This window comes from Hippocampus zosterae, chromosome 3 (assembly GCF_025434085.1).
Source record: "Hippocampus zosterae strain Florida chromosome 3, ASM2543408v3, whole genome shotgun sequence".
Classification (NCBI taxonomy): domain Eukaryota; kingdom Metazoa; phylum Chordata; class Actinopteri; order Syngnathiformes; family Syngnathidae; genus Hippocampus; species Hippocampus zosterae.
In genome coordinates, this window is record NC_067453.1 from 7,663,645 (window position 1) to 7,807,823 (window position 144,179).

A 144,179-nucleotide genomic window follows, 5' to 3' on the forward strand; every position below is an offset into this window, starting at 1 on the left:
GAGTCAACCTCTGAAGCATTCACACGTCCCATTTTATATCGGTGCTGCCCCACAAACTAGCATTTACTCCGGAGTAAATTTTTAAACCACCTCCTGAGCAGGGTTAAATTTGCCCCGGTTTAAAATGTTTTCAGGGGCTACACCCGTATAACTTCGTACGTGTGAACGCTCTGAAGGGGGCAGCTGCGGTGCTACACCGTAGTAAAAGTTGCCGTGTGACCAGCCCTTATTTGTCATGTTCTGAAAATGTTTTTATAAAAAACCTTAATTTGTGATGGAAAACAACACAAAATGCAGACAGGTCCAAAAAAACAACACATTTATTTTAACCATATTTTGTGTATGTACTACAAACTCTGGTCTCTCTAATCAGTCTCCATATCTTCTGAAAGGTTGTGTAATAATTCTTACATCAAATCAATCTCTTTGTCCTTTACAGCACTTTGCGTCTTTAGACGGCTGGTTGATACAAGTAAAAACAAAACTGAACAAAAACAAACAAACAGCAAGAAAAAAAATCACACTGGGTCCCTTTTAAATGTCAGTCTCTTTTGTATAAATCTACAACTACAACTGCATTTCCTCTCAAAAATGCTTATGTAAGAACAGAAATCTTTAAATATCTTACACACATCATGGAGCTTGTCTAAAATGCATTAAATTGAAACAAAATTGGAACCTTAACAGGATCATGTGAATAACAAGATTAAAACTGGAACATCAATGGGATTAAATAATAAAGAGAATTAGAATTTTGATTTTGTAAAACAAAGCATTTTTTAGGATAATTCACCAAATCATCTGTGGATCTTAGATCAATTAATTAGTCATTCCAAAAAGACATTTGTTTTATGTTCAACACACTCAAACATATTCTTTTAAATTTGCTAAACGTTGCCCTCAATACACTGTTGTAACACTATTGATACAAACCATGGGCATGCTGGGTAGACTCATTAGCTTTTGCACCCCAAAGTTTGTTGATGAGTCATAATCCTTGAGGGGGAAAGAAAATGATCTGTCCTTTAGCAGTAACTAAGATTAGCACTGAACCTTGGTAGTATTACTTGCAGGGAGGTCTGAGTTGATGAGAAATGGAATGGGATCTAGTTTAAGATGCACCCTTAAAAAAAACGTCTTGTGCGTGAAATGCGTGCCCCGGTCTGGTCCTCGAGAGCTTCGATCTAGCCTTTTGTAGATGTCTCCCGCCGCCAACTCATCTGATTCAAATGACATGGATCGTTATCAGGCTTCTGATAAGCTTGCTGATGATCTGATCACTTGGAATGGCAAAATGACATCAACTGCTTTTACATCGTACAACTTTGAGAAATAAATTGAGCTGAGGATTTTTCTGACTGCAAAAGATGGAATGAAAATGATGTGCTTTTATTGGGAGTTACTGTATTGCAAACCTTTTATAGTTCAAGGAACCTTTTGGAGATGTGCAGTGTCTGTTTGTGTCAAAAAATAAATAAATAAAACATTGCATGTACTCATCTGTGAAAGATTCAATATATTTGAATCCATTCATTGTTTTGATTAATCGGTCAGTGATTCATCAAGGTTGTATTCACATATTTGGCCGGATATGTTAAGTATTATTGTTGTGGTCTGGCTGTGGTTGTTTGGTGAAGTGTAATCTGAAACATTCAAACCTTGGAATACACCAAATAAGCCGGTCTGGGTCACTTGAAGAGTTGTTCTCTTTATGCTTTCTCGTCAACCGTTCAAAATGTGTCACGTTCAGCTCAAATGTGAATGCTGCACACACCGAAGACATGGACCAGCATTAAAATGAAAAAAAAAAAAGTTTCAGGGTGTATCATCAATACAGCATACAGGACAGTGGACCCTGCATATTCTCTGATTGGGATCCACAGATTTGCTGTTTTTTAGATTGTAACATGTCAAAAAAAAAGAAAGGAGATGTTTTTTTTCCATTTCTTTTCGTGGGAAACTACTGTTTACAGTACATACAATTTCACTGTATTGTAGCATCGCTAAAATTGAAGCAATGGTTACCATCACCTTTAAAAAGACCCCAAAACATCAAACTAGCTGTCTACTCTGTGGTAAAAGGCAAGAAGGCTGTTGTGTCTGTTGGTGAAAGCTCCTTGATAGATTTTGTGACAAATGTGGCTGGCTTTCTCTCTCTCCCTCTCTCTCTCTCTCTCTCTTGCGCTCTCTCTCGCACTCCCTCTGTGTGTGTGTGTGTGTGTGTGTGATATGAATAATATTGATTGTTTTGAAGGGTTTCTTAAAATGAGATAAAGCAGGATTAATCATGACAAAAGATTTGTCTGCATGACCAAACCGGCACTGTACCAGACTTGTTGTATAAGTAGACGGAAGTTGTACATCGTCACACTCTTTGACCCAATCACAGATCCAGCAGCAGTTTTGTTAACTGTGTAATTGACAGCTCGACTACATAGATGAAATGAGTGCCCATGTCTACAGTGGCTTATAAGAGTTTTATTCGTAATTTGCTTTTTGAAGATGGCGTCATAGTTGGTAGCTTTCTGCAAGAGCTTTTTGTTTTGAGTCATATGATGTTTGTTGTGCTTCGTATGGACCCTTTGTGGACTGTTTTCAGCTTTTTGGCCATGACATTCGTCAAAAGAGAAGAATGTGTGCTTGATGGTAGCGCCTACTCAGCAACGCATGTGCACCAGCACGGATTTTTAATACGGGGGAATGTCGGCGCCATTCGACTGTCGCCGCTCGACAGCCCCGGCGTGTTTTTCTTTTTCTTTTTTCGCCTGTAATGGGACGAATTTCTCACGACCCCATTTTATTCAGTGGAGAAGTCGGTGCTGTTAGACAGTCTGCGTTGTTGCGGCTGGCTGGATGGCTACTGGAGCTGAGGAGAGAAGCGCAACGGGCTGGAGCGCGGATGCATATTTGCAACTGAGAGTCGGCGCTTGCAATTGAACCAGATTTACATGGGAAAGGCAAAGCGAACCAATCTCTTATTTCGTCAGTGGACGCTCCAACTTTTTGCTTACTTTTAAACTCAGCCTGCAGCCTACGTGTGGGACGTCATGTTTATGTTGAGCGTGACGTCTCTAAAACACATGCAAAAGGACATTTTGATTCTCTCCTCTTTCATCCATAACTGCTTCAAACAACAAGGTGAATGCAGGATTAGGGGTTCCGATTGCATGAATGTCCAATGTCTCATGTCACGTGTTGTGTTATATTACCACATTTTGTTATTTAATTAACTATTCTGTCGAGCGCTTCGCTACAGCTACAACTCGTGAAAGCAAGATATGAATAAAGATGTGTTGTATAAATGTGGACTGAATGTGAAACCACGGCCTAAAAAGCTTAGTGGAGCATTGCTAAACCTATCTACCCCCATTAGTCTGTGTTGGTCCTAAGTGAATCCAGCAGTTTTGGCTTTTACCCAAGTGCGAGTCACTGTTCACAGCTACATTGAGCAGCTGACTTAAGCACCAGCAAAGGCACCTTCAGAAGCAGCCGCAGTCGGGACCATCATTGTAACTCTTGTGCTATGCTGTGCAGTGTAATTTTGACAGCTATGATAATTCATCATCATCTTAGTTGTTGTCTGGACGGGGACTCTACATTGTGGATGTGTGTGGATGTTTTTTTTCCGGGTACAACAATGTTTGTCAACATTTAAAAAGCTATTAAAGTGTTTTGGGATTGTAGTTGGTGGTGTATATATATATATATATATATATATATAATCTTCTCATACGCAATTAGGATAATTATTTGTAGGGATGCATCAGTTTCTCGCAAAAATGAGCTATTCACAGCCTCTAGGATCTTTTCCTGCAAATTACGAGGCTTTGCACATTTTATAAAAAATAATGCAATAGAAAATAGAAGCTAATGGACAGCATTTTGGTTTGTAAAGTTGTGCAGTTTTGTCTCTAAATGAATCAAATGCTGCAATATTTTTTTTGCACATTGAGTGTCGATAATTCAGTTGTATGATGTTTTTTGTGGGGGGGGGCTGAAAGTATGATAATGGAACAATGGGGTATTCATCTAGCTGCATCGTTCACTCTTCAAAAATGTGGACGTGGGGATGGAGGGTTGACAGACAATTTGGGTTGGGCAACCATTCACAATTCTAAGTTGAATATACTTCATTCTAAGTGTCGGGCTTCACCAATTGCCCACCTAGCCCCTCAAGTTGTGGTGCTTGGCATTGTTTTTGAAAATGGGCTCTTGGGGTGACTTTACACAGTTTTGATCATGGGCATGTCAATTAAAATGTAAATGCGGCTGTGGGAGTAAGGCAGGTGTAGCATAAACATCTGACTGATGCCTGCTTCCCCACATTTAGCTAAGAAATGTGCTGCACAGGACCGAGTTCTGCCGCTGGCAGGGGTGTGGGGTGTGTATGTGGAGCTGCCAGGCACTGCCCATGTGCAAATGTGGCACGCAGATTACAGGTAATCTGCTGAGACAGCTCCATAAAGGGTTTAAGATCACCAGTCAACCTGAGAGCATGCAGTTCTACAGCCCTGTAGATGATATAAGGGGGTACATGCTTTAAAAGGGTAGCTCAGGAAGCTTGGAAACATACGGCCAGCAAACTGTGAGCAAAGCATGAAATGTTGGAAACGTTTCAGTCCACTTCCTTGATAGTTTTCTTCCATTTGGCCTTGCATTTGAGATCTGAGTGGGCATTTTGGAAGATGGGAAATGCAACAAGTTAAGTGAGGAGAAAAATTCAAAGCAAGATTTATCACAACTATGTGTCATTCTCTTTACTGGGAAAACAACTATCTTTACTGACAATTCTGCTGAACACCTTGAAACAACAGGAAACTCAATATTTATTTCATCCAGGGATTAGATGGTCATAGAATACTTGACCACTTACTCCACAGTTGGAGAAAAATGTCATGTGCTCTGCATTCATTGGGAAAACAAAGTTTATGGTTTACCAAATATAAAGTTTTCTTGTTTCATTTGTTTTGGCTCTATTGTCTCCGAGCATAATCTAAAAAGGAGGAGGGATGACGTGAATTATTCATTGGAAAAAAAACAACTGCTGAATATTGTTTCCCTTGATTGAACAACAATAGTCTTTGTTCTTAAATAAATTACTTTTTTAAAGACACTTTTTTTTTTTTATAATGGACATACGCTAATTACCAAAGTCCTTCAATGAACATCACCAACCACTGAATTGCCAAACACACATGGTTCGTTCATGTTTGAGTCTTGCTCAAATTCCATCGTTGGAGAAAAGAATGTTCAGATTTGGGTCTCTTGCACATTGTCTTTTGAGTTTGCCCGGATTAACAAAGGTTCATGCGCTGAGCTGTGTATGGAGTTGATAGTGGAGGCGTGGTTGTATGCTGTTTTATATGTGTTATAATGGTTGAGGTGCTCATGTTCAAGAGGAGGCAAAGTCAGGTGGCCCTCCATCCCTGGTCCTCCGGTTACGCAGTCCTCATCCACATTAATGATCTCAATGGTGCGTGTGGGCGCATGGTGATTCTGCTGGTGGTGCTGTTTCCGCATTTTGTAGAAGATGATCAGCATGACCGCTGCCATAAGCGTGATTGCAACAAAACAGCCGATAATGATCTTGGTTGTCTTCATGACCTCATCCAAGCCATTTAGGGAGCCTTCGCCACCAAATTCAGTGACGGAGATTGTGTAAGTCTTTTCTGTGGCACGAATAGAGACAGGGGTCCGCACTGTCGTGGTGGTTGTAGAGCTGGATGAAACAGATCTCCACGTATGAGCCGAGGGGGTGGGGCCGACCTTCTGTTGCACGATCGTGGTGAAGCCTTCATGGTGTGGCGTTTCTATCGTCTCGACGGTCACTGTGGTGAAGTAGCTGAAGCTGCTGTTCTCAGTTGAGGACACATTGAGTGTGGCGGACGCTGTTGTGTTACCGGCTGAATTGCTAACCATACACGTATATGTGCCAGTGTCTTGCATGGTAACGTTGGTGAAGTTAAGAGTGCCATCATTCAGCACTGAGATTCGGATTTTGTACGCACCGTGTGTCATAATGGAACCATTGGGCGTAATCCAGCTCACAGAAGTCAAAGAGTTGGCTCGACATTTCAACTCGGCAGCGCTCCCCTCAGTCACATTGAGGTCAGCGGGGGGCTCCACAATCACAGGAGCATAACAGTGAAAGTAATTTTGGTCAAGCTCACCGATGTAGCGCCCTTTGTGGTGAGCTGGTGAGCTACAGCGTGCGCAGCAGCTGGTGTTTGCTGGTACCATCTCCTTGAGCCACCAACTCAGCCAGAGGATGTCACAGTTACAATTCCAAGGGTTGTGGTGCAAATGCACCCTCTCCAGATGATGCAAAGGAGTGAACAGATCATGGGGCAAGAGTGTAAGGTTGTTGTGGGCTAAGTTAAGCTCCACTAGTGACTGGAGATCATCAAATGAGTTTCTTTCAATAGTCTGGATCTGAGCATGCATCATCCATAGCTTCTGGAGATGGATGAGCCCCTTAAAAGAACCAGGCCGGATGACAGACATCTGGTTCCCTGACATTTCCAGTTCATCCAGTTTCACCAAGGGAATGAGGTTGGGAATTTCCTTCAGATTACACATTCCCAGATTTAAGTAGCGAAGATTACTCAGTCCTTCAAAGGCCCCCTCGGATATGTAGGATAGCCTTTTAAGCTCCCCCAGGTCAAGTCGCCGTAATGAGGGCACCCTGTTGAAGGCATAGGAGGGAATGCTCTCAATGGGATTATTCCTCAGCCATAACTCCTTTAGTTTGGACAGATACTCGAATGCCCCATTTGGGATCGTGGTGAGGCGGTTATCGAAAAGCTCCAGGGTATTGAGGCTCGCAAGTCCATTGAAGGCCCCAAGCTCAATTTTGCGTATGTGGTTTTTACTCAGTTGCAGGATCTCCAAATGCCTTAAGTGCTTGAAGCTGTCCACTTTGATGACCTGGATGAGGTTTTCTTGGAGATTCAGGTAGCGCGTGTTGGTGGAAATGCCATCAGGGACCTCTCGTAGCCCCCTCCGTGTGCAGATGACTTTGCTGAATTGATTACTGCAGGAGCAGACGGAAGGGCACGTCTGCGCACGAACCAGACCCGCAACCACCAAAAGTTGTAGGGCCAGAAGCAGCACAAACAAAGGGTCGGACAAGGCCCGGTTCCACCTAGGACCACGCATTGTCTGCTGCTGCTGAGAGGAGGTCATCTTGTTTAACATTCATAATTCATTAACTGATCTTCCACTTGCTGGAAAGAGGATTGGGGACAACTGGAATGACAAAAAGCACAAGAAAATGCATATGAATGTGAGATGACATACAGGCCAAACGTATCCTTCAACTAATAATTTACATAGAAATAAACTACAATCATTACAGCTTTTGGTGTTGTGTTGTAGTTGCATCTCATACAGCACAATAACATTGCCTTTCATATCGAGTAGATCATGTTTTGGAATCGATGTTAGAGGCTTTAGTGACCTTGAAAATCAGAAAGCACTGTAACTACAGAAATACAAAATATATACTACTACGACTATGATAGATAGATGGATAGATAGATCTTTTAAAGTGTCCAAACGTTATTTTGCATGAGTGTAATTGTGTCAGCAATGTACATGTGCTTATTTTACCCTTGATCAAACAATATTAAAAAAAAATACAATCATAAAAAAATAATATCAATTGTGGTATAATTGTCTCAACCATGAATGAAATGGGGATTTAGACAAAGGCAGACACATATTTTTAAAGGAGAATGTAATAATGAATGGGACTAAAAGAGGCTCTTTAAGTAACCATGAAACAATCAAATTGCTATATTTTCTTCTTTGTACCGACACCGACAGCGATAAATCATCAAATCCAAATTGAAGTACAAGAGGAGATGCCGCTATTCTAAAGCAATTATAATACAGGGTTTCGTACACAAAGTGATTTAATTGGCTTTTTGTTTAGCAAGACTGATTAAAACTGATTTAAAAAAATGTGCAGTAACTACAAGACATCATATCAAGAAAATGAAAGAATTCTTCAACTTGAGTAAGATTGTCAATCGTCAGTTTCTCTTCATCCATCAGCAGTACATATCAATGGCCTAAATGAACAGGATGCTGCATCTTGAGGATCACAATGGTTTTAGACAAATGAAGCAGTGTCCAGTTTATTACTGTCATTCAATCATTCAGTGAGTCATTGAGTGCTATTTTTTGATTGAATAATCCATGTATTGGGATAGACCTGGCCATGATGTAATGCTTTCATTCATACTGTATGAAAAAGAAGTGGATTAAAACAAGAGGTGCTCTGTTGTGGGTTGTGCGCCAGATCCAGATGTTAATATAGCTGGTTTCACATATGTCTGTGTCTATTCGTAGTCTACTGCAAAATCAAGGAACAGTCCTCGCGTTTCCAATATTTGAAAGGGAATTTTGCTCAATGACTTTTGAATGGTGACAAAATGTCTGACATGTCTAATTCATTGGATGTTCAATTTGCTTAGGTGATGCCACAGCTTCCCAAAAAGGCCGAAAGCAGCCATGTTCACCTCTGGTCCTCGAGGGCCGCCATCCTGCCTGATTCAAATGCTCAGCTCATCACCAAACTGAGGAATAATGATACTGATGATTTGAATTAGGAGTGTTGTATGAGGGAGACGTGTAAAACATGCAGGACAGCGGCCCTTGATGACCGGCCTTCAACACGCCTGGCCTAAAGTATTTTCTCTTTTTGTCTTTTGTTGTCACTAGATTAATTTCATTTTATTTGGTTCCTTTTGGGGAGAAAAAAGAGCACGGAAGTGAGGAAAATGAGTCTTGGGTGATGATGCTTATTATGATGTGAGAGTGGCTTATTGCTTTCAATTTGCATGTTATGCAGGAGGCATGATGATGTAAGATTATAGGATGAGAAGCATATATTACGGGGGAAGGTTGGCCCGTGTTATACACTTGAAAAAAAAGAGTGAATCAGAGAGGTACAGATTAATGAGATATAAATCAAATCGAGTCACTTTGTGACCATGCCTGCAGACTTGCAACAGCTCGAAATAGAAACCAAATTCCGACATGGATTCCAGAGTGGAATCGATATTAAACACAAGTCTTCCCTTTGCACACACCCTTTTCAATAGAGGTATAAATGTTGCATGGCTGGTTAAAGGTGCGGGTCTGTACTTCTCACTGGATAATATTTTTTTACAACAGCTGTTGCATTACTCATGACTCCAGCCGCAGTATTGGATTTCACTCGTGGTAAAATTGGGCAAATCATTCTTCCAATGAGCCAATGTTTGTAGCTGCCGTTAAACCTACTTTGACTCCTCTATTAATATTAGAAAATGGGGAACCAGGCCTTAAACTCTTGCTAAATCGATCAGTCTTCTATATTGTCTTTGAGACCGTTAGTCTATACAGTAGACATTGTGTACTATATTTAAAAACAAATAAATAAATAAGGAAAAGTAAACAATCTGGTGTGTATTTTGACCAGATGTGGGAAGCACGCGGCTCCAGAGCCGCATGAGGCTCTTTAATCCTTCTACAGTGGCTCTCTGTGACTTTGCGGATTATAGTCAATCATGAGGGTTTTTTTTCTATAATATCAATAAATATATTTAAATGAGTAAAATGAGGAGTCAGAGCCACTAATGTGGCTGCCGTCAAGATTTATTGAGCTATTCGCCTGTCGGTAGGTGAAATCATGGATAAATCAAGAAAAAAAAAATAACAGAAAGAGAAAATTTAATGCCATGCCCTATTATATGAAATACAGACATTGCTTGCAAAACCTCACAGATGACAGGTTAAAATCTTGAGAGTGAAGATGAAGGTGACATATTACAAAAATCTGGGTGAAATATAGAACTGGGTAAGATATCTATTTTCATGGACTCTTAGTTTACAACAGTGGTCACCAACATGGTGCCTGCGGGCACCAGGTAGCCCGTGAAGACCACTTGAGTAGCCCGCCAGTGCCTGGACATTGTGATTTGCTAGTAGAAATTATGATTTAAAAATGCAAACATTGGCAGTACTGTGAGACATTTCGAAACACGATCAAAGTCTGACAATTTAAATCATCAAGTATTAAAAATAACACATCCTCATATTATTGAAGGTATTTTGGACAAATATGTTATTTCAGACGTGTATCAATTTGGTAGCCCTTCACACAATCGGTACACATGAAGTTGCTCTCACCCTCAAAAATGTTGGTGACACCTGGTTTACAAATATACCTGGAGTCCTTTTTAGTTGAAGTTGATAGCAGTGAATTCCACTTGCAACATCAGAGGAGCATCTAAATGAGGCATTCATTCTCTGTCTCCCCTCTCCCCCCATTTACAATTGGTTTCTGATGGGTAAAATCCATCGAATCAGGCATCGACACACGGTTGCACGCTACTGGGAACGCTCATGATCCAATGATGAGGGCACATTTTTGCTTCGCTGCGAGTGGATGATTTACATTTGGCTTTCATTTCATGAACACGAGGAGGACGCAAATAGACACTATTTTATTTGAAGGTAAGCTTTAACCAAGAGTCTTTTTTTTCATAGTCTTGAATGTTTTTGTCACATAAAAAAGGACACTTTCTTTGGAGCAATTCCATGATGTAATATACTGTTTTTTATACATAAGGGGGAAATAAAAACAACACCCCACAAAAAAAAAAACAAAAAAAAAAAACATACGCATTAATTTCACTTTTGATATCAAAATGGTATTCTTAACACCAGGTGATTTTTTTGAATTATTTTTTTTTTATGTGAGACTGTTCAAATGGGTCTGAGTATTTAAGTTGGTCGACCCCTGATTTATACAATGAGGTATGAAAGTAGGCCCATCCTTTAGATACCGAAAGATGGGACTGCAACTTGGGGTCCCAAATGGTAGTGCATTATCTGTTTTGCAAAAAACAAAATGCCAGACGAATGGTACAGAACCAAACTATTTATTTTATCTTTGATTTAATTTAACATTTAAATGTAAGGAAAAAAAAACTGGAGCATGAATGGGTGGCAGTTACGTGACATCCCCGCCATGTCATTTGGAAGCATGTACTCTCCCATTTTAACAACTTTATTCTCATGTAGTATAGGTTTGGTTTCATTTGAATAAATTATGAGAGCAGAATTCATAACACATACATATTTCTGGTTTGTTCAACCTCACATTGCACGTTTGACATTTATGTCAGTGTTTTTCGATGTTTTTTGTCAGGAATTTAAATATGCATCAGCAAAGTCAGGTCAGCTCATACTTTTGAAGCTGTAAGAACAGTCTCCAGGGAGTTGTTGAAGCCTCACAGTCTTCGCTATGGCTTACATTGGTCTTTCTACTGAATAATAGTTGCTGCAAGTTCTGTGTCAATGCTCACACAAACAAAAACATAAGTTTAAAGCAATGATATTGTGATTTTAGATTTATTACCGGTACACCTTTTTATTCTTGCAACTATTCACACCTCATTTCTGAGATAAGGTACCGTCAATGTTTGTCCATCCATTCACATTTTATCCCACGTGTCCAGTCGGGGAGAGGGTAAACTGGAGCCTATCCCTGCTGAATTTGGGGAATTACCCTGGACTGGTGAATTTGCAGGCAACATATATTGTACGCCATAGGTGTCAAACTCAAGGCCTGGGGGCCAGGTCTGGCCAGCCTCATCATTTTATGAGGCCTGTGAAAGCAAATCAAACATGTCAACCTCCATGACTGATGCTTGCAGAATTTCACATTCTCATATGTAATAACTACAAAATATTGTAAGCATTTTCTTTTTACTAAACCCCTCATTACAGTCACTTAAACAATAGTTGAATCAACACTCATTCTTGACTTCTTTATATGGTTTGACAGTAATAATGGCCCTCCAAGGGAAACAATGACTGCAATGTGGCCTGCGACAAAAACAAGTTTGACATCCCTGCTGTAGACCAAATAGCCATCCACATTTACATTCACTTCCATTGACAATTGGGATTCTTTGTTGTACTCTACAGGACGTTTACATTTTCAATATGGGTTTATATATTATGCCCTGCGATAGAATGACGACGAGTTCAAGGACAGTCAGTTGGTTTAGGTTCCAGCACAACCGCGAGCCTAGAGAGGATAAGAGGAACAAAGAATGTATCATTAGGGCTTATATATTATGACCAAATTTGAATAGCTGAGCTTTATCATTTTGCTTTTGAAAGACCATCCCTTTATAAACGTGGAAAATATGACAGCCATTTTTGGGGACATAAAATTCACTTGGCCAATTACATTATTATGCAAAATTTTGTAGAGATACTCAACTCAATTTTACTTCTAGAGCACAGAAAACAACCACAGCTACTTACAAAGTACTATACATACAGTGACACAATAACTTAAAACAACAACAGTGAACACAATAAAACAGTAAAACAAGAATGAGTCTCATAGAAAATGATATCTGTGAGGCAATGGCTACTGTTTGATCACAGCATCCAAGACAGACGCATCCTTAAGCCAGTAGAAATATGCCAGTTGTTGGAACTTTGCCTGAACACCGCATACTTTGAATTTGTGAGAATATTTTACAGACAAAAAGAAGCTCTGGGCTCCCTGGCAAGCCACATCAAAGTAAACTCGTACATGGAGGACATAGAAACGAGGGCTCTGAGCTCCTTTGAGGAAACCTAATCGAAAGTCATTGGTGCAGATATGTGGCTGACACATGGGTTAAAATCCAAAGCCAGGAAGTGCAAAGCCTTCACCAAGCACATTCTGTCAGTGGAAAATAAATTCACATGTGAAGATTTCAAAGACAACAAGTTGTCGTTTTTGGACCGTGATGTCCACTTTGGCGTTGACAGGGGAATTCAACAACAACACAGAGATGATAATCTGCCAAACAGCACACAGGCCAAAGAGAAAGAACATTGGCATGCGAGGCAGGCCCTTACCCCAGCTGGTCATTTCAAAAAGCAAATCTACCTCTCGAAGGAACAATAGTAAAGTGGATAAGAAAGAAAGGAGCGATAGACACCACAAACTTGTCAGTCGATCTATCTGCCAGGTATGCCTGAGAAAATCGGAAAGAAAGATTTTCAACCAACACACCATTCCACTGCACTTAAAGCCTGGTAACACCCTGAGACAAAGTCTGCTAGATGCCAAAGACCCGACACTCTATACCTAGAGGAACGTGTGATGCTCAATGACTTTGTTCAACATACCTGAACAAAGTTATTCTATGACTTTGTTCAGCTATGTGAATGTAGGTGCTTCTGATAGTGCTTCTGATTTTGCTGACCCCATTGAAGACACATATCTTATGTAACAGGAAAAAGCATCCACAAATGTTAGTAAAGGGGAAATGATGCACGTGATGAGGAGAGCTGTTAAGTTAGTCATTTTATTACATCCAAAGCTACAATGTTTTGACATGATGTAATAGGTCAAGTGGAAATGTCCTTTAGCAGTGGAAGCTGAAAGATGGTGCATTGCCACCTAGTGTTGTCGTGCATTGCTGACTGTGAAGTGTGTGTGTGTGTGTGTGTGTGTTGGGGTTGGGGGCAGAATTTAGTGGAGGGAATCCAGAAGAAATCGAGATGTCTTATGTGTGCATTTTTTATTTACTTGTTGTAGATTCAACTAAATCCAAGCAAAGCCAAACTCCACATTCTAGGGTTACTTACTCCTCTCTCTTTCTGAAAATTAACAGTGAAACACTCTTTCTGTCATTTTCATTTCAAAGTAGATCTCAGAGTGTGGATCAAAGTGAGTTCTTACCTTCCAAGTCAATTACAGTCCAGTGGGATTCTGGTCATTGTCATTTAAACACCCATTCCAACATAATACCAGCCCTGAAAATGCAAAGGACAAAATCAAATGATTACTACTTCAATGTACTTTCCTGTCAAACACAACGTAAATAATGAGGTGTGATTGCAGGCTTGCTGGAATAAATAAATAATAAAACATATCTTCACCGTCTTTAAATGACCACACACACACACACACACACACACACATTACATTCGCGCGCGCGTGTGTGTGTGTATTATATATGTATATGTATATATCTCAGAAAAAAAAGGGACGCCCGACATTTGAGCACTGGCCCTCACTATGATTCAGTGCTGAATTACGCCAATGCAGAGGCACATTGTTTTATCACTTCACCTGCATACACAATGGTTATGGTGTTGCCGGTGTCATCATTATGTTGATAACTATCAACGACACTAATATTTCACTACATTTCCACATTGAAAAAATGCTCTGGCTTTCACCCTCCTTTGCTAAACACCACATTTTTCCAAACATGCCCTAAATTAGTCTTTTAAAATGATTTATGGTTGTAATCTAAATCAACAAACCAAACTTTTAAATTGATAAACCAGGCAGATTTGAAGCTGGTGAGACACTAATATTACAATAACATGTACAAATTTATGAGCCAAACGGGAGGCTGATATTACATAATATATATAATATATATTATATTAATATCAATATAAAGTGATGTCACTCAATCTGATGTTTTGATCAACAATGTATATGTTTCAAATCCATAACATCACTATAACTATTCACACAGCCTCAGTTTCTGAGATGTGCCCATCTCAGCTAGTGTCTTTTGATAAGAAAACATACTACAACTGTGGCCAACCACATCAGTCCAGGCAATATTATAACCTATGTATAAAACAGACAATAAAATGAAACATTCTCCCAAGCAGTCCCAAGCATTCTGTTTCATAAGCCATTTATTTGAAAAAATGATGCCATTATGATTAAGAGCATAAGTCAAACAACAAATCATGTCTCAGGTCAATGTCTTATGCGCTACAACCTTGAATATTTTGCCCTGCATGTCACACTACATCACCTACTGGAAATTAGCAGAAATGTATGTCAGGCTGAATCACTTGGTTGCAGAGCCACCCATTCAATTAAGATCTTTGGTCGGGGTGGACGATGTGGGGTGCAGTGAACACAGACTCCCAAAGGAAAAGTAAGTGCTGAAATCACCTCAATTACGCCTGGCATTTGTCATTATCTAATGGTAAATCCATCTGTATCTGCTGGAAAGGTCCTGCGAAGCTGACTCACCAAGTCAAGCGAGAACAAATCCAAAGATGGTAAAGAGCGATGGATCAATGCCAAATACAATACAATACAAATGAAAACTATTACGGAACAAATATTTGATCATTCCATAACAAAACATTGTGATGTCATATTAAATAATTTCAAAAGACGCATGAAATCCAATCATTTTATTCGTTGACATGATGCAAATGCACACTGGGATTCATTTCCTACTCAGGAAACTGAGGTCTTTTGGGGTTCAGGGGTCACTCCTTAAGACGTTCTATAACTCGGTGGTGGCCTCGGCCATCCATTATGGCATTGTCTGCTGGTCAGGCAGCATCTCAGCCCGGGACAGAAAGAGACTGGAGCGACTGGTCAGGAAGGCCAGTTCTGTCCTGGGTTGCTCCCTTGACACCCTGGAGGAGGTGGGCAACAGAAGGATGCTAACTAAGCTAAAAGCTATGATGGCCAGTCCCTCCCACCCCGTCCAGCCCGCCCTGACAGCACTTGGTAGCTCCTTCAGCCAGAGACTGTTACACCCGCGCTGCAAGAAGGAGAGATACCGACGCACGTTCCTACCGACTGCTGTCATGCTGATGAATAAAAAATAACAATCATAATAATAATAATAATTAAATTATGTGAAGGAAAATTGTAAATAGTACTGCGATTGATCCATTATGTGTTCATTTTGCATTTAATTGAAAGATGTTTGTTGTTTTTTTCTCTTTCTTCTTTCTTCTTTCTACATACATTCTTGCTGCTGCAGGCTGTAAATTTCCCCAGTGTGGGACGAATAAAGGATATCTTATCTTATTTCATATTTTAAAAATAAATGAGACCAAGCAGAATGATGGCGACTAGATAAAATAAATTAAGAGGCTTCAGAACAAGAATTAAAACAATTTTCTGGAACAAACAGAGCAATTTCAATACTCCGACTACATTAATATGATGTATGACTAAATTAAATTGGAGCGTAGCAAAATCAATTACGACACATCTAAGGAGTATACAACATTTGTTAATACACAGCATTTTATGTCGTATTCAATTTATCTCCAATAGGGACAGAGCGTGTGTGTTTGCAGGTGTTTATGTGTGTTTGGACTGTGTCAATAATCAGACACTCGATAACCAGGTTTGTCTGAACTACATACAATAATGTTACCAGATTGTGGTGCTTAACCAATGACAACTGTTGCCAGATTTTTAGAAGTTATTCTGGATAAAATAAAAAATATTTGTTTATGAGTCCAGTCGGACTCAAGCCGTTTCAAAGCAGGAGGATTATATCGTGAAATTCAGTCATGCTGAAACTGAAAGGGGCCTTTCACAAATTGCAGTTGAAAAACTAGTTTTCTAAAATGGCTTGCAAAGCCATGGCATTATGTGAAAATATGAAAATTTCCCTTTTAACGTCTCGTCTGAAAATAGTTATTATGTATCTGCCTGCCCAACAATCAAGTGTGAAATTAAACATCCAAGTGCATTTTTTTTCTTCTTTTATCTGAAACATTTCCTATTTCAGCACACTCGCTCTATGAAATCTAGCCCTGGTGATCTTTATTCATGGATTGTGAGGGTTTTCAGGAAATTCTTTAGTGATCAGGTTGAAAACTAGGGATATGTTCATTTTGTAGCCTAATTCCCTTTTTGTTTTTTGTTTGACGGTTGGGCATATGCCGTATCTAATTTAATTTTTTCATGCCGCATGAGCAGTAAAAATTCAGATTTTTTTTTCGAATCCAACCTTTTTTTCTCCATATATGTGTTTGTATATAATGTGTATATATATATATACACACACACCCCTCGGGTGGTGTCCGGCCCTCACTCAGCTCGGGTCCTCTACCATATATATATATATATATATATATATATATATATATATAATGTGTGTGTGTGTATGCGATGCGCCTGAGTAACAGTTGCTATCTTAACATTTGACATTGACCGTGTGCTTCAAGCTAACGTGTTTTTAGCGTGCGTGCATGCATGCCATTTGTTTAAGCTGGCGTATGTTTTACCACTTTAAAGCTGCGCCCAATAATACAGTGCGCTGAATGGTCGTGAAAATACGGTACTTTGAAAGATCATGTGTACTTGCATGCTTTATTTCATATATATAATAAAAGTAATTTAATTAGACTACTGTGCACATGACTGAATGCCTGTTTGGAGCCATTACATGAGTAGAAAAGCGCGAGCCATCCATTGTTAAAGTGTTGCCTAGCAATGGGTTTTGCCACACAGACACGGTCAGAATAGATCAAATAAAAACAAATGATTCAAAGTCTCACTCTCCATTGCCACCATTACAATGACTGCAGTTGCTGAGAGTGGCGCTTTCAGACAAAGTGTAGACAGGGAACAACCTCATTTTAGAATCAGAACCATCTGAAAGAGAAAACCACCAATATTCAGTTTATTTCATGAAATGTCTGTCATTTTAAAGACTGGGAAACGCCTCTGAAGAATGCCTCAGAAGGCTTGCCATACTTCCACTGAGATACAGGAGGATTAACACGCTAAGCCGATAAGAATATGTAATACGAATCACTGATAACTCCGAATCACAGCAGTTCCACAGAAGAAGTGGAGGCACACTCTTCTGGGTGGTTTGGGATGGAGGGCAGGGATTCTAAAACGGTGTAGTGGGGCATTAAAGTGAAACAGGGAAATGTGAGACGATGCTAAGAAATGAAGTCCTTCAAATGGGATGAAAGGAGAATACTAATATATATATTTTTTTAAAATCTTCCATAGAGGCACGTATTACACATTCACTGTGACACGATCGACTGGTTAGCACAGTGCAGAGGTGCAGGGTTTGATCCCAGCTTCGGCCTTCCTGTGTGGAGTTTGCATGTTCTCCCCGTCCCTGCGTAGGTTTTCTCCGGGTCGACCGGTTTCCTCCCACTTTTCAAAAAACATGCATGGCAGGTGAACGGAACACTCTAAATTGTCCCTAGGTATAAGTGTGAGCTCGGATGGTTGTTCGTAGACGCGTGACCTGCGATTGGCTGGCAACCGGTTCAGGGTGTCCCCCGCCTACTGCCCAAAGACATCTGGAATAGCACGCCCCGCGACCCTTCTGAGGATAAGCGGATTAGAAAATGGATGGATGGATGTTTTCACACTTGCCATGTTTTGTTCAGTGAAACAAACTGCTACGATTGGTCAAGTGTCTGCAACATCCCATCTCTGGTGCTCATGGAACAAGCGGATTGCAACCGCTTGAAGAGGTGGCCTCAGTCCTCTTGCCCGGTCTTTCTAAAGGCAAGCAAGATAAATGAATACCGTACCCGCCAAAGACCTAACCAAATGCCTGAACTGGAAGACAAAAGTCTTGGCAGCGACAGAAAAAAAGCAGCAAATGTGCAAGTGGCTGTACGGAAGGCCTGTCACAGGATTTCCAAAAAGGGAAGTGAAATTGATTACATGGGCACTCTACTTCAGGCAGTCATTGACTGCAAAGGGATAATATCCAGTTATCAAAAATGATGGTTTTATTAGAGTACTGTCACGTGGCTAAATAAAGTATGTGTGAGTGCATGATTCACAAATACAGGTACATTTAGGATGCCTTTGGAAATATCTAAATCAGAAGAAAAATAGTACTAGGTTTGTCTTCTTTTTGATTTGACAAAAAAATGCTGGCCGGCTGCCAAATATGTTTTAAAAAAAAGAGCACTGATTTAAGTGTTGCGTAAATGGTGATAAATCAAGATTAAGCCCACTACCCCCATGTTTCATGTTTTAACATACATATACATCTGTATTTTTTTTTCTTAATTGTCAAAATAATTTTGGCAATGGGTGATCTTTGAATAATGCGTGGGCAGTTGCCGGCAAAAATGTGCATGTTTTGCTCAGATTCGTAATTTGCTTTGACAGCCTACACAGAGCAGAACAGGCTACTGTATGTATTCACACATAATTTGAGAGAAGTTAGCAAAACTTTTCTGACAGTTGACCCTGCCTGGCCTAATTGTTTACATGGTGTTAGCTCAGGTACATATTTTGATTCCTACCCGATATTCTTGCACCTACGAGAGTCCATCCATCCATTTACAACACCGACACGCAGTGTGAACCAATCCTACACTGACACAAATCATGCATCAAAAATGTACGACTACACCATCTGCGATTACCAGCAGTTATTTCCCAATTCTGAGAGTCCATCCATCCATTTACAACACCGTCCCGCAGTGTGAACCAATCCTACACTGACACAAATCATGCATCAAAAATGTACGACTACACCATCAGCGACTACCAGCAGTTATTTCCCAATTCTTCAAACAAACACATTTATTCAATCAGGAGATACATTTCTAGCTCATAAGAATAAATATTGATTGTGACATGTGATACAAAATAAACATTAACAATAATAATAAAACGGAAGCGATGTATGAACGTGCACATTCAGAAGTCACTCCCTGTACATTATTTCAACAATCTAGATTTTAACATCCATTCTTTCTGTGTCTCCAAAATATTTCCTTGAAATGAATTAAAAAATGTTTTGTGTGCATATAACTGCCATTTCATAAACCTCCAAATAGTGATGCTGGCAACGCGTTACTGTTACTCCAAAATGTCCATGGTTTCCAGTCAGGACTAATCAAATGGGTAACTTTCCCCAGCCAAGTAATCAGATTACAGTTGCTCATATGGTATTACTACTTGTATGTCATATTTATTGATTTTGATAAGAAAGTGACACCTCACAGTCAAAGTCATGAGCACCATTTGACAAGACTTAAATCAACAAAACATACTTTTCAGCCTTGGTGGTCATTCACACATGTGCAGTATTGTGACAGCTAACATACGGAAGGATACCTGGTTCGAAGACCCTATGACTCACGAAAGGCACGCTACAAATAGCTGTACATGATGGAACATGGAGGAAAGGGGAACTCTTGTTAGGGATGGGCTCTGCATCTCACACCTGAGGGTTGCCTGCTCATCACTTACCTGCAGCTTATAAACTCGTTAGGACTGGGATAAGTTGGCTCCCTACCCAGTCAGTGCAAATTTGTGTGATAACCACCTGCAGTGAGCGCTGGTGTGACTCTTGTGGAGTCTTTCCAGACTCAGAATTGAGGAACAATTCTGGACATTCCATTTCCTGTGCTTATTCCTGGTTTCCCTGAATTGACTTTGAGAAGGGCATAATATATTACGGCAAGTTTTCGGCTTAATCTAGTGCAGTTTGTTGTCCTACACACATTTCTTAATCTTTAGTCTTAGAAATTGCTCTTCCAATGAATGTAAGTGGCAAAATCAGGTGTCAAACAGGTTTCCCAATATCTGCTGAATGCAAATATTAAAATAACTTGTGATCTAACATTACCTTTTAAAATCAAGTACCGGTAATCAAAAGGTAACTCAGTTACTCTGTCAAGGTAATTGTGGCAACACTGCTCTCATTTATTGGAAAAGTTATCTTGGCCTTATTCAGACCAGCATTTGTGAATATGTGGCAGTTGTAAAATAGGTCCCAAGAGAAAAACAGAAACAAAACAACGGTTGGTGTTGGTGCAAAGCAATGAAGTAAACATATAGAGAAAAAAAAAAAGAAAAAAGACTGCAAGGCAAGGCCTCGGGGTAAAGGTGAGACTTCACACATTTACCGAGACACTGATGCACATCCTCTTTCAAATAAGTGTTGGGCAACATCACACTCTGAATTCCAACATTTCTACTCCCAATAACTTGGGGAGGTGAGCTGCATAATCTCTTTTTTTTTCCCCGACACAGGAAGCAGCACATTTGAGAAATGTCGGGTTTGATTTTGCTTCTGTCCAAATCTTTGCTTAGGGCACGTGCACTAGCTGCTTAGCACTGTTACCACTTGCTCCATTCCACCGTATTTTTTTTTGCCTGCCGTTATACTCATCCGTAAGTGAGTGGCTTTCTGTGAACAAGTCACTTTAATTTGGAATCTTTCTGTGCCTGGTATTTCAGATGTGAGTATCACCTATTTGTGTTGTTTGACAAGGATTACTGAGTCGAGATTTTGATTGTTATTGTATGGTAGCATTTCACTCTTCTAATTAGCTAAATGGCTCTCCGCAATATGCGTGTGGCTTATAAATGAAAGGTGGAATATTTTTTCGAAGTCGTTCACCTTACAGAAACAAATGAGACTTCTAAGGTGACTGAAGTAAATGTAGTCCATCATGTAGGTCTCAGTCCTGACGCATTTGTGGCAAATCCTTTATTTTATTTTTATGGATTGCGGTTTCAAACGTATGAAAGCAACAAAGTGCAACAGAAGTCACCCCCCCCCCCCTCTTTGGTAATAAATTCAATGACTATATTTGAACTGATATTTATCACTACTAATGAATGCATCTTCCTTTCACCACTGACTGTTTTCTGTTCCTTTTTGTGCTGTTTTTTTCTGTTTTTGTTTTTGTTTTTTTTTTCAAACAGTTTGTTGTCTTTTGAAAATATATAGGTAGGTTACGGGCAACCTGTACACCCAAACTGCAGTTGCATCGGGTACATACAGTATCTGACTTACAGTAGATCCACATACCAAAGAGGCCTCTTATGACAACATAACTGGTCATTGTTTTATTTTTATTGAGGAACATTTAGTACAAACTAGATTTAATAGATGCATGCATTACCCTTTTTATCATTCAAATGAAAATAGTTTAAATAGTCGCTTGTATTTTTTATTTTTCCAGATTAATACTTGTTGAGGCTGATTTGCTAACTTCTACTGATAGTGTCTGTTGGGGGAAAGCGGCTGTGTTCGTTAAATTTCGAACGAGGAGAATGTTGGTTCTTCAAATAAAGGCTGGAATCAATGAACAGTTTCTTCAAAGCTTTTAATAACAGAATATTCTGGCCATCAGTGAGTTACAGACAATGGCTGCGGGTCACGAGTGCGAAGCAGGAAGAGATTCACATCATTTTTATATTATCAGAAGGGCGGTACTGAGACACAAGGTGTGGCTTTCGTTTCTCCTAAACCAATTCTCAGCTTAGCGCATTCCAATGTTTGTGCGTTTCCAACAGGGAGTATTTTAATTTTAAGTGACAAGGACGCAAAGCTACACTGCGGGCATGGGAAAGTTATACAGCATGACTAAATATGAGCAGAATTCAGATTTCATGTCTATTATCTAATTATGGTGTCATGGCAGACCTACGTGCAGCTTGAAAATTTGCGTACAGTCATCCATGTCATCTCAAGGAGATAATCAACCTCATACAAACATTCTGTTTGAAAAGAGCATGCTTATTTTACATCCACATAAATTATCTAATCTCTAATACTCAGGAACAGAACTGTCAGAATATCACTACGGGAGCTGTTCCTTTTGCAGGCTTCGGAACTGTTAAATTTCACAAGTTGTGTTTTCATTTGGACATTATGTGGCCGTTACAATTTATGTTTTCCGCGAGATATTCTGTTTATCCCGACAGCTAGATCCATGGTGAGTAAAACAGATGGATTTTCAGCCATTTGAGTCCACACTGCTACAACAACCATCATGTTAAATACGTGGTTAAATTGTTGCGTCTACGAACGTATCAAAATGACAGATGCCAGGAGTTAAAGTAGATAGTCGCATTAAGGCAGTAAATGCTGACATGGTACTGGAAAAAAAGTGCTAATATGATGTTCGGATGCCAGACATTTGTGTTCAAAAGAGAGTGGAAGTGTCTCTATATTTGATAATATGTTAATGCCTTCAGTCTATGATCCAAGTCACAAAGACGTTAAGGTGTGTGTGTGGGTGTGCGCGTGCGGGCGCTTGTGGATGTGTCATTTTGATTAAAAAACATATGCGTTTTTCTGGATGTATTCCTTTGAATTGATGGTGTATTCCTAATTTGATCTACAAAAGACAACCAGAACCAGGCGTACACGATCAAGGTGTTCTTTTCTCTGCTTATCTTTGAACATGAAAGACCAGGATTACATAGAACAAGGGTTCGCTTGTCGATGATGATTGGCCCGAGTCTCTCATAACACAAACTGAGGGCGCAGGTAGAGTGATGCATTAAAGGAGACTAAACATCGATGTAAGGAGGCGTAAGAATAAAAATGATGATCACTATATATTTTTTTTGCCCATGTGTTTAAGATAACTAAAAATAGCCTACCGTCGCAGAGTCAAAATGCCTCTCAAATGAACTTGTGACTGAAATGCTGCTGAACACTACAGCATGGCCCAGTCTAAAAATATGGATGTTAGTTGAATTGGAGATTTTAAATTGCCTGAAGGTTTGAATGTGAGTATAAAGTTGTTTGGCCATGCAGCATGTGCACTATGATTAACCACCCGAAAGTCAGACCACGGCTCAACCTTGTCCCTCAACAGGGTTGGCTGCAGATCATAATAATTAATAACAACTATTAAAGAAGGTAAACAATTGGTCTTTTGTTTTGCCACCTTGAATTTCAACAAATCGATTTGTATCCGCACTGAGAAAGGTACAACCACTGTGGTAATAATTGTGGTAGATTATGAAGACGAATTGTCAATCCTTTCATCTAACTCAAATACTGTACTGCTTGGATGTATTTAGTAAACACTGACTAAAACTACCAAGAGCAAACATGAGTGCATTTGCTCTACTAGTGGAGGAAGTGGAACAAAGAGAAAGAGGCCGCATTTAGAAGTGGAGATCGGGCACTGTACAAACATGCCCGAAACCAATTGACAAAGGAAATTAACATCGCAAAGAGAAGCTATGCAGAGAGGCTGAAAAACCAGTTCTCTGCTAACGACTCTGCATCTGTATGGAATGGCCTGAAAGCAATCACTAACTATAGAATGCCATCCCCCCAAACAGTGAACAATAAGGGTCTTGCTAATGAACTAAACATGTTTTTCTGCCGATTTGAAAAGGACACCCCCATTTCCCACACACACCCACCTCTACCAGAAACCACTCTACCTAGCCCCCCACCCTCTTTTTCTCCACTACAGATCCACGAACAGGACGTGAGACGGCTCTTCAAGCAGCAAAAGATCAAGAAAGCTCCGGGGCCCGACAAAGTGTCCCCCTCCTGCCTGAAAGTCTGCGCTGACCAGCTGGCTCCGGTCTTCACACAAATCTTCAACAGATCCCTGGAGCTGTGTGAGGTCCCATCCTGCTTCAAACAGTCTACCATCATCCCAGTTCCCAAGAAATCGGCAACATCGGAACTGAACGACTACAGGCCTGTCGCCCTGACGTCTGTGGTCATGAAGTCCTTTGAACGCCTTGTGCTGAATCACCTAAAGAACGTCACTGGACCCCAGCTGGACCCTCTCCAGTTTGCCTACCGGGCAAACAGGTCTGTGGAAGACGCAGTCAACATAGGTCTGCACTACATCCTCGAGCACCTCGACAGCACAGGGACCTACGCAAGGATTCTGTTTGTGGATTTCAGCTCTGCGTTCAACACCATCATCCCGGAACTGCTCACCCCCAAACTACTCCACCTCGGTGTGTCCCCTACGATCTGCCAGTGGATCCTCAGCTTCCTGACGGGACGGACACAACAGGTGAGACTGGGAGCAACAACATCATCAATACGCACTACCAGCACTGGTGCCCCACAGGGATGTGTCCTCTCGCCTCTGCTCTTCTCTCTCTACACAAACGATTGCACCTCAACAGATCCAGCTGTCAAACTCATAAAGTTCGCAGACGACACCACGGTCATCGGTCTCATCAAAGACGGCGACGAGTCTGCGTACCGCCAACAAGTGGAGCAGCTGGAGCTTTGGTGCGGCCGACACAACCTCGGGCTGAACACGCTCAAAACTGTAGAGATGATCGTGGACTTCAGGAAACATTCTTCTCCTCAGTTGCCCCTCACACTATCCAACTGCCCTGTGTCAACCGTCGAGATCTTCAAGTTCCTGGGAATCACAGTCTCCCAGGACATGAAGTGGGAAGTCAACACCATCTCCATCCTGAAAAGGGCCCGGCAGCGGATGTACTTCCTGAGGCTGCTGAGGAAGCATGGCCTGCCACAGGAGGTGCTACGACAGTTCTACACTGCAGTCATCGAATCAATCCTGTGTTCTTCCATCACGGTTTGGTTTGGGGCCGCCACAAAAAAGGACAAAATCCGACTTCAACGGACAGTTAGGACGGCAGAAAAAATCGTTGGCACCGCCCTACCCACTCTTGAGGACTTGCACACTGCAAGAATCAAGACAAGGGCACAGAAAATCCTCCTGGATCCCCCGCACCCTGCCCACCACCTTTTTCAGCCACTCCCCTCAGGCAGACGCTACAGATCCATGCGCACCAAATCCAGTAGACACTTAAACAGCTTCTTCCCTCTAGCCATTAACTCCTTAAACAGTCACTGACGTAGTCACTCTTCTTGCACCACAAAATGGTACTTCAAAACTAGTGGTTACTCTAAAATGGTTCAATGATTTTGTTGTTTACGATGATACTAGTGCAGCGTGTTATACCGGAGACAAATTCCTTGTGTGTTCTACATACTTGGCCAATAAAGATGATTCTGATTCTGATTCTGATTCTGACAAGTGGAAAAGCTGGTATTCAAATACAGTAAGTTGCACACCAAAGAAGGACTGAGACCAAAAAGGGATGGGTAATGACACGGTTTGAATACTTTGTGAAATCTTAAATCGGGTTGACACATACACATTTTAATTGTGAGTGAACCAACAAATGATGAGCAAAAAAGTCGGCATGTGTTTACATTTCTTTAGCAAGTCAAGACATGCATTCATCGATTGGGTCAATTGAATGAATGTGACCCAGCAGATAGCAATTGTGTTTCAGGTGAGTTTCATCAGGCAAGACATAAAAATCCTTGTTTAATCAAGTTATTGGGATGACACACTTTTTTTTTTTTTTTAACTGGGCACCTCTTGATTGTAATAACTTGCTCCATATCGCTCATGCCTCGATGATGAATTCCATCTCAAAGTGAAAGGATAAGTTGAAAAATATGTGAATCCAGTGCCATGTTTACTTTTTTATTTTATTTATTTTTTTACTTAGATCTGGACCAAGCCACTACCAGTGTGAATACAGCCTACGAGCTGAAATATGGATGAGGCACTGAAATGTATATCCTCAGAACTTATGGATATATGGATATAGCCCGTGTCAGAGGGTGTGAAAAGGCGCAGTTAAGAGGGACGGCAGAGCGATAACTACATGAAAAGTAAGCCTTACACCTGGGAAAAGCTGCCTTCTTAAAGAGACTGACTGAAGAGGTTATTTTTTTTAACTTATGATGGAAAGTGAGCACTGATAGAGGGAGTCCCAGTGGAATTCATGACTGGAGAGCATTTCTCCTGGGGCTACTCTCTCCCCCCACACTTTCCATCACACACCTTTCTGATCCTCACCAGAGAACTGCCACTGTCTCAGTGGGAGAAGAGGAGAAGAAAGACCGAGCAGCTCATTCCCAATGCCATCTTTGCCTTTCAGTCAATCTCCTTCCACTTCACACGTGTGCAATCGGCAGAGTCGTCCTCGGTTCGCCCGACGCACAGCCAGGGTGAGTGGTTCTTTGAGCTCTTCCACGAATTGCCTTTCTTTATGTGGGAAGAACAGCTTCTTATCCCTGTCCTCCTTATGAATAGAAATCTGACCATAGTCCAGGGGTATTAAAAAAGTCACTTGTCCTTCCCCATCCCGCTCTGGTGTTTTCCTTTCATCATTCTATGTCTCGTGTTAGGGATGAGCTAGCTGTACAATGTCTTGTCTGACATCTTTACTCGGCCAGCACAGAAGTGAACTATTGAGGGTACCAGAATGAGCTACATAAGGTGTGCAAAGCGACATCTCTGTGGCCTGCCATGGTATACGGTACTTGTGTCGTCAGGGAACTCATGGAAATGTGCCTTTCTGCTCCCAAATTCGCTTAATGAACACGGTTGTCAAATGCATCCTTTCATTCAGGTCATTCCCCAGAACTGTAAAGAGTCAAGTTGCTAAATATAAAGACTGCTGGATAAAGTATGAAATGTGGCTCCTTATACTTGCGGGTCAGAGCGCCCCCACCCCTCCCCAAGTTCAGCAGATTAGGAACGATCCGAGCCTCGCATCGGTTCATCTTCTGATAATGAACATGATTAAGATAACAGTGTTGCTGCGGTGATGCACTCCTGATTGTCAACGTTCTTCTGTAGGAATTCCTACCTGGCTCCAATACAATACCAAAGAGGTTACGGTTGTCATGTGGTTTTCTGCCATGACACTTAATATTCTGTAATTTAAAACAAATAGAATAAAATACATCCCGCAGGAGTAATGGTGTACCAGCAAATGATTTCCATTTCTTTGGGGCGTGTGTATGAGTGAAGCAGAGAAATCATTTGCAGCATTTGTTGAGTAAGGTTTATGTGGAGGCACACTTCATTATCACATATTATATTCTTTAAACAGAAAAAAGCAGAGTCTGCAATTCTCCCTCACATCAGTCACAAGAAAAAATATTCTACAGTTTGGGTATCCGAAAGCCACCAACTAACGATGCATGTTAAAAGAATCATACCCCCCCCCCCCCACGCCCCACAAATGAAAAACTGTGTTCTTGGTCTTTGGACTTTTGCCCGTTTTGCCTTCCTTCCTCTTCTTCCCTCACCTTGACATATATCACCCTCCACCTGGAATTTTCCACCACCAGCTAAGGAGGAGATCTGCTGAGGATGCAGAACCGCAGCGACACCGGCATCAATTAGAGCGTAAAGTACACTTTATTTTTGTCCCTCTCTGGCAAATTCAATTATGCGATCATTTATAAAACAAGTGTAATGAAAAAGCAATGAACTTAAATTACAAATTCATCAAAACAGAGCTAATACACAACCAGCTCAAACAGTTCTTACATATTTAACGTGCTGCCTTGCTACCAACACATTGTACAAAACCTCCATTGCAATGGAAAAAAAATGTGTCAAATATATTGTGCCTTGTTACGCTTGAGCAATAACCACAATTTAATGCAGTGTGCAGTTCCTCAAAGAGCTTTCTTCAACATGGGAATAAAATCGCATTGCTGTTTTGGTCTCAAAAAACCAAATTGTGACACGATCGTTTGTGTTGTCATAAAGGTGGAGAGCTGCACGCTGTCGGTGCCATTTGTGCGGACTGCGGGTTGCGCAATGCGACATTAAAGTTTCCAGAGGTGCAAATTGCACCGTTATTAAACAAACTTATGACACCCACCTATTAAACTGTCCAATAGGTTTGCATGTGTATACCGTAGAAGTAGCCGAAGACCGCGGGCGCCACGGATAACAAATAGGAAACAAATTAAAGAGGACATCTAAGAGTGGAGTGTAGCCTCCATGTGCGTTTATAGTCAGTCGTGTGTCTTTGAGCGATATGCCAAGCGGAATGTGAAATGTAAGACAGCAGCTGTGATTGCCCTCTATTTCTTTCTCAGCAAGCACTGCCAGGCCGCTTGGCATGGCAAAATGTTACATGAATAAAATGCTACAGTTTTATTCATTCTTTTCAAAATGACGGATTACAGTTTGACTGCTACTGCTACAGCACATGGAATGCCAAGAAGCAATTTGGGCTTAAATTCACAAATTTTTCCCACCCGCACGTTTCCAGAGACGGTGTGTTTTCATTCAGAACATCGGTGAAACACAAACCCTGCAGGCATCTTTTGAGAAAGTAAATGTGATCTTAGAGCCGCAAATTAATAAATGAATTTTAAATTAGGAGTAAAAATGCTTTTAGTTTTTCTGTGGTTTCCCTTACATCACACATTACTTTTGCTTAGAAAAGTACTGCTTGTCATCATCAGGGTCATGAGTAAATGGAGCCTTACCGAATTGCAGTGATAATTTTACAGTTTGAACCCTGCGAGTCCCAGGGACTCGCTGATCAGAAAAGTATGAGTCCCATTATGCATTTAGAGAGTCCCTCATTTCAAATTCTGAAATGGTCTACTTATTCAATTGCATATGATAATAACAAAAACAACAACAATATACATTGACATGTTTTGGGTTTGATTGAGAAATTTCCTTGCGTCCCAAAAACATTATTTGTAACCGTGCGTCCCGCGGGAAAATTATGCATCTGGTGCGCAGAGGTAACGACATGCCTGTTACTAACTGACTTCAGATGAGAGCGCAGTCCACCCTGGACTGACTGCTAGTCAATTGCACGGCACAACGCAACCTGTCACACACTAAATACATCCAACTGTTCACATAACTGTAAGGGAAATTTCAAGTGTCAATCAACATTGACTTCAGATTGATGGGAAGAAATTGCATAACCCACACAAGCATATAGGAATGACAAACAATCATCCCAAAAAGGTGTTCTTACAGGGATTCCAGCACAAGAGCATACTGAAGATTTAAATTAATATTTGACTTTTCGAGAGAGGATTTGTGCAGAAATGTGAGGTGTAGGAAAACGGAAATACATTCAATTGCATTTCTGTTCAGAATGTCCAAAAATGGTGAAAAGGTGGAACACACACAAAAAGGGAAGAGGAATTCGGACACCTGGTGATTACATAACAGGAACCATTCCACAGTTTTCCACACAACACTCATCGAATCATGCATTTATGTGTTATGTGCTTTGGGCACAGTTATGCCTGAAATTAAAAAAAAGAGGGGCGGAGGGACTCATCAAATTTCTTATGAATTATTTGATTTATAGCTTCACATTATCCCCATATTTGCATTCCTTTTCACTTTGATGCAAATCAGCACTTATTGGGATGCGTTGGAGGATGTTCGAAAAAAAAAAGGCTGTTAGATGCACATCACCTCTCATTTCAAAATATCTGAGTTGTGGTTGAATCACTGAGGTCTAGCCTTCTGGTACTTTACATAATGAGTTATAATTCAAATGTGTACTTGATTGCTCTCCCTCAAAATAGTCCTGGCTCTCCCTGACTAAGCAATGGAACTAAGCCTTGCATTTTTGTGTGAGAATGAATCAGGACCGCCGAGGGAGAGGAAGAGGGACAGAGGGAGCAGGGGTGAAATGAACCACGAAAATACATGTCCCCTGCCACATGCCTGCCGTTCACCCCGCAGAGTCACAGATGTCTTGGCCTTGTCAGTGTTACAGATGCAGAAATGTCTCCAAGGCTTGTGCGTTTAATTTGGCAAGCGAGAGCATAAATCACATTTGAGAAGACAGGCACATGCACCTTTGCTTCAGATTTGCTCAAGAGACAGGATATTGTTTCGGTTTGATCTGGAACACGTATCCAATAACAGACGAAGCTGAAGCGTTCTGTGCTACAAGCTATACACGCCAGTCAAGTCTGGGCTGCCACCGAAACATCAGCAATGCGTGACAGCTGGCACTGCATTCTTACTTGCAGCATATGAGGAGAAAGACTCTCATTCAGGCCTAAGTGCTCAAGAACACACACACTTTCAAACTATATTTTTTTCCCACCAATATAAACTATTGAGGACAAACGGTCTGGAAAATTGATTGATCGATGAAATATTACACTTTGAATACACGCTGTCCTTTCAATCTCACACTCAAAGCAGACTATTGCAGTCTCCACGTTCTGTCCAGCATTACAGGGTGTTTGGCAGAAGGAGAGGATGTTCGCCGGCAGCCATGTGGATGACTGAGCAGAGGAATTGGTTCTGTTCAGCGATGTTTAATGTGACTACTGGCTTTATTTAGGTGCCTCCTTCCTGGATTTGGCTCGGTCTGAATCGAACGGCTTTTTTGTGCACAAAGAACTGCTTCTGTGACAAGGGGCCGTGCATTGAAGTCCCTATTTGTATGTGCTGTTTGAAAAAAAGAGGAGGAAGTGATGACGTAGCCTGATTATATTCAACTCATTGGCGCATCATAAGTACCCTGTTGCTTTTAAGTGTACAACTGGCACATGACGACTTTTGCTATATTGCTCTGTGATCAAACGGGCTTTACAGTTAAGAGTTTCCCAAAAAAACGTTTCTGTTGACTTCATTCCTATTATATTTGATCATGTGGTTGCACCAAATAGTCATTTATAACAAGATAATTACATCTCTAGTTGTACTGTATTGCACTTTCACAACAGCTGCATTTGTAACAAAGTGTTTCATAGAACATTTTAAAGGATTAAAACCACGAGGACAAGTAGAGAAAAAAAGTAAAGAACACAAAAAGACATTTGAAAGAAGTTCATACATTACACTTGACCAGTGTTTGAAACCACATCACCATCTCAACTCACCTCAACTCAGCTGTACTTGTAGAGCACTTTAAAACAATCACCGTTGTATACAAAGTGCTGGACATGGAGGAAAACTAATTCATGGAAAAATAACAATGAAACGACACATTAAAAAAAAAACAAAGCCAATAGAAAGGGCAAAAACAGTAAAACTCATGTTGAGTCGCAAGCCAAAGAAGATGGGCAGCGAGGAGACTAAAAATCTACTTTAAAAATGTATCTATTTTATTTTGTGCAGCTACTTCACGAAATAAAGTTCAGGAAATTCAACATGCATTTTTTTGTAGTAGTAGTAGTGCCCCCTTGTGCGACGGTGTGAACTTTACAGCTTACAATGTGAACCTTTTTGGGGATAATGTTTGTTTGTTTTTGTTTTTTTTTGGGAAGGGGGGTTGTTGTTTTTGACCCAGGTTCACAAACCATACATGGGATACTGTACTTGGCACGGATATCTTGAACTGGAAAAGACACAAAACACAAGTGGCGCGCACACACACACTCACACACACGCACACACACACACACAATTACAATGTCAGACATGTAACATTTCCAAGGAGAATAGTGCTCACTCACGAACTTGGAAACCCTCAAACATGTTAGACCAAAAGCTGGCAGACAAATTGCTGAGCTTCTGCTGGAGGTGAATCTAACTGGAAAAACATGCTCACTTGGCAGCCTTTTTTTTTTTTTTAATCTGGAGTCCTCATAAGCGCTCATGTTTGTTCATGTGAATGTTCGTGAGAAGAGTGCAATAGAGAGTGGCTTAATGTTAGCAGTCATATCACATCACAGTTTGCATCCTCACTGATTAAAGGGCTCACGATCCAGACTAATTTGGACATGAAGTGGACTCGGCGATTACAGGATTTTGTGTGAGGACATCTGAAGTCTTTCATGGTTATCACTCTAATATCACACCACATACACTCTGTGCCTAATATTGCTGTAGAGTTATGTTCTACATGTTTGGGCACACTGTGCGCAGATACGGTGATTATAAAAGGGGAATAATATGTCAGTCTACCTTATGTACAGGTTGTGCGTGTGTGGGTGTTTTATTTATCCCTCTCTATTTGAGGATGCGGTCCTTTGAGAGACTCTAAGCAAATTCCATTGTAAACCCTGGGCTACAGAGAGAGCACACCAGCCAAAGCCATCCATCAGAGCTGGACATTTTCCCCGTATTCAAACAAATGAATTAGAGTACCAGCCTCCCAGAGGGCTCATGACTCAATAGAGTAAAATGGGGAGCAAGGATGTTGGCAAAGGTGAAGAAATGTTAAATAATAATGAGAAAATCGGAGAGCCGTGTGCATTCATCCCAAAGTGAAAGGAGGGGCAAATCACGAATAAATGGGGAATAAGGTCAAGGATTTCAGACAAGTCTGAAAGAGAACATGTTGATATCCGAGTTTCAGTAGTCTGTGATGTATAAAATTGTCGACACTAGAAAGGATGAGTGTCACTTTTTTTTTCCAGCACCGGTGTCCTCTAGGAATGATTAACCCAGAAGTTCCTAATATAGAAAAAAGAGGATTGCAGAGGATGACAGCAGACAAGAGCGAGAAGGGCAAAAAGGACACTGTTGTGTTCCATGGAGAATCTTGTCTATCTCTGTACATGACTCTGGGATGAATGTGTCAACTGTGAGCTTGTTAGCCTCAGAAATTAGAGCAAAGAACAATGCAGGTTTTTCTTCCAGATTCTTGGCACAGAATATAATCCAAGGGGTGAAAAGCGGGTCACTATGCATTATGATGGCAATGATCTTGAGAGTGGTGATATCTCTGAGATTCGAGAAGGATAGAGTAAATTTGCCACCAGGGTGAACGCTCATGCCTGCAGCTATTCTGGCTAATTGTGACATGGCGTCAGTGACAGCAGGGGTGGGCTGGGTTAGCATCCGACACAGAACACCAGCCAAGCCTGCTCGCTCACATCCAGCCATCAACGCTAATCTCCCCCTGTGTGATACAATAGCACTGCCGTGCTTTGCTTTCTCCAGAAGCTTTGCTTCCGAGCCTGGCTTGTTTATGTGCATAATGTTTTAGCAGCAGCATAATGTTTTAGCTTTGCCCTTTTATGGGACACTGGGGGGTGAAGGGGATGGTGAAATTTCTGAATATTCAGTTCCATAGCATGTTGATTTTGAAGGAGACAGATAAATATTAGATAGAATATGATGGCATGGATTAGATAGAGAAGTTAAAGCACTGAGTGAGAGAGCAGGGATACGGAAACTGCAAAAACTGCAGCAACTCAATTTGCATATTATGCAAGATTTGCATTTATGTTTGCATGCGCTGGAAAGACACACATTTTTCCGCCCGCTGCACTTGTAGAAACCTGATTGGTGAATCATTTTCCTGCTTTTCCTTTAAGGACATAGAAGGAACCACAGAAGACGATCATACATGTGCTGTCAACATTTCCTTAATGTCTTCACTTCACAGATTTTATTTTGCAAAACTATAAATTAAGCCATGTATTTTATGGTAGTTCTGATATCCGCTATACTTGAACATAGTTGTTCAAATAATGTTTACATGTATGACAGCATATCAGTGCAATTCCAACATACAGATGGTAACATTATGGTGCAATGTGCTTGGACCATTGAGACTTCTCTCAAAACAATATTAACAACAATGCAAAATATATACTTGACATGTTCAAACAACTTGATCACGTGTCAAGTATATTTCTACACATTCCCGTTCGTCTTTTTTACCAGGTGAAACTTAACTCTCAGTGAAAAGTGAAAAACATTGTTGTAATGTGGATGAAAATTTGTGGACCAAAGAAAGTAGGAAGACAGCACTGTAATTACTATAGTGTTGCATGTCCAATTTTCCCAGGGAAAATTGTCCCGTGTTGACGTTTCAACTTTTTTGTAAATTAGTTCTTTTTCTGTGTGCTATACAATTTTACATTATATATATAAATATATATATATATATATATATATATATATATATATATATATATATATATATATATATATATATATATATATATATATATATATATATATGCACTTACGTAACCTACATCTTATGTATTCAACCCAAGATGTGAGTCACTTTGTAATAGTTTTGTTATATTTAGAAGCCTATGTGGTCTGTCACATTTTCTTGGTTTTTAAATTCTGTAACACCTCCAGGGCATTGAGCTTAAAACATGGCAAACTGCATTGCACGGTGAATAGGGGTTCCCCCCACGGTATGTCAAAGTGTAATCCTCTATTTAAACCCCCCCCCCCCCCACCCAAGCTTTCTGTATTTGTCATTCTGTGCATTCACTTCCTGCATCTATAGGTTATTTGATGGCATAAAGTGTGAGTACAGTAATGTTTGAGATGAGATGGCTTTTGTATATTACACAGAGAGAGAGAGAGAGAGAGAGAGAGAGAGAGAGAGAGAGAGAGAGAGAAACACCCAAAGATGGTTCCTAATCTCTCTTCTAAGCCGTATGAATGCCAAACACACAATTGAAAGAAGTGTGACTGCAATGCAGCAGGTTAGTTGGCAACTGGTAAGTCGACATTTGAACACACTGTCTGTGCTTACCAGCATGTCTGACACCAAAAGCTGCAGTGACCAAAATAACACAGAGTACATGTTGAGCAGACAGCACACTTTGTGGGCCTTGAAAAACATGAAGTCACGGTGAGATTTCAAGTGGAACGAAATTGAAAATAATGCGCCTTTAGCAAGTTCTATTCATGCATTTCTTCAGTGCCAGATTTGAACATGCTGTCCCAATTCTACAAAGGCAAATAAGGGTGCACTGCATCCGTGCTTAAAGTAAAATTAATGCACCTTACTTTTTCAACAACGCTTACTACTCTAAGCCCCTAATTGCTTTACTGCTTTGCATTGGTTTAGTGTGATTAATTTCAGAGTGCCTGTATTGTTATTAACAAGAGTAACATTTATTTCACACAATACAATATTAAGATTTATTCATCATCTCATATTAATCAAACAGACAGTGCAGTGTTCCCACAATAAATCAAGCGGGGAAACACGAGAGTTCAGAATAAGAAACCGGTACAATCCGATATTCATTTGTAAGGGGGATAGACGTGACTATTAATCAATGGCAGGGTTACGAACCGGCCATCACACGGTTCGGAATCAGTTGTGTGAGACTTCACAGTTTTCATCTCTTAAAGCAAGACAGAGAGAAAGCTCTCATATGGTGCTCCATACGTAATGTTATTCAGACAAACGAAAACAGCAGTGTTGGGCAGTTGCGACACTGCTATCTTAACTACATTTCTAAGTAGCATCAGTGTTTTCAACCTTTTCAGCAGCTTTTCAGTAGCTAAGCTACTTTCAGGATGCCGTAGCTGTCGCAATGTAGTTTTCACAAACACTGCACTGCATTTCCCCAGGATGTTGTGAACAATAAATGCAACATCAAGTTACATATCCCCCATCCCTGAGCCATTACATTATTGTGATGGAATGGTTTGTGTGTCTCAGTGACTGACCTAAGTTGTCTGGGTCTTTATGCTCCTGGCGATGGCAATTTCAGAGTACGGTGTACCGCACGCGAGTATGGGGTGTTGGGTTCGCGACCTCACTCTGAGTGGCCCCTTGACAAATTTCACCCCCACCCCTCCAAAAAAACCCCGAAAAAAAATAGTGGGAAAATTTACAATGCTACTCAGTGTCGGCACTCAATATGCACAACGCCTTATTCCAACTGTCACTAAGTGGTACATAGTTAACAGCATGTTGGGGTAATTCAAGAGTACCAATCAAACTTGAGATGAGTCACCAAGGTACAATAAAAAGTTATTATTTTTCTGAGCACAGTAAAGAGAGAATAATAAAATACGCAATATAAGTTGATGTTGTGTACACGGTATAAAGTTGTCTTAATAAACTTATATAAATGATATGTGGAAACAATGAAGATTACGTGATCATGTTTAAGCAGTGCACCAATTCATCTGAATTACAGTGCACATTGCAGAGGCTGCAATTGCCAAGTATCTGATCTGTTTGATGTACCAATAAATAGGTCCAAAAATGGCACAGCATGCTTGTGACAAATTGTTCCTTCCTTCTCTCACAAAGCACACCAAATCTCCAATAGGCGACTGAATCTATTCTCCTCAATATGACAATAGTCTCTATTTTCTTATAAAATCCGAGGATGGCGGGGGATCATCGAATCTTTTGGGAGGAGGGAAACATAAACCGGTTGATCTCTTTTTGACAGTCCAATTCTATTAACCTATTTTACATTTATGGGTACATGATTTATATGGATGAGTATACAGATTTATACACAGAGCTGCCATTCTTAAATGACTAGAATGAATGTATTTTATCTGCACAAAACGTACTATGCTGAAACACGACAGTGTGCCAACGAGTGCCCAGAACCACATTCTTCATTAAAATCTAATTTGTCTTTGGAAAACACTTCTAATTTCTTATGCATCATTTTACCTTCGTACGAGCAAAGTCCATTAATCAGCGAGGTTCAAACTCATATGCAACACAAGAAACACAAAACCAATTAGGGAAAAGAGATACGTCTTCCAACAAGTAATCTTTTGTTTGAATGTTCTAAAGATGTGTTACGGAGGTGACAAGAGAGCAGTTTCTCATAATCAGAACAGATGGAAATTGAAGTGTTGTAGTTAGTAGCCAGTTTTGACCTTCCTTACTGTCTCAAAGGTTATGAGAAACTAAGGAATGAAAAGAAAGATTTGCCAATTAAACAGCATGAACTGAGCTAGATGAAGTCAAACATCCCAAATCTTGATCAATATTGGTGCTTATCATTTTCTTTCCCCACTTTACACCCGCTGATTCAAATTAGGCTCCATAGCAAAATTTGGCACATTCAAATTTTGGAACGAAGTACTGATCCTGATTCATATGCAATGCCCAATCGGATATAAAGGAAAGGGATAAAGTTGACTGACTATCTGTACTGCCCCCTGAAGAGAAGAGGTTGAGGCATTTTCTTTTTTTTTCTTGGCATAAGAGATACTTTGTATTTATATGACCTCCTTCAATGACAAAACTTCACATAGCAACCCAACCATAAAAAAAGTGAATTGCAGGAATCTCTCAAGAGGATGCTAATGAATACCACCTGTTTCATTAGATACAGAAGACCCTCTAAAATTGCATTGATACACAAACACACGCACACACACACAACTGTTAATCTGGACATAAGGTGCCTAATTTGAAAATTTCATTTCATGTCTCTTTCTCAATGTAATATGACAAAAAAAAGACAATTACCGTCATACTGTTAGTGTAAATAACACAAGCTCACTTTATCAGTCACAGGATAGGACACCCAAATCCCGAGTGTAATGACAGCAAACATTGTAACCACTTATCAGAAACGCACTAGGTTGAACTGAAGAAGAGACCCGCACGCAGCGATTATTCTTTTTTTTTCCACCCACACGTTCACATTTCAACATAGAAATGATGATGTTCAACAGATACAGTACATGCACGTATAAACCTCTGTACTGTGCAGGTCCACAGAGAAACGGCAATGCAGCACTCCTCATGAATATTACCAAGAGCTGGATCTAGGTCATTAATATGTCACAGTCGTTACACTGGAGCCCAATTAGCAGTCAACACAGAAACCGGAATGTTCCCCTGCCGCAATACATAATCACTATATCACGGAAACAGACTCCAGATCAGGACAGGATCAAACCATACAATCACAGATACAGGGAACAATTATCACCTCAATGATTCGGTGGGGTGATTAGTGAAAAGTTGAATGTCACCTCCTGTATTGGAATCCCTTTTATTTCAAAATCCAACAACCCATGTTTGTGTTGCTGTGCTCGGCCATATTCAAACGTCAAGCTTAATTTGACAGTGCATATTTTGGCCCCTGTCTCTTTGTGAATCTAATCTGCGTATGTGTGTGCATGCGCGTGTGTGTGTGCGCATGTCAACCGCATATAAGGATTGTGCTGCATTCAGGGTAATACAGTTATCAAGGCTTACGTTCTCTGACATTTGCATTTCATTGCCTATTTAGGAAGTCACTTGGAGTTCAAGATGTAATTAGCATATGAAACCCGAGGACGGTATATATCAATACAATAATGAGAAAATAAAATGGCCTTGCAAAAGGGCACCTCAGTGATAGTGGGGAAGCAGGACAGTGACACCTTCTCACCATCTAATCTGAGCTTTCCGCTTCCTTCCAGTCGCTGGTGAGGTTGCCTTTACCCTGAAGGTCACTTGAGCCTCTTTTGTAGAGACAAAAGGCAGGTTCAGATTTACTCGGAGAGCCTTGTCCCAATTACAGGATCATGTAAAGTCATCCAGTACCGTTATCTGGAGAACGTTTTAGGCACACAGTGACAATAAACAAAATGCAGTTTGACAGCGAGCCCAATTCCTCAAATGGGACACAATGATGGGCGCCATATGGGTCGTAAGGAATAAATTTAAAGGTTGAGTGATAGACAGCAACAGAAAGAGTCAATAAATAAAATCACGACAATCCAGTAGAGAGGGAAAGGTGCTTTCTTTCGGTAGCACCGCGCTGTCCACTTAAATTCATATTAAATTAGCTCATCCGCCCCTACAGACCTGGACCAGACATTATTAGAAGTACCAAGGACTAAACTGAGGCTCAGAGGGGATCGAGCCTTTTCTGTTGCTGGTCGCTCTCTCTGAAATGACCTCCCACTGAACATTCGGCAAGCCTCCTCGCTGCCCATTTGGCATTCGAATCAGCATGACTTAGTTTTGTTCTTGGTTTTACTGTTTGGTGCTTTCTACCGCCTTTATTACCGATTTGTCTTACTGTTTATTGTGCATGTTAAATTGCTCCATGTATAGCACTTTGTATGCAGTGATGGCTGTTTGAAAGTGCTCTATAAATACTGTTGACTTGACTTGACTTACTTGACTTGTGCCCATTTGTTAGCTGTAGAAGTCCTAATGCAAATTTTTACTAGCCGGTCAATGGGGTTTTCATTGAGCTAGTGAGGTTTCAGTACAAATTGCTTTAAAACAAATGTGCCATTCTTTTTGTTGTGTTTAGATTGGCAGTAAATCCAAACTGGGCTGTCAATAAACATTTTAACCCTTTCAGGGAAAAGTGGTTAGGACTGCATGACTGTCCGTGTTTTATGTTGTGTTGTGTTGTGTTTATTATTTTACTTTATGTTAACTGTTTTGTGAAGCGCTTTGTTACAGCTGCCGCTGTTGTGAAAGCGCTGTATAAATCAGCATGTATTGTATTGTATTGTATTTTATTGTATTGTTAAATATTGAGTGCATCGTGGTTTGAGCATTGCAGATTTCTCCAAGCCCAAATCTAAATCTACGGGTTTAAGTAGCAATCCACGGCAAATATATATTCAAGATAAATATGCCTCATTGATATTAGTCTCGACTGTTCCAGGCTGCAGTCAATGGTGATAATGTTGTGTCTTCATTTGCAATCAAACCAAAAAGGGATTTGAAATTTCTCTCTCTCTCTCTCTCTCTCTCTCTCTCTCTCTCTCTCTCTCTCTCTCTCTCTCTCTCTCTCTCTCTCTCTCTCTCTCTCTATATATATATATATATATATATAATGTTTTTAATTATGAACTTGTAATAACAAATTAAACCCCAAAAAAAGGGTTTCAAACAAGACCAAGATTGCTCAAACTTAAAACAGTGTTGGTTTTGTTTAAAAATCAAAAAACATTGTTCTCATGTAATACATGTTGATGGCATATTGTGAATATTTGATTGCAAGTTCAGAATTTTGGGTTACAAGTTTTAAAATTATGTTTGCAACTTCTGATTTTTAGTTGAGAACAGCTTCAGTCTTGTGGGCAAATATTCAACTGAACCAATGTTGGAAGCCTTTTCATTGGTCGGACTGGAAAGATGCGAGAGAGAGAGAGAGAGAGAGAGAGAGAGAGAGAGAGACAAGAGAGAGAGAGAGAGAGAGAGAGAGAGAGAGAGAGAGAGAGAGAGAGAGAGAGAGAGAGAGAGAGAGAGAGAGAGAGAGAGAGAGAGAGAGAGAGAGAGAGAGAGAGAGAGAGAGAGAGAGAGAGAGAGAGAGAGAGAGAGAGAGAGAGAGAGAGAGAGAGAGAGAGAGAGAGAGAGAGAGAGAGAATCGATACCCACCTCACTCATGAAGAGATTAAATCAAACGGTGGAATTTCGATAAAATAATCAAGTTTGTCATTTAAAACTTCAGTTTTCATTGTTTTATAGGATGCAACCTTAGGTTGTGTAGATTAATTTAATTATCGTAGCTCCTGTGTCACGTCGCGTGTCCGCCAGCAGGTGGCGGGTTTTCTCCCCCGCCATCCGCGCACCTGTCCGTAATTTCGGGCTGATTACCCTCTTTTATTAAGAGACTCCGACAGTCATCTCGCTGCCGGAGAATTCCACGCCGTGCCATTGCTCTCTCGTGCTAATTCCTCGATTATAGATTACTCGTTGCCTTCTTGCCTTGCGGCCTTTACTCTTGCCATTCGCGATTAGTCACTAAATTGTACTCTCTTATATTGCCTATTCAGTAGTTCCTCGCACTTTGTTTTTTCGGCGAGCGTTTTCGGTTGTTTCCTTATTTCTCCCCTGGTCCTTATTTGACCAGCGTTTTGTGTTACCGTTTTTCCCTGTCGGGCTCTTTCTGTTTTTGTCATTAAAGACACTCTTTGTTTTGACAAGGTTCTTTCGTGTCTGTTTTCCGGGGATCCAACTCTTATTTTCGTTGTTCTGCACGAAGCGATAGTTATCGCTTCGGACAGAACGTGACAGAATTCTCCGGCCACCATGGATCCCGCAGACATCGAAAGAATTTTGTCCGCTCTTTCCCGACAAGAGCAACAGATGAGTCAGCAGGGCCAAGCCATTAGGGAACTCCGTGGCGCGGTCTCCATGCTGGCTCATCGGTCCGATGATTTAGAACCTCGGTTGGTCCGGGTGGAAGAGCGGAGACCATCTCCCCCCGGGGTTCGTTCTATCATTCCCGAAGCGCCCCCCTCATATCCCATTATGACGAGGGAGCCATCGCTTCCACACCCCCCTCGCTACGGGGGCGAGCACGGGCAGTGTGGACACTTCCTCCACCAGTGCTCTCTCATTTTTGATCAACAGCCGTCTGCCTATGCTAATGACGCCGCCAAGGTGGCTTATGTCATGAGTCTGTTAACAGGTCCGGCAGCATCGTGGGCGATTGCGACAAGTGACGCCAAGCCGAATCTCCGTACTTCGTTCCCCGACTTCGTGGCTGCGTTCCGCCGGATGTTCCATCATCCCGTGCGGGGCAGAGAGGCAGAGGGCCGGTTACTCGCCATCCACCAGGGGAGCGATCGGTAGCGGACTACTCCATCGAGTTCCGGATCCTGGCCGCCCAGAGTGGATACGATGATCGGGCGCTGTGTGGCCTATTTCGCCGTGGACTAAACCCTCAACTCAAGGACGAGCTGGCGACCCGCGACCACAGCACCAACCTGGAGGAATTAATCGACCTCTCCCTCCTCATGGACAATCGCCTGAGGGAGCGAAGCCGGGAGCGTGGGGGTGAGCGGCCCCAGTTCCGACGAACACCCACGGAGGAACAGGTGCAGCTGGGAGGCAGGGACGCTGGTGCGGAGGAAGGAAAGCGTCGTTTCAGCGATCGAGCGACGACTGACGGCGTTCCACCATCTCCTCAAGCCGCAACCAGCCATCCGGGGCCGTCACCCCCTGCCCACCAGGAGTACTGTGAGTCACGACCGCGCGCGCCTCCCTTCGAGTCTAGGCGAGTCGACTCGCGGCCTGGTCACCCCAACAGACTCGAACTCGAGGGGGAGATATTAGGGGGGTCCCGGTCGTGGCGGGTTCGGGCTCTGGTAGACTCGGGGGCAGATGACTGCATAATGGACACCGATCTCGCTTCCGAGCTGGGTTGTTCCGTGGAGAAGCTGATAGATAGGAAGCGGGTTTGTGATCTTGATGGGCGTCTCCTGGCGGTAGTTACGCATAGGACGGAGCCGTTGAAACTTCTACTGTCCGGCAACCATGTCGAACATCGTCGTTTTTACTTAATGCGGTCTCGCAACGCCCCGATCGTTCTCGGGTTACCCTGGCTCAAGACACACAATCCCGTGATTTCCTGGGCGCGCCCAGCGATAGACAGCTGGAGCCAGTACTGTTACCAGCACTGTCTGCAATCGGCCGTCGGGAGGCATGAACGTGTCACACCCCCCGCGGAGATCTGCCTTGACGGAGTGCCGGATTGCTATCGGGATCTAAAGGAGGTGTTCAGCGAGGATCGTGCCCACTCTTTGCCTCCACACCGCCCCTACGATTGTGCTATAGACCTGCAGGCGGGCGCTCCGTTGCCGACCTCGCGGCTGTATCAGGTGTCCCAACCCGAGCGCGAGGCATTGACGGAGTACATCAACAGCTCGCTCGCCGCAGGTCTTATTAGACCATCGCGTTCACCGTTAGGGGCGGGTTTTTTCTTCGTAGGGAAAAAAGACAAGACCCTGCGACCCTGCGTAGATTATCGGGGTTTAAACGAGATAACTATTAAGAATAGATACCCGCTACCCTTGCTGGACTCCGCCTTCGCCCCATTACAGTCAGCCACCATTTTCTCCAAATTAGACTTGCGCAGCGCTTACCACTTGGTTCGCATCCGGGAGGGTGACGAGTGGAAGACGGCTTTTAAGACCCCTCTGGGTCATTTTGAATACTTGGTTATGCCTTTTGGGCTCACCAACGCCCCTGCCGTTTTCCAAAACCTAATCAATGATGTGCTAAGGGACATGATTAACATCTTTTGTTTCGTTTACCTTGACGATATTTTAATTTTTTCCCGGTCATTACACGAGCACCAGCAACACGTTAGGCTGGTGCTACAACGTCTACTGGAGAACCGGCTCTTCGTCAAGGCAGAAAAGTGTGAATTCCATGTTCCCGTCATCTCCTTCCTAGGGTTCATTATTGAACAGGGCAGGTTAAGGGCGGACCCCATTAAGACGCGTGCCGTCACTAACTGGCCGGTTCCAACCAATCGCAAGGAACTGCAGCGCTTTCTGGGGTTCGCCAACTTCTACCGACGCTTCATCCGCGGTTATAGTCAGAAGGCGCTCCCCTTAACCCGCCTTACGTCCATTAAAACCCCATTTAAGTGGGATCCGACCGCGGATGCGGCGTTCGCAAACCTGAAGGCGGCGTTCACCAGTCCCCCCGTACTACAGCACCCTGATCCTGATCTCCCCTTTATCGTGGAGGTGGACGCCTCGGATTCGGGGGTGGGGGCTGTGCTGTCCCAGCGCTCTCCGGTCGACCAGAAGTTGCACCCCTGCGCCTTTTTCTCCCGTCGACTCAGTGCCGCCGAGTCCAATTACGACGTGGGCAACCGTGAACTGTTGGCAGTTGTGACCGCCTTGCAGGAGTGGCGGCACTGGCTCGAGGGGGCAAAGGAACCCTTCACGGTCTACACAGATCATAAGAACCTCGCCTACCTTCGCTCCGCCAAAAGACTGAACGCCCGTCAGGCCCGGTGGGCCCTCTTCCTCACCAGGTTTGACTTCATCCTCACCTACTCTCCCGGGTCTAAGAACACCAAGCCCGACGCCCTCTCCCGTCTCCACGAGCCTGCGGGGAGGGATCGATCCCCGGAGACCATCCTCCCGACCCGGTGCGTCGTGGGGGCCGTCCAGTGGGAGGTTGAGCAGCGGATCCAGGCAGCCCTGGAGGGGGTTCAGGTGCCGACGGAGTGCCCAGCAGGGAGGCTATTCGTACCTCCCTCCTTACGATCTGAAGTTCTGCAGTGGGGACATGGGTCCAAGGTGGCGTGTCATCCCGGGGTGAACCGGACTGTGCAACTCGTCGCCCAGCGTTTCTGGTGGCCGGAGCTCCGCAACGACGTGACGGAGTTCATCAAGGCCTGCACCTCCTGCGCCTGCGGCAAGTCGTCCCATCAGCCGCCGGCGGGACTGCTCCAGCCGTTGCCCATTCCTCCTCGCCCGTGGTCCCACATCGCCCTGGACTTCGTCACGGGTCTCCCGCCTTCCCGGGGTCGAACTGTCGTACTCACGATCGTGGACCGCTTCTCCAAGGCGGCTCATTTTGTTCCTTTGTCCAGGTTGCCGTCGGCGCTGGAGACCGCCGACCTCCTTGTCGAACACGTCTTCCGTCTCCACGGCATTCCACTGGACATTGTCTCGGACCGGGGGCCCCAGTTCGTATCCCGCGTCTGGAAGCAGTTCTGCCGGTCCCTCGGGGCCACTGCCAGTCTGACCTCGGGGTACCACCCCCAGTCCAATGGACAAGCCGAGCGTGCCAACCAGGATCTGGGGGCGGCCCTCCGCTGTGTGTGCCTTCACCGTCCCTCGTCCTGGGTCGACCACTTACCCTGGGTGGAGTACGCGCACAACACCCTCGTCTCTTCTGCCACCGGTAGGTCCCCCTTCATGGCCGCCTACGGGTACCAGCCGCCGCTGTTCCCGTCCCAGGAGGGGCAGGTGGAGGTCCCCTCTGTGCAGCACCACCTCAAGCGGGCCCATCGCGTGTGGAAGGAGGCCCGGGCTGCGTTGTCCCGCACGGCGGCCAGGAACCAGCGGATCGCGGATCGTCGCCGGCGCCCGGCTCCTTCATACGTGGTAGGACAGAAGGTGTGGTTGGCGACGAGGGATCTTCGGCTGGCCGGCACGTCTGCGAAACTGGGACCCCGATTTACTGGACCGTTCGAGGTCGAGGCCGTCATCAGTCCAGCTGCAGTCAGGCTCCGGCTACCGCCCACCATGAAGGTTCACCCCGTCTTCCACGTCTCCCTTCTCAAACCCGTGTCTCCCAGTGACTTGGCTCCTCCTCCCACGCCGCCGCCACCTCCGCGGGTCGTCGACGGTGACCCGGTGTACACGGTTCGTGCCATCCTGGACTCTCGGCGCAGGGGAAAGGGGTTCCAGTATCTGGTCGACTGGGAGGGCTACGGACCTGAGGAGCGGCAGTGGGTGCCTCGCTCCTGGATCCTTGATCCGTCCCTTTTGCGCGACTTCCACGCTGCACATCCATCCAAGCCGGGTAGTCCGCCGGGAGGCGTCCATTGAGGGGGGGGTACTGTCACGTCGCGTGTCCGCCAGCAGGTGGCGGGTTTTCTCCCCCGCCATCCGCGCACCTGTCCGTAATTTCGGGCTGATTACCCTCTTTTATTAAGAGACTCCGACAGTCATCTCGCTGCCGGAGAATTCCACGCCGTGCCATTGCTCTCTCGTGCTAATTCCTCGATTATAGATTACTCGTTGCCTTCTTGCCTTGCGGCCTTTACTCTTGCCATTCGCGATTAGTCACTAAATTGTACTCTCTTATATTGCCTATTCAGTAGTTCCTCGCACTTTGTTTTTTCGGCGAGCGTTTTCGGTTGTTTCCTTATTTCTCCCCTGGTCCTTATTTGACCAGCGTTTTGTGTTACCGTTTTTTCCCTGTCGGGCTCTTTCTGTTTTTGTCATTAAAGACACTCTTTGTTTTGACAAGGTTCTTTCGTGTCTGTTTTCCGGGGATCCAACTCTTATTTTCGTTGTTCTGCACGAAGCGATAGTTATCGCTTCGGACAGAACGTGACATCCTGTTGTCACAGTAAATAAGATTTTTTCTATGTACAAAATCCCCAAACTGATTGTGTTTTATATGTATGTTATGGAAAATATCATTTAATCTATTTAATGTACCGTAACCGGTTTAGAGAGCGTTATCTGAATGTAAATTTGTTCTTTTGAAAGCACATCATCATATTGACAGAAAAACATTTTTTTCCTGCAGCCACGTTTTACATCGTGACTTAGTGATACATGTGAACTTGTAGAAAGAAGACTCCGAAATCTTCACGCAATTACGACAGGTGCATATGTATTAAACTATACTGCATATAATGACAAAATGCATTCATTTTATGACATTTTAGAAACAAATGTTATAAATTATAAGAATACATTTGTTTTCTCCCTATATACCTGCTATATATTTGGCACATTAGGCAAACACAAAAGGTAAACAAAATGTGACAAATGTTGTGTGCAGCAGCTCCTCTTGTTTTATGTTGTCTTGAGAGGGAACAAATTTTCATCTCTGCTGTATGTACAGCACATTTTACAATAAAGTTGTATCCAATCCAATCCAAAATCAAATTTTTGTTTCTTCATGACAGACGGGTAGCAGCCAATTGCTGAATAGACAGGCTGCACTGGGCTCGCCGTGGGGCTACTCACACATGCACGCACACACAAGAGCACACGTACACTTTTTCACACCTAAGCATGAACACACACACACACACACACACACACACACTATTCTCCCATCAAACATGATTGCCGATATCTCTGTTCTTTCGCTTGGCTACTTACAGTACCCAGTAATCAAATGCAGCGCCTTCATTCAACGACAAGTAGCGGCCCCTGACACACAGCTGCCAGTTTGGAAACAAGGGCAAAGGTTTCATGACGTGGAATGGCATATGTTTAGCATTTAATTGCTGATGCAAATGTGGCAAATTACCTAGAAACTGTGCTATGTCTACACAAAGACTGCTTAAAAATAGGAACGCAATCAGGTTTGAAGACATTTGGATACCTCACAAAGACAACCCCTCCCCAAACAAATAAATAAATAAAATAAAACAATCAAGTCCCAAATAGGTTTGGTTAGAATTGTTTGCCTTCCATCCACGCATCCATTGTCTAATCCGTTTATCCTCACAAGGGTCGCGGGGCATGCTGGAGCCTGTCCCAGCTGTCTTCAGGCAGTAAGCTGGTTGCCAGCCAATCGCAGGGCAGACGGAGACAAACAACGATCCCCGCTCATACACACACCGAGAGCCAATTTGGAGTGTTCAATTAGCCTGCCATGCATGTTTTTGGAATGCGGAAGGAAGTCTCAGCGATTGTTATGCCTTGATAAATAAAATAGTCATTTGGTGAATGCATTTCCTATTAACTGGGTTGTCTTTGTCAGACATTAGCTTCACGATTTGAATAATACACATAAAAAGTCGAAATTGGGAAATGAGTCAAACATTTTATCACTGCACGGTACACCCAACCCCAAAACGGACCTCAACAAAAGAATCATACATGCTTATGCCATGAATCCATGTCCTCAAAATAATGTTACTAAACGTTCCTCTCCAAATGAAAATGAATGTGCAAGACGGCAAGTGCTTTTTCATCAGAAGCCAGACAAAGGAACGACCTTGTTTGAAAATTCTGGAACCTTCATTTCGTAATATAATGGGAAGTGGGATGTAAGTGCACACATGCATTTGATGAATTCCTGAGGCCCCAACTAATCCTTCACAATACTACTACTACTTTCTTCAGGAGTCCTGCAATCCATTCTACTTAATAATACTGGATGTGTCATGATTACTAAAATTCCAGGCCAGGTTTTTCTCTGCGACCTTGCAATCAAAGGCAAATGCCTCTATGAGTTATTTGGTCGCACAAAGGGTCAACTATTTGCTACTTCGCACACAAGGCCATTAAATGCAGAAAAGAGAAAATGCGAGGGATGGTCAAAAGAAAGATTTTCAAGAAATTAAGTCTTCATCACACTGGTAGTAACAGTTAGTTAGCGCCTTTCGAACAGCATAAAGTCCCATGCAACTGCTCACTAGCTTGTCAGTTGGAGTCTGCATTGAAATCGAGGGGGTTAGAGTGAACTTGATGCATGAATAAACACCATGAAACAGGAGCTGAGCTCATTCACTTGTGGTTGTCATCGCTCAATCATAATAATAATAAAATGCAATACATATTCAGTGGTAAATTTACAGTTTGAGCCCTGTGAGTCACAGGGACTTGCTGATCAGAATAGTATGAGTCCCATTATGCATTTAGAGAGACCCAAATTTTGAATTCTGAAATGGTCTACTTATTCAATTCCATATGTTAATAACACAAACAACAACAATATACATCGATAATAGGTAGATTTCTTTTGAACAAAATCTACAAACATTTAAATAATTCAGTGTTAGAGGAATCTATGAGTGGTATGCAAATATCGGGGGCAGTGTTCTTCTTGTACGTTACAATAAAAGTCTGAATTGGCGGGAAGGGAACTAGAGTGTGTCGTTCGCTCTCAGAGATCCCTCCCGCCGATATTGAAGACAATTTTCCCTGTGTGCCGAGTCATTTGTTTAACTTTGTCCGAGAAAATCTCTGACATTCAGGCAGACAAGATTTGCTGAGAAATAGATTCTTATGTCATCCCTTGGTTCAGTCTTTGAGTTCAGAAATTCTCCTCTCTTTACTCTGTTTCCATTGATGCAAGGCTTTCTCAAAGTCAACTGATCATCGCAAAAAAACTAGCCAACTTTATCTGCCTCCTCTGTGTTATCTCCGTAATAAACTTTCGCAACACTTGTTCACAACACTTGTTCGCAACACTTGTTTTAACGTTAAACAACTTCGCAATCGTCTGCTTCCCGCGAGGTGATTGGCTCTCGCCAATCTCGTCTCGCGAGAATGAAAATCTCGTTAGGCGAGATGACTTAACGCGAGATCAAAACAACAATGGCGGCGATGGTCAAACTGCGATCGTTGCTCGAAAAAAAAAGATTTATCATAGTTTATTTTTGGTTATGACTAAGAAATGTACTTGCGTCCCAAAAACGCACATTATTTGGAACTGTGCGTCCTGCAGGAAAATTATGCATTTTGGACGCGGGACGCAGAGGTAACGAGAATGCTGCATATTTTTCAATAGAATGTTAAGGTCACTCCTCCACCCATATTGAACAGAAGGAATCGAGACATGAGTTGATATAGCGACAAGGAAAGTGACATCTTCTGGAGATGTGAGGAAAGGATTTCACAGACTTAAGTCATTTGTGATGCAGACAGTCTAGGAATAATATCTAACTCACCAAAGAAATTAAATATGAAACAATACAGGCAAGTTGCATCGTATAAAGTTTGAATTATTTTACTGTTGCATTAAATTTTATTTCGGAAAGGAATGGTTAGAAAGTGGAGAGAGCCAAGATATAAACACAGTCACAAAAGAGTGACAGGCATTCTTTGATGCATGCACACACAGAGGATCTGCCGATTGCAGCTATTAATTTGATTATGATGACATTGTTAACTCCTCAAAGGGAGTTTTCTGTTTCTCTGTTAATTTGCGACAACACAGTTGTAGTTAATGCTGTTCATATTGGTCCTTTGTTTAACTGGATTAAAAAACAGACAATGAAATAACACTACAAATATTTAAGTGTTTACTCTGTATCTTTGTTGGCTGCTTGTGAAATGTTGTGCTCAAGCAATGCATTCGCTCACATTCTGTGTTTCCCCTGGGTGCTAGGCCCCCTCACCCCCAGCTCCATGCATAAAAACTATTGACGGCGCTGGTCTGATGGCTCTATAGTTGTGCTGAGCACAACTCAAATGACGCACAGGGGTCGGTTAGTCGTTGTTTTGGTATTTTTGCAGATGCACACAGCGTGGCAGTTTGTTTTGGGTCAGTGTGTGTGTGAACACAACTGACTTGTTTCGAGACCAACTGAAGTGGTTGTTTCTTTATGTGACCTCTTTATGAGTCCGCTGTATGATATTAATAATTCATGATATACATTTATGCGACACTGCACAGTTTAAAGCGTAATAATAAATAGATCTATTCATCCCTGTCAGTGTTAAAATTCTCAAAACACCACTTCCACAACATTGCTACGAAATCACCATATCCCATCACTGACGACCCTTTTTTTGTTTTGTTGTTGTTGTGTTTGTTGTTTTTTTTTTTTTTAATAATTTGGAACAGGATCGCGGACTACTCATCTGGTCCCTGCGGGCTACCTGGTGCCCACGTGGTGACCCCCGCTCGAGTATATCCGGGTGATTCGTGTTTAACTCAGGGATTTTTCTTTACGCTCTCCCCCACATTTAGTATGGCAACAGACTGACAGCTCCTCACACAGGGCCTTGACCCGAGTGTTGAAAACAGACTCACACCACAGAGACAACTTGAAATTAAATCACATGGAAGTCGATCCATGTCAGATCAAAACGATCTTCGTAGGGCAGCCTTGCCGACATGCAGGTGCCAAGATGAGTGACGCATTAGGGTCATAGACTAACAGGGCGATAGTGGATAGTGAGCAAAATCCATCAAGACACTGACAATCGTGCAGGTAAGCACGCTGATGAACACACAAATACGTAAGCAAGAGAGCAAAATCGACAGATACGTGTGACAATGCCTCTCATCTGAAGGTAATTACCATTAGACTGGATGTTGGCTACTGTTCTACACTTGGGAGTTACTCTCCGACTATCCATCTTCTATACAGGTTTTCCTCCATGGGTTGCAGTTGTGCTGAAGCCTTCCCAAGCTGGCTTATGGCGAGAGGCGATGTACACCATGGACTGATCATGAATCACCCTGTAGACCAACAACCAACCATTCAAACTCCTATTCACACATGTGGACAATTGAGAGTCGTCATTTAACCTAAGAAGCCTGTTTATGGAATTTGGGGGACGGAAGCAAGAGTATCCAGAGAAAGCAGAGCGAAAACAAGCAACTACGGTGAAGCACAACCTCCAGTTGAATATTTTAAGAGGTGTTTATTCCTACCTGTTTGCTATTGTGTATAGCTCCAGTAGGCTCAAATAGGTAATGTGCCCTTAATTGGTGAGGTGTGAAATGCTGCATTATATTCTGTTTTCCTGCTGCAAATGATTTTATAGACTGTAATTCATGGATAACTTGTATGGATTAAATGAGTGCAAAAGATCAAGTAGCACACTTTGTTCAGATCATAGACTGTAAATTTGCACCCATGCGTATGCAGAAGCCACCACTTTAAGAGGGCAAACAGAAGTTCAGGCTTAGACTTACGCAAGTCCTGTGGTAAAATATTAAATCCAGCAATTAATTTTGACGAGCAGTTTCTTACATCATCGCTTCCCGTTTTGAAATAAGCATGTGGTGATAATATAAAGCTAAAGGTGGATTGCTTACATGTCTACACATCATCCATCCAGCCATCAACTATCTATATATAATGTTGTATAACATGCATTAGGCATTCCAAAATTACAAACTATTCCATGCCAAATGCTAGACATTGTAATGCAGTTCTAAAGCCCTGCAAATGAATGTCTTTTTTTCCAGGTAAAATTTTGAGTAGTTTTTTTTTTTTTATTATTATTATGTGATCACATTAGCATTTGGCTGTCCTACTGTATGAAACTGGGGAGCATGTTAGTGGAGTTTTTTTTTGTTACCAGCCTGAAATTAGTTCACCTGATTTATATAATATATATATATATATATATACTGTATATGTATACATTTATAGGGACATCATGCAATCAAATAAGTGGAAAATTGGTTGTGAAGACATATTTTGGGAAACTAGCCCTCGACCAGTTTACATTCCATTTAACCTCCAAATAAGCAGCAGGAATTAATGTGTGGACCAGAGCCATTTTAAACTGGACATCCAATGGGCCCAAAGGCAGAGAAAATGGCTCCTGCACAGTGCAAATGTATAAACATCTCTTGCTGTGTGAGTTTGGGTGTGTGTTTGACTATTTATGGTGATTTCATGCAAACATTATCAGAGACATGACATTTGTCCATGAAACAAATGGTTGCTGCCAGTTCACATTTTAGCCGTGTGTGACATTTGTGTGATGCCAAGAAAGAGAAACTGGTATCATCGAGGAAGGTACATATTTATGCATTAACTGGGGTGAGACATGTGAGATCAATGGTAAGAAATCGTACATCTGGACTTTGGTCACTGCCCTTTATTGAATTAATGACAGGAGTAAAGAGCAGCTGTTTCTTTCTACTTAGTCTTTGTGATGAAAATACACAAATACGAAAAAAAAAAACCACAAGCAGGCTTCCCCCAGTGTGAACCACATTGAACGCACATCTACGGTATATTCCATTTAATCCACTTATGTTCTCATGATAAGTGTAGCGCAAGAGGAGGAGGTAAGACGGGGAGCAAAAAAAAGTCAAGTGATCCCCGACCTCTAGAATGACAGAATAGCACTTTTACGATGCCGACCAGATTATTCTCGAAGATGGATCGGATGAGCTGGAACACCGATTGATTAATCCATCGACTGGCGGGATGTGCTGCGGCTGTCCCCCTGCTCAGGTTCTTCCCTCGGACACAACATTCAGACACACGCTGGAGAGGATGACTAATGAGTGGGGAGATTGCAGATACCGATCGAGTCCTTCTGTGTCAGGGTGATGTGTACAAGACATTTGCTTTGGCCTGGTTGCTGAAAATGATCATTATGCAGGCTCGACGACCATCCAGTTAAATCTTTGGGGCAAGGTAGGAATCGAAATACATCTTCAGAAAAACCTAAGCGATCTTAAACTTCTACTCAATGCTCCTGATTTTTGTGGGGTAAAATAGATGATAAAACAATAAAAAATTAAATAAAATATAAGAGAATATTTGATGCACCTTCTTTTCACATTCCGTTGTAAAAGTATCTATGGTGTACAGTGCTGTATTCAGATACTCTCTTTGTGGTTTTGCACCGACAATCAACACCTCGCTGACAAATTTGACCTCAACATTCTCTTCGAAGCAGTGCAGCTGTCATCCGTTCAGGTAAGCTTTTATCACAATAACATCAGCTGCCTCTCACTCGCCACAACATGCCGGCAGCCATTGTGTCAAAGTTATTATTAATTGACGCTAGAAAAAAAACGCACACAATGAAAGTATTGAAAATTGTAAATAGTACTGTGATTTATCCATTTGTGTTCATATTGTATTTAATTGAAAGATGTTTGTTGTTGTTTTTTTTTTCCTCTTCTTTCTACATACATTCTTGCTGCTGGAGGCTGTAAATTTCCCCATTGTGGGACAAATAAAGGATATCTTATCTTAAACGCAGTTGAGAGTTTAGTCCGTTGGAAGAGCTGGTGTGGAAGAACCATGGAGAGTAAGTCATGTTTGAGAGGGGGCCGGACATGGTTGTTGCTGATATATATTCAGATTAAGATTAAGATTAAGAAAACCTTTATTAGTCTCGCAATGGAGAAATTCCAGATTCACAGCAGCAAAGTTATGAAAGGAAGAAGTAGAACAACAAAAAAATAGGAGCTGCTGGAAAGGCAGCCACTCTCGCGGCGCCATTTTGAAGTCAAAATAACAAAAATAACACAAGACAACACATTGGACAGAGACAGTCGTGCAATCTTCACCACTTTTCTGCATACACTTTGTTGTCTGAAGCAGTTATAGATGAAAGAGGAGAGGATCAAAGTGTCCTTTCACCAGTGGATCAGAGACATCATGCTGAAAAATGTGCACACGTCTGCTACAAGCAAAGTTTTGAAAGCAAACACGAAGCTGTAGCGTCCATTGACGAAAAGAGATTAGTTCACTTCTCCTGTCCCATATAATCCGCTTCAAACTCCAAGCCGCGACTCCCAGCTCCAAATCCGCATCGGCGCTCCGCGCCAACGCTCCTTTCTTCTCATCGTCGGCTCCTCAAGACCTCCATCCATCCAGCCGCAGACCGTTCAACAGCACCGATCTCTCCGCTGAACAAAGCGGGGCTGTGAAAAATGCTGCCCAATACAGGCGCAAGACACAAGCGCCCCGGGACTGTCCAGCAACGACAGTCAAATGGTGCCGACATTCCTCCAGTCAAAAACAGTGCTGGTATACCCATGCTGCCGAGAAGGCGCAACCATCAAGCACAGAGTCTCCTCCTTGATGAATGTCGTGGCCAAAAAATGCTGAAAAAGGTCCACATCAAGTCCACACGACGTAACAACAAACACAAAGTGACAAAAGAAACACAAGAACAACAAAAAAAAGCAAGGCTCATGAGAGCACTTGCTGACGGCTGCCTACTCGGGCGCCATCTTGACTTCAAAATGTTTACATTCAAAATGTAAATATTCCTATGTAATAATTACATTTAGGTTGATTAACTTGATTGGACAAATGAATTATTGGGATTATTGTGGTCCAAAAAGATGTCGAACGAGAAAATGGTTTGTATGCACCTTTTGAGGTGTCCGAAAAGCACACTGCCCTATTATTTACATACATATACTTGTTTGCAAAAAAAAAAAATACCCCTTAAATTTAAGGGGGCTGATACATTGTTGTGGCTGTGATTTTCTTTCGCGGTTGTAAATGTAAAATATTGTACAGTAATAAGAAAGAAACACTCAGTATATCTCTCATGTCACATGCTGGTGTTATATTGATCCGTTCCTCCACCCCTGTCATCAGTTTAAGGCGTGAGCATTTACAACCTAGCCTGTTATCGTGTCCATGTCCACACTTCATTTATTTATTTGTTTCTTTTTTCCACATCCTGCATTCGAGCTTCCATTCAAACCTCGCAAATTGATCTGTTTGTCCCCAAGACAAGTGGATGGGGAGCAGAATACGTATCTATGTAATTGCACCGTTGTTATTAAATGAACCCTCTTGAGACATTTCAGAAGCACTGAAGATGGGAAATATAGTATAGTAGCTCCATTATTGAAACAAGTCCCTTGCAGTGAGAGAAATGAATGCTAATGGTGTTCTATGATGGGCTTTGTAAAGGATTAATCCGATTTGAGGAATGATCATTTCATTAAATGGCCCCAAGTGCTGGCCCCGATCTGAACAAGGCCGCCAGCTGAATTGAGAAATAAATGACAAGAGCGTGGGAAGCGAACATTAGTTTACGGTCTCTCATTGCTTTGTTCCTTCATATGTGGCAAATTCATTAATTTCCCGAAATGCCCGCATGGAACGATTTTCAACAGATGCATCATACAGCAACAACTAGATAAAGTGGACTTGAAATAGATGCCTGACGCTTTGGTCTCCTCACCTGCTCAAAGGATAATGCTAACTACTGGAGAGTGCGAACATAGCTCTCACAATCATTGAAAAAAAGTCCATCATTACCTGTACATTTTAAAATAGTTATGATGTTTCTACTGATGATATACAAACCCATTTTGCATGTTGGTCTTCAAGTGGAAAAATGAATCATCTGTCTATGTACCACTATAAATCATCCTGCGCCAATTTGCTAACTGCAAACTTGTGCGCGTGCGGGAGAGAACTGATGGTGGTAACCCCATTGCGGGAGAACAGCAAAATCAGCATTCTAATGTGTCCCAAGGTGATGTCACTCCACCACAGAATGTTTTTCTTTCATTGAATGACAGATACTTGATGCGTTTCTCAAACGGAGATTCATTCTTCATGTGAAAAGTGGCAGCTAGCCCCATTTATGCATGAACACCAACAGTGGGTTATAGTTTACTGATGATGACAGGTATATACTCCAGGATCACCTGTCGGGGACTAAATGTGAGTCGATATTGCATGCATGATGAAACAAGTAAGACAATGTATTGGCTGCATATCCGTTGATGACAAATACACGCACATATAAGAGCCTGAGCTTTTACTTTGACTCTAAGCCATTGAGAGGGACATGGAATAAATTGTCCACTCAATCTCCCCTCTCAGGATGCATACTAAGGTTTCTGACATACATCCAGAAAAAAAATCTGCAAATCATGCTAAACTTGTTTTTTTATTTTATTTATTTATTTTTTTGCAATGCTAAACTTTTTTTTTCACACGATTATTGGTCTTACACTGCCCATGGTTTCGCACAGTTGTGTTGGAACAGCAAAGGGCCTTCCCCAAACTTAACATGAAATGCAATACATTCAGAAGCAACAACTGACCATGCCTCTTAAAAACATATACCACCGTTTAATGTATGCTCTTGCAAGACAGGCAAGGCCACTTTCTATTTCAGAACCACTAAAAGGGGGACAGCACCATCTCAGAGCGCAATGAAGGCAAGGAACAAGTGTCTTCTGTGTAGATCCAGGCCATGCCAGGAATATACATGACAGGTGATGTCTGACTATGAAGGCAACCAGTTATGTGACAACAGCAGAGCTGCTCTTGAAATGCATCCAAAATAGTATTTCAGATGTAACATATGTTTAAAAGTCTGAAAAATAACCGCTCGACCACACACTCAAATGAATTTGGCTTGCTACAGATTGGTTTGGTGATGAATAAAAAGCTGTTGCCTACTTTGCATTCAGAGGGTGTACAACGTGGTGCAGTGTACAATTCCATGGTGGTGCCTAAGATTCTTCATATTGTATCCTTCTCAATGAAACAGAGCACCGTTTTTTTTGAAACTGCACGTGAGCTTGATTCAAGGCTCCCGGGAGCGCATTGAAAAGCAGCAAGACTTAAAGGGGAGCGCGGTGCAGCTCTTCAAATCATCTGTCAAATCATTGCTTGCTTAAAGATTGATCAGATATCGTCTGAGACCACAAAGACAGTCTTGTTGCAAAAGGACGATATTTCTTCAATACATTCTGCCTTTACAATGTTACGACAATGACAGCTGTGATAGAATTTGCCGTTATAGTGAGACGTAAGAAAAGTAGAGGGACGCACGCGCGTCCACAAAAACACACGCCCCCCCCCCCCCCCCACACACACACACACGCACACACACGCCCGCACACACACACGCGCACACGCACACACACAAGCTTACTTGTTCATGTAGACAGCGTTCCTGCTGGATGAGGCTTTTTGGGAGCGATCCGTCTTTTGGTCAAAGCACAAAAAAACTGCATTAAAAAAAAATCCGCAATTCTCAGGCGAGCTTGCACAACGCGGAGCGATTTAGCCCCGCTCTTACAACAATAAGCATTCCATCCATCAGTCCAGATCTGGAAATAACTCTCAAAATGATGATGATATATCCGATATTGCCATTTTCCACGACGCTCTTTGCGTTGAGGGACACACAAGTGCCATTGCTCCAACTGCTCGACCCATTAATGTCCCACGCGTCTCCTGAGTTGGGGATTTGTGGACTTGCACACTTGTTATTCCTTCACTGCTGTAAACGTACAAGATGTAATATCGATAAATCTTCCCACATGGTTTGCGATTCAGCTTCTATTCTAGAACGATGCATCCTGGAACAAAACACAGACAAAAAAAAAAACTTTCACCCCACATGAGCGCCCATATGTGACATTTTCTTTCAATATCGTCTCACTTTTGGAAATGTCACTTTTCACCAAGTCTCTTTTACTCTTAGCCGTCAATCAAACCGAATTTGATTCCGCAGCTCAGTGTAGCTGCAGTTTATTTTGTCCGCGAAGATTTGCGGATACGCAGAAAAAGTCTCAATCGTACAGTCTATGTCATGTAACGTTATACTCGCACCAAAAAAAAAAAAAAAACAGAGAGGAGAAGCCTCATCTAACAGCTACATTCGGAGGGAATTTTTATTGCTCTGAAATCTTAAATGCTCTTCTCTCCTCCGTGCATCGATATCATCATGTGCAGACTGGACCCGGGTCACTGAAGAGGCGCTTCACTTCTGCGCCACACGCGTGTGTAAATCTCTCAAAATCAAGTCTCACCCAACCACTGAGGCGATCGACACATGGGCACAGACGATGCCGAGTGCTTCTTATTCAAGTGTCCTTCTATCCGTCCTTCTCCTCCTCCCTGGGCTGCAAACGCTTCAGGCTTGTGACCACGAGATCCGGCTTGCAGTCCGCGCGTGGGGGCTTGCATGGAACGGGGGTGTGCAGCATCTCACAGCGTGTTCCGGACGGCGCAGTACTGCGGACAGGCGTAGAATTGATAAGCAGTGATGTGGGTTACCTCCCTCTGACAAAGTGCTCCCTCGATCACTGCTGCTGAATCAGGAGCAGAGCGGCAAGACGTTGTTTCTCTTCTCCTCCCTCAGTCGACATGTTGCTTGCTCACTTGAACATGCGCGGCTCCCGAAATGGCATACTCAGTTTAAACACAAGACATATTCTGCGAAATTGGTGTTAATTATGATGATTATTATTTTTGTTGTGTGTGTCAAAATTATTGTTTGAATGTGCACCAGTGTCAGAGATAGAAAGGGAGAAAAGAGGTTGAGATGTTGCGCATGTGGGAGATTGGACCACTCATGTGTCTCGCAAAAAGGACACGACTGCCACCTGCCGATCCACCTCGTGGCTTTGCTGTCGTGGGACTGTGCCCCCGGGCGCTTTGTGCAAAGGATGTACGACATTTTACTCGCAGAGATCTTAGATTAAAACTAGATATATATCTGCATTAAGAAATGCCCCAGGACAGCGTTGTACCTGCAACAGATACAAAAACACTGTCAAAATGTAATGGGAATGATTTGTACATCCATTTGGCTCAGCTCGATCCAAACATGGCTGTGATTTTATTGTATCATGGTGATTCCACTCATGGGACATATTCATATTAATAATGTCTCAGCATATCCAAGTACATTGATGAGATATCACCATACAATAAATACATAGAATGGCTCTGAGTTGCCATTAAAAAAAAAGTTAGTTTAGCCGAACACAAAATAATATCAAAATCATGGATGTTGCTGAACACAGATTATTCATGTACTTGTGAATAAAGGTTGACAAATGTTTTTTTGAACCAAGCCTCACAGCCAAATGGTCCACCCATCCACAAATGTCAATTACATTGTAGGGGCAAGGTGGTGGTGGGGGGTGGTGGGGGGGTGTGGGGGGGGAGGTCTTTGCTATTGTGTCCTGATGTGCCAGGAGCCATCACAGGTCCACCCTACAGTATTGCAACACAGGCTAAACCTCGCTCACATATATTATTGCTCACGTCTCACCGTTCATTCGGTGCTCTATGCCCAGCATGCACAGACAAAAGCAACACATACATCAGCAGACTCCAAACTAGTTTATGTGGGGAGCCATCTAAATGCCAGAGTGGAGATATTGTATGTCCATCAAGGTGACAGTGTCTGACATCATTTTCCTCAAATGCTGAAGGTGTTGCATCATTCATCCGTCTCCGTAACTCTCCTGATAGTCTCTGTGTCCCCGGCATATAAAGAGCATTGATGTGCCATACTCTTAGCTCCCTCACTATTTTCGTTTCGTATCTTACTTTTCTTGGTTCTCAGAAAGCAACACGACTGGATGCTATTTTTACGCACACTCAAATTGCTCTGAGAAATGTTGAACAGTGTGGCTGAATCTACTTTATTGTCATTGCCGAGGTGACTTGAGCTCGGTTTGAGCAAATTTTCTGGATAGCAGACTCGCCAGTTGGGCGTGATTTAAAAATCTTACTGTTGCCTCAGCTGTGGATCTTCTTCCCGATTCTGGCCTTATAAGCATCATGGGAACCATCAGTGAACGCGCCACGCTTCATCTTTGTTCATGTGGCTTTAGAGACCAAAGCATCTTCAGTAGTCGTAACACTTAAGTCTCTAAAGTGATGCTTTGGGATGCTCAATTGTTGTTGCCCGAATCAATCAGTTTAATTGCTGTTTTCGGTACATCTATGTGCAAATAAACCAATATCACATATGCATTTGCATTATGTTTGTCAATAGAGGCACATGGCTAGAATGACACAACTCGGTTGATGTCGACACCCTAAGAGGATAGTAAAGATGTGCACCGTAAGCCATGTGACCTTGTTGCTTGGAAGGGCAAGACATTCAAGTCTCTTGGGGGCAGTTATTTTTCATGTGGCAAGGGCAAAGCTCCTTATCTAAGGTCATACTTCAGCATAGATTATTGCGTATACGCTCAGCATCCTGATAAATAAAGAAACTGCTTGGCTTTAACAATGTGATTTCCGAACAGACTGCATCCAACTTTTAAACAGTAGGCTTTCACCACACCATGCTCTGCAATAATTTGATGGTGACAACAATGAAAATGTGATGTTTTGACAGAAGGAAGAAAACGCATCGCTGTGGCTTTCAGAGATGACTCAACTCGTGCAGATCTCTTCCTTTTCCTCCGAGCATTATGTTGTCAGAGCCTGAATAATACATGTGTTAGAATGGAATTAGATAATGTAATAATCGTGTTGGGTATGCCATGTGGGTTTCAAGCAGAAAGAATACTGTGTGTATCCTGCTCAACTCTTGCTACTCAAAATTGCTTGTTTACTTGGCCAAGTTTTAGCTAAAAGGAAGAAAAACAAATTGCCAGAAGGAAGATGTTTGAACAAAATACACATGATGTTCCAGACTTTTTGCGTGTCTTTTTTAAACAATCATTTATAGAAAGATTTGACTACAATCATCAGTTTGAACATCAAAAAAGGCACAATTATTTAGAAATCGTTTTTATTTATTTATTCATATTCAACAGTTTTCCTCACAGTGCCAATTGCCCTTTGCCCAGACCCGGCCGCCTCAGTTATTTTTGCTGCCAAGTCTGCAAAGCTATTGTTGGTAACATGGGCTTTCACTCTCTGCACTCCCAAAAGAAATATTATCCAATTAAAAAAAATGTCAGACTGAAGCAAGCATGTAGGTATACGATGTGTTTGACATAAGCGGTATAAAACTGGTACAAGAATCTCATGCAAAGCAAGTAAGAAGCTAAGCTCTGAAGCACAAAACATTTCTGATGATCATGACAAAGGACAATGGTATTTAGGAGCAACGTTGGTCTTGCTAAATCCGGTCCAGTTCTGGACTACTTTTGTCATTCGTTAGAAAAAAAAAAGTACCGCCACTGGTCTTTATAGAAACGCTGAAAGAAGGAATCAATCCACTAGCTAACCTGGTTAGCCTACTGTGCCTCCCTCAGAGAAGATTGTGCGACAAAAGCATTATAAATATGTTCAAACACTATCCATGAAATATTATTTAGACCTTGGAGTCGACAAAGGCCAATGATCAGACAGGAGCGCCTTTTCAAGTGCCCCAAAGAGTTCCAAGACATCAAATCATGTTTTGAGGCTACATTTTAAAAATCTGTTCCAATAGTTGCAGTGCATCACATTTCATAGTGTGGCTAATCTTCCTAGCACAACTGACACAGATTAGAGGCAACTCCTGGTCGGGGAGAACCAATTACTAAGGAAGCAAAAACTAGGGGAACAAGGGGTCAATTCCCCCGTGTTTGTACAAGAATGGCACCCAATCTGATCTTTGACACCTCGATTAACAACAATGGTGTTGAACCTCAGAACCGGCAGCATGTTCACACATTCAACTCAGAGTGCTAAGGTTGAGGGTTCAAATCTGGGTGATGGCCTTTCTGTGTGCAGTTTGTGTGCTCTCTCAGAGCACTCTCGGTTCTTTTAACATTCCAAAAACATGCACGATAGCTTCAATGGAGACTAAATTTTGCATGTGAATGTGAGAGTGAATTGTTCTTCTTCTCTAAAACATACAAGCCCTGAAGAACCCAAGGACCATTTTCCTCTCTGGAAAATGATGAATTTTACATTAAATGCCTGCTATATGATCACTGAACACCAAAATATATGCTTTTTTTTTAAACATTTAATGTTTTAATCCTAATTTAGGATTCGGGTCAAATTTGACCCTTTGGGATTTAAGGGCAGCGTTTGAGTAACAGAATTTATAGGGGCCAAATTTGACCCCGTGAGTTCTTCAGGGTTAAAAACAGAATGCATTGATTTTCAAATGTTTTTCAGCCTATATTCAACCGACGACCTGCCAAAGACAAAACGGCATCCAATATATTTCTACATTATATTGCCACAAGTTATAGATTTGTGTAATCAAACTTGTACATTGACCAAATATGTAAATTAAAATTTTGTTTCGTTCATTCGTCATTCAATCATTCATTTATTCAGACCCATCTTGTCGCAAGCCTTTTTATGTTTTCAAATTTTAAGTGTAAAATTTCAAAGCCATACACTACAGCTGTATCTGATTTTGTATATATACTACAGCTGTCAGTTTAGCACGTTTTTATTGGCATTAATTTAAATGAATTTTAACGGGATAATTTTTTTTCTCGCGAGATTAACGCGGCACACGTCAGAAGCGGATGTTACGTTGCTCTATAACAGGGGTCTCCAACGTGGTGCCCGCGAGCACCAGGTAGCCCGTGAGGACCACACCAGTAGCCCGCCAGTGCTAGGATTGTGATTTGCTCGTAGAAATTATGATTTAAAAATGCAAACATGGGCAGTATTATAGATTCTATAGCTACCTATTTAGCTATCTAACTAGCTAGCTACAGTATATATCTAGCTAGCTAATGTTCTAATATTATTAAATGTAATTTGTACAAATGTTATTTCAGACGCGTATCAATTTGGTAGCCCTTCACACAATCAGGACACATGAAGTAGCTCTCACTCTCAAAAAGTTTGGTGACCCCTGCTCTATAAATACACCAGAAACAAAACAACAAGCGTGCTGCAGAAGTCCACGCCCATGTCTGTTTTGCCAGCCACGGCAGCACGAGACACCGAAAACGGATACTTAAAGAGTTTATGAATGGAAAGTTTACTTTTAAAAGGTTGCCAGATTGCTCCACTGACAAGACCAAAGTTATCTGTTCTTCTCTCTCTCTGTATCATACAGTTATACGATGTATGCCACTGACGCGATTGTTACTTGTCTTCTATCGCAGAATTCAACCGACGGGAGCAGCTCTATTGGAAGTGAAGAGGCATAGTGTGGATGTCCAACACTCAGACTCAGACTGTGCTCAACCACAAACTGTTGTGGTTTTGGAACGTCTCTGATGGTCAAGAACTTGAAGAAACTGGAATCCGTGCTCAAATATTGACTGAAATCACGGATTTGGCTGATCAACGCCACTAAAGAGACACAAGCCACGGACTCAAGGCTGTCTTAAATTCTTGGGCAGCCTGTTACCAAAACAACATCTGCTATCTCGACCTTCCCCTGATGAAAGTATGCACGGAAGCTAGTCCCCACCATCACCCCCTCCTTCATACATTCCCTCGTTTCACCATCTTCATTGTTTATGTCTTGTGACCTGTTTTAACTGTCATATGCTAGTGTAGGAGTTTTTTGCCTAACACAAATTATCCTCAAAATGAGGGTAGTTCGAGCATGTTTTTTTTTCTCCCCCTCTCCCTCCCTTGTGGTTTCTTTCTGACTTCCGGGTTGAGTGAACGCTGGCACGTTTTGGCTGCTGCTGCTCAAACCGTGGGTTCTACGTCTTGCAGAAACACTTCAAATGTCACAAAAACATGTGGGATAATATGGCATATCCCAAAGTTTTTTATATATATATATCTAAAAAATATATATAGGGGCGGCCCGGTAGTCCAGTGGTTAGCACGTCGACTTCATAGTGCAGAGGTACCAATGTGGTTCAATTCCAGCTCCGGCCTCCCTGTGTGGAGTTTGCATGTTCTCCCCGGGCCTGCGTGGTATTTCTCCGGGTGCTCTGATTTCCTCCCACGCTCCAAAAACATGCATGGCAGGCTGATTGAACACTCTAAATTGTCCCTAGGTGTGAGTGTGAGTGCGAATGGTTGTTCGTTTCTGTGTGCCCTGCGATTGGCTGGCAACCGATTCAGGGTGTCCCCCGCCTACTGCCCAAAGACAGCTGGGATAGGCTCCAGCACCCCCCGCGACCCTAGTGAGGATCAAGCGGTTCGGAAAATGGATGGATCTATATATATATACTAGCTGGTTCGCCGCCCTCCGGGCGGCTCATCAGCTAGTTCCTGCGGAAGGCTGTTAAGGTGGGCCTTCGGCCCACAAAAGTGTTGTTAGTTGGTTCAACTTTTTGTTCATCTTCATTGCTTATCGCGAAAATAAAGAGATGTTTAGCTCTACTAAATAACTAACAATTTCATTGCAATGCTTGTGGGTAGACAACATTTTTTCGCTAAGATGCCCGCGCAATCATAGTGAGCCACTGCCTGAGCGGCGCAGTGGCGGCGCGCAGCGGCGCGGTGAAGTAGGTACGTTTTGAAAAGGGACAGACGGAAGGACAGACCGTTGCGGGACGACGCGCAATATATATATATAGATATAAATCCTCGTCTCACCCCTTGGGTGGTGTCCGTCCCTCATTCAGCTCGGGTCCTCTACCAGAGGCCAGGAAGCTTGAGGGTTCTGCGCAGTATCCTTGCTTTTCCCAGCACTGCACATTTCTGAACTGAGATGTCTGATGTTGTTCCCGGGATCTGTTGCAACCATTTATTTAGTTTGGGGGTCACTGCCCCGAGTGCACCGACCACCACAGGCACGACTGTCACCTTTACCTTCCAGGCTCTCTCCAGCTCCTCTCTGCGCCCTTGGTATTTCTTCAGTTTCTCGTGTTCCTTCTTTCTGATGTTTCCATCACTTGGGACCGCTACATCCACTACAACGGCTTTCCTCTGCCCTTTATCTATGCCCTTGGTCTCCAGTCCATACTCCGCACAGATGTTTCGGTAGACTATGCCAGCCAACCTAATTATGGCGTTCCATGTAGGCTTTCCCTGCCAGCATCTTACACCCTGCGGTTATGTGTTGGATCGTCTCAGCTGCCTCTTTGCACAACCTACATCTTGGTTCTTGTCTGGTGTGGTATATCTGGGCCTCAATGGCTCTGGTGCTCAGGGCCTGCTCCTGAGCAGCCAGGATGAGTGCCTCTGTGCTATCCCTCAGGCCAGCCCTCTCTAGCCACTGATAGGACTTCTTGAGATCAGCCACTTCGGTTATGGTCCGGTGGTACTTCCCGTGTTGGGGCTTGTCCTCCCATGATGGTCCCTCTTCCAGCTCCTCATCCTCTGTTCCCCATTGTCTGAGACATTCTCTGAGTACGTCATCTGTTGGAGCCTTCTCCTTGATGTAATCATGGAGCTTGGATGTTTCATCCTGGACAGTGGCTCTCACACTCACTAGTCCCCGGCCTCCTTCCTTTCGGCTTGCGTACAGTCTCAGGGTGCTGGATTTGGGATGGAACCCTCCATGCATGGTTAGGAGCTTTCGGGTCTTAACGTCCATGGTCTAAATCTCTTCCTTTGGCCACCTTATTATTCCTGCAGGGTATCTGATCACTGGCAGGGCATAGCTGTTTATTGCCCGGGTCTTATTCTTGCCATTGAGCTGGCTTCTTAGGACTTGCCTCACTCGCTGGAGGTATTTGGCCGTAGCCGCTTTCCTTGTTGCCAGTTCGAGGTTGCCATTGGCTTGTGGTATACCAATGTACTTGTAGCTGTCCTCAATGTCTGTTATTGTTCCTTCAGGGAGTGAGACCCCTTCAGTGCGGACTACCTTTCCTCTCTTAGTCACCATCCGACTACATTTCTCAAGCCCGAATGACATCCCGATGTCGCTGCTGTAGATCCTAGTTGTGTGTATCAGGGAATCTATGTCCCTTTCGCTCTTGGCATACAGCTTTATGTCATCCATGTGGAGGAGGTGACTGATTGTAGCTCCATTTCTGAGGCGGTATCCATAGCCTGTCTTGGTGATTACTTGGCTTAGGGGGTTCAGTCCTATGCAGAACAGCAGTGGGGAGAGTGCATCACCTTGGTATATGCCACACTTGATGGACACTTGGGTAAGTGGCTTGCCATTGGCTTCAAGTGTGGTTTTCCACATCCTCATCGAGTTCGCAACGAAGGCTCTTAGTGTCCTGTTCACCTTATACAACTCCAAGCATTCAGTGATCCATGTATGTGGCATAGAGTCATATGCTTTCTTGTAATCAATCCAGGCTGTGCACAGGTTGTTACGTCGGGACCTGCAGTCTTGTGCGAAGGTTCTGTCAACCAGGAGCTGATGTTTGGCTCCTCTGGTATCTCTACCAATGCATGCACCAATGCATCTCGCCCATCTCCGCTTTGTTCCAGTAGCCCCTTTTTCATCAAGGTGCTCTGGTTCCCCAGCACCTGATGCAGACCTTGTTTGGCCGGGCGACGTCTGAGCCGGCATGTCATTCGTTTTATTGTCTCTCATCATTGTATGAGGTAGGCATTAGCTTGAAGGATCTTGCCCAAGGACCCACACTGGATGGTGTTATGTGCTCATTTTTTTGTTTTTTTTTTGCCCCAAGCGGGATTCGAACCACCGTCTCCCGTATGCCATATATATATATATATATATATATATATATATATATAAACCTGTGTGGGTTTTCTCCAGGTACTCCAGGTACTCCAGTTTCCTCCCACATTCCAAAAACATGCATGGCAGGCACACACACACACACACACACACACACACACACACACACACACACACACACACACACACAATATTGTAATTTTACAGTTCTGCTTTGCAATAGGGACATTGCATGTTAGCTTCTTTTAATAATCCCTTGTCGGAAAAATAAGAGCGTCCTAGTGTACTGACTCCAGGACAAAAACACATGCAGAATATTTAGTGTGTGCAGAATACATTTGCAAAGGGTATTGCTAGTAAGCCAAGGGGAGTGCTACAGGGTTTCTGTTGAAACGTCTTCACCTTGTGACTTGGCAAATGTGAGTTCAGAGCTTTTCTTGATGTAGGAATTTTGCACGGTTGCACCTGCATGCCTCTAGGGAAAATAATGCTTTTGAATGTCGTGCAATCTCAATTTCAACTCTTATTGGAACGTGTGTTTATTTGAGCCATTTTGAGTAATTTGGGTAATTTGATGCTTCCACTGTTTGTTTCTGTTATTTTTTGTTTACATGTGTTTCCAAACAATGTCGGAGAAACTGAGGCTTTTTTTTTTTCAATATCAGCACCTCCGCAATGTGTTCATTCCGGACCCATCTATCCTGTGTGCAGCATGTTCTCCCAAGGCCCGTGTTGATTTTCTCCGGGTATTCCAGTTTCCTCCCACGTTCCAAAAACTGGTTCGGTAGGTTAATGGACCACTATGAATTGTCCTTGTGTGTGGTTGGAGTGTGAATGGATGTTTGCCTATATGTGCCCTGCGATTGGCTGTCAATCAATTCAAGGTATACTCTGCCGACTGCCCGAAAATGGCTGGGATTACTCGATCCTTGGTGTACTCCAGTTTCCTCTCACATTCCATAGCCGACATTGTCTTTTATACTGCCAAATCTTTATCTGCAAACACAATCATGTAATCGAAACAACATTTCACAGTGAAGAACATTTGCCAGCAGTGTTTAAATACGAAATAAATCTATTCTGATTAAAGGCTTGATCTGGTGACGAATCTGCAGAGGACGCAGATTTGTTTTTTTTTTTATGTCTGTGCTTCTAATACAGTAATTACAATGCTCTGAACACACTATGTAGCTGAGTCTAAGTCTTCTGAGTCTAAGTCTTCTGATCTGTAAATTCTGAGTCAAATATGATATCATTTGGTGACTACTCAGTCGTCAAGAGAGGCGGTGTACTTCCTTGTAGCAATGTATGTTATTCCCACAACACTGATCAAAACATGAAAAGCTCAAGCTAAAAAGCGGTGCAATACGATGAAATGGGGGGAGGGCATTATTTGTATCAGTTTGTGTTGTATATTTGTTGCATTGTGATCACAAAATTGAACTAAAAAGGCTGTGACTTTAAGGTTCAATGTACAATGGAGCCACTCTAACTTAAGATACTAAAAAAAAAAACACTTGAAATTCATGGAAATGCCATTTACACACACACACACACACACACACACACACACAAATAAAAATTTTTGGCTATGCTTTTCAATTAGTAATATTTGCCTTCATAACAATAATATTGTATTTTATATAAACGTAGAGTAATGACATCGTTACATCAAATGTAAAAATTACGGTTTGTGCATCATGACTTAATGATGCAATTCATTTCATTGTGCTGGCAGTATAATACAGTCATGCAGGAAAGTGAAGGATCACTTATACGACTAGTGTATGTGATTTAGTAAGGTGCTGCAATATTAGTCTCTTTTCAAAGTAGAATATTCTATACCAGTGAGAACTGTAATATTATCTGCCTACACATGATAGCATTAAACTGGCAGGCCCTTCTTAAGTCAACATTCTTTGGTTGTTTTAAATACAAATGGTCTTGTTTTGTGTTTAGTTGAATGGTAAACTTTGTCCGGGAGCGGCATGAAACACCCCAAAGCCTCATTTTTGATGACAGTCTATCACATAGGTGTCAAACTCAGGTCCTGGAGGGCCGTTGTCCTGCATGTTTTCCAAGTCTCCCTGTTGCAACACACCTGACCCAAATGATCAGATCATCAGCAAGCTCTGCGGAAGCCTGACATTGAACATGTTCATTTGAATCAGGTCATTTGCCAGACTGCTTCTGATACTGTAATTCAGTGCATGAATTTTAGTGCAATTATAAAGCTCAGACTATCAGGCATAGAGAAGAAACAAAGCTCAGTGTGATTTAAAAACTGCTTAAAACACACACACACAAACATATTCATGGTCATCGCTATACATGAAGAAAAAACAAAAAACCTGCAACTAAGAGTAATGCACATTTTTTTCAAACCAGGACCGTCATTCCTTCTTTGGAGGATACATTCCGACTTCAACAAACAATGGTAGAAATGAGATTTGATTGTAATGGCTGTGTGAGCCAAGCATTAAAAACATTCATGCATCGACATAAATTTTAACATAAACATTGTAAATTTCCCCACTGTGGGACAAATAAAGGATATCTTATCTTATAGTAGCTGCTGAATGCTAATTAAAAGTCACAGAAATTTAACTTTGGCGTATGATGTGAAATATCTTCCACATAAAAATAACCAGTGTCAAGTTTGTGAATACCATATTATGATGGTAATAAATTTGGTCTATTTATGAGCCATAATTAGGGCTGCTTTTGGTAATTCTCAGCAAACATATTGAAGAACACAGTAATGCACTTTGTACACAGGGCAACAACCCCATGACTTTGATTAATCAGTATCATTGGAACTGTCACATGTTCTTTTTTCGCTCTTTTAGTGTGCACGCAGAACAGATGGTATTTGGGAGTGACATATTCTCATTAGGGGTTCCAAAATCTGAATATTTGAAATGGAAAATGAGAAAAAGGGGGAAGCAGTGGTAAAAAAACAAACAAACATTATTTTGGCATGCATCGGCTCTTTGGACCTTCTGTCCAGTCTGCTGGTTGATGAACAGGAACAAAGACAGAGGGAAGATCTGACTGTTTCCAAAGGGGAACGCTTTTTGATTGATCCAAAGTCACTGACGTGGATTTCTTCTTTTCTGAAACAACCCCCAAGAAAATAAAAAGGGCAACAGTCGCTATGTGGGCGTGCTGTTTGATTGTGTATGGCACCGACTGTATGTATTCATAATATGGATAACTTCCTTTTATGGTTGTGTGAGGCCCTTGCAGCAATTGACCATGGCCATTCCACAACAATGATTTCCAAGGTATGTTTTTATCTTTTAAAGCTGTAGGTAGCTCCGACTGTGAAATTATTCCTTTGACTATATCTCAGGAGAGTTGATTGCTAAGGAGTACTTTAATTGTCTTTTCTCTTTTTGATCTCAAGGGGCTGCGTTTATAAATGTCAGTCAGATTCAGTTGGACGGTATGAGGTACTGCACCGCTGCCTTTTCTGTCACTCCTGCCGCCGATCGCTGACAAACGCCATGTTTGGGATTATATAATATGAGAATTTAATTGATCGTTCTAATTTAGGGAAGCACGGTGAAGTGACTTCTACTGTGCTATTCTAGATATTGCTATGCAAAGCATTTCACAATTTTAATTCATTCGCTGAATGTACGTGTACAGAAGAGTCATCGATATTTAATAAATCCTCCTAAGACCCGAACTCTTGCAAGGCATGCATTTTTATTTTATTTTTATTTTCTCTTTGATATTTAGGCTAATTGGGACCTGATGAGTGTAAAAACAAAGAATTATCTTTTTACTTGATGAAACGTCCTCATAAGTGGACGTCAGGCCCTTATAGTCCAAAAACATTATAGTCTTGAAAACCAAAGACGCCATGTCCACACATGAGGACCCCAGGTCCCAGGAGGATGTGAGTTGTCCCTTCCAGGAGAATGGTATGTACTGTATAAAAAAACAATTTGCATAATTGTCTAGATATTTCTTACTTTCTTTAATAACAATTGAACACGAATAGTTCCTGCACTGACTTTCACTCGTGCTGACAATAGAACAGGAAAGAGAATCTGAACAGATTTCAAGTTTTCAGTGTTTGTTTTTTTTCTTCTTTCTTCCTTCTACCCACGATCTTGCCGCTGTAGACTGTAAATTTCCCCAGTGTGGGACAAATAATGGATATCTTATCTTAAGTTGCATTTAAATGCCAACAACACAATCCAGTATAGTTAAACTTCCTTTTTCTTTCCGCTTCAACTCAGTTACACCTTGTCATTACAAGGGTCGTGGGGGGTGCTGGAGCCTATCCCAGCTGTCTTTGGGCAGTAGGCAGGGGACACCATGAACCGGTTGACAGACAATCGCATTCTATGGAAGCACATTCTGTAATTTAGAAGCACAGGCAAGGAAGACATCTAGCCACACACCAGTTAACCAAAATTGTGTGTTGCTTGTGTTTATTGTTTTTTTTTTTTCCAAAGCCTGTGGCTACTGGAAGCAAAAGATGACTAAGTCCCCAGGAACTGCGAGCTCAACAGTGGCCTTGCAAAGCCCTTGTAGTGTGTCTTGGTCTCTTAAACAACAACATACAACCCTGGGCTCAATGGTGCCGCTGGGCTCAAATACTTGTACACAGGATTGTGATGTCTAAAAAGCAACAAACATCTCCTCAAAACTCTGAAAATGTCAAAAACGAAGAGGATGATTTATCTCTACAGTCCTCACTGAAATCAGAACAATGTGTAGACTAGCAATGGCAGATTTTGCCCAGAAGCTTATATTCTACAGAGAGCAGTTTCCCCTCCATTACTCCTCAGATTTTCCAACATTTTTGTCCATTAAAGAATCTTGGGGGGATGTAGGGTCCTACACGCCTATGTGTTCAGCAAATATTATTGTATATCAATACAACGGGCTGATACGGGCTGTTCGGTCACTATACCACCGATGTCAGAGTTTGGTTTGCATTGCCGGCAGTAAGTCGGAATCGTTTCCAGTGGGGGTAGGACTCCGCCAAGGCTGCCCTTTGTCGCCGATTCTGTTCATAACCTTCATGGACAGAATTTCTAGGCGCAGCCGAAGCGTTGAGGGGGTCCGTTTTGGGGGCCTCAGTATTGCATCCCTGCTTTTTGCAGATGATGTGGTGCTGTTGGCTCCTTCAAACGGGGCTCTCCAACTCTCACTGGAGCGTTTCGCAGCCGAGTGTGAAGCGGTTGGGATGAAAATCAGCACCTCCAAATCTGAAACCATGGTCGTCAGTCGGAAAAGGGTGGAGTGCCCCCTCCGGGTCGGGGAGGAGATCTTGCCCCAAGTGGAGGAGTTCAAGTATCTTGGGGTCTTGTTCACGAGTGGGGGCAGGATCGAGCGGGAGATCGACAGGCGGATCGGTGCAGCGTCTGCTGTGATGCGGACGTTGTATTGGTCTGTCGTGGTGAAGAAGGAGCTGAGCCAAAGGGCGAAGCTCTCAATTTACCGGTCGATCTACGTCCGAACGCTCATCTATGGTCACGAGCTGTGGGTCGTGACCGAAAGAACGAGATCCCGGATACTAGCGGCCGAAATGAGTTTTCTCCGCAGGGTGTCCGGGCTCTCCCTTAGAGATAAGGTGAGAAGCTCGGTCATCCGGGAGGGACTCATAGTCGAGCCGCTTCTCCTCCACATCGAGAGGAGCCAGATGAGGTGGCTTGGGCATCTGATTCGGATGCCTCCTGAGCGCCTCCCTGGTGAGGTGTTCCGGGCATGTCCCACCGGGAGGAGACCCCGGGGAAGACCCAGGACACGCTGGAGAGACTATGTCACCCAGCTGGCCTGGGAACGTCTCGGGATCCCCCGGGGAGAGCTGGAAGAAGTAGCTAGGGAGAGGGAAGTCTGGGCTTCCCTGCTAAAGCTGTTGCCCCCGCGACCCGGCCCCGGATAAGCGGTAGATGATGGATGGATGGATGGATCAATACAACAATTTTATGAGTAGAAAATAAAATGCCAAATCTAAAATGGTACCACTGGACTGAAAACCAGATAAATGCGAATGTTCATCCTTCAAGAAGGGCAAATAATGCAAGGTTCCGCGTGGCGCCCTATGAGGGGACACAACAAGATCTAAATCTAAGATGGCCGAGGTGGCAAAAGTCAATGGTGAGCTCAACTAAATAGCAGTGTTTTCCAAGCTCAATTTTCAAGAAATCATCGTCATTTCAGGTGAGGAGTGCAAAGGATAAGCACAAATCGACATGCTGCTGGCATAACAAGCATCGAAGGCTCACATGCTGCACATGCATCTATTCAAGCAATTATAATTAAGAGAGTTGTTTACAATTGGATTCTTGCTTTGTGTAGAATACACTGCATTAAGCCCAAAGTTTTCTCCAAAAGTAGAAAAAAAAATTAGTATAGTACACAGCGGTTAGCTCTCCTTCTACTCAACATTTGAAGAACAATGCAAGTTGTAAGCTCATTTCGAAACAATATTGTCCAGTTTAATAAAGCAGGCTCGGTTTTACTTGGTCAAAGCATGGCAGCTGCTACTTTTACCAAATTACTTGCTTGCTACCCCAGTTGCCATATCGACTATTGCCAGGGAATCCATTAATACTAAATCCAAAAATGTATGATAAATATTCCTTATATTGTCTCGATAGTGTGTATAAAGAGTGCTTCGTAGCTTTACTTCCACTTCGACCGCACCTCCTTTCACAAAGAAATTGTTGCATTCTATCTTGCCACGAATTAAGGGCGCGTTTGGAAATCAACTCAGAGCCCGCACTGGTACACTGAGACCATTTTGAAACAGAGCATTGCTAAAACTTGACATTCAGTTATTGAGAGTGCACCAAAAACAGTGCTGGTGTGCGCACTAAGCGGTCCGACTGGGGACAGGGTGCCACACTGCTGGCTACGTTCGGGAATTAATAAGAGAACAGCACACTCGACTTCCTTCCGATGAAACCTGTTTTTTGAATGTAGGGGTAAACCAGAGAACCCGGAGAAAAATCACTCAAAACCTAAATAAAATCCCTGACAAAATCCACATCATAAAGAATTTGAAAAAATGACAGTAATTTTTCTATGTCTGTTTCAGTTTCTCCAGAGGCTAATAGATTGTTTAATTCAATGAATGACATTATCTGAGACAAATCAATATGCTACCTTGATGCAGGAGCAGAACAACTCTTTTGCCAACAGTTGCCTTTTCAAGAATGGGTGAAGAGCTGCAAGGTTTGTTTAAAGTAAGGGGGAAAAATATCAAGGGAAGCGTTTCCGCCTCAAATGCACGATTTTGATGGCTCTGATCCACACTGCAGTGGTTTGTGTATTTAGTGTTCATGACTTTTCTATGTCTACCCCCCATGGATTAAAAAGAAAAATGTTCAGAGTTTGACTTGTTTTAATGGCAAAGTTTTATCCTCCAGTTGTTTCATGAAATGTCCCATGTTACCCCCTACAAAAGATGAGAAATTCAACACATTACGGTTAGATGACAGGACAGGAACCATGAATTATAAAGGTACATTTAATCTCATCTCGGCAAAGAGCAAATTGTGCCAGCCAGGATGGAAGATATGTTTAATTCATATTCAACGTGGGCAAACATTTAAAACTGGCATTGAATGTTGATTGTGGATTTTGTTTCACCTCCAAAAAGTCATTCCAAAAAGCATTCAGAAACAAGGCACTCAGCCAACTCCCCCAAACCCACGCCCCCCCCTAACCCCCCAAGCCCCCAAAAAACACTATTCACATTTAAGGATGAACAAATTAGCCTCATCTTGGTTTCATCATTTGGTTGATTGAACAGTCCAAATGGGACCAAAATTAAATGTTGCATTCAACATTGATTCATGAAAAAAGGAAAAGAAATAAATAAAGACACCTGCATAAACAGTATTGGGTACATCAAAGAGGCCTGACAGAATAGGAATGCAAAGAAAACCCACTGAAAAGCATGGCGCACTTGAGGGCATAGTATGTACACCCGCCTAATGACAACACCCACACATGCAGGATTTCACCAAAGCTAAAAATATTTTTTTTCCGGGATTGGAAGTACCGGTAAGTGCAACTTGCCTGCCGCTAAACCAAACAAAAACAGTTGATGAGATACCAAATATATTGTAGCGAGTGGGGCTGTAGTGGAGCCAAATCATGTCACTCTCCTCTGCCCGGCGCTGACACTGAGAAGTTTGTCTTCCCCCACCAAATCACTGTGCCTGAAGGTGCGTGGCATTACAATCACAACAATATTATACATTGAGTATTAGAGCAGTACTTACCGATGATTTCTGATTCATATGGGTTAAAGAGCAAACACTTGTCACCTAAATGTAGTGAGCATTACATAGTCGGGTACATTCAAATTATGAATTTGATCCCAGTTTTTCTCATTGTTCTCGTTCACATCTTCTTCCATCCATCCATCCATTGTCTAATCTCCTTACCGTCACAAGAGTCGCAGGTGTGCTGGATCCTATCCCAGCGGTCTATGAGCAGTAAGCGCTGACCACCCTGAACTGATTGCCAGCCAATCACACACAGGCGAACAACCATTCATACTCACAATCAAACCTCGAGACAATTTAGAGGGTTACACCATGCCACCCCAAATGTATTATTATTATTATTATTATTCACTTTTTTAATTTTTTTTTTTTTTTTTTTTTGCAAAATTTTGGTCCAAATCATGCTCGAACTCATTTTGTGGCAGGCATTCTCAGAAGAAAAACACCTGCATGGAATGAAGATGTACTTTTATTTTTATTTTATCCTCTCTCATTTGTTATAAATTCATGATGTTGTTTTGTTTTTAGTCAAATGTTATATGTTAAAAAAAATTGATATTAACATTACCGCTAGAACAAAAGCATGGGAAATTGGTAATGATATCATTCATTAATATCATATTTCCTCCTTGCAGACACATGCTCAGCTATTGTTGTGTTCAGAATTTACTATTTCTCCTGCCGTCACTCATTTTCCTCACTCTTCCTTCGCGATGTGTTTGTGTTGTCTACCTATTTGTGACCTATTGCTTTCTTTTTCTCTTACATCTCTGGGTAACTACTGCTTCATCTTTGACTGATCGAAATAGAAGGGAGTCCCTTCTATTTCGATCAGTCAGAGATGAAGCCACACAAATTGACCAATCACATGCGGGCTTCCAATCATCGGTCACTTCAAAGAACATACTCGAAGACTGACACATCCTTATATTTCAGTTTAAAGGCAGAAACATTTGACAGAAAAATCCGTTTATTTATTTGAAAACAAAATTAAATCTTTCATTAAATAAATGCAATCATACAACACAGGCCAGCCCACCTATTAAAACTTCAAAATATGGGAAATCCAATGTAGTTCTTCACTTTAACATTGTCATACTTCAAGAACCCTTCATCCATTTTCCTCTTGTCAAGCTCACACTTCAGGCTTCGGTTCTCTTCCAAGTGGCGCTTGATTTCAGTTTGCCTACACTGACAAATGTTACACTCTGCCATCGATCTGTCATGGGAGGCTTCTGTTATAGTGTCATCCATCGCTATCTCTTCCATTTCAGGTTTACTGTCTGCCCTTTACTGTCTTCTGTTTTCCTGTCTGGCAGAGTGTGCGGTCTCTGTTGGCCTGATGTCACTGTGACCTGGGTGTAGAGATGACACCCAATATGGATGCCACTCATCCGTTTCATATTTTGGAAACCTAAGCTTATTATCTAATATCTTCAGACGGAATGCTTTATCTACTGTAGATGGTAAACTTGTTTTAAAAAAATCCAAATCAAGATGACCCCAATGTGATGTTTGGTCACAGACCCTTTTTACTTCTGTGTGATTGTTAATCCTTGGTCCTTTATTTTGGCAAGAGCACTTCCAGTGGCCCTCTGTTTGGCGTAGGTGCTCTCTGGAGGGTGTTCACAAACCTTCCGCTGATTAGCAATTTCCTCCTGAGTACAATACCTCTGCTGATTTGCAAGCTGGTGTGCAGTTTGAGTGGTATTTTGGCCATGGACGCTTGCAAGTTGGAGCTGTGTTGGTTCCCTCACCTTTCATTTGTCATCCTACAAGTGCATCCCTGCCCGGCCTGGCTCTCCGTTTCCTCCACGGGCTACTTGATTCAACACTGATCCACTCTGCCATTTCCTTCATCTCAAAGCCAGAACTTCACCTTCTTGTTGCCAGCCACTCCTGTGTCCAGACCTGGATCATCATACGCTCACTCCATGAAACCTTTGTCATTTGTCTCTCATTCGCTTTTGGGTCCACTGCTATCTTTACCCTTTGTTAGCCTTAACACCCGAACATAGCAGCATACCGTCGTGTCGGCTGGAGGAGCTATCACCTAATCTTACAAAGGTAGACTTTTCATTCCACTTGGACCTTGAAAAATACAAGTATAGAATTATTGAATATACACATTACACAACCCCAAATATCCAATTTTTCATTCACAATAGCTTTCAACATATTAACAGCAGAAACACTTATATGCCACCTGATCATAACACCACAAATGTAAAATTACCTGCGCTCTTACACTTATAGTAGCTTCCCTCTTTCTTCCACCAAGCAGGGAAGCGGTAAAATCCTGTAACTTTTTGTTACATTTTCAATGCACTGACATCAGGAAATAAAAAAGTGCAGCAAGATTTGGCCATCATACCTTTGCCTGGAGTTGGCTTTGTTCTTAAATAAATTACAGAAACAGTGTGAGACAATATGACAGCAGTGAAGAGTGTGCCACACACACAGACGCAATCACACAACAGAAGCCAAGGGATTGAATTTGAAATCTGATTGGTTGAAGGTCACAGTTCTATCACTAACGTAGTTGAAGTTACTTTGGCCAGTATTGCTGATTCTGAAGGCGCTGGACAGATAAGATTGACTTGTATGCTCATCAAGGTTGAAATCTGAATGGTCAAAAAAATCAAACATCCGCTTCCATCCACTGGATGTTGTACAATGAAGACAAACACAATGAAATTAGGGCAATGGTCCATTGGGCACCACATAACTTGAAACAAATATTGTCATTTAATATAAAGCACATAAAAGTCAGTTCTTCTGATCGGAGGCTGCCAGGCCATCTTCCAATGGGCGAACTCACACTATGGCGGGGGAACTACATTCCATCCCACAGTGGCACACAAAGACGCAAACACTCAGTTACACCATATTCTACATGGGAAAGTCTCGCAAAATACAAAAAGAGAAAACTCCAGCCTTCCGCACAGTTAGACTACGCTTTGCGCTGGACTTGCACCCAGAACGAAAATAGGGCTCAATTCTCAATATGTATTCAGAAGTTCAAGTTTGAATTATTTAAAAGAAAGGACAGTGTGTTTTTCTCTTTAACGGAGTGAGCCTTCATTGCTTGATGTTGGAAATTACCTTGGGGAATAGCAGACATTTTAGTTTAATTATATGTGTGACTCTGGTTTGTGGCATTTGAGTGTTGATTTCCTTTTCTTTCTCCATTCTTTCTTTCCCCCATAAATAGAATGGTCTGCCCCCTGCCCCCTGCCTACAATATAGTTGCCTTAAACCAACTAAGATAAAAATGAATTTCAATGTTGAGAAAATTGCCGGTGCAAATTGGAAAATAATTTGCGATATACTGCACATATTACAATTCAGTGAGTGTGCAGCACGGTGAGCGACTGGTTAGCATGCCAGGCTGACAGTGCAGAGGTGAAGGGTTTGATTTCAGCTCCGACCTTCATGTGTGGCGTTTGCATGTTCTCCCAGTACCTGCGTGCATTTTCTCTGGGTACTCCCATTCCCCAAAACATGTGTGGCAGGTTAATGGTGCACTCTAAATTGTCCCTAGGTGTGAGTATTGGCGTGGATGGTTGTTTGCCCATGTGTGATTGGCTGGCAACCAGTTCAGAGGCTCGAGCACACCGGCAACCCTCATGAGGATAAGCGGATTAGAAAATGGATGGATGGATGGATGGATGGATTCAGAGAGTTACACAAGTACCGATTGTAATCCAAATTGCAGGCATTCATTCAGTAGTCCAAATATTTAATTTCAGATACAGGCTGCTCAAATACTCATCCATCACTTCATCTCTCAGGCATGCCTGCGTACAGGGAAATGTTGAACCCAGCTTTTAACGGTTAGCGCAAAGTTTCTCCTTGGTGGGATGTGATTATATTGCTGTTGTTTGTCATGACATTCGAGATCTCTTCTCAAAGATGGGCAATTCAAAGTCTAATCCAAAGAAAACCTGACAAAATGAATTGGTGTGCATGAAGTAGAACTGTTGTCATGTGTATTCTAATATGTGATGATTTGCATTTGAGATGTGAGCACATGAGCCAAGTGGAATGGAGGTGATTAATAATTATTCTTATTAACAATAAGAAGAATGTCTTTAAGCATAAAGGTAAAATAGATTGCTAAATAATGTGACAAGCAGAACATCTTGTAGGGATATTTCATTACAGTGAGTATTTCTGGAATCATTATGGTAATTTCCAAATGCAGATTTCGATGAATCATGACAAATCAGACTAACTGACAAAATAGTTCAGCAACAAGAAATACAGGTAATAGGTCATTGTACTATAGTTATTCCTGTTTGCCCAAAATATTTGGCCTGATTTTCATGCCCAGTGCCACTGCAGTGCCTAAATCTGAGCATGGCTGGAATGTTCTTTCTTGTGGTATTTTGATAGATGGACGCAATTCCAAAGGGGGGTTTGCATTTTGTGGGAGTGAACACATCCGACTTGATTCCCGGCCAATCGAAGCGGCTCCTCTCATTCCCTTTAAACGCAGTGCATGTGAGGTGCGTGGTCTACATGGCAGAAGTAAAACGGACGCTCTCGTTGGAGTCCATGAAGGAGATCGGCACACTATAAGTACATTCATAAGGATGCAATAATTGATGTATTTTTAATGTAACTTAATCATTGCCATTCTTAAGGGGAACTTCGATTTGCACTCTGTTGTTGTATATTTTGTTGTACACCACACAGAAAAACACATCACACACAATACTGTTGGCACACAAGCAAAGATGTGAGACTGAAAGGGTGACGTAAACAAACAATTGAATACCTCCTGAGCTTGGAGATGTTGTGGGGTCGGTACCTTGCTTAAGGGCATGTGGAAGTTGGCCAAGAAGCAGACTAACATCTCCAAAAGTCGTTGCTATTTTCTTGGTCCAAAACGGATGACGAACCTTGATGCCGTGATAACAACTGAGCTACTGTTGAAGCTAAGTGGTATTCTATTTGAAATTCAAGCTAACAATTGAGGAAGGAGCTGAAACATCCACTCTGGTTTTTCAGACAAGAAAGTGGAGCACTTTTCTTACTAGGAGTAAGCACCACTGGTCCAAAGTGGTGTGCAAGTGTTATACGGAGTGACATAAAATACATTACCAAAGAATACCATCATTTTTGACATGTTTGCCTTTGTCGAAACAACCTCAGGTGCGATTTCTCCATTTGTGCCATTTTGCTTGATAATAATCAGATAGCACTCACACCTGTGAGTGAGTGTACATCATACAAGCAGACAGAGATCATTTGAAAAGGAGGGTATTAGTTTGGCTCAGGTTAGATTAAATGTGACACATAAACCTCAAATGTTAAACGAACAAGTCTGGTGCAGTCATCGGAAGCAGTATCTCGGGCCGTTCTTAGCCCAAGGCGAAATTTTATATGGCTCCTCCTTCATCGATGCTTTACGTAGGCTTAAAAAAGAAATCCCATTTTATTTTTAACGTTGCCTTTTACAACTTAACTGAACTGTATTTATAAAGCACTTTAAAACAACCACCGCTGAAAATAAAGTGCTGTACATGGAGCATGGGGCTTGCGTTACGTTGATGATGATCAGTGTCCAGCAGGTGACGAAGGACTTCCCGGTTTCCCTGTTGCACACCTGTATGGCATCACAATTATTGGGACTATTTAAGGACCTCATGAACCCACGTCAAGCTGTTGAATAATTTCACCTTGCTCAAGTCATGTTCAGTTTGCTGAAACAATGTCTTATTCCTCTCATTTTGTTTTTTTGACTCTTGCTTTTGCTTATGTTCTTTGTTATTCAAGTAAGTTGTTCTTGGGGTATTTAAGTGTATTTAATTCATGGTTTGGTCTTTCTTGTGACTTTGATACAAGCTATTTTCGTTCACGTTTTTTCCTTGCCTTGTGTAAGCATTTTTTTTATTTTCTTCGCATTATTAATGGCTTGTTGTCGAGTGACATTATTTAATCTACTGTCCTGTTTGTAGGGTCTGATTCTCTCCGCCGGAATCTAATGCCCGACAGTGGGAAGTCATTCCAACAAGAGGGACAGTAACGGAAAAGGCTCAGGTCCCACCTGAGCCTCCGCTTTAGCGCTCGGTACATCTAATAGTGTCTGGCTCGCAGACCTGAGGCACCAAGCAGATCCGTAGGGTTGGATGAGCTTAGAGAGGTCAGTTTGGGGTGAGGCCAGGTAAAAATTTGAAAACAAATTATATAATCTCAAGAAGAAAATGTATAGGGAGCCAATGAAGGGATGACTGTGTTGGTGTTATGTGCCCCCTCTTATGAGTAGCTGTCAAGAAGAGAGCATAAGCATTTTAGACCAAGTGAAGATGTTTCATGGAGGACTGGCTGACCCCAAAGTAAAGTGCATTACTGTAATCCAGCCGAGATGTGATGAAGGCATACATTACTGTTTCACTGTGCTGTTGGGAAAGGAGAGGCTTCATTTCAGCCAGCTGCCTAAGATGAAAGAAGCTGAATTTCACAAGAACACCAATTTACCGGTCCAATTTAAAATCTCTGTCCAGTTTAATCTCATAGTTTGAGTAACAGAGGTAGACCAGAAGCTTTTTATTTTGAGATTTTTGTTTACAGCAAGGTGTATCACAGCTTTAAAAGTACCACCATGCATGTTGCTCAACCGCTAGCTATTATTATTTTGTGGGAACTCTTACGTTATTAGTTGTAACAATCCTTTTTTGCTGCATCTGAGTTGACCCCAGCATTTAGGACTGCTTTGATCAGTTTGTTGATAAAGTAACATGTAGCTGTCCTTTTCAGATTGCTCTTCTCACTCATTGCTGTCTTCCATTTTGTGATGCATTTCGGTGTAATTTATCTCCACATCATTGTAGCCTTCAATGTTTCACTTACTGTCTCAATAAGAGCATGATTTCACATCTTCCAAGCTACTTCAATCTTGCACCTTTTAATATGATCATAACCAACCAGTGCACTTAGTGCCCAGATCCAACTCTGTGATGGATTAGAATGCTCTTATCAATCATGTACCACAAAATGCTACAATGCCACGACCTGCTCTGTAATTCTCAGTGTCCTGTTATTTCCTGTTCACTACGACTTCTGATCCTGGAGTTTTGTGACGTCCAAGTTGCATCACTCTCGTTCCAAAATGGGACAAGCATCTGGTTGACTATGAATCTTTTACTGTGGTGAGGAAATTCTCTCATCCCATTCTCTTCTGGCAAGTTCACATCAGGTATAGTGTATCGTAGTTGCCTTCTTAGTAGTTGTCCAGAACAATCAGTCGGAACAACTGATAATATGAACTGAAATGATGTTAATGAGACTAAATGTTTTGTATGAGAATAGCCATTGCTTATTTTTCATCTGCATTGACTCACCGTTTTGGATGGGTCTTTACTGGTCATTAAATTACTCATAGTGCATTGTGACAGTTATGGCCCAAATTCAAGCTGCCAGTCTAGTTAGTCACTGAAGGTTGCACGATAAACCTCAAATTGCGCCTATATTTGCAAGGCCATTGCCCGCAGCATCATGTTAGTCATTGGTTTATGAGTATGTTTTTTCTTATGTGCTATTGAAAAACTACATCCTGTATATTGATGTAACAGATGTAACAGAAAAGCATGATCAGTACATGTCAAATTAGCTGAGTGAACAATCGCCGGATTTTCACTCATTTAATTAACATTATACCTCTCATTTCATGCTTTGACAGATTGTTGCCGATACTTGTGGGTTTCATACCTTACTTTCAAAATGGTTTCCTAGTAGAATATGAGCAATAAAATATGTTCATTAAATTTAAGTTTCACTTTTAAATATAAAACAATGAACCAATTCAATCTCAAATGAAATTAAATTACATATTAAGAAAGACACATCTGTCAAAAATATCATTTCAATTTCAACGGATATTGACAGTGTCCACAATTAGTATTTTGATTGTGTTATGTGTGGCCGTTGGAAAACAACTGATTGAAAAAAACTAATACAACTCAAAAAAATATCCCTAGCACAAAGGCAATAAAGAGCAAAAATATATTTTGCCAAGTACTTGTGGGTCCTAGATGTTGCAGATGCCGCTTTTGCTTAAAGGGGATATATTGTGGCCTCTGGAGTGTCTGCCTATCCATAATATGTGAAATTACACAATCAAGTACATATTTTGTAATCTTGCTGTATTACAGTACCCATACAATGTGCAAAAAAGGTGCCATGACGAACACACACACTTACATAGAGCTTTAGAAAACAAATATTCCCTTGGAGGCATTGAGAAAAAAATACCTTTACAATGATTGAGGCATGTGGTCAATTTTCTATATGTAAGCATTGTGTAAATTTTTACACTTACTTATGCATTTCGGGTCACGTCCCTCGAATGATAACTGAGTCATCTGGGGCTTTTATTTATTTATTTTTTTCCCAGCACTTTGTGGGTCTCTGGTCTCAAAACATGCTTACGCTTATGAAAGTGGATGTATTCTCATATATTGATGTGGAGGCACCAAATGCAGTGAAGTATGTTGAGATTCATGACTGGTGAGGCATTGAACCCAAAATAGAACATGTGCCGACATTTCAATTATGACCTTAATTGAAACATTCTTCCCCAAGCTTTTAATTGTGCTTCATTTAATTCCACACTTATCAACAATGTGATTGCAAGAAAAACAAACAAACAAACAAACAAATAAAATAAGGTCTTGTTCTGATCTCTTTGTTTTTTTAAATTGAAAGAGAATTTGACCATACCTTTATATTAAATACTGTATGTTATGAAAGACCAGATTTTGATGATACACATTCACACTCTGGTGGTAGCAAACTACGTAAATAGTCACAGCTGCTTTGGGCAAGTATGGCTGCCAGTGTGCACCTACGGACTCTCCGACCATCACCAAACATTAACAAGAATTAACAGAAGTTGTTGGTAAAAGTGGCAATGTAAGCTGGCTTTTCTCTGGCTTCAGCTGTGAGGGGCCCATTGATAGTCCATTCACGTTTGGCATTGAGCAGCAATGCTGTGACAATATCCCGTCAGGGTTTAACATTTATTTTCCACCCTTGTACGCCCAAAGCAGAAATATCTACATTGGCAAATATATTTTGACACACCACAGTGGTTCAGACCCCCACCCCCCACCCCCCGCCCATGAGTGAAGGTATTTGTCTCGATCCTAACACTTCAAGTGGACTGGGTCCACTGAGGCGCAGTTGCACAAGATGAACTTTGTAAGAAAGACAGAAGAAATAGTATGGCAATGTAAATTCAAACTTGACGAACAGAAAAAAAATAAGATGATAATATTGTGGTGGAAGGGCCTGGAGGGACAAATATACTTTGTAGGAAATTGGCACATTGAGCATCTCTGGAGTTGCCGTTATTTTAGTTGTCTGAAATGCAAACATTGAACATGAAGTCCTATTTGCTGCACATTTTAATGCTTCAGTATAAATGACACATGTCATTACAAAGAAAAGTATGTGAAATTATGTCATTGAAAGGGAAAATAAAAACAATTTAATATAAAAGCAAGTACACATTGCATATGCCTGCACAATTCAAAACATGGTACTCTGATTAATATTGAGTTTGTGGATTAAGAATTAAACATGATTTCAACCATCCATTTTCCAAACCACTTATCCTGAACTGGGTCACGGTGTGGTGTAGCCCATTTCTGCAGACTTTGGGCGAAAGGTAGACTACACCCTCCACTGGGTGGCCCGTTCAAAGCAATATATCTCTGCAGCTGCCATTTTGCATGTGCCCACTGTATTAGCCATAAAAATCAGGAAATAACATCCGTAAAATTGAATTATAATTACATAATACAATCAGATGCAATGGTTCAGAATGAATGCAGTGAGGACTTGCTTGATGAGATAACTCCAAGGAGCAAGTGAACGAGACAGCTTCGCAAAAAGCTTCATTTTGCCACATACGGCTACGCCGTTGATGTCCTCAAGATGTCATTTATGTATAGGTACTATAAATGCTGTCGATGATAATACTTTTCAGCGGTTGTCACAAAGGGCACCATTCAAAACTATTGACTGGAAGTGGCACTGCTATGTGAATCTATCCAAATATATGAAGCAAAGTCAGTGCTGTATAGAGGATCTTAATATTATTTGGCCGCAATTATTCATTTCATGTGCCACCCTTGAGGCTGGGCTCTTGTGATGATTCTGCTCGCGAGAGTCAAAGACTTTAAAAGGGCTTCCCCCAAAAGCATGTAGAAGAAGGCAGATTCAATGATAAAATCTGTTGTGTACTTTAATCTGTTATTTTCAGATAATTATGACAGATGGCAGGATATTAATTTTAGTGCTAAAGTAATTCTGTCTTCAATATGCCCAAAATCAAAAGACTATTATTTAAAAAGACGACAACACCAGCGTACATCTTCTGGTACTGAGTGACTGCCACACATTACCTTAAGAAGGTTCTATGTGCTGCATCATATGAGTGTCCAATCAAATCAATTTAACATTGCTGACCCACTCCCCAGAAAACTGAATTATCGGGATTCCACATTTATGTGACCGTCTGATTAATGGCCACTGTAATTAATGCTGAAGGGGTCTGTTGGAGTGTCTATGTACAGACAGCTGCAGTTTATAGTACCGGTATTTATACTCACTCACACACACACGTGCGCGCACACACACGCACACACACTCACGCATGCACACAATTACATGTACACGACACACAATCACTGTGAAAATGAACACGTTTCTAAATTCAAATTAATAAAATACCGCAAATCTGAATGGCTGGCCTGTTCCAAGCTGTTTGCACTATGTCGTTTTTTTTTTTTTAAAAAGAAGTCAAACACATGCTATAATTTGAAAGTGGGAGGGTTTTCTGAGTCCATTTCCCAACTGTCAGTTTTAATTTGTTGAGTCCTTACACCTCTCTCTCTCTCGCTCGCTCGCTCGCTCGCTCGCTCTCAGCTTTGTGAATTTACAGATACGTTTTTGAATGGAGTACAGATGGAATAGCATACGACAATTAATGAACACACTAATTTCTTCGTAAATTTCATACATAGAGCTGCATAGTGTTTTGTTTTCATTTTTCAATTATTTTGTGGTGAGGCAAGAGGGTTTTTTGAAGACTCTATTGTGTCCAACATATACACCGATGGGAATGTGAGAGGAGGGGTGTGTGTGTGTGTGTGCGCGTGTGTGCATGCTTGCCAAAGGGTATTATAATATAATACAAATAAATGAAATTAATGAATGAAATGAAATAAATAAATACAGCAACCCAAATACTGCAATTTATCAGTACTTGCAGCATCCGAGTGCATGGATACCACCGCAGAGCACAGAATTTATCATAGATGGTTGGAAGCCTTAAACCTAATGTCCTGGATGTAACATGCAAATTCAAAGCCTCTTTTTGGCTCCAGTTGGTGTGCAACTATCAGCCTGTTTCAGCATCAAATGTTTTGTCATGCCACAATATCTCACATTTCAAAGGCCGCAGTTAATATGGCATGACTGCCAACCCGTAGGTGCAAAAACACCTGCATGCTATGCAGGCTTTAGAGCCCTTTATATGATTGGCTTTTGATTAGCAAGCAAAATATAAGAGCATTTGTTCTCCTCTCTTTTCCGTTCTAAAATACAATGCACAGGTATACCATGGAAGATTTGTTTCAAAGGGTTTTTGGCAACACAGAGTTGAGAGAAGGAATGTTTGCCACAATGTTTTGTTCAAATCTGTAAAAGCAACTAAAATCCCCAGATTAAACAGTTGTCATAAGTGTATTCTGTCCAAAACAAAAGCCAATCAATGCTGCGATTGCCGACTTGGCTGAATTAAAAAAACAAATTGTCAAAATGGCTTTCACATCCATCTGTCATTATTGAAATGGAATATTTTTTCCAGGACTGTGAGAAGCTGTAGACTGCCACAACTTAATTGGTATTAAAGATGGAGTTCACCCAAGATGGATGTAAAATGAATCAATAGAACATCCATACACATGTACATGCATGCAGTACATATTAGAGTGGAGTGGTTCACAAAATCCATGGTTGGGTTGGGTTCTTGGTTTTATGATCACAGATTTTGGTTTTGTTCAGTATGAGTTGACCTTAGTAATAAAAAAATAAAAATAAAATTCAAGACATAAACCTATTTTTTTAAACTAAAAAAAGTAAATAAGATTTCACGACATAAGTATATGTTTTTTAAATTTGATGACGTACTATCACGTGAGTCACACGTTGAACTGAGCGAAATAAATTTCCCACAGCACTGATTGGACAAGCAATGTCATGTGATCATCTGCTGCCAGTGATGGCCAAGCGGGCGTGTCATAACTAATTGACATGTTGAGTCGGGTATTTCTTAACCTCCATGGGAGAGGCTCCGTCGAACCCCTGAGACTGATCCACCGAAACCCTGGGGTTTGATCGAACCCAGGTTAAGAACCACTGATGATATATATATAGATCTCTCTCTCTCTCTCTCTCTCTCTCTCTATATATATATATATATATATATTTATTCATTCGCTTTAATTACTATTATTGTTTAAAATATTTATACTGTCTTGATTTTCTACCGATGCTAATGACATATAATGGCAGGCATAACAGATAACGGCTCTTCAAAATGATGGAAAAAGGTACAACCAATCTGTGGAACATCTGTTGCCACTCACACAACATAAGTCATAATGCATACTTATTTTTGGTTGGTCGTTTATCTTTGCTTTGGCTCCACAGGTTGGAAAACACTGAGCTCACTATTATGCTCAATAAAAGCTTAAATTATTCAATATTCATATAATGTATATTCACACACGATGTGTCATAATTCATATCTAATATACCTGTACATCCATCCATCCGTTTTCTGATCCGCTTTATCCTCACAAGGGTCGTGGGGGTGCGGGAGCCTATCCCAGCTGTCTTCGGTCAGTAGGCGGCAGACATCCGGACCGGTTGTCAGAGAGACGAACAACCAACCACGCTAACACTCACACCTTGGGACAATTTAGAGTGTTTCATTAACTTGCATGTTTTTGGAATGTGGGAGGAAATTGAAGCACCCGGAGAAAACCCATGCAGGACGGGGAGAACATGCAAAGTCCAAACAGGGAGGCCGGAGCCGGAATCAAACACTGCATCTCTGCATTGTGAGGTTGCCGCGCTTACCACTACTACCGGGAAACTCATACTTAATATAGATAGAATAATTCATCTTCCGAGCCGCTTGATCCTCACTAGGGTCGCGGGGGGTGCTGGAGCCAATCCCAGCTGTCTTCGGGCAGTAGGCGGGGGACACCCTGAATCGGTTGCCAGCCAATCGCAGGGCACACAGAAACAAACAACCATTCGCACTCACACTCACACCTAGGGACAATTTATCAGAATCAGAATCAGAATCATCTTTATTGGCCAAGTATGTAGAACACACAAGGAATTTGTCTCCGGTATAACACGCTGCACTAGTATCATCGTAAACAACAAAATCATTGAACCATTTTAGAGTATACCAGTAGTTTTGTAATACCATTTTGTGGTGCAAGAAGAGTGACTATGTCAGTGACTGTTTAAGGAGTTAATGGCTAGAGGGAAGAAGCTGTTTAAGTGTCTACTGGATTTGGTACGCATAGATCTGTAGCGTCTGCCTGAGGGGAGTGGCTGAAAAAGGTGGCGGGCAGGGTGCGGGGGATCCAGGAGGATTTTCCGTGCCCTTGTCTTGATTCTTGCAGTGTGCAAGTCCTCAAGAGTGGGTAGGGCGGTGCCAACGATTTTTTCTGCCGTCCTAACTGTCCGTTGAAGTCGGATTTTGTCCTTTTTTGTGGCGGCCCCAAACCAAACCGTGATGGAAGAACACAGGATTGATTCGATGACTGCCGTGTAAAACTGTCGTAGCACCTCCTGTGGCAAGCCATGCTTCCTCAGCAGCCTCAGGAAGTACATTCGCTGCCGGGCCCTTTTCAGGATGGAGATGGTGTTGACTTCCCACTTCATGTCCTGGGAGACTGTGATTCCCAGGAACTTGAAGGTCTTGACGGTTGACACAGGGCAGTTGGATAGTGTGAGGGGCAACTGAGGAGAAGAATGTTTCCTGAAGTCCACGATCATCTCTACAGTCTTGAGCGTGTTCAGCCCGAGGTTGTGTCGGCCGCACCAGAGCTCCAGCTGCTCCACTTGTTGGCGGTACGCAGACTCGTCGCCGTCTTTGATGAGACCGATGACCGTGGTGTCGTCTGCGAACTTTATGAGTTTGACAGCTGGATCTGTTGAGGTGCAATCGTTTGTGTAGAGAGAGAAGAGCAGTGGCGAGAGGACACATCCCTGTGGGGCTCCAGTGCTGGTGGTGCGTATTGATGATGTTGTTGCTCCCAGTCTCACCTGTTGTGTCCGTCCCGTCAGGAAGCTGAGGATCCACTGGCAGATCGCAGGGGACACACCGAGGTGGAGTAGTGGAGTGTTCAATCAGCCTGCCACGCATGTTTTTGGAATGTGGGAGGAAAACGGAGCACCCGGAGAAAACCCACGCAGGCCCGGGGAGAACATGCAAACTCCACACAGGGAGGCCGGAGCTGGAATCGAACCCGGCACCTCTGCACTGTGAAGCCGACGTGCTAACCACTGGGTTACCGGGCCGCCTGAGATAGAATAATGATTACGTTTAATATTACACTTCCTGATGTGAATTAACTCAGCTCATGCATGAAGTCCCTAACTTCATCCTTTCATTCATGGGACATGGGCACACACAGTATTCACATACTGGATTTCAAATGAAATGATCAACATGTACTTTAGTTGTCGAGTTTCACCTAATCGTAACTGTTGGAATGATCACAGTTATTACAGTTATCACAGTTCGTAATGACAGGCGCTGGAAAGCTGAATGTTCACATCAAATATCCTCACGCTAAACCACATTTCTGTGAGAAACACAACACCTCATGAACATATCAATTTTAGCCAGATAAAAATTTATATCCATTAATGCCACGTTTTTTTGCCAAATAGCTTCGACTGCGTATGCGTCAGATCCATTGCATCCCCATTCATTCATTCATTCATCTTCCAAGCCGCTTGATCCTCACTAGGGTCGCGGGGGGTGCTGGAGCCGATCCCAGCTGTCTCCGGGCAGTAGGCGGGGGACACCCTGAATCGGTTGCCAGCCAATCGCAGGGCACACAGAAACAAACAACCATTCGCACTCACACTCACACCTAGGGACAATTTAGAGCGTCCAATCAGCCTGCCGCGCATGTTTTTGGAATGTGGGAGGAAACCGGAGCACCCGGAGAAAACCCACGCAGGCCCGGGGAGAACATGCAAACTCCACACAGGGAGGCCGGAGCTGGAATCGAACCGGGTATCTCTGCACTGTGAAGCCCACGTGCTAACCACTGGACTACCGGGCCGCCCACTCCCTAGAAAAAAAAGTAAGCTCATATTTTTTATTTATAGATTTATTTATTATTTGAGCACATACTGTATGTCATCGTCATTCGTGAATGACAATAACCAGTCCCCCGCACGTTGTTGCCGTTCGCAAACCGGTTGCATCCAGGATCTTCTTGTTTCTGTCACTATCCACAGCTCCTGACCTTAGGTGAGGATAGGAACATAAGATCGACCATTAAAGAGAAAGCTGTGCTTTTCGGCGAAGCTTCACCACCACCACAGACCGATACAGTGTCTGCATCACTACAAGTGCCACACTGACCTGCCTGTCGATTTCCCGATGCATGCTTTTCTCACTCATGAACAAGACTCCAATACTGTATACTTCAACGCCTCCCGTCGGGCGGGTTCTCATCTCCAACCTTGAGAGTGCACTCCACCCTTTCCTGACCGAGGACCATGGTGTCAGATTTGTAGGTGCCGATTCTCATCCCAACAGTTTCACGGTTGGCTGCAAACCACTCCAGTGAGAGTTGAAGATTCCAGCAAAGAACCACATCATCTTCAAAAGACAGAGATGCAATGCTGGTGCCACTCCAAACTATTCAACACTTGGGCTGCGCCTACAAATATTGCCGATCAAAATAATGAACAAAACTGGTGACAAAGGACAGCCTTGGTGAAGTCCAGCTCCCTTTGGAAATGAATGTGACTTACTGTCCATAATGCGGACCAAACTCTGTCACTGGCTGTACATGGTCTGATCAGCCCATGTGAGGGTGCCCGGTACCTAATACTCCCTGTGCACCTTCCACAAGATCTCCCGGGAGACACAGTTGGACGCCTTCTCTTTGTCAAGGGCTAAGCAGAGGTGGTTTGGACTCGAATGCACGACTCAGAGTTGGTAAGGGAAAAAAACTAAACATTTAATCCAGGCAAAGGTCAGTATGCGTTAGAGACAAAATGACAAGAGGCGTGAGGCAAAAAGCAGGGTCAAAAGCAAAAAAGGATCGCTAAACTATGGCTATGACGACGAGAGAAAATGATGAAACGTGACCAGAAGAGGATGGACGAACGATCAATGACACAAGACACACAAGGGGAATATAGCCAGGGCTTGACTAGGGAAGGGAAACAGGTGAGGGTGAAACAATCAGGGAGCAAGTGACACAGACGAGGGAGCTGGTGGGGAGGTATAGAGGAGGCTGCAGCTCATGACACTCTCAGTTCATGAAGCAGACCCTGCTGAGGGTGTAGCGCTGCTGTAATATTCCACGGCTTGGACAAAAACAACACTGCTCTTTCTGAATCTGAAATTTGACATCCAAAAGTGCCCTCGTCCAGAACCATGAATAGACCTCAGCAGGGAAGCTGAGTATGATGAATCACCCTTTACTTTGAACACACCGTTTACTTCTTGCCAATTGAGTGGCACTGTCAGCAATGTCCTTTTCAAAAAAGGTGTGTGATGCTCACTTAAATGTCTATTGACTAATTATCCTCTTCCCTTATAACCGATTACGAAAAGCAATTTCACACCAGTGATGTATAGGTCATTCATTTGAACTCACATTTTACGTTTTATTAACCCTTATATTATGTTGAAAAAATATCACATTGATTATGTTGTGGGTCATTTTGACCCGCACTGTAAAAATCCACACAAAATAGTCAAAAAAACAGGTTACACGAGTAACAACTTTGTTTAAGATGATGTAAACATTCAGATAAGAGACAGACTACAGATTTTTAATAAATATTAATATGTATATATATATATTAATTAATAATTTAAGAACAGTTTAGCTAAAGTTTTTCCATGTCACGCTTCTTTTTTTTCATTTAACTTTTCTGAGATTTTCAGTGTTTTATCTACAAAGTATTGCACTGGCAGTTGTATGTGTGCTGTCAGATTGTCAAGTCCCCTTTTGGTGGAGTTGTAATCCAGGATCATTTGTGGCTTCATGTCTTCTCTTGTGTTCAGAGATGCATCAGTGTGCATTGTGCCCATTACAAGAACATTTTTGTTTTTATTTGGGCAGTATGACACAACTGCTGCTTTCTCAGTGAAAACAAATACTGAGGAATGCAGAGGTCTGCCCTGCATCTTCAGAATTTCACCGGGAATTTATGTCTTCTGACTGTTGCCAATATAGTCAGCTTTCTCTCCTGAACTTCATCTCCAAGGCCGTAATATTGTACAGAAGTTATGATTTTGCAGTCCTTCACTCATCCTCAGCACCACACGCATCATCTGAATCTTCTCAGATGATCCTCCAGGTAGCTTTCCAGTATGCACTTGCATATTCCATGCAAAACTAGATATTGTATCATAGACTGCCCACATTTCGATGCCATACGTGCCAGAAAGATCCTGTGTCTCTGAAATATCTTCCTCTGCATCACTATCCCAGTTCAAACTCTGTGATGAAGCTTATTCAGCTGTAAATTTACTGGAGAATCGTTTTTGTATGTTGGTCAAAGAAATGACATGAGAAGAGTGACGAGTCAAATGAGAGAAAGTTCCTGCTCTACACATACCTGGCTGGGTATCTGGAAGTCACTGAGCAGTCAAAACAAAGTACTGTTCATCAATTAGACATGTTTCTTTTGGATCTGAAAAGCTACTTGCCCATATTAAAGTGTCTGGGTCAAAATGACCCCAACATCATATTTGTATGCAAACTGTGCACAGACATCCCACTACACATCAGAGTGTCCAGATTTTACACACCAGTTCATGACACTATTAACTAAATTATAATCGCGGCACTGTGGTGCTTAGCACGTCCACTTCACAGCGCCGAGGTCCAGAGTTTGACTCCGGCTTCGACCTTCCTGTGTGAAATTTGCACTTTCTGCCTGTGCCTGCGTGGGTTTTCTCTTGGTACTCCCGTTTCCACCCAGATTCCAAAAAAATATGCTATGGTAGGTTTATTGAGCACTAAATTGTCCTTAGGTGTGACTATGAGCACAAATTCTTGTTAAATCAATGTTCTTATTTATATTTATTAATTTCTCTCATAAATAAATCGACGATTGGTTCATGACATATACATTTAACAATTTATTCCTTAATAAAAAAATAATTAGATATTCAATTTTTTTTTAAATGAGTGGATTTTATTTGTAAAATATATTCTTATGTTTACTCATTTCATACTTTTTATTTATTGATGTAAAAGTTAACTTTTTGTCACAAGGAAAAAAATGTTCCTTGAATAATTTTACAAATACATTAAAACTTTTTTAAATCAATTTTTGCTTCATTATTTTAATTAATCTAGCAGTAATTATAAGTGATAACATTTCAAAATGGGAAGAAATTATTTTACTGTCCATCCATCCATTTTCTGATCCGCTTATCCTCACAAGGATTGCGGGACATGCTGGAGCCAATCCCAGCTGTCTTCGGGCAGTAGGCGGGGGAAACCCTAAACTGGTTTCCAGCTAATTGCAGATTATTTTATTGTCATTTTTTATCAAGGATATTTTCATAGTCACTCTAAGACCACGAGTTCCTTCACTTCCAAAGGACAAGTACGTAATGGTGAATAGATGTCATTTTGTTGCGGCCATGCACACATTTAGCTCAAGGTAAGTGTGTTCGGATATGATTGAATTAATTTAGATCAGCTGTCTTGGACCTGAATGATGACAGTATTTGAGTTCATAGGATGTCAACTCAAAACTGAGGTTTATATTAAGCATGTGTTAGTTTAACCTGCTCACAGAAATAGGCCTCTGAATCGGAATGAGTACAGTTTTGGAGTTCCGGGAAAGTCAAGTCAGAATTTGATTGACAGTGTTGACTTGCTTGCAGGGGCACACTTGTCAATACAATTGTCAAAGATTGTTACGCCTCCAAAAAAGCAAACACATCATTATTTACCATGACAAGGCACAAGGAGAATGTCTCGGGGACTAAATGCTTTTGTACAACTGAAATTTTATTGTCATTGTGACCACATTAGCCTCACTGCAATAAAGGCTATACAATGGTTTTGTGGTCAGTGTAGCTGGCAGTGATTATAATGCTTAAAGACACAGAATAGAGACTATTGATGTCCCAACCCACTGAGACTTGACAATAGATTTTTTTTCACTTGATTACCAGCTGCCAATCCACCAGCATTATGAACCTTCAAGTCTTAACTCCTCTGGAATACAAATGAACAGTGATTGTTACCATGGAGCTAGCAACCTAGTTTGAGTAGCGTTCTTGAATCATCAACCAGTGGTGGTTGGTCAATTGAGGAGTGTCACTATATTATTTTCCTTGACGACAAACATTACATAAATATCTTGATAGCAAAATTACATTTTTTTCTAAATAGTTCTACATGTATTTTTGATTAACATGATAAATATTGTTTGGGTAATTTTGAGTAAAGTTGTTTCTTTCATCTCTGGTTTTAGTAACTGTGATTTGACGTTTGACATGCCCAGCAGTTCCTCTATTACGCAAGAGATAGGACCAAGGTGGGGCATGACATTCCAAATGTTACCTCTAAGCTGTGTGCATGAGGAAATGTAAGCAGCACATGAACACAAATTGCAACCTGAGTGATGGGGATTCCACCTGAGACCATTTTGATTGTATACCTTCAAATAGGATATTTGTTTTCCATTGTTAGTTTCATTTTCTGTGCCTTCTACAGGGTGCAAGTTACTTTAAAGAAGTGAGGGACATTTAGCATTGCCTCTTGAATGAGGCTCAGATAATTCAATTTTTTGTTTTATTAAATGACACGTTGCTGATTATGTGAGAACATATTTTTACAAATTGTATTGATACTTAATTATGACCTGTACAGTGTGTGTGTGTGTGTGTGCGCACGCGGGCGTATGCATGTGTGTTTCTTGTGCGAATGCTTGTTTGTCTCCATGTGCCCTGTGATTGACCGGCAACTTATCCAGGGGTTACTCTAGACTGCCTTTTGCCTGGAATTATCAGAAATAGGCTCTAGCTTCCTGTAAAGCCAGGAAAAGCGGTATAGCAAATGGATATTGTGTTTGCATAGCCTCACTAATGACTCTCATGATAAAACGTGAATAATTTTGTTTGGTCAGCTGTTTTATTGTTATTCCCACTTTCGGCAGCTTTTGTTGATTACCAAGTAAAATGCCTCTGTGACCCTGCGATTGGCTGGCAACCGTTTCAGGGTGTCCCCCGCCTACTGCCCGAAGACGGCTGGGATAGGCTCCAGCACCCCCCGCAACCCCAGTGAGGATTAAGCGGTTCGGGAAATGAATGAATGAATGCCTCTGTAATTAGAAATTTAACTTAAACTTGTCTCCAATCTGTGATCTGATGAAGTCAAAAAGAAAGGAAGGGCCAAAGGGGCTGGTTCAAGACCTGAAACTGTTTGGGTAACAGTTCCAAGAGTAATTATATCCAGCATGAGTACAGAATGTTACTTGCAGTCAGATGGGGAAAATAAAATTTGTCAGCTGTATGTATGGTCTGTGTGTAATTACTGTAGAAACAGCAGCAGTGTGATTAGCCTTGCTGAACAAGTACAAGATGAGAAGTGTTGACCAGACATTAAACCATTCCCAGCAGGAAACCCACATTTGTGATTGTTAATGGTTGCCGGGACAAAACAACACACTGTTGAATTCTTTCGTGTGAGTGAGTGTTTCACCGACATTCACAATTCTAACCTGATAATTTAGTCTAGTTCCATAAACACGATGCAGAAGGACAAACAGTTATGTCGAAAGTGTGTACTCAATACAAACAAAAGGCAGAAAGGGAAATGAGTTGAACCTTGCAACAAGGAAAATGGGATAAGGTTTTCTCAGACTCATGCTGACTCGTCTGTCTTTGATCGAATTGTACAAACAAACCAGAACATGTCAGTTTAAATGAGACCTGGGTCAGCATTTCAAACATTCAATTTCCTTTACACAAATACCTTTACACAAAGTTCTTGCCTTCAATTTTGAATGAAATAGAACTGTGTGTACGTATGATACACACACACACGTATATATTAGGGGTGTGGAAAATAATCGATATTAATCGATACATCGATGCGCACGTCCGCGATCCGAGTGCATCGGCTCATTCACTGGGTACGATGCGATTGACGGGTGAAATCGCGATTCATCACGATGCATTGATGGGTATTAGGGGTGTGGAAAATAATCGGTAAAATCCGATTCTAGCAACCGTTTTGACGGGTGAAATCGCGATTCATCACGATGCATTTGGTGGGTATCGGTAAAATCCGATTCTAGCAACCGTTTTATTCATGTTAAACGTCACCTATTTGCCCTTTCCTAGGCGCATGAATGCACCATCATTGTTTTGCGTTTTGTGTTGAATACGGACGGTACACAACTAGCGAAACATGGAAGTTAGCGCAAGCAGCAGCGAGGAATCTATTATATTTAATGCACCCGCAACATTCAAATCCTATGTTTGGAAATACTTCGGCTTCGAAAAAAAAGACGGAAAGCTTGATAAAACATTCGTAATTTGCAGGGAATGCCGCACCAAGAAGCCATACAACGGCAGCACCACAAATTTGCAGACCCACTTAAAACGATGGCACGAGATCACCGACAAGTTTCCCTCCCGCTCCCCCGCTTCCCCGCCCAGTTCCACGTCGGACTTCGGAGAAACTCTTGGTAAACCAGGTCAGGATCAGAAAAAAATTGCCTCTTATTTTGGGAGTCCCCTTGCAACTCACTGTGACCGCGCAATGGCTATAACTAAGGCCACTGCTTATTTCATATGCAAAGACCTCCAGCCTTAGCGTGGTGGACAACGAGGGTTTCAGACAGCTCGTGCACGTTTTGGAACCCAGGTATAAAATACCAGACAGGTCTGTGTTCACTTACAAACATATTCCCGATGTGTACAACAAAGTGAGAAGTGAGATTACTGTGTCGCTGAACAGTGCGCAAAGAGTTGCACTTACAGTGGATGGGTGGACATCTTGCGCTAGAGATTCATATACATATATATATTATTATATTTCATATAAGACACTCAGTGAGAATAGTCTGTTTGTGTTTACACTATAGCAACAGCTGTGAGTCTCAGGTGCCAAATTGTTTACATTTTCTTTGCACAAAACCCAATTGTGAAAGGGCTTAAATAAGTTGTTTTACAAGTTCTACTCTTTATAAGGAATAAAGTGGTATCCTTTTTGTAATACCATACTGAATTCCATCTTTTTAAAAGCTTTTTTTCTTTGCTTATTTGCATCATGTTTAATTGCACAATATCGCAACAAATTGCATTGTATCGTATCGGATCGCATTGATTTGAACTTAATGTGTATCGAATCGTATCGCATCGTGACGACGGTGAATCGTATCGCATCGTATCGCCAGAAAATTCCATGTATCGTTTAAGTATCGCATCACATCGTATCGCCAGAAAATTCCATGTATCGTTTAAGTATCGCATCGCTGGCAGTGGATCGTGATGTGTATCGGATCGTCTTCAGTGCTGAGATTCACATCCCTAGTATATATATATACACTCTCTACATAATATACAGGATGTGCTTGTTGGTCAACTGGCTCACACTGAATGGGAAACTCGTCGTTGGTGGTTTGAGTAAGAAATTTGACAAGAACCATTCTAGGACTTGTGTTGCAAATTCTATATTTCATGGCTGAGGGGAATTACTTTGAAGGGGAAAATTATGATTTTTAAATGCATGTTTAAAACATTGCATTTTTCCACCATAGCATTGTCATGATTTAAAATAATATCTGTCATTTACTACTTTACTTTTACATTAATTTTCTGTCAATATGTTCAAATGTTGTCAGTGCGCTCAGTAATTTCAGTAAACTGTTTTCTCTACTTTGCTTATAAATGTTTGAAATTCTTCTGCTTAATTTGTTTGCATTGCCGATGGGGCAGCGTGGGGTTGGTTCCCGCCATTCACCCAAAGCCAGCTGGGATAAGCTATAGCCCCCCTAAACCCACCCCACAACCCTGTTCAGGATAAAAGGTGTTGAAAATGGATGGATACATGGAAATGTGTTAAGTGTTTATTTGTGAATGACACGATCAATTGATCGCTTTGGCAATAATGTTCTGAGCCGGATTTACTTGTTTTAGATTTCTGACAGGAGTCAGGGTTTGTTTCATTCAACTTTTTAATTCATGTCACAATGAAAACATTCTATTTTAGTTTGTCGTTTTTTTGTACTGTATGAAAAATATGTTTTAAATTTCAATTAAACGCAACAAATGGACCTTTAACAATTTAAAAAATAACAATTTAATCTTGTTAGCCTTCTAAGAATTGTATTAAGGTATTTCTGACATTCTGGCGTTCAGTGTGCAACCCCAAAAACAAGCGCCTTTCGACATCCCAGACATCCGGCCCAAGTTTAAGGACACGCATTCAGGTTTGACCCAAAGTTATACAACAAACACCCGCTGAGATATAGCCATCATGACTCAGTCAGCACTCAGTAAACAGTAACAGCTAACATAACATGAGCGAGCAACCTCATTTTGTCAGCAAAAGAATCAAACATTTTGTGTATGAATTGAATTTAGAGAAGGAGTGATTGGGACAATGAAGTCAGATTAAGACCAAAACCCCCCCAAAATGCTAACTTTGGGTTGTCTCTCTCATACATTATTTGATTAGTCCCTGTTATGCACTGTTCAGTCCTGTTAATTATAACACAGCACTGTCACTGTTTGAGTCCAAAACATTTATATTGTAGTGCTATTAATAAGCACGATTATCCATTTACAAAGTAGTTTATGAGCAAGTGTTAATTTATACCCCAATTGTACAATTACAAAATGCTAAAATGTAGTTTTTGTTTTAGATGCTCTGCCCATCTGAAATGGTTTGTAATGTTGGTTAGCTGTACTTTTGTCATTTTATCATAGCTTACTAAGTTATATTTCTTTAGTGGGTAGCTTCAGTGTAGTTAAGCTGCTGTGTAATTGACGTATAATAGCTTGTAGCTTGGCTCGTTACACTTTCCAAGTCGATTAAATGACACGATTCGGACAAATTTCTGGAGGTGGCACACATGGTAAGCTTTTTCCCTGCAGCTGGACATCTTGGATCTGATTGATCAGTGCCTCGCCTCGATCCAATGTAAGCGGATGGTCACAGCAGTGGGGGCCGGAATTCTGAACCTTTATCTCATAAGCATATTTTGATCTGTAACGGAAATGTCTTCAGTGTACGACAAAAACAAAGGAATTGACCTTGCCATTCCAAAACCCCATGTGGCTTTTTTTTTTATCTGAAAAAATGTACACTGGTGTGGTCATTTGTAAAACATGGATTTTCCTACTACAAAAGCACAGCGTAAACGAGTCACTAATGCTCTGTCAAAAGGCGACAAAGTATTTTCTTCAAAACAGGGCAGTTCTACAACATCACATGGGATGTTGCTGAAGAGAGGCGAGAAAAAAAGAGCTTCTTTTGACAGCGGATGCATGTTCACCACCGAAAATGAAATTCATCATGTATACATGAGTGGAACTGGGCTGCTCCAATCTCTCTTTCTCTCTTGCTCTCACTGCCGTTGAGAAAGACAGCTGAAATAAATCAGTGTGTGGGGCCCAGCGTTGCCTGTGTGGGCTGGGACAGAGATGAAGCCACTCCATGCGGCCTCTGGTTTTAATGATGTGCACTGAGCCGGTGGAGGCGTGTAAATCTGCGGGTGGCATCTCATTCTCTGCAGCCTCAATTCCAACCTAGCCACTGAGCTATCGCTGTCAAAATCACCTATGTGCCCCTGTGTCGGGTTCAAGTGTAACGATCTCTATACTAGGTTAAGGAGATGTGCCAACACTTTTCACGGTCAGATGAACTGTGACTTTGCACTAACTCAAGTAAATGATCACAACAAGGGTTTTCATGATGCACATAAACCTGAAGATGCAGCCAAGCTTTGTGCAGAGATGATGAAATAAATGCCTTTCTGATAGCCTGAATAACAAATGACAAAATATAGCTTTGTCGATTGCATCAAGCTTAAAGAGAATGGCAAAGAATGATATCATACAAACTAATCAGAAAAATTTTCCACACAGCAAATGTTTCAATGTCACCTGGATTGTCTCCACGAAAACACCAAATCATCATGAAGTCATTAATCAAGCAAAAAGGGTCACCAATGAATGATTAAAATTGATATTTTTGTAGTTGTTGATTGAATCTGTGCAATTAATTAAATCGCGTACGGTAGCCAATTGCCAATAGTACATTGCTGCAATCAGCCATGTGAGTTTTGCCTATCGATTGGCAAGGAATTAACGCGTGGAAGTCCATGATTTGCATTCCCTAAAGGAGTCAACTCACATGATTATGAGGGTGAAAGTATGGACAACGAATGAATTAATCTCTGCGCTTTTTGTCATTCTGGGTCAGTAAGTAAGTTCCCAAGTGATTAAAATGTTTTTTTAGGGGAATATACGTTCACATAAGTACCTAGGAAAGAAGGTTGTGAAGAATATTTTATTTTTTTTGTTGTTGCTTTAGTCTTGAGTGTGTGTGTGTGTGTGTGTGTGTGTGTGTGTGTGTGTCTGTTTCAATTTTGTGTTACTATATTTGTCTGGATAAACTCAAGAGCTCATGCAAACCATTTGATCATTGTAAATAAATTAAAGCATGTACGCTGGTACGTGCCATTTTTTTGTCTCCCACAGCCCCTTATCACAGATAGCTACTGTATGTGTATATTCAGTAATGCGGTAGCTCTTGTTGTGATCATTATGACCATGATGAGCCAATCAAACCACTTGTTTCCCATAACATTTCTTTTTTAATTCTGATGGAAGCCAGTGCAAAACCATGAGCAAAAGCATAACTATCAAACAAAACACAAATCCTTCAACCAAACACACGAGATCAGCAAAGTCAGAGCACAGTACAGTTGAGCAACACAATTGACTGCCAAGAGACAAACAAATGAATATACCCTCCGGTTAATGTGGATTTTGGGCCAACAGAAGCAAGCATCCATTTTTTTAGTCCCAGCTCTGGTCCGACTAACATAAACATAACACAACATTATTCCTACATACTGTATGTTCTATTGTTGTTGTAATAGATTAAATCGGAGCGATTCGAAGATGCCTTACACCGAGATGACAATCACACAATGAATGACATCGCTCATGGTTGCTCGTAAGTTTAAACGTAAACGAGTCACTGCAGCATTCGTTGGTGACCTTCCGGGGTTCATGTTGACGGCGCTCCTCACTCCCCATCCTCAGCTCCTCCGGCCATCCATCCATCCAACCGTAACATTGCAGACGGTCCAACATCACTGCCATTTCCGCTGTACAACATGACGCTGCAATATGCTGCCCATTTAGGCGCAAAAAAAAACAAGTAGCCTGCGGCCAGAAAGCAAAATCCATTGAATAGCGCCGACATTCTCCTCAACAGAAAAGTTGATCATGTAAGCCTATGTGGTCGAAAAAGGTGCAACCATCAAGCACCAATATTCTCCTTCAATGAATGTTATGACCAGAAATGCTGAACAGTCAACAATGAGTCCACACAACATACAATAATCATGAAATGATTCCAAAAAAATGTGGAAAAAAATCAAAATTGAAGTGAACAAATAGCTTTGTTCTCAGAAAGCCAACACAAAGCCATTTTTTAAAATCCCAATGGACCATTAGGCCGGCACGCAGTTAAATCCAAACCCGCTGAACCAAAAGGAAATAAAAACTCTTTCTTTATTGCATTTTTTTCTGGATTTTTAAAAATGTTTGACTTCAATAAACCATTTGTTTAAGATTATCATTGCTCATTGTTCAGGACCTATATTGCATCAATTATTGCTCCAACTATAAGAGGTCGAGCTAAAGGAGTCTCTTAAAGTCACCTGCAATTAAGTGAGACTCCTGCTTTGACTTCAAGGAAGTACAGTGCCAGTCAATTTGTTTGTCTACAAGCGTGCCAATATTTTCACTATCAAGACAGACTATTTTTAGCTTTATTTGCCGACAAGACAGGTCCACATAGTAGAAGCCCTGGTCACCCCGATGAAAGTTGTTATGGAGTTACCTACAACTCAGGTTAAACCTTATTGGTGCAATACATTTTAATATGTGCACAGTAGTGTCTTTTATCTTTTATTCTTTTTTTTCTGTGCTTGTGCATTTTTGTTTGTATGGAGCTAAGTCTGCAACAAAAGTTACGATAGTAACACTCCACAACAAATATTACAATATATTTAAGAAACCAATTATTTTTCAAGTACTATGTATAAGGTTTAGATAATTACATAAGAGGATTAGGGCTCTTCCGTAGATAGTTTCTGAGCAGACCCTGGAAAATAATCATTAGTTTTTTTTCCGGTGATCACTTTGTGAACTTTGTTCATTGACGAAAAAACATTCCAAGATTGACGATGAATGTGGGGGGGAAGTAGTATTTTCGATAATTCGAATAAACACCTAATTATGTACTGGCTTGTAATCACTAAATAATAAAAAAGTAAAGAAAAATCACAGAAACACTTCAAGGTCGTAAAAATAATTACGATTGAGAAATTTGATGATGCATCAAAATTAAATATTATAAAATATCAGTATTGGTGATACTGTTGTCTTCTCGACACACCACTGTTAACTGCTGCTCGGTGGTGATGAGCAAAGTGAAGCTCTTACTAAGGGTGCATTTTGCATCGAGTGACTGGGAAAGGTCCTGAGAACCACTTCCAGAGGGCACCTACCTGTGGCACTTCATTTCATTGAATGGAATATCATGCTATCATTGTGTAGCTTTATATCATGTGATTAATGTTGCCCCCTTGGCTTTCATTGCAGCTTGATTATCCTCGAAGGAACATTCAGAATCAGAATCATCTTTATTGGCCAAGTATGTAGAACACACAAGGAATTTGTCTCCGGTATAACACGCTGCACTAGTATCATCGTAAACAACAAAAAAAAAACAAAAAAACAAAAAACAACAAATTCCTCCATCTGTGATCCCTTCCCATATTTCCTTCCCTTTTTCCTCCAAATTGCTTTTCTCTTAGTTTTTGCTTGCCTGGCTGGGAGTTTTTATGTCAGTGATTTCTGTGCACTATGGACTGAGACTCTTGTGATTTAGGGCTAAATAGATAAAATTAACTAGATTTGTCTTGACTAAAACAAATGGTTGCCCACTAGAAGTGACACTGGAGGTTTTATGGATGCGTGTAGTTTAGGACCCAAGTGCAATCAAGAAGGGAGGCAAGGCAGGAATGCTCTCAAAAATTAAATTTAATATCAAAAGGCCAAATAAGGTCTGTGGATTCATCAAAACTACTAAATGTACAAATGTCCAACACAAGAAAATTAACATGACATATCTTGATGACTGACAGGGACTGAAACGGCAAACAATGAACTGACAAAGACAGAAAGAAACCAGGGAACTAAGAAGCCAGCAGCTCCTATTTTTTTGTTGTTCTACTTCTTCCTTTCATAACTTTGCTGCTGTGAATCTGGAATTTCTCCATTGCGAGACTAATAAAGGTTTTCTTAATCTTAATCTTAATCTTAAGAAAAAGCAAACAGGAACCCCTGGATAAGATATGCGTGGCTGAGGGAGCTGATTGGAAGACACAAGGACTAAGTTAACGACTAGTGGAGGAAACAAATGATCGAATGAACAGGAGAAGACGTGAAGCACAAAACACCATGACAAAAACAAACAAAATACAATTCTAAACAACTGAAACACAGATCATCAAGCGCAAAGAGATGATGTAAAATTTGAAAAGAAAAAAAAAAACAAGAGGCAACAGGAGATCACAAACCGACCTTCTGAAATGCCTTTTTACAATTCCAGACAGCATTGTGTGATGCAAGAAAATATAAGTTAAGATGAGAAACCCTTTATTTGTCTCACAATGGAGAAATTCCCAGAGAAGGATTAGTGAAGAGTGGAGATGGAGGCTGCAATGCATAAAGTACTTCATTGCATACTTTTGAAAATGTAGTGCCTCCAGAAATGAGTCCACCTACATTATACGTCATCATATTGTGTCATTATGCTACAAGCCATCCCAAAGCCTTTCAACTGAAAAAGATCAAGGCCCAACAGATCATTAATTGTCCCAGCCAGATGTTTTCGGAGAGTTGCGATTCTGCATGAGATCATTACACGGAGAGACAGAAAGAAAAAGGTACCTTTTTTTACCTGCAAAAAGAAATGGAATGGAAAGATATATAAAGAGGGGGGCAAACATGCAGATGTTAATATGCTCAACGAGATGCTGAAGAAAGAAGGGAAACTCGAGCACAAGCTAGGCAAAACAAATGTGAATGTGCAACTGTCGGCCAGGATGAGTGTATCAAGTCATACAGCAGGGCAGCGTCACCATGGTAACGTGCTCAAAAGGTGTGGGTGTCTTTACTTATGGACAGGCTTAATAAACTGAAGTGAAGATGACAAGACTACACCTATTGTAATTGTCTTTGTAAATGATAAATGAGCCGTCACTTGTGTAGTGCTCATCAGTTTTGGTTTGGATTTATTTAGCTGCCTATTTTAATTGCCTTTGAAATATGTCACAAGACTTAACATACTTGACCTAAATCAGCGATTGAAGTGAAAAATGGTCACGTATACGTTCGCTGGATGATGAATAGGTCTTTCTCCTGCCTGATCCTTCCCCAAGTTCACCAAGTGGCTTGGCAATTGAAATGAAAGGCGTATTTTGAGCTGCTTCAGACAAACGTATCTGCTAAGTGCTGGTTATGTAATGCAAAGGCATTGAATTGGACAGGCTTGTTATTCACAATGACACATGGCCATATCCAGGCATGAAGCAGTCATCTGGCGTTGATAAAGTGAATTATATCACCAAACAACTGAAAAAGCCGTGCTTTATCATTTTTTATATTGTTTCCATGACAAGAAAGACCTTCAGCAACACTAAACCCATCCACAGAAGCATCATCGCCGAATATCTCTCCCCCAGGGAAGACTTAACCCATTAAGAGGGAACAAGGGGGAGGGAGAGAGAGAGAGCGAGAGAGAGAGAGAGAGAGAGAGAGAGAGAGAGAGAGAGCGAGAGAGAGAGCGAGAGAGAGAGCGAGAGAGAGAGAGAGAGAGAGAGAGAGAGAGAGAGAGAGAGAGAGAGAGAGAGAGAGAGAGAGAGAGAGAGAGAGAGAGAGAGAGAGAGAGAAGGAAAGAAGAGCAAGGCTCCAGAGATTGTAAAATAGGTTGCCAAGTCAAAGCAGTCAGCACATCTGATTAATATTTCTACAGGGAAAAGTGCAAGTCGAGATACAACCATTCATCTCAAACAAACAAACAAACAAAAATGCCTGAGAGACAGAAAAGGAAAAGCTACCATCTCCTCTGTCTAGTTGTACTGTTTGCATAGGCTTAAAATAAACAGTTTTTGTTTATATTCACCCAACAACGGTAGAAAAAAAAATACTAAATGTGTATCTCGTTTTTGAAGTCTCACAAACAACAGTTAATGTCACGACTGCCTTCACGCTAAAAACTATCAATGCTGCATGTATTACAGCAGTTTGCTACAAATCCTGACTTCCTCACATCTACTGTAATTTATCCAGGTTGTTCCTAATCCACTTGAGGGCATCCATCCTTTTGAAGACTGGTTTCATCACTGACAAACAAACAGACACTAAACATACAGTAAGACAAGAGAACTGTATGTCTCTGCAGCACAGCACTCGCTGAATGAGACTCCCCCCCACCACACCCCCCACAACGCCCACAATGAAAGTCCCTTGCCGGACACACTACATGATTCTTTAAGTAAGTACAACAATGACATAACTGTAAAATTATTTTAAATTATTAATTATTATCATTTTATGTTTGAGTATTATATTCTTTTATGTTAAGGTTACCGAAATTATATTTGGTTTAATAATAGCTTAAGCATGATTATGTTGATCGCGTCTGATTGGCTGAAAGAAAGCAGGACATTTTTTAGTTTTCGAAGGAGGTGTGTTCTCGAAGATGCTGCGGTGCTGACGTCTTTTTTTTTCCTGTCAATAAAACTGCATTCAACGAATTCCATCTCTGCTTCTGCCGTTCGTAAAGGAGAGACATCCATTCAAAACAACGAACCCCTCAACTTACATAACTAACATTCATTCATCATTCATTCATTCATCTTCCGAACCGCTTGATCCTGACTAGGGTCGCCGGGGGTGCTGGAGCCTATCCTAGCTGTCTCTGGGCAGTAGGCGGGGGACACCCTGAATCGGTTGCCGGTTCCACTAAAATCCCTCACTTAATGTGTTTTTAACTGCCTTTTATAAATGTCAACAGAAAGCTGAACTAACTTTTGAAGCCCTTTAGGTTCACCATGCATCTTCCTGTCTTTTTTGACAATGTGGATGTATTGTAATCTATATGGTTAGCACACCTGTTTAACAAGCCACATCCGTTTTGCAGCATTGTCAAAGAGTAAATGCAAGGAATGTTTTCAAATGGGAAGAAAAAAAAAGGAGAATAAATATTGTGATTTGCAAGGCAATGTGAAAAAAATTGCATTCAATTTTTTTCCAACTTATGACCCCAATGTGGAAAAACTGTATATGAAATGGATGGATGGGTGCATGGATGGATGTGTGTGTGTTTTTTAATATGAATGATTACAGAAACAAAATAAGTAAATCAATGAAAAAATGTCGACGGACGTTTTCACCAGTTTGCACCTGTGAACCATGAGAAACTGAACGGGCACCTGCAGAGAACAAAATGCCCTGAAGGAAAAATGTCATGAAGACAATGATAAATATAGGACATCTGATTCAATTTGAAACATGAGAGCCTTGTGGGGAAAAAAGAACACTGAAAGTAGCATAGTGACAGGGAAAAACATTTCCAATATACACCCATTCTACCTCACCTCTGGGCTTCAGCACCACACCTGTTTTCCACCAAACCTAGTCCGCAAAGCCTTAATCTTCCAAATGCCGCTCGAACATTTGAATTTTTGTACATCAATCTCAGAGCTTCATCCTGCATCAATGAATGGTTCCATCTATCACGGCACTATGTGGCACGTAGGCCTTTCCCTGCCAGACAGCTTGGCTTTAGAATAATGGGTGCACTCCATCGTAGTCTCGACCATGCAATGATTGTGCATCTTTGTGATCTATCTGTCAACCTCTCTGTCAAAACGGAACAACAGGGCAGAGTGCAATCAGGGGGAGGGCATGTATGTCAGAAAGCCTTTCTTTCCGGTGGACTGGGCTGACTGAGAAAACAAAATATTTGTACACATATTTCCCTCCCATTCTGTCACGCAGACTTTGTTTTCCATTAGTAACACTGGCAGGAAAAACAAATCCATTAAGGGTGACTGTAGGTATTACTCATGGACGGTCATGATCTCAAACAAGATCTGTTACATTTCTGCTCATCACCCGTGAGCCACTATCCAACAAAACATCACACATCGACGGAGAAACCAGATTTTATCAATGATCACAGGCGGTGTTTCAGGGTAACGCATTACAAAACTTACAAAAGTCACCAATGGGTAGGTTACAAGTGTTTTCTTTCCAATCCAAAACCAATATTGCACCCAAGAGTACAGTATTTACCAATATCAACTCAAGACAGTATCACGATTTAAGGTCTTTATGTATTTTTTAAAATGAAATGTTAGAAGACACTTGATCAATATAGTGCCGTATATAAAAATGAACACTACTCAGCAACAGTAGGTATGACTATATATCCATCCATTCTATCCATTCATTCATTATCTGATCCTCTTATCCTCATGAGGCTCGTGTTGTAAGCCATCCAAGCTTTCCTTCGCGCAGTCGAAGTGGTGAACTGGTTGCCAACTACTTGCACACACAGACAAACAACCTTTCACAGTCACAATCACACCTTGAGAACATTTAGAGTATTCTATTGACCCACAGTGCATGTTTTTGGAATGTGGGTGGAAAACAGAGGATGATGCTGGCATGGGGAGAACATGCAAACTATCCACAGAGGAAGGCTAGAGCTCAGATTTGAACCCTATACCTCTGTGCATTGAGGCGAACGTGCTAACTAGTGTTCACAACTTCCCAATTTCATTGAAATTTTGCATGTGTGTGTGTGTGTGTTTGTGGGAGTGAGAGAGAGAATAATAGACTCTTCTTGACTCTAAATATTTGTGTTCCATTCGTGTTTTAGGAATGTGGGAGGACACTGCAGTATCGATAGATATACATACTGTACAAGTACAATTGTTCATGATTTCTTTTTAACAGATCTATACTTTGACAATTATTATATGCACAAATTATTATTTTGAATTAAGTTCATTCATTCCATCTTTTTTATTCATATTGTATTTAATTGAAAGATGTTTGTTGTTTTCTTTTTCTCTTTCTCCTTTCTTCTTTCTACATACATTCTTGCTGCTGGAGGCTGTAAATTTCCCCAGTGTGGGACGAATAAAGGATATCTTATCTTATCTTATCTTATTTCCAATTAATTCTAGATATACCATTGCAAAATGTTAATAAATCAAACACTGATGGCAGAGCATTCTCTTTAGGCTTATATATATATATTTTTTTATTAATCCCCAAAATATTTTTACGCTGGTTATGGGTTGCATTGAAACATGGTTGAGGATGACCGTTTTAGGAACACTTACCGGTAATTGTTTTTCTTTAATTGAGTAGTCACAAGGAGATCTCAAACCAAAGTGATTTAGAGTGGTGTAGGCCTACCACTGTCCTGTGGAGCCAAGCTCTATTCATGCTTTTTAGGAAGCAATTCATCACTGTCAAATGAATATCACTCGCTTGATGGTGCTTTTGTGTGTGTCCTTATCAGTCGACAGAAAGACAAAAAAATAAAATCTTCGCCCCTGTGGGAGGCACACAAACCAAACAAAATGCTGCCACTCTTTGAAATGTTTGAGGGAAATAATTTAAGTGTCAAAAAGTTCCTGTTTTGCATTGCGAATGAGTCAGAGTGGCTGAACATTAAATAATGCCAGTCCATCTTGCTTGATACTCTTTGGCATTGCTTTTCGTCTTTTTTTTTTCAATGTCACAGTCCTATTACAATGTCCAGTGGGATCAGTGCTGATCTATGAGAATATTCTACTGCTGCCTGTTGCTGACATTTCAGCTGTCTGCATATTGCCGCTTCATTCTCCACGAGTTTGATGTTCATTTCAGTCTGTTGAAAGAAAATGTTTTCCCTCCTCTTCAACAAAGATCAAAGGACTTTTGAAAGCTGGTGTAAATAGAATGTGTGCTACACCTCCCTTTACATTGGCTTTTCAACATTTTACTTCTTTAATTCATCACCATGGGCATCTGCGATGAAAGGCGTGGACACCGATATTTTCTTTTACACCCATAAAAAATATATGTCGGGTATGACATTGTGTATCGACAAGCAAGGTGTTCACAACATGCAGTCACACATGTAGCTCCAAATCAATCACAGACACGATGTATGAATCACTCTAGTGAATCATGTGTCTGTTGTCATTGCAAATTCATTTTTCTATTTACGTAATAAAGCTCAAATTAGTCAGAGAAGGAACACAGGGGGGCATTTTGCGAAGAACCCAGTATCAAGGCACGACTGACTTTTAAAATGAGGACCCTACTTCTGCTACGATAAACTTTACATGATTATCATGCTAAACTGGTTATTTTCGGCTTGGAAAGAAAGTTAGGCCAAGGAAGGAAATTATAAACCCCAATTCCAATGAAATTGGGATGTTGTGTAGATGTTAATAATGGAATACAATAATTTGCAAATCCTTTCAACCGATACTGTATTCATTTGATTATACTACAAAGACAAGATAGTTGATGTTCAAATTAATCAACATTTATTCTTTTTTTCAAATATTCACTAATTCTGAATTTGGCAACCACAAAATAATGCAAAAAAATCTGGGACCGGGCAAATTTACTACCTTCTTAGATCACTTTTTTTCTTTTAACAGCCCTCAATAAGTGTTTGGGAACTGAGGACACTAATTGTTGAAGCTCCCGGGGTGGAAATTCTTTCCATTCTTGCTTTGATGTACAACTGCAGTTGCTCAAGAGAACGGGATCTTCATTCTTTTATTTTGCACCGTTTTCATAATGCACCACACATTTTCTTTGAAAGACAGGTCATGACTGCTCGTGGCCAGTCAAGTATTCCAACTATTTTTCTATGAAGCTGCTCCCTTGTAACTTGTGCACAAAGAAGCTCAGCCTTCATTGTATTGCTGAAATCAGCAGGGATGTAACTGAACAAGACATTGCTTGGATGACAGCATCCGTGTATGTTGCTGCAATACCTTTCAGCATTAATGGGGTGTACACAGCTGTACAAGTTACCCATGCCATGGGCACTAACACATCATCATACCATCACAGATGCTGGATGGAACTTTTCCTCCTTGGCCTGGAAAACGACGTCATTCATCATTTCCCAAAACTATTTCAATTGTGGAGTCATCAGACCACAGCACATCTTCCACTTTCACATCAGATGAGTTTGGGCCCAGAGAAGCCAGCGGCGTTTCTGTGTATTGTTGAGATATGACTTTCATTAAACATAGTTGAGTTTTAACTTGCATTTATAGATGTGGCAATGAAATGTGTTAAACTGAGAACAGTTTTCTGAAATGCTCCTGAGCCCAGGCGGCAATATCATTTTCACAATGATGCTGGGTTTAAATGCAGTGGCTCCAAAGAGATCGTAGGTCACAGGCATTCTGTGGTGTTGCCACTTACGTTTCCCACATTCTACGGGTTCTCCGAATTATTTGATCACATTATGGACAGTATGTGATGAAATGTATTAATTCCTTGAAATTGTATCTAGAGAAACATTTTTGGACTATTCGCTGTTGTTTCCAAAGTGGTGAACCTCACTCTATCCTTGCTTGCGGACAACAGAGGGCAGGCTTCTTTGGTTCCACATCATGAAAGTCACTGGTTTGCATTCAACCAGTTTACCTGTGGAATGTTAGAAACTGGTGTTTTTGGAGCATTCTTCAACTTTCCCAGTCTTTTGGTGCCCTGTATCATGTTTTTTGTCTCATGACAAAATAGCTGGATCTACCCAAGCAGAACAGCTAATAGATAATAGCTAATGTATGCAAGGTAGCACAAAGCTCAACCCTTCTTAAATCTAGTGTTAGGTTTTGTTTTTGTTTGTTTTTAAAGTTTCCTGCGGCATTTTACTTGACATCACATATTCCTCCAGAGGTGACAGAAAATCACCGGTGCCACACATTGCAATGTTCCATCTATTTATTCCCACCTACACAGAAGCCCAAGAACTTTGGCTTCCTATTCTTCATGATAGTCTTGCAAACTCTTGCGTTTGACAGAGGGATTTGAAGAGGAGGAAGAGGCAATTTTTAAATCTCTCTTGACTCCCACAGCCTGCCAGCAACTCCTAAGTATACAGCAACCTCACAGATTACTTTTATTATTTACTATTATTTAGGATACTGTACATTTTAATATATATATATATATATATATATCGGAAGAAGAAATGGTTTTCCCTAAAATGTAGCAAACCCACAGTTGTGTTACGTGGATTGTAGCAAGAGTTTCATAAGCTTGTCTGTGTTTTTTGACTGGCTGAGTGAATGAGTGGGAGAAGAGGGGGTGGGGGCAGGAGGCTGCACCCGTGTCTGCTGGAAGGAGGCTGAGTTGAGACAAACAGTTGTTAGTTGTTTTATTTTCCAACATGAACCGTTCATTTTCACAATAATTACTCCATTACTTCACAAGAGTGTTTGGTAAATTTGGTAATGGCCGGCGTGAGGACTTAAGGCTAACATTACCTGTGGTATGCGATGAGTTTCAGGACTGATATAAATATGAACCCAAAATAGAAGATTAGCCAATGTTAAAATGTTGTCCTTAATTGAAAAAGATTGTTTTTTAAAGCTTTTAATAATGTGTCCATCAATTTGACAATGTGATCACGCAAAAAAAAAAAAAAAAATCGAGACCAGTCCAATTAACAGTGTAAAAGTCGTAAATTTGAATCTAGGCCCAGCCTTCCTTTGTGGAGTTTGTGGGTGTATATATATATATATATATTTTTTTTTTATCTCTGTGTGCCCTATAATTGGCTGGCAACCAGCTCAGGATGTACCCCGCCAACTGCTCAAAGACAGCCGGAAGAGGCTCCAGCACGCCCTCATGAGGATAAGTGGATCAGACAAAGATGGGAGAATGCATAGATGTAGTTAGTAACTGCATCATACATGTAAGAGGATTCACATCAGTATAGCTCTATGCCAAATTAATACATACTACATAAGACTTTAGTGAAAAAAAAATAATGTAAATAAGAATTTACAAAAACTTTTTTTTGCCCCAAGCGGGATTCGAACCACCGTCTCCCGTATGCCAAACCGATACCTTACCAACCAATATATATACCTTATATATATATAGATATCATATCATATGGGAGAAGGAGGTTGCACATAACAGCAGTGCACAATGGCTGGTGACCCTGAGAGAGGAGCACAGCAACCTCCCTGAACAGAACCCAGTTACCATAACAGTGGCAGACATACAGGAAAGAGTCTCAGATATGAAGAACTGGACAGCACCAGGCCCAGACATGGTCCACACCTACTGGCTAAAGAAACTCACAGCACTCCATGAGCGCCTAGCAGTACAAATGAACCAACATGGAAACTCATGTCAGGCATCATTGCGGCTAAGATAAGTGGACACATGGATCAATACATGAACGAAGCACAGAAGGGCATTGGTAGAGATACCAGAGGAGCCAAACATCAACTCCAGGTTGACAGAACAGTCGCACAAGACTGCAGGTCCCGACATACCAACCTGTGCACAGCTTGGATTGATTACAAGAAAGCCTATGACTCTATGCCACATACATGGATCACTGAATGCTTGGAGTTGTATAAGGTGAACAGGACCTTAAGAGCCTTCGTTGCGAACTCGATGAGGATGTGGAAAACCACACTTGAAGCCAATGGCAAGCCACTTACCCAAGTGTCCATCAAACGTGGCATATACCAAGGTGATGCACTCTCCCCACTGCTGTTCTGCATAGGACTGAACCCCCTAAGCCAAGTAATCACCAAGACAGGCTATGGATACCGCCTCAGAAATGGAGCTACAATCAGTCACCTCCTCTACATTGATGACATAAAGCTGTATGCTAAGAGCGAAAGGGACATAGATTCCCTGATCCACACAACCAGGATCTACAGCAGCGACATCGGGATGTCATTCGGGCTTGAGAAATGTAGTCGGATGGTGACTAAGAGAGGAAAGGTAGTCCGCACTGAAGGGGTCTCACTCCCTGAAGGAACAATAGCAGACATTGAGGACAGCTACAAGTACCTTGGTATACCACAAGCCAATGGCAACCTCGAACTGGCAACAAGGAAAGCGGCTACGGCCAAATACCTCCAGCGAGTGAGGCAAGTCCTAAGAAGCCAGCTCAATGGCAAGAATAAGACCCGGGCAATAAACAGCTATGCCCTGCCAGTGATCAGATACCCTGCAGGAATAATAAGGTGGCCAAAGGAAGAGATTCAGACCACAGACGTTAAGACCCGAAAGCTCCTAACCATGCATGGAGGGTTCCATCCCAAATCCAGCACCCTGAGACTGTACGCAAGCCAAAAGGAAGGAGGCCGGGGACTAGTGAGTGTGAGAGCCACTGTCCAGGATGAAACATCCAAGCTCCATGAATACATCGAGGAGAAAGCTCCAACGGATGACGTACTCAGAGAATGTCTCAGACAATGGGGAACAGAAGATGAGGCGCTGAAAGAGGGACCATCATGGGAGGACAAGCCCCTACACGGGATGTACCACCGGACCATAACTGAAGTGGCTGATCTCAAGAAGTCCTATCAGTGGCTAGAGAGGGCTGGCCTGAAGGACAGCACAGAGGCACTCATCCTGGCTGCTCAGGAGCAGGCCTTGAGCACCAGAGCCATCGAGGCCCAGATATACCACACCAGACAAGACCCAAGGTGTAGGTTGTGCAAAGAGGCACCTGAGATGATCCAACACATAACTGCAGGGTGTAAGATGCTGGCAGGGAAAGCCTACATGGAACGCCATAACCAGGTGGCTGGCATAGTCTACCGAAACATCTGTGCGGAGTATGGACTGGAAACCCCAAGGTCAAAATGGGAAACACCTCCGAAGGTGGTGGAGAATGACAGAGCGAAGATCCTGTGGGACTTCCAGATCCAGACTGACAGGATGGTAATGGCGAACAACCAGATATCGTGATCATAGATAAAGGGCAGAGGAAAGCCGTTGTAGTGGATGTAGCGGTCCCAAGTGATGGAAACATCAGGAAGAAGGAACATGAGAAACTCGAGAAATACCAAGGGCTCAGAGAGGAGCTGGAGAGAGCCTGGAAGGTAAAGGTGACAGTCGTGCCTGTGGTGGTCGGAGCACTCGGGGCAGTGACCCCCAAACTAGATGAGTGGTTGCAACAGGTCCCGGGAACAACATAGGACATCTCAGTCCAGAAATGTGCAGTGCTGGGAACAGCAAGGATACTGCGCAGAACCCTCAAGCTTCCTGGCCTCTGGTAGAGGACCCGAGCTGAATGAGGGACGGACACCACCCGAGGGGTGAGATGAGGATTTTTTTTTTTTTTTAGATATAGATATAGATATAGATATACACACACACACACACACAGTATATTTATATATAGAGAGAAACAGTGTGTGCATAAGCAAAAGTGGACAATTTACAAAATGTTGGTAGGACGTCATTCGTCAGCAATCTGGGCACCCGTCTGTCATTATCAGTACATCATTATTTCAAGCTGAACCAAACTCCAATCATCAGTCAGCCAATCTGTAATGTTATTTTAAGCGCACTTTTGTTATTGCTTCCATCAGTACTTTTCATTAGTCCTGATGAAAAATACAATTTTATTAAAATGCCAATATTTTGCATCAGTATATAGTAGTGCATCTACATCATATGAAGCTGGCCAAAGAACTGTACACACACTTACACTCGTGAATTTCAAATACAGTACGCTTATTCGCCAATTTATTGAACTGTTAAGTACAGCAGGAGCACACTGGTGGCTGCCTGCATCAGTTTTAACTCCTAAAAATCTATCACGCTTTACTTAACAGTTTGTATTACCTTAACCAACATGTACAATCCTGGTGGAATACCGCCACCTTCTCACAGGGAGTGTGGATCTGGGTCTAATTCTAAACCTCACATTTAACCGTACTCTTTCCAAAAATAGAAATTTAAAATGCAACTCACAAGAACTTCTCTCTAGTATTCAAAGCCATCTTTTGACCTCTGAGTTCTTTAATTCATGCCATACTTTGAGCAAAACATTGAACATGATCCTGAAGTTCTACTTTTGCCACCATATTAAGGAGCTTTTCATTTGGAAAAAAAAATGAGGATCTCTTCTATTTGGGGAAGTACTTGATATTCTGTCTCATAGTACACCGAACTAACTTTCTGTTTACACTGCAACAGGCTGCTATTTCTCAAATACTTTTGGCCACAGGAAAAAAAAGTAAAATATTTTGATGGTTTCTCACAGTTATTCACATTCAATGTAATGCATCAATAACAATGTGTCATTCCAAAAATGCACTGCACGCTCTGGGAGAGGGCATGGGGGGAGCGCCTGCAACAGACCAATCACACTCGTCTTTGCATCTGCAGAGTTGTGAAGTGTAAACATTAAGTATAAAGTGGACATTTGTGGGAATGTGAATAATTCTGACAGACAGACGGTGCATTTGGGACACGCGTAAATGATGTGACACCCCCTTGAACAAACACGCACGACACAAGCAGGGCGTGTTTCCATCAGTCGTCAGCATCCATCAGTGACAGACTGAGGGGTCAGTTGGTACTTGACCTGCTGAGGGACAATTCCACTCACGGACCCAAAACCCACTTCCATCATTTTTCTTAAGTTTGTTGTCAGCAAAACAGGCACTCGTCAGTGATGGACTGATTGACCTTCCATTATTACTGACAAAATGCCCACCTATGTGCAAAAGACCCATTTGACATTGAGAAACCATTGAAGGCAGAAATGTGTAGTCCAGAAGAGTTAGGGCAAAAATAACAGCACAAAACAGATGCTCAATCTGTTTGTATTAGAAAATGACAGTGTTTCTAATGTGCAATTACTGCGTGGCGATGAAGACAAAAACAACACCACCACTGCACAGCGCTTTTGCTCTGACAATAAATAAATAAATACATATTTCAGGTGTCTTTTTTTAGTGTGACCAGGCTGGGTTGAGTGGTACTGACATTTCTGTCAACTAAGGTCTGCAGTTTGCTTGTTTGGGATGGAGAACACTGTCAGATGAATGCATTTTCTCAGACAGGGATGGAGGAGGTCCAAATAGGGTGCATGGTAGGGCCAAGGCATTGAAGGATTCGTAAAGTGAGTAGGCAGTGTTTGTTTGAATATGATGAACTTGACTGAAGCTTGTGAAGGTGCATGTGCATGGGAGTGAAAAGAATTAGGCAGTCTGTGCATTTGGTGAAGGAGTTTAGACCAAAAGGAGGCAACTACAAGGAGTTGCATCCAGACAAGGGCAAGAAGTTACAGTCAGACAATGGTGTGTTCAGGGTCTTGCAGGGCATTCAAGACAAAATGTTATTTGTTAATAGGCCACTGATCGGTGGAGTGAAAGAAGGCAGGCCTAGTCATAGATTTGATATGGGGTTGGAAAGATGTGGTGGTTCCCAGAATAACCCGTCAAGTTGCGGACTTCAGGGAAAGATTTGGATGGGGCTACAACTAATGTTGATAGACAAATTCTGACCTTCCTGTACAGTGCCTCATTAATGGATATATTTATTTTGGTTTCCATGTACTTGCTCTCCCAGGGAGCTTCATTTAGCAAATTACAAATCCAAAAAGGCCAAACCATAACATTTTGTTTGCTATTGCAACAGGTGTATGCTTCGCGTAAAACTACTGGCGATAAAAGTCAGTTTTGAGGGCCACTTGCACACTACAGCTTCGATTTTGTTGTTGACGCGGTGCCTGTTGTTTCCCTTGTTCAATAATATATATATAGCACATATGCTTGTTATGAACTTGATGTTTTTAGCGTGGGATTTGTCCTGGATTTAACTTCAAAAGCCTGGCTCGCCATCCATTGTTCAAAGCTGGCATGCACAGCTCCCCGCTGAATTGCTGGGTTGGGGCTGCTTAAATATCAGAAGACGAGAATGGAAACCAAATTCTAATCAACACAGGGTATTTATTCCGTAGTTTGTGAAAGTATATCATATAATGAGCAATAATCAGTGTAATTCGTGCAAATGATAAACACAGTTGCGATGGTGGTAGATTAAGAGACCATTGTGCTACTCATCAAATGTTAGGACTTGAACTAATTGATTGATTCATGTTGGCTCTGAAACATGTGTGATTTATTATGTATGGCTTAATGGTTGTTCTTATTTTTTAATCAACAGCAATTATCATCTTTTCATACTCATTTCAGGTCTTCTAAGTGCACACAGGTGGCTCCTTGTGTTATCTAAAGGATACACAACTCCTCCTCCATCTCTGAATGAATTGACTGCAAACACACAGTGGGAGAAAATAGTTTGACTGTGATAGGATACAAAGCCCCTCCCCTAGTAACAAAATCAACTGTAGGATGCTTGTAACAGTGTACAATCACAATGGGTCTGTGTGTCCCAATGATCCTAGGAGCTAAGTTGTCTGGGGCTTTATGCCCCTGGCAGGATCACTCATGACAAACAGGTTCTAGGTGAGGGGCCAGACAAAGCACGGCTCAAAGACCCCTTATGATGAGAAAAATATATGGACCAAGGTTTCCCTTGCCCGGACGCGGGTCACCGGGGCCCCCCTCTGGAGCCAGGCCTGGAGGTGGGGCTCGTTGGCAAGTGCCTGGTGGCTGAGCCTACACCCATGGGGTCCGGCCGGGCACAGCCCGAAGAGGCAACGTGGGTCCCCCATCCCATGGGCTCACCACCCATGAGAGGGGCCAAAGGGGTCGGGTGCAATGTGAGCTGCGTGGCAGCCAAAGGCGGGGACCCTGGCGGTCCGATCCTCGGCTGCAGAAGCTAGCTCTTGTGACATGAAATTTCACCTCTCTGGCAGGAAAGGAGCCCGAGCTGGTGTGTGAAGCAGAGAATTTCCGACTGCATATAGTCAGACTTGCCTCCACACACAGCCTGGGTTCTGGTACCAGTTCTCTCGAGAGGGGTTGGACTCTCTTCCACTCTGGAGTTGCTCGCGGTGATAGGCGCAGAGCAGGTGTGGGCATACTCATTGCCCCCCGGCTCAGTGCCTGTACATTGGGGTTCACACCGGTAGACGAGAGGGTTGCCTCCCTCTGCCTTCGGGTGGGTGGACGGGTCCTGACTGTTGTTTGTGCATATGCACCAAACGGCAGCTCAGCATACCCACACTTTTTGGAGTCCTTGGAGGGTGTGCTGGAGAGTACTCCTGCTGGGGACTCCCTTGTTCTGCTGGGGGACTTCAATGCTCACGTGGGCAATGACAGTGAGACCTGGAGGGGTGTGATTGGGAGGAACCCCCCAACCCCCTGATCGGACGTCATATTGCACGTCTGTGCTCGCCACGGATTGTCCTTAACGAACACCTTATGGTTCATAAGGGTGTCCATATGTGCACTTGGCACCAGGACACCCTAGGCCGCAGTTCGATGATCGACTTTGTAGTTGTATCATCGGATTTGCGGCCGCATGTTCTGGACACTCGTTTGAAGAGAGGGGTGGAGCTGTCAATTGATCACCACCTGGTGGTGAGTAGGCTCCGATGGTGGGGGAAGATGCCGGTCCGTCCTGGCAGACCCAAACGTATTGTGAGGTTTTGTTGGGAGCGTCTGGCGGAATCCCCTGTCAGAAGGAGTTTCAACTCCCACCTCCGACAGAGCTTTTCCCATGTTTCGGGGAGGCGGGGGACATTGAACCCGAGTGGACCATGTTCCGTGCCTCTATTGTTGAGGCGGCCAATCTGAGTTGTGGCCGTAAGGTGGTTGGTGCGTGTCGTGGCGTCAACCCCGTACTCGCTGGTGGACACCAGCAGTAAGGGATGCCGTCAAGCTGAAGAAGGAGTCCTATCAAGCCTTTATGGCCTGTGGGACCCCAGAGGCAGCTAATGGGTATCGACTGGCCAAGCGGAACGCAGCTTCGGTGGTCGCCGAGGCAAAAACCCGAGCGTGGGAAGAGTTCGGTGAGGCCATGGAAGCAGACTTCCGGACGGCTTCGAGGAAATTCTGGTCCACCATGCAACATCTCAGGAGGGGGAAGCAGTGAACCACTAACACTGTATTCAGTGGGGATGGGGCGCTGCTGACTTCGACTCGGGATGTTGTGAACCGGTCGGCAGAGTACTTCGAAGACCTCCTCAACTCCACCAACACGCCTTCCTTGGAGGAAGCAAAGCCTGGGGACTCTGAGGTGGGCTCCCCTATCTCTGTGGTTGAAGTCACCGATGTGGTTAAAAAGCTCCTCGGTAGCAAGGCCCCAGGGGTGGATGAGATCCGCCCGGAATTCCTCACGGCTCTGGATGTTGTGGGGCTGTCCTGGTTGACACGCCTCTGCAACATCGCCTGGTCAACAGGGAGAGTGCCTCTGGATGGTCAGACCGGGGTGGTAGTCCCTCTTTTTAAAAAGGGGGACCAGGCCAGTATGAGCCAGTAGAGCCCCAAGCCTCCCTCAGTGACAAATATAAGCTCACAAAGTTTTCAAACTTTTGTATGTGACTGTTAAGTCAACATCAACACTTTTTTATTTTATTTTATTTATTTTTGGTTGTCAAGTCAACAGTATTTATAGAGCACTTTCAAACAGCCATCGCTGCATACAAAGTGTAATTATATTACAAATGTTGCTAATCATACACAGTACATTCATATGCACTTAGAATCCTTAATTGACTGCAACTGGGCCCTCATAAACAACAGAAAACTCGGACGGAGGAACCAGGAGCTAAATGTCACTCTACAACCAAAAGGAGTAACCTATGTGCAGAGTAAATGGTGTAATTTTTGACAGTAGCATGATTAAAGAGACAGCAAAGAGCAATAGCCAAGCACCAACATTTTCAGCCACCCTTATGATTTCATGTTACAGATGTTTTTGAATCAAAACACATCTTTAAATATGAAAGAACTCTCAAGCGAGAAGACAATGGATGCCACAATTTGTATGCCCGAAGACAAGTGCGGCAGGCCATTAAAGTTGAAGATTGTCATTACTCACCAGTGTACGTGTAGCGTCAAAGCGTCACGTGGCTTTTCAACAAAATGTGGAAATCCTGGAGAAATGTTTCCAAAATGAAATCATGCATATCAAGCACAAGAAAAGCAAAGGCTAACAGCGAGTCACTTGCTCAAGTATTCCGGTTGCTTCTTCCTAATGAGACACAGCCTGTATCCCCAGCACGTTCACATGATGAGCACACTTTCTCTTGAGTCCTCTCCTTCTTCTTCTGGTTCTAATGTCTGACTACTGCTCATTTCCATTCAAGCCAGGTTTGCCTGGGCATGACTACTCCTTTAAAACAACATAAGGGGGACTATCAGGAAGCAACAGAGAAATTATAGACTGCAAGGCAAAGATGAAGAGCTTAACAACACAGAATTTTAGACATCACCTATCCCAATGTCTGCCTCCAACTCTTGTCCACATTGTCTTCAGCTATGGTGTGAACATTTAAGTGATTGAGTCGTGCTGCTTCTGCTGCTGCTGCTGCTCCTGTGCCCTTCCCGCCACAACAGCAGTCTCTGCTTAAATAACTGCTTGGTCTGTCACAATTTTCTGCTGCAACGCATCACATTCATCCTTCCTCTCTTGCATACACTCCCCCCCTTCTTCTGCCGTCCTCCCTCCTTCCTTATTCTCCTTCGTTAAGTTGTGCTCGGTCACGTGTATAGAATCGGTGCGACAGAGTGGTGCGGAATAAAAATTGGTACTCTTCAAGATGTGTATGTGCTACTTAATTTGAATCATTTGGTATGTTGATAGCAAGCAAATTTTCCCTCTTTCTTTTTTTTTTGCTTTAAACAGAACTGGCTGAAATGCATGGGCTCATCAAGCATCAAGTACACGTTTATTGTCAAATGCTCTGTATGTAGCATACATCAGGGATGAAATTTCTTCCCTCTCAAGCAGACAACAAACCAAAAGAAACCAATGTTAGAAACATTACTATAAATAAAGCTGGGTCTATTCCGCAACAGTAAATAAGTCGTATTTATTTTTGGTTCTTCTCAGTGGTGTCATTTCTTTTCCTTGGTAAATGGTAAATATCGTTTGAAGACAATGGAGTAGGGCCAGCTGGTGGATGCAACAAAATGGCCTTGGTCACTAATTTGCAAACAAACTTGCTTTTAAAGAAGACAAGCTTTCCCCCCCCCCCCCCCCCCCCCCCAATTTAAGATTATTCCCATGTATTTTAATAGGCTTGATGCTTCCACCAAAATAACCTGAGGATTAAAAAATAAATAAATAAATACAGGGCGGCCCGGTAGTCCAGTGGTTAGCACGTCGGCTTCACAGTGCAGAGGTACCGGGTTCGATTCCAGCTCCGGCCTCCCTGTGTGGAGTTTGCATGTTCTCCCCGGGCCTGCGTGGGTTTTCTCCGGGTGCTCCGGTTTCCTCCCACATTCCAAAAACATGCGTGGCAGGCTGATTGAACACTCTAAATTGTCCCTAGGTGTGAGTGTGAGTGCGAATGGTTGTTCGTTTCTGTGTGCCCTGCGATTGGCTGGCAACCGATTCAGGGTGTCCCCCGCCTACTGCCCGGAGACGGCTGGGATAGGCTCCAGCACCCCCCGCGACCCTAGTGAGGATCAAGCGGTTAGGAAGATGAATGAATGAATAAATAAATACAGGAAACTTTTTCAAAGTCTGCCTTTTCATGTGTCATGCTTGGTCACGCATGAGACAGCACCCACTGCTGGTCCAATGGCAAGTATGGATTTTGTTACCATGACAACCGGGGGTGGAGCTTTGGAGCAAATCACTCACAATCCCTGACACCACTTCACTGACTTCACAGAGCAATCAAGTATATGCTGCTTATCATAGTCGAACGTGGTCAGCTAATGCTAATCTCTGCATCCAACATATATTCCTCCAAAAATCAAGGCTTAAACTCTGTAATATTGCTCACAGTTTAGCATGAAATTAATAGATTTATAACCGGGTATGAAGAGTGGAAAATACACGGAAATGCTGTGATAGGCTGCCAACTCAAAGGTGCGCACAAATACAACAATGTAGACAATATTGGAATGTACATGATATTTTGTTGAGAGGTAGTAATCTTTTTCTGTTTTCTCCTCATGCTTCTTTGCGCCACTGTGTGCCCTTCCAGCAGGTGGACATGTGTTCCCTCTGTTAACGCTGTGGTTAATTGTGGCAGTAGGTGCTCCCTCTGACATTTGTGGGGTGGGTCCTCTGCCTTTGTCTTCCAGACCCTGGGGAATGACTTGACTGCATCTAAACAACTTTATGGCAAATGCATAGGGCCATTACTCTCGCACACAGCCTTGGTGTCAGTGCACTAGTGCAAGATACTCATTATGTAAATTGGTAACTGAAACATTGTGCACACACACGGGAAAAACAAGGCATATATTTTCATATGAAAATAATGTCCAACACATAATTCAACATTGACATATAGACATTTGTACCGTGGTGCCGTCTGGTATAAGTTTAACATTAAGTATAACTCTTTCCATGAAGTTTTAGAATCTAAAAACACATTTCCCCCCATTTGAAATAAATGGAAATGCTATTATTACATTCTCATCTCCACCCAAAATTACAAAATTGTGTGTTTAGTTTCATCGGAAGGACAAATAGCAGTCGATGACATTGTACACTGTACAAACACAGTAACCTCACTTCATCGATTGTAAAGCAGTTTATGCATGATGTTTTAATGCTGCAATTCAATTCAGTGTGCTGTTCCTTCTGGCCGCTGGAATACAGTCATTCTAACGGAAGAAAAATACACAACTCAGTAAGGTACTGCCATTGTAAAATCTCAACAGTATAATTATGCAAGCATTTAAACTATAATACATTGTTAAAAGCAGGAGCAATGATCTGAATTTGGCGTTTTCGGTGGAATGACATCACTGTTCAACCTGTCCACGAAGGGTACTTGAGGAGGATATTTTGAAAGCGTCGAAGGATCTAGCTTGCAAATTATCTTCGTAGAATTTGGAATCCATGTGCATTTGAATTAAAAAATGCAGCCTTCGGAGAGACGTAGCTTGTGAATTTAGACACCACATACCAGCCAACTGACGAGACAACGAGGAACACATGGACAAGACATAGTGGCCGAGGGAGGCAATTGGAAGAATCAAGGGAGCGGGTCGATGAGCACATGTGTCAACAAAAGACCGAATGAGCAATTCCAAGTTCTAAGTCAAAAGGATATCTTCCAAATGATCCTGAAATTCACGAGCAGTTCCATGATACAGCCAGGAATTCAATTTTGCGATTTCAATATTGAGTATTTACTTCAATCTGTACAGAAACTCGGGGGGTGGGGGGGTGGGTGATTATACATCATCTTTCAAACCACCTCTCATTTATAGTGCATACCAGGTCTGAGGTCCCTCCAATTCCTTATTTTGTGTAACATTCAAATTCCTTGAAATCCAGCATTTGCTTTCTTTTGCCCACTTTTTCTTCTATCTCTCCATACCAGCTTCACACACTCATTGCATTACTTTGGCAGCACTGTGTTTTGCTCTTGGATTGGTTCCCAATGCCGGATATCCAGAAAGGGGAGATTCAGTGTGTCACTGCTGATGAATGCTTTGTTAGCCAACTGATCAACTCCCAGTGGTCTGGAAAGAAAGAGGAGTGTGGCATTGCCTCAGATAGGACGGTGATGTTATCCCAAGTCATTGCCACTCAACTTGATGAGGCCAGGAAACACTGATCTGTGTTTGGTGTAACAATGATCCTGCTGAATGCTGGAAAGGAAGGATAAGATGTGACAGGTCTTAGACCACTGCAAATAAGTGAATTGGAAGTAATCAAGTTTAGTGGCTGTGTAGGAAAAAAAAAGAAAATAATGAGGGTCTGACTAGTGAGGGTTCATTGAAATTGAAACAAAGGCATATTGTTTTTGGTTTAACTTTTTAATTAAAGTAGAAAATACACTCTCCAAGATAATAGACAAACCTAAATAAAACAAATGTAGTTTAATACAAAGCACCAAGCAATGAATCTCCTCTTTATTTAGATGGCAATTTTTGTTGTAACACAATCTGCTCTGGAACACTGGTTGACTTCCAAAATTTTAACATTTGGATTTTATTTTTCAGGGAGACTTGAGTTGGGAGTAGAAATAATATATTCCTGGTTTAATATGCTTATATTTATATTTTACAATTTATATTTATTGATATACTTTTTGTTCTTCTACTTCTCCCTTTCATAGTTTTGCTGATGTAAATTGGGAATGTCTCTATTGTGAGACAAATAAAGGTATAAAACAATAAAGGTTTTCTTATCTTATAAGCTGATGCCATGATGAACCATTGACTGATCAAACATTTAAAATTACAGATTTCTTAACTTTCACCTCAGTCTATAAATCAGTTGTCTACTGTCTCAAGTAATGTGAAAGCATTAAAACATTTTATAGTATATCTTATAAAAGCAGTGAAATTTAAAAACATCTTTTATTTTCAATCTGGTGGCTCGTGGCTGGAAATACTGATTTTTGGAGTGGAGCGCTTAATGACAATCATTGTTTTTTTTTTTTTTGTGAGTGCACACTGCGACTTGGACAGCAAATGTAGATTCAGCCCTGGAGGATTGTTTTAACTGCTGTATAATAATATGGGCAATAAAGCCTATACAATGTGGCTGGTAAATTATGAGGAATTAAAAAGGGAATTATTGAGTTCTACATTTTATGTGTCATTAATCCAGTGCTGCTGTCAGGTACATGTTCTGGTCTGCCCCCGCAAAAAGAGAAAAATGTTTTGCAGCCCCCAAGTCGCAACCACAACTATAAATAGTATAATTTGTCTATATATAATTGTTTAAAGCACACCTCTATATCACTGAATATCCTGATTAACATTAAAGAAAACACAACAAAACAAAAAATATCCACCTTATTCCCACACCCCATGAGCCTTTTTTGTTTACATGGAAACTTAGTGCGAGTCCACGTTCTATGACAGTTAACAATGTGGGAATGCCAGTTGTTGCAGCTGAGAAGCCAAAACATTCCTTCCTTCTAATCTATCGGAGTAAGAGAATAATGTATAAAAGAGTGCAGCGACAAAGTACAGTCCCATGTTTAACATGTTTAACCGAACTCTGTAGTTTCAGATGTGAGGCAATGAGCAATCTCAAAAGCTCTGAGGTGCATCAGTACCTGTGCAGTGATAAAGTTGGTTGCGCATTGTTGAAAGAGGTATGACATTCTTATTTAGTTTAATGTAGCTGTCGGAGCCAGACAAACCTCTTACTTCCCACTGCACGATAAACGCATGACTGGGATGCTTCATGTAAACGAGCATTGCTGTGGTCGATGTCATTAAACTGCAATCAATCTTCACCAAAATGTATGAGAACATCTCTGCTCGTGTCAACTTAAACCATTGCAAGTATTAATAATAGCCCTAATATTTTGGGCTTTATGAGCATATCATCTTTCTTCATCAGCGCTCACAACAACTTAATGACATCCAGCCATCCGATTTCTGAACCGCTTATCCACACAAGTGTTGTGGGGCGTGCTGGAGCTTATCCGAGCTGCCTTCAGGCTTTAGGCGCGGTACACTCTGAACTGGTTCCCAGACAATCGTAGAGCACCCATAGATAAACAACCATCCACACTCACACCTAAGTAAAATTTAGAGTATTCGATTAACCTTCTTTGCATGTTTTTAGCAACTCGGAGAATACCAAAGTACCCGGAGAAATCCCACCCAGGCACGGGGAGAACATGTAAAATCCACAAAGAAAGCCCATAATCAAGCCCATGACCTCTGTACTGTAAGGCAGTAAGGCAGACGTGCTAACCAATCTACTACCACACCACCGGCACACACCCAATTAACACAAAAAAAGGAAAAAAAAGACAACAATTGTTTTTCACAGGACAGCGATGATATGCTGCCCTTCAGGAGGCTACACAGACATGACTAAAGATAGGCTCCAGCGCGCCCGCGGCACCTTTTGAGGATGAGCGGATCAGATAATAGATGGATGGTTGGATGGGAATCTGCGTTTCAGAGCACCACCCACCCTCTTCCCAAAACTAGTTTGCTGCTCGTATCGTGGTTATTAGCTGACTAAATGTGTACACTTTCACATACCTCTTCAAAGCTACTCGTGTCGTATCTCTCTCCAACCTCTTGCGCGCCTTCATGCATGCTGTGGCAAATGGCGGACTGGAGTTTGTAGACGTTGACATAGTTCTGCTGCTTTATACTCCTGTGAGGATCAAGGAGTGGAGGGACTTTCTGAAAACACTTTCATCAGACATGCATGCAAACAAAACAGAAAAAAACCTTTCTTGTTTCTCAATATTGGGTCTTTTCGTGGTTTCAAAGAAGCTCTCATCATTTATGTTTTCTTGTTAGTGTTGTTGTTGTTGTTGTTGTTGTTTTTTAAGCTTGTGTTTTATTAATCCGAATGAAAATCATGACAGAACAAAGTGTGGCAAGAGAGAAAAGATGGGGAGAAGTTATCTTCAAAATAAATGCCTAAAATAACAACAACAATAACAACAAAAACAAATGACAGAAAAATACAATTGAGAACATTTTCTCACCGTATGAATGATAAATGATAAGCACCACAGTTCCACATAAGGCCCCAATATTTAGAAATTAAACATAGTATATGTCTGTGTGCAGATCGATATCTGTGTATGCTGGTATGACTTCACACACCTAAGAACAAGATACAATCACAAGTTCACTCATTTCTTCTCAGAATAATGCATCCCACCAGTCTATCACATATCTTTGGTAAAAAAAAAAAGTGTTTTAAAATTTACACAGTTACATGCATAGATTCAGCAGTTCTTAATCTTAATTTTACTGATGTATGGCCTGGGAAATATTTTTTCCAGCTGAGTACCCCCTAACCAGGGCAAAGCATTTTTTGAATAAAAATAACTAAATAAATAAAATAAAATTAAACTGTGTGATTTATTACATTTCAGAAGGCCATTTGTATTTCTCTCTCTCTAAGTACTTCGAAATAAAATCATAACTTTCAGAAAAGAAAGAAATAATCAACTTAATTATAAATAAAGATTTGTGCCTGTAAAAATAACGATCCCCATAAAGGGTTCGCCTTCAGGCTCATAGAACTGTTCTCAAAAAGAAATTTTAAAACACTGATTTACCAATTAAAAGGAAGACAAACAATATTATCAGTTGTCAGCAATGAATATTGCGCTGTTGCAAAGCACTGCCCGTTTTTGTATTTAATGAGATATTTTAGTAACACGGTTGGGCTTCACTGAGGATCTTTGTCATTCTTGTTGGCAGGGAGGCAACTACTGTGATCAAGCACTTTTAGCATTGATGCTATTCACACATCCCCAGAAGTGTCTTCTTGTACCCCCAATGGTACGTGTAACCCATTTCAGAACCACTGCATTAAATCATGATTAAAAAAAGAAAAAAGAAAATTTGCATGTGTAAAAAAAAAACCAAACAAACAAACCTCAACACCTCTTCCATCGCCACGCACATAATCAATCACTCACACAAATCTCCTTGAGACATGTGCAGCAGCAAATAGATTATTTTAAAGTTAAATCATTTAACACTTGAGGTGAGATTCAAACTGTGTCGAGGCACAGTAGTGTTAAAACTCGGACAAAGTCGATTAAGGCGGTTCAGAATTCTAACAGCCTGTGGGAGTAAACTGTTGATCATTCTGGTTTCTGCCTTTCATGGTCCAGACACATTAGTGTGATGCAACAGTTCGAAAACGTTGTGGAGTCAATGTGAGGCATCCCTGAGAATTAACAGGGCTCTGGTCCTGTGTACTATACAGGACCAGAGCACCTCTGAAAGAGTTATTGGACAGAGGGAAAAGAAACTCCAGTGATCCTCTCAGCTTCCCTCAAATACCCTCAACACGCCCTTTTTTTTTTTTTTTGTCTGACACGGCGAAGTAGTAAGACAATGTTCAGATTCAGTTATTCAGCGTGGTCTTAACCACACCTTGATATTCCTGAGGATGTTTGTGGGGAGTGAAGCTTATATCAGCTTCCTTAAGAAGTTCACTCGCTGCTGGCCCCGTAACACAATCCCAGAGGGATTCTGATTCTACCTCTGGTCCAACAAGATCTGGAACATGATGGGAGCCTTTTCTCCCTCCCCGTCTTGCACTCTCATTTTATCTTGCTGGGAAGTGGTGAAGGTCAGGGCAATCAGCATTTTGAGCAGCTACATGCAGTAGTCTAGCCTAGTGCATGTGCAGGCAACTTTGCATATCCGCAAAATAACTGGTCAGCATTCAATTGTACAAACAGCTACTATCATTTAGTGTTGTTGTATGTTAAATTGCCCTTACATAACCTCCACAAGTCAAAAATCATCTCAGATACAGCCCGAGGAAACCAAAACGAAGTTCCAAAAAGATAAATACCATAATTCAATTCAATTGTATGTATAGAGCACTTTCGAACAGCCATCGCAGCATACAAAGGGCTGTACATGGAGCAATTCCACCAAGTGCTGCAAACGAGTCAGCAGAATACTGTCATCCACTGTATCAAATGCTGCAGTTAAGTCCAATAAAACTAGACACACGTTGTCTCCAGTGTCATTTGCCAGGAGGATGTCATTAGAAATGCATAACAGGGCTGACTCCGTGCTATGCATCGTCTTGAAACCTGACTGGAAGACCTCCAAGATGTTATGTTCATCCAAGAAAAATTTCAACTGCATGTGCACCACTTTTTTCAGATTTTTTAAAAATGAAATGCAGTTTGGAAATGGGCCTGAAACTTGACAGCACATCTGGATCAAGACCAGGTTTCTTGATCAAGGGTTGGACCACAGCATGTTTAAACTGTTGGGGAACTATACCAGAAGAGAGGCTGCTGTTGATATTGTCCAAGACTGATGCACCAACACTCAGGATAAGTATATTGCAACAGCTCCAAAAATAGAATCAGTAAAAACTGGACAAATTGTCCTCACTAAGGGAAAACATATGGCAGGCTGTTTTGGATTCTATTTGTGTTGATGATGGAGCTGTGCATTACTCGTACACACTGCAATGTCAAACAGGTGGGTGGCACTGTTTGATGGCTGTTACTTTAAATACAAACCGTAAGAGAATCCTCACAAATGGAAGTCAGTTTCCTCAATAATTCACTGTAACTTACAGCAGATTCACATATCCCACTTTGTATTGTTCCATCACTTATTTCCCACACGATGGGAGGGCTACCTTTTGAGCACACATTGTACTCCATTACCAGGTTGAAGACGTGCACCTGCTTCTCCAGGTGTGAAGTTAGACCACAATGATACACTCCTAATGACTTGCCATAAGGAGAGGACACACTTTAGCGGCACACTTTACAGCCATCTATCTTCATCAATGTCAGGATTCAGAGAGGATGCTGACTATTTGTTTTCCTGATTATCAAGAGGATGTATTTTCAACATGTCTATTTTATATCACTAAACATGAGTAATGTCTTCTCTTTGGATGGGCTCAGCTCCAATGAGGCATGATAAATTAATTATGGAGTCAATCAATTACCGGTGCTTAATTCATTGCTCTATATATGTTATAAATTATATGTGATCGTGGTATGCCAGTGGCTGTAAAGAGTAATTGATGAATGTGCCCCACTTGAGAGTGGAACGCATTATCAGCAGCTATTCATTTACAGAAAAAATAAATAAATAAACGAATAAAGGCAAACAAGTTTTATTTTCCAACATTACAAATAACCGTTTTTTGCTCCTTAACTCTGAACAAAAACTACAAAGACTTGTAAACCGACAGGGAGTGCATTTTACTTAATAGTGAATGAACCATGATGGAATCCAAATGAATGGGCATATTAGAACTGCATCAAATAAATTGTCTTTCTTGGACCAGCGCAAAAGTGGCCCAGTGTCCAGTGGTTAGCACGTCGTCGACCTCGCAGTGCAGAGGTACGTGGTTCGATTCCAGCTAAGGCCTTCCTGTGTGGAGTTTGCATGTTCTCCCCATGACTGTGTTTTCTCCGGGTACTTCGATTTCCTCACACATTCCAAAAATATGCATTTCAGGCTGATTGAACACTCTAAATTGTCCCTAGGTGGGAGTGTGAGCGCGGATGGTTGCTTGTCGCTGTGTCCCCTGTGATTGGCTGGCAACCGGTACAGGGTTTTTCCCGCCTACTGCCCGAAGACAGCTGGGGTTGGCTCCAGCAAGCTCCACATGCTTTTAAATTTATGTGCGTGTTGCGATTCGCTTCAATCCAGATTACAAACCAAGAAATTGGCATACATGCATGGTTTGTTTTACATTATTGTTCTATATTGTGTCAGAGCTAGCAGGTCACACACAACACATGATGCCAACAATGTTGGAATTTGCCACAAGATAATACCAGCAAAACAGAAACTGTGTGAAATACTGTACTTGACGACCAAAGGATGAATGCTCCATTCCTCAATCTCCAGCAACAAATGTTGTCTTCCTTGCTGGACGTCGAAACCTGTGAATTGTTGCACACTTCCTCTTGTCAATCCTCAGTGTTTCAGCACTTTTAACTTTCCCATTTCTGACCCATTTATTTCAGACCATGCTCATCTCTGCTGACAGCATCCGATTGACATTAATGACATGGCAGATCACAAAGGTTAATTGAGACCAATTGGTTTCTGCCACATCACTACACACCACAGGCTGTACATTTATCTGTTGTCTACACGGTTTAACTTGTTCAGTGTCACGGGGAGTGAGAGCTTATTGGCAGCCTGCACCCAGGAGTGGTCGTCCAGTCGATGACGGGGCACAGACGGAAACAGGCAATTCATTCACAGATTGAGGCACATACATGTTGCAGTGTAGAATCATGAAAAATTGGGTCCCCAAAGGATTGGCAAGCACAATTTGATGGCTCAAGAATTGTCGCTGACTTTTGAGGCATTTATTTTAGTAGTTGCAGTAAAGTGCCAGTTTTCCAAACATTGAAAATTCCTGACTGAAACCGATCAGAATCTCCTAATTCTGCCAGAAGCAAAATACATCATTTACGCATTACTATAATTAAAGCCTCTGCAGAGCAACACCATCACATCCTGTAGCGCTTAGTCAACGGTATCGAGTGTGCTTGGCTGGCAAAACAATCATATTCAGGGCCAATTGCGTGCTTAAAAACTAGCAAGTAGATATGTTTTGAGCTTATCTGACTCCCCTAGAAAACACATTTTCACTTTTAATGGTTTATTTTGTTTTGCAATTTGTTGTACAATTTACATATTGTGCAAACCTACTCCTCTTAAGTCTTTGAATGTACCATAGACAATGGCCACAAGACTTGCCACCTTATTTGTTTAACATGTAAATTCTTGTAGTTATAAAAGTCAGAGATTTAATGAGGGAATCATCCCAGGAACAATGACATGTCTATTTTCTGCTTCCAAAATATGTATTTGCCGGAACATTTCCCCTCGGCACTTCAAAAGTGTTGGTTTATTTATTTACTTATTTATTTAGTTATTCATTTATTTATTGCAATTGCACATCCTTCACAGTGACAGAAAAGGACTCCTTGGTCAACTGGAAATCATCGAAGGGCATTTTAGGGAGCTGCACATGATTGATAACCTCCCGGAAACAAAACATAGCAGAATGGAGGTGTTTCATCTATCTTAATTTATATTCTTGAGTAATTTTCAACCATTAAACTGAATTTACAAAGTCTGTTAATTAATTTGCAAGGAAAGTGTGGGGATGGTAGTGAGACAATTTATTGAACTCTCAAATTGCTCAGTCATAACAAAGCAGTTAATTTTGCTGAAGGGGCTGCAGCACACAAGGCAACATTGAGTAAAAAATAAAAAAATAAAATACCAGGCTTCGAAGCTAACATTTCAGAAAGCACATAAAATGATGACGGATAACTAAATATGGACACTAGAGGGCTTTTTGAATTCTCTTTAGCGCCTCTTTCATTTTCTAGCTCTCCAGTGGGATCCTTTGCTTTGATCAGTGAACCTGTAATGTTCTCATGCAGATGCATTCTTGACACTATGAGAAGAGGCAAGTGTTGGGCAAAGGCAAAGCAAGGGACTGTAGTGCAGGATTAGATATTCAGAACACCAACGTCAAGGGCAGAGGAGGCAGATTGTGCTGCAGGCAGCCAATCAGAATATGGGCATCTTTAAAATGGTTCTAAAACAGAGAAGCAATATTCCACTTACATGCCTGAGCATCAAGAACAAGGTAAAGGATGTAAAAATAAGCTACTCCTTAATGGAACACTTTGAAACATATTCACGTCTTATGTCTGACACATGCGCGCTGTGTACCAAAATATGCATTGCACGTATTATGCGTATGTAATGAACCATTATTTGAAATAATCGAATTGGAGTTTTTATTTATTTATTTATTTATTTATTTCTATGGTCACGAGCTATGGGTCGTGACCATGTGTCATGTGTCACATCAATACCAAAATGGATCCAATCAGATCATGTAGCACTTGCCTGAAATAATTACCGGTAATGCATCAGCCTCAGTGACAAAGATGTCTATTCTTCGAGCATTTGAGGTTTTTCTTTTTTTGTCAAATTACAACTACATTAGTTGAGTTTTTTTTTTTTAAATAAAGTCACACATGTTAAAGAGTTCTGAAGATGTGGGTCTTGAGAAGGGAGTTGACGGTTTGCAAGGTTGAAGAGTCATGGATTTGTTGATGGTGACGTGGTTTTTGTCATCTCCGCTGCAGGTGTTTCTCTTGTCACTGGCAGTATAATATATCAGAAGTCAGCTAATACACCACAGGTGTGCTGTAATATGCTACAGATCTTCAGTGTCTTATGCAAGGATTACAGTTGTTTTGATCAAGTAAGCTTTGGGTAACTCCGTCGATAATCTGCAGATGCATACACTTTGCTTACTTTGATTTGAAGTAGAATGATTTGTGCAGTATGATAATGACACTGTTGTATGCAGGGAGAGGAATTGAAGAACAGTAAATATTGGAACAAGCAATTAATGTTTATGGCATTCAGAAAATACAACAGACTGTGAATTCAATATTCCACCGAAGAAAGTCTCTTGACCTTGAGATCTCAGGGTGCATTTTAGCATTTGAAGTTCACCTTGTCATGATTCGGTTTGGGACCAACAGCTGGCACTGTAGGGCTCCCCCTGCAGCTGCACACCTGTTGGTCATTAGGTAATTAGTGCTTTAACAGGACTCCCAACCCGACCACTCATTGTTGGGTCATTGTTGCTTTTTGCTGCTGTCATGTTTGTTTGTTCAGTCATGTTTTGGTCATGTTTTTGTTATTGAGAGTTTTTAGTTTCTGGTTTTTGTTTGTTACTTTGGATTCATTTTGTTTTCATGACTTTGTTTTGGATTTACTCTGTGTTTTATCAATACACTTCTTCAAATACACCCTGCTCCTCTCGTGCCTGCTTTTTGGGGTCCACCACCACCACGCAACATGACACACCTGTGGTACTTTAAAATCAACCCTGAAACACACAGGGAGCCAATGCAGAGATTTGAAAATTGGAGTAATGTGCTCCCACCCTCCAGTCTTAGTCAGGACAAGTGCTGTCAAATTATGTCGTAATTACAGACATGACATGCTTTCTGGTCTTCCTAAAAAGAGCAAGGCATTAATTAGAGTAATTAATTGGATCAGTGATAAAAGCATGCATTAGCATCTGTATGTTGAGCAGAGAGCGAAAAGGGTGGACTCTGGCAAAGTTCCTCAAGTGATTAAAAAAAAAAAAACACACACACACTTTTGTTCCATTTTTAATATGTGGAATAAACGTGAGCTCAGACTCCAGGATAACCCCCACATTTTATTTATTTATTTATTACCTGAGGTGAGGGGTGTAAAGACAGTGTTATTTAGTGGTTTCTCTCTGTGGGACTCAGGACCAATGATTAAAACATGGTTAAGCTGATGAAAGGTCTCTGCCATCCAGGATTTGATGCCCGGTATACAATTAAAAATAAATAAATAAATAAAGACATCCGCCGGATGTCTCCACACAGGAAGGACACGCTAATATGCTAACCGCTTGACCACTGGGCCGATGTTTATATATATATATATATATATATATATATATAATATAGATATTCACCTTTTTTCATAGTTAACCCATAGTTCATTGAGCATTTTATTTATTGTAAAAATGTTCCCTGTTTTTTTCCCCATTGTTTTATCAAATGCTACATGAATAAGAGGATTTATTTTTAGATCGGAATATTTTTTTTGTGGAATTCAAAAAATAAGCATTGAATTCCACTCACACAAACAGATAGATAGATATATAAATAGACACACAGTTGCTGGTCATAAAATATTCTAGTTATCTTCATTCATTACACACAGATTGATGTATTTCAAATGTTTATTCATTTTAATGATTGCAACTCACATCTAATAAAAATCTCTAACTCAGTATCTCAAAAAATGTGCATATTGTGGAAAGGTAAAATATTGAAGATACCTGATGCCGCACTCTAATCAGCTAATTAAATCAGAACACCTAGAAAGGCCTTTAAATGGTCTTTCAGATTAGTTCTGTCGGCTACACAATCATGGGGAAGAATGCTGACCTAACAGTTGTCCAAAAGACGACCATTGACACCTTGCATAAGAAGAGCAAGACACAAAAAGTCATTGCTTAAGAGGCTCGCTCTTCACAGAGCTCTGCGTCCAAACACATTACTTACGAAGCGAAGTACAAGTAATCGGGATAACCGCACACTGGAGACGATTGCGACACAATATCCACTATAGCCAGTGATGGTTTGGGATGCCATGTCATCTGCTTTGGTTGCTCCTTTATGTTTCCTTAGGTCCAAGGTCAACACAGCCATCTATCAGGATGTTGTAGAGCACTTCATGCCTCCTGCTGTTGACCAACATAATGGTGATGTAGATTTCATTTTCCAATAGAACTTGGCACCTACACACAGTGCCAAAGCTACCAGTACCTGCTTTTATGCTCATGCCATCCCTGTTCTTGACTGGCCAATAAACTAGCCTGACCTTAACTTAATTGAAAATCTATGGGGGTATTGTGAAGAGGAAGATGTAAATTGCCACACCCCACAATCCCGAAGAGCTCAAGGCCACTGTTAAATCCTTGGCTCTCATAGCACCTGAGCAATGCTGCACACTGATCGACTCCATTCTGCACTGCATTGAAAGAATTAATATAATATGCAAGTTACACTTTTTGTATAACATTACAGGAAAAAAAATCCATGATGATCCTGGATGTGCGTGTGTGCGTGCGGGAACAGACATGCTTTTTCTTTTGTGAACGAGCACATGTATTCTTCAGATTTTTCTTGTTTTCAAGTATTTTAATGGATTACCTACCCATGTGAATGTGGGGTGGGTGGGGAATGTGGACTGTTCGTTTGAGTTGGTCTGTAATGTATAATATATTATTTGTAGTCTCTCATCCATGTCAATGCTTTTTGACTATTTTCCAGTGACATTTAAGGATGAGGTATGTTGAAAAAAAATGCAATGAAACGAGGGTAGACCATCACAGCACAATAAAGTGGAGAGGAGTGAAGCGGTTGCAGCAAATGCCTTGATTACCTGCTTCCTATCAGATGCAGTTTTGTGAACCACAGATTAACAACACACCATGGCTGTGATATTATGTAAATAATCCCATAATTATGGAGAGTTATGTATCATGTTGAATGTGATATCCTGATTTAGTTTTCGTGTGCCTCTTTCATCAGTCAGGTTTCATGAACAGATGTTACTCAGCTGTTGAAGTCAAAATGATGGACTGAGTCACGGGCAGGCACATCCATCTGTGGAGTGTTAGCGAGAGAGGTCATCTGGACAGTGAGCAGCATGCCAGGGCGCCTTCACTCTTCCGTCTTTCCTCCCAACATCGTCCAGTCTCATCTCTGACATTCAAGTTCTTTCCACCCCGAGCTCCTGCTTGAGTGCCCGATACCCCACTGTTCTGTCCATCTGAGTCCTTGTCAGCCATTCTGTTCAACTAATCATTTAGCTGAAGTGTGCCCTTGTCCACAAATGGTCAATGCATCTTTTAAAAAGGTCAAAATATGTACAGTATGAAAAGGTCAGCAAGGCATCAGTGAGGCAGGAATGGGGGGAAAGGAGACACAATTACTGATTAAATGCTACTAATTCTGTCATTAGTGAAAGATACATTCACAACTTGGATTTTTTTTAATAGTAAGGGTAATAATGGTAATAATAAATATAATGTAAATAAATCAGAAGAAGACTTTTTTTTTAAGGAATTTTGTGAAATTCCCACAGAATGGGAGTCAACTTTATGTTTAATCATGGGAATAGGACAGTACAGGAGAAAAAAAAATCACTGGAGTAGACATGGGTGGGATTATCCAGTAAGAAATGAGAGCAGCGCAGGAGTTGGAGTCATTCTGAATGGGAGCAAGATGGGAGTGGGGGTCATTTTCACTTCCCATGAAAATCCATTTCAATTCCAAGCGGCGACTCACGGTTCCAAATACGCATCGGCGCTCTTCGCCAACGCTCCTCTCTCCTCATCCTCAACTTCAGCGGCCATCCATCCAGCCGCACCAACGCCGACTGTCCAACAGCGCTGACATAGCCACTGAACAAATCGGGGTTGTGAAAAATGCTGCCCATTACTGGCGCAAAAAACACAAGCGTCCCAGGTCTGTCCAGCACCGACAGTCAATGGCGCCGACATTCCTCCCAAGCAAAATCTGAGAAGGTGCAACCACCAAGCACAGATACTGCTCCTTTGACGAATGTCGTGGCCAAAAAGCGCTGAAAACAGTCCATATCAGGTCCACACAATGAAACAAGGAGCAGGTCCATGTGCTCCCCCCAACACCCTGTACACACGTCAGCATAAATCAGTTGAGTCATCACTCCTTGTCAGCGGTTGTGACATGACTAAAAACTTAACTCTTGCTGATGCTTAAGTCTGTGGGAGAAAGAGAGCACTGACAGATCTTTCAGGGAATGGATTGACTTCAAGGTCGCTCCACCCAGAGTGTGTAACTTTCATCAAGGTGCATAATCAGACACATCACCATGCCCAGCCTTATGCGGGGGGGGGGGGGGGGGGGGGCATGATAAACATGGTTGGGTATTATTAATACACTCGAGGCAGCATTTACTTTGCTCCATATATTGGCCAAGCACTGCCACTCCCAGTCAATATTTTGCGACAACTGCAAGCAAGTATTAGCATAGACAACATTTACAATCCATATTTAAAGACGCCTAATTGAGTACGTTGACTCCACTGCCATATTTGATATGGCATGAAGTGAAGCGAATTGTGAATATGCCTTGTTCACTACCTCCTTGAAAATATATCATCAAGCACTAACTCAAAGGATTAATATGGAATAATTGCTTTTGATTGCTGATTATGTCATTGTAACTCAATTTTACAAATATTTTTTGCCAATTTTATTGCTCATCCACAAAAGAGATGGAGGATGAGCTGACATTTTGCTTCGACATGGGTCCCCGGTTCAATGCGTGCCTCCTGCAGAATATAAAAGAAAAAAGGAGAATAAAATGTAATTTCAGTTTATAGGTCAAGTTTGCGACTCCCATGGAATCTTTTATCGATCGATTAAAATGTAACATGTCCTTCGTTACTTGCCGTCCAGTGACACCTCTAAAACCGCAGTGTAGGAAACTAAACATTGCCCAATAAGTGAAAACTGCAATTACCAAAATTGACATCTCTACTTATGGTCACTTCAAACTTTGAAAATAGTATGATGGCCCAAGTATTATGAGTCTTATGAAGTTGCACTCTTCAGAGAGGCCAAGCAAGTGCCATTCTATCTGTGTCCTCGACTCTCATTATTTCCAAATAACCACAATTTTGACAGATATGTCTTGTCACATTACAAGATTTGTCGTGTGTACACCTGGGTACCAAACATTATTTTCATTAAGGCTGTTGCATATAACGCTGGCCTGTAATCAATACAAAATCACATCACTGTTGTTTATTTTTACGGTCTTGGTGATAAGCCACTCAACATTATTTCACAGAACAAAAATAGTGACTGTGGTCAAATAAAATAAATATAATAAAAACGTTTTTTTGGAAGTTTCTGCCTCAAATGAGGGGACACAAACAACTTGGTTTGCCCGTGGTGATGGGTCTGTGCGGACGTGACACATATAAGTTGATGCTTTTCGGACTAATATGGGGGAATATGCACTGCAGTGTGCTGCAGTCATCTTTCGTGTCTTCTTTAAAATGATACAAACACAAGACAACAATCTTTTATTGTCAGTGTTTAAGCATTCAAGACTTTCGAACCACATTTTTATTATGTTTTTAGTCTCTTACCACCTATGGCAAGTGTTAAAACCTTTGTACAAATTTACTGACATGGGGTGGAAAAGGGGGCAACATCACAGATGAAGAAAACATTAGGCAAAAAAACAAGTATTTCAATGGACAACGAGATTTATCCTATGAATGATGCATCATTTTATCCTATTTGGTTGTCCTTGCGATTGTTGACTCGGTAAAAGCAGTCATTATCTTGTCCATCTTATTTTTGGCAATGATGCATCATTTTATCCTATTTGATTGTCCTTGCGATTGTTGACTCGGTAAAAGCAGTCATTATCTTGTCCATCTTATTTTTGGCAATCATGGATTCATTTTAAAGCAAGAACCTTCGCCATTCCGGAGTATTTTACAAAAGATGACCAATATAGCTGACGTCAAAGGTGGTCCACCTGTCAACTTAGTTGAACCGACTTTTCATGTTGGTAATCATTGACCTTGAAAATGTGACAGTAACACGATTGATACAATCATTTGATGTACTGAAATTGAAAATGATGAGAATCAGCCCATTTTGATGCAAACTGTGTTGCATAAAACCTGATATTTTCTTCTTTTTTTCCAATACGTCAAGTACAAATTATAACTATGCTGTAATGAAAGGTGCATCAAGGGCAGTGTAGATAAAAACATACTTGCAGTATGTACAGTGCAGTATAATCTGTGAAGTAGTTCAATAGTAGTTATTTATCCCATCTGTATATTGAATGACAAGCAACAGCAAAAACAGATATCAAATGCCAAAGTTGAGAAGCTGACGGGGTCTACAACTTGTTAGCTTATCAGATGGTGAGATAAAATCTTTCAGTACCGCCGGGGCTTTCCTCCATCCACGAAGGAAGTAGAAAACCAAGGGAGGTGTGGTGTGGGCAGGGGGGGGGGGGGGGGGGTACTCCCTTATTCCCAATTCAATATGAAATGCAATTGCTTTGTCTCACATTTCACTCCCAATCTTCCACACTCGGCCACTTTACTTATTTGGTTTCATCCCTGAACAAAGAGGTCCCTTGATATAAAAACTGAGTTAGTGAAGAAAATGAATGAAAATTTCAGATTTTGTGTGGCTTTCAAGTCAAATACGCAAAATGTGGTCATCCCTGTTGCTTGATTTACATATGTACCAACTATGTTTTAACTGTTAACGAATTCATGTCTGTATTAATGAACTGATTTGTCCTGCAAGATTTCAACACATTTTAAATGTGTTGCTGCACTTTAATTTGGTGTCTGCCAATCCTCCCTCAAGAGTCTCTTTTTGTTCCAAAATGCTGCTGTTCACCTCTTAACTGGTACTCATAAGAGGAGCATATAATTTCAACTCAACATATAATTTCTCACTGTACACTGTACATTTTAGAGTTTTTTTAAACATTATTTTATTTGTTTTCAAATCTTTAAATGGGCTCGCCTCACTTTACGTTTCTAAAGTCCTCCACCCCTACGGATCTGACTGAAGCCTCAGATCAGCGGACCAGACGCTATTGGAGGCATCCCTTCACTGGCTCCCGATACATTTTAGAGTTCTTTTTAAGATCCGATGCTTTGTTTTCAAATCTTTAAAATCTGATAGTTTCCTTCCCTACATAAATCTAAGACACCTGAGAGAAGGAAGAAGTAAAATTTAACAGATGAGCATCTATGAAGCCAGCACTGCGCGACATCAGGACCAATAATAGACATGTCTGGTAGACAGCCTTTGCAGGCAAAAAAAAACAAAACAAAAGAGATGAGAGAGATGAGGAGTTACCTCCTCATCTCACACTACCATGTTAGACTGATGTGCGTGCGTCTGTGAGCCTACACTATTTTATTAAAATACGCTGAACAGTTTCTTTCATCAATATTTATAATAAATGTACAATGTTATACAATGAGTAGGGGTGTGTGTGTGCGTGTGTATGTGTTTTGCAAAATTTATAGCTGTGTGCTCTCAACGGTCTGGTCGTTGATGGGACTTGTGAGACAACAAGAATAAGGCAGCCGTGGTTGCTCTGTCATTGTTGCTTAAGCAATGAGAAAGTGGTTTCTTTTCCCAAATTCAAACAAGTTATGCCACGTTTCTTCTCTGACACATGTGGCGTGAGGGACATGAGAATGCACAAATGAACACCCACTCGAGGGACGGCATAACACAGTTCATTTCGTGTCCGGTGTGAAGGTAGCATTAGTTGAGGCTTTGTATCACACAAATCTCATTGTTGTCGAGGAGAAGTTAATGAGACATGTTTGAGATCTCAAATAGATCTCTCAGAATAATGCCACCAAATTCTGCAACAGCCTTATTCAACAATACTGAATCTTTATGCATATTTTTTTAGTTTCCAAGCTCTACAGATTAGTGTTGTTGTGGGTACTGCAGCCAAAATCAGTTTTACAAATTGTGGTTTGGGTCGAAATATCAGACAGAAGCAACCTGCAAAAGTGGTCTCTTAGCTGTAAAGAAGCAATATGTATTGAACATTGGCATGAAATCCAGCATGATATTTAAAAAAAAAAACCACAATCCTCACGACATGGTGTTTCACAAACAAACTTCATGAATAACCATCATGTAAAATACATCTTTACAATGTTGTCAATAATATAAAAGAAAGACAATTTAAGATTGCCCATAGCAACGATGTAAAGGCTGTTACATGATTGCACTTTACAGTTTGACACAGGAAAGTCGGTGCAACTATGAAATGCATTGAGTTGCATTTCTTCAGCAAAGGAGAGACGCAAACCTGCTTCCTGACGATACTCGAGGTGCCCTTTAGCTTACAGCAATTAGGAGATATACAGGCCTATAAAATGATGCATTTTATAGCTCAACGTGGTTCCATCTTACTGTATTCTACCCTCGGCTTTTCTCTCGACATAAAAGGTCAACTGGTGAAGCCTGACTCTTTTACAGCCACCTAGCCTTGTGGAGATGGACTTAATAACACACCCCACCCCCAAAGGGGGAAAAATGTAGATTGGAAGTCTTCCTATAGGGGAGAAATAAACCAAGACAATCCTCAATAGACTTAGCGTGGTGAGCCACCAGATTTTCGATTAATTTCTCTGCAGGTTCAAGACATAATACACACTCAGATTCGCAAAACAGATGGGTGAATGGAGCATGTCAAATGCAAGCAATTGTCAGTGAGACAAACCCCAGAATAACAAGAAAGTGGGAACAAAAGTATACATGACGACTGGAATAAAATGTTCATAAGAGTGTAAAAAATTGAGGGCACACGCACGCATCACAGTGTCTGTCAACTGGAAATGCTACATACTTGGAAGGACAACAGGGGTCGGGATTTGGCCATCAAGGGTACAAGCTGTCAGTGTCCTCTTTATCTTGTCTCTTGGTACCCCGCGCGTAATCCCCGATTTAGACCTCAAGGCCATTGTGATCTATGTCAGTCCTGTTTATCTATTTCATCATATCTATGAAAAATAGGAAAAAAAGATTTAAATGGTTCAGATTGACTTTTATATTTTAGGTCCTTTACATCGTTTTGAGTCATACTCCTCAAATTCACTAATGGAAAAGTTTACTTTTTTTCCCGCATCTCTATATTTCGAAAGTGACAATTTTAAACCACATCGGGGCCTGAAAAAATAATTCCCACTTTTCATGAGTGTTCAATGAATTTTTCAGACAATTATTGAAGCATCTGTAATTGCCGCCCCTATACTGTAATCCGGTTTCCTCCCACATTCTATAAACATGCATGGTAGGCTGATTGAACACTCCAAATTGTCCCTAGGTGTGCCCTGTGATTGCCCTGTGATTGGCTGGCAACCAGTTCAAGGTGTCCCCCGCCTACTGCCCGGAGACAGGCGGGATAGCCTCCAGCACCCCTCGCAACCCTTGTTAGGATAAGCAGATTGTAAAATGAATGAATGAATGAATGGAGTAATAAACAAGTGCAATTACTGGTAGTTAAATTGTAGCTCAATATGTCCTTTTGAAAGTAAATGCATATTAATGCATGGGAGTTCTGAAAAGAATAGGCGTATTCATTACATTTTTAAGTGTTAAAGTACACCTGGAGTTGAAAATGATTAGAATTATGAACTCCGAATTGCAGTTGTTGATTAATTCTCTTCATGAAAAAAACTAGTCGTGTAACATTGAACAAATCCACGGCATTTGTATCATCCATGCTTGAGCAGTTTTTGCAGTTCGGCTTGCAAAAGTACGTTACGACAGCTCAACTCAAATGATGTCAAATTTCGACATGTCAGCTAAAGAGTTTGGGGGCAGTGCTTGTGGTGTTTCATTTATGCAACCACTGTTTCAGTCAGGTTTACGCAGATGTGTGAACAAGTCTACCCAAAGACATCGTGAGCTGCCCTTTGCCATTTTGCAGCTTTTTAGAAAAACAACAAAAACAAGACACATTAATTCTCATTGTCAATCAGTGGATAAAATACAACAGTCATGCAATTTTAAAATGCAAACATTAAAAAAAATAATAATAACATTTGCGCGGCCCGGTAGTCCAGTGGTTCGCGTTTCGACCTCAGTGTGCAGAGGTACCAGGTTTAATTCCAGCTATGGCCTCCCTGTGTGAAGTTTGCATGTTCTCCCCAGCCCTGAGTTCTCATGTTCTCCCCAGCCTCTCTCGTGTGAAGCTTTCCCACATTTGAAAGTAAAGAACAGAGCGAAACACGGTGGCAGCGCGTGTGTAGAAATTGGCGACGTGAAGAGGGGGCTGGACGAAACGCTAGCTCGTTAGCACGGAAGCTAACCGCGGACGTTAGCACGGAAGCTAACTGCAAAAAGTCGCTACGCAGCTGGAACCCACGACCAGAGACCAACCAACGAAACGCCAGCGAGCGTGAGGGAGCCGGTAAACCCACTTGCCACGTTCGAAACACTCAGCAGCAAGCCTACTGGACACGTCACAAACTAGCATACAACCGGCTAGCAACGAGACCCGACAAAATGCCACCCAAACAGAAGCAAGACACAAAGCAGGAAGAGGATTCCCTGACCCTCACTCAAGTAAATGAATTACTCCAGCAACAAAAAGAACTTTTTACGGCGCTCTTGCAACAACAACAGGAAAATTTCAAAGGATTTGTCAAGATGATAATTGACTCAACAAACTCACGACTTGACACTTTTACCAGGGAAGTCCAAGAAATAAAAACCAGCATCAACTTAACCCAAAAAGAGGTAGACGACATTAAAAAAAAATCTAATCTGTCAAACTGGCCATTCCAAAGACATGCAAACGGAATTCTACAAAGTATGTGACGGCATGCTTGTATTAACGGACAAGGTGGACTACTTGGAAGGACAGTCAAGAAGAAACAACTTAGTAATTGATGGAATTGGGGAAAAACCGGGAGAAACGTGGACTGAAACAGAGGAAAAAGTTCAAAAAATCCTTAAGGAGAAACTGCTGATACAGGGGCAAATTGAGGTGGAGAGAGCTCACCGCACAGGAAGACAAGACCCTGGAAGACCTCGACCAAGGCCAGTTGTGGTGAAATTTCTAAGATAAGATAAGATAAGATAAGATATCCTTTATTTGTCCCACAATGGGGAAATTTACAGCCTCCAGCAGCAAGAATGTATGTAGAAAGAAGAGAAAAAAACAACAACAACAACAACAAACATCTTTCAATTAAATACAATATGAACACAAATGGATAAATCACAGTACTATTTACAATTTTCCTTCACATCATTTAATTATTATTATTATTATGATTGTTATTTTTTATTCATCAGCCTGACAGCAGTCGGTAGGAACGAGCGTCGGTATCTCTCCTTCTTGCAGCGCGGGTGTAACAGTCTCTGGCTGAAGGAGCTACCAAGTGCTGTCAGG

The 144,179-nt window shown here is 41.7% G+C and overlaps 1 protein-coding gene across 5 annotated transcripts; it reads right to left on the reverse strand.

Annotated features, from left to right (window-relative positions):
• Nucleotides 1–3,989: 3,989 nt before the first annotated feature.
• Nucleotides 3,990–120,617, reverse strand: LOC127597197 (leucine-rich repeat-containing protein 4C-like). Of its 5 annotated transcripts, none has more exons than XM_052060077.1 (4): nucleotides 57,713–58,495; nucleotides 56,830–57,259; nucleotides 13,748–13,821; nucleotides 3,990–7,248 (listed from the first exon to the last, which is right to left on the reverse strand). In XM_052060077.1, exon 4 carries the CDS (start codon nucleotides 7,195–7,197, stop codon nucleotides 5,251–5,253), a length of 1,947 nt encoding a protein of 648 aa, XP_051916037.1. In that variant the 5' UTR covers nucleotides 7,198–7,248; nucleotides 13,748–13,821; nucleotides 56,830–57,259; nucleotides 57,713–58,495; the 3' UTR covers nucleotides 3,990–5,250. The 5 variants fall into 5 exon arrangements, with proteins under 5 accessions (XP_051916037.1, XP_051916038.1, XP_051916039.1 ...); XM_052060078.1 differs by having other exon boundaries at nucleotides 57,365–58,495; XM_052060079.1 differs by lacking the exons at nucleotides 56,830–57,259; nucleotides 57,713–58,495 and adding an exon at nucleotides 120,010–120,617.
• Between the last annotated feature and the right edge of the window lie 23,562 nt (nucleotides 120,618–144,179).

Excerpts from the sequence above, each read along its gene's own strand:
- LOC127597197 (XM_052060079.1), bottom strand. The coding sequence starts at position 7,197 with ATGTTAAACAAGATGACCTCCTCTCAGCAGCAGCAGACAATGCGTGGT.